At 44.0% G+C, this 144,179-nt stretch overlaps 2 protein-coding genes across 5 annotated transcripts; one reads left to right on the top strand and one right to left on the bottom strand.

The window, feature by feature from the left end:
* The first annotated feature begins 26,673 nt into the window (after nucleotides 1–26,673).
* On the top strand, nucleotides 26,674–48,062 carry LOC145348034 (uncharacterized). Its single transcript, XM_080196157.1, has 11 exons — nucleotides 26,674–26,788; nucleotides 31,390–31,463; nucleotides 32,315–32,350; nucleotides 34,668–35,486; nucleotides 37,465–38,287; nucleotides 39,456–39,577; nucleotides 41,655–41,775; nucleotides 43,914–44,050; nucleotides 46,124–46,272; nucleotides 46,701–46,849; nucleotides 47,488–48,062. Exons 2-11 carry the CDS (start codon nucleotides 31,410–31,412, stop codon nucleotides 47,514–47,516), a joined length of 2,439 nt encoding a protein of 812 aa, XP_080052283.1. The 5' UTR covers nucleotides 26,674–26,788; nucleotides 31,390–31,409; the 3' UTR covers nucleotides 47,517–48,062.
* Nucleotides 48,063–55,312: 7,250 nt separating this feature from the next.
* Nucleotides 55,313–135,078, bottom strand: uso1 (USO1 vesicle transport factor). Of its 4 annotated transcripts, XM_080196122.1 has the most exons (25): nucleotides 134,965–135,078; nucleotides 124,531–124,617; nucleotides 122,515–122,579; nucleotides 112,561–112,640; nucleotides 110,376–110,390; nucleotides 106,052–106,155; nucleotides 103,570–103,672; nucleotides 101,993–102,048; nucleotides 100,311–100,431; nucleotides 98,376–98,554; nucleotides 93,109–93,249; nucleotides 91,341–91,429; nucleotides 89,914–90,068; nucleotides 83,167–83,372; nucleotides 78,019–78,039; nucleotides 71,370–71,480; nucleotides 70,730–70,848; nucleotides 67,954–68,135; nucleotides 67,711–67,832; nucleotides 66,685–66,820; nucleotides 65,513–65,691; nucleotides 63,709–63,783; nucleotides 60,142–60,258; nucleotides 58,746–58,961; nucleotides 55,313–56,501 (listed from the first exon to the last, which is right to left on the bottom strand). In XM_080196122.1, the coding sequence occupies exons 1-25, from the start codon at nucleotides 135,028–135,030 to the stop codon at nucleotides 56,430–56,432; spliced, it is 2,817 nt and encodes a 938-aa protein (XP_080052248.1). In that variant the 5' UTR covers nucleotides 135,031–135,078; the 3' UTR covers nucleotides 55,313–56,429. The 4 variants fall into 4 exon arrangements, with proteins under 4 accessions (XP_080052248.1, XP_080052262.1, XP_080052257.1 ...); XM_080196136.1 differs by lacking the exon at nucleotides 78,019–78,039; XM_080196131.1 differs by lacking the exon at nucleotides 110,376–110,390.
* Between the last annotated feature and the right edge of the window lie 9,101 nt (nucleotides 135,079–144,179).

The raw sequence follows: 144,179 nt of genomic DNA, 5'->3' as shown, positions 1-144,179 counted from the left end.
GTTTTGGAAGTGTATTTCTGCCATAATGCTAACTGCTGAATCTTAGTCAAAGTGTAAACATCCCTCTCTTTATCCCAATCCATCCACATTACTTTAGTTTGTCCCTGGGCTGATTCTAATTGCCGCTATCTGCTGGCAATTTTGTCTTGAGCTACAGGTAACTGGTTAAACTTACTACAAGCTTAACACAAACATAAAACGCATGAACAACTCCTGGTAAACTTTGACAGTTTAATACATTTAAAGACTTTTTATACAGTTGAGGTACTTTGGCCCTACCAGTCGAATGTGTTTTTGTGATGGGCAAAGCAATTTTACAAGGTGTGTTTCAGTTTTCCCCACTCAGAAACTAGTTATACTGTCTCCAATCTGCGATCGATAGATGTCTGTGAATTGGGGATCTGCTGGTTATGGGGCTAAGGCCAGTACAAGGGGTTCGAGTGTAAGAGGGTCATTAAATCCTCATGGAATCATAGAAACCCTACAGTACAGAAAGAGGCCCTTCGGCCCATCGAGTCTGCACCGAACACAATCCCTCCATATTTTACCCGCTAATCCCTCTAACCTCAGCATCTCAGGACACTAAGGGGCAATTTTAGCTTGGCCAATCAACCTAACCCACACATCTTTGGACTGTGGGAGGAAACCGGAGCACCCGGAGGAAACCCACACAGACATGAGGAGAATGTGCAAACTCCACACAGGCAGTGGCCTGAGCCGGGAATTGAACCCAGGTCCCTGGAGCTGTGAAGCAACAGTGCTAACCACTGTGCTACTGAGCCGCCATCTTGTGCCACAATTATGGAAATCTGACACTAATGGAATGATTATCTGACATTAACTCTGTGATCTCTGCTGACTGACTGCCTCCCCCCGTCACTGTTCCTCATTATTAATTCCAGCCTGGTTCCATCCACATTTTAAACACGGCTGTTCAGGCTCCTCTTCACCGTCTCCCCTCTGAGGGGAACAACCCCAGTTTCTTCGATCTCTGGAGGGGGTTAGCCAGGAAGGAATTGCTAATGTCACTGAAATAATGTTCCATTGACGCAGGTTTAACTATAGGATCCCTACAGAACAGGAGGAGGACCTTCAGCCCATCAAGCCTGCACCAACTACAACCCAGGCCCTATCTCCATAACCCTACATCCTGCTGGTGCCCCTGACAATAAGGAGCAGTTTAAACAGTGTCAATCCACCCTAACCAGTGCGTCTTTTGGACTGCGGGAGGAAACTGGAGCACCCGGAGGAAACCCGGGTTCCTGGCAGACATGGGGAGAATGTACAGACTCTGCACAGACAGTGATCCAAGCCGGGAATGGAACCCAGATCCCCGGCACTGTGAGACAGCAGTGCTAACCACCGTGTCACTGTGCTGCCCCAGTACCTGGCGCTGTGAGACAGCAGTTCTAACCATCGTGCCTGCTCTGGGATTCTGGTTAGAATCCCACCATAGCAGATGGTGAAATTTAAATTTAAAAGAAGTCTTATACTGAAACTATTGCTGTAAAAGCCCAGCTGGTTCACTAATGTGTGTTAAAGATCACAAACTGGCACAGTGGTTAGCACTGCTGCCTCACAGCACCAGAGACCTGTGTTCAATTCCTGGCTCGAGTCACTGTCTGTGTGGAGTCTGCACATTCTCCTCGTGTCTGCGTGGGTTTCCTCCGGGTGCTCTGGTTTCCTCTCACAGTCCAAAGTTGCGCAGATTAGGTGGTTTGGCCATGCTTAACTGCCCCTTAGTATCCAAAGATGTGCCGATTAGGGTTTATGGGGGATTGGTGGGCTTGGGTGAGATGCTGTCTCGGAGAGTCGGTGCAGACTCAATGGGCCGAATGGCCCCCCTCTACAGGGATTCTACGATTTAGGGAAGGAAATCTGTCATCTTTACCCGGTCTGGCCTACATGTGATTCCAGAGCCACAGCAATGTGGATGATCCTAACTGCCCTCTGGAATGGCCTGGCAAGACACTCAGTTCAGGGGTAATTAGGGACAGGCGGCCAATGCTGACCCAGCCGGTGACACACACACACCCCATAATGAATTTAAAAACTGAATAACCTGTTATCAATAACTGAAACCTTTTATCTAAATCTCCTTTACAAAATCTTCAGATGCTTCATAAAGCACAATGACCAGATCTGAACATCAACCCCTCCTGAGGGTGAATTATTGCTCTAGATTGTTCTAGAAAGGTTAAACATTGGCTTTTAAATCAAAGTGACCGACTCTTCACCAGTAAAATACACAACTGTTGGTCACCCTGAATGATGGTTTCTCCGTGGGTTTGGTTTCTGTCATTAATAATCCTTTCCTCGAGGGGGCAGTGTGTAATAAGAAATCATTCACATTAAAGCCAATCATTTGACTGGAAACCAATCTTTTATTTCTTGTCGCTCTTTCATCTCCTTTTGCTTTGCATCTTCACCCTTTAGCTCTCTCCTTCCTTCCACCCAATCCCTTCCCTGTCCCTGTGCGAGTAAAGTTTGCGTTCCTGGGGTAACAGGGACACGGAGCCCACTGAGGTTTTTTTTGAGCGCAGTTTGTTGCTGTCCAGAGGCGCTCGGACAGAACGTGCTGGGCAACAGGGACTGAGTTGTGGTCAGTGGATATTTTTGGGGCTGGAGGAAGGTTAGGAGTGGAGTTCCCCGAGGCTCGGTGTTGCGAGTCTTGCTTTTCCTGGTTTATATTAATAATCTTGGTCTTGGTCTGCAGGAGACAGTTTCAAAGTTAGTGCACAATAGGGTGACACAGTGGGTTAGCACTGCTGCCTCACAGCGCCAGGGACCCGGGTTCCATTCCCGGGTTGGGTCACTGCCTGTGTGGAGTTCGCACATTCTCCCCGTGTCTGTGTGGGTTTCCTCCGGGTGCTCCAGTTTCCTCCCACAGCCTGAAAGACGTGCTGGTTAGGGTGCATTGGCCGTGCTAAATTCTCCCTCAGTGTAACCCAAACAGGAGCCGGAGTGTGGCAACTAGGGGATTTTCACAGTGACTTCATTGCAGTGTTAATGTAAGCCTACTTGTGACACTAATAAAATAAAAAACTTTATACAAAACTTGGAAGTATTATAAACTGTGAAGAGGACAGTGTAGAAGTTCAAAAGGACAAGAAATGGGCAGGTAGGTGGCAGATGATGTTCCGTTCGGAGAAGTCTGAGGTGATGCATTTTGTAAGAAAAACATGGAGAAACAATATAAAATAAAGGGTAAAATTCATGCAGGATGCAGGAGCAGGGGTATCTGTACAAAATCATTGAAGGTGGCAGGACAGGTGGAGAGAGCAGTTAATGAAGCAGATTAAGAAGTCTCACAACACCAGGTTCAAGTCCAAAAGGTGTATTTGGAATCTCGAGCTTTTGGAACACTGATCCTTCATCGGGTGAGTCCTGACGAAGTCCCTGAGGAAGGGTCAGTGCTCCAAAAGCTTGGTGCTACCAAATAAACCTGTTGGACTTTAACCTGGTGTTGTGAGACTTCTTACTGACCCCACCCCAGTCCAACACCGGCATCTCCACATCACGAATAAAGCTTATAGTATTCAGGGCTTTATTAATAGAGGCGTAGAGTCCAACAACACTGCTGAACTTGTATAAAACATCAGTCTGGTTTCAGCTGGATCCAGTTCTGGGAGCTGCACCTTAGGAAGGGTGTGGAGGCATTAGAGAGAGTGCAGAAAATAAATCCCATGAATGTTTCCAGGGATGAGGAACTTCAGAGATGGAGAGAGATCGGAGAAGATGCGACTTCTTCCCTTGAAGAAAAGCAGGTTGAGTGAAGATTTGACAGCGATGTCATGAGGGGACTGGTCTTAGTAAACAGGGAGAAACTGTTCCCGCCGGTTTAAGGTAAACGACAAAAGAAACAATAGCGACCTGAGGAAGGAAGTTTTCACACAGCGAGAGGGGAATGTCTGGAATGGTCGAATTTGAGTGCGGGAGGCAGGTTCAAGTGAGGGTTTCAAAATGGAATGAGACTGTTATTGGAAAAGGACGATTGTGCAGGGTGATGGGGAGATGGAGGGCAGGAACTCAGGGTGTTGCTCATTTGGGGAGATGGTGCAGACACTGTAAAAATTCTGAGATTCTTTCTGTGTTAGAGACGTGTTGCAGGGCTGTGTATTATTTCTCTCCTGTTAAATACTGGCAGACCTGCTGAGATTTTCCAGTGTTCTCTGCTCCTGATATGGAGAGAAATGTTTTATTAGTTGTTTTTAAGTTTAAAATATATACAAGACATGACCTCTTCACAATAAATCAATTCTTCACTGGTTTCTCCTGGATGATTCTATCACATTTGACGTCAGTAATTTTGATTTTGAACAGTAAGTTGTAACAGTTGAGAATGGCCAGCTGTCTGATTTATTATCTCGTCCACAGATGTGTAGGTGAGATGGATTAGCCATGGTCAATGTGTGGGGTTACGGGGTAGGGCGGGGGACAGGCCCTGGGTAAGATGCTCTGTCAGAGAGTCAGTGCAGACTCAATGGGGCCTAAATGGTGAAAAGCTGGAAACAGCAGAAGGTCCAAAGAGATTTGTGCACCCAGGTGCACACATCATTAAAATATCAAGAGATGGTTAAGAAAATGATCAGGGCTGGCCTTTCAGCCTAGAATCAGATCTAATTCAAGGGACAGAAATCATGTTTCTGCAAAGCAGATACAGCCCTGACTAAACCACACCTGGAGTCAAAGTTGGTTTGTAGGTGCAGCAGGTAATTAAGAAGGCAAATGGAATTTTGTCCTTCATTGCTAGAGGGATGGAGTTTAAAAACAGCGAGGTTATGTTGCAGCTGTATAAGGTTCTGGTGAGGCCACACCTGGAGTACTGTGTACAGTTTTGGTCTCCTTACTTGAGAAAGGATATACTGGCACTGGAGGGGGTGCAGAGGAGATTCACTAGGTTGATTGCAGAGTTGAGAGGGTTGGCTTATGAGGAGAGACTGAATAGACTGGGGCTATACTCATTGGAATTCAGAAGAATGGGGGAAGATCTTACAGAAATATATAAGATTATGAAGGGAATAGATAAGATAGAAGCAGAGAAGTTGTTTCCAATGGCAGTGAAACTAGAACTAGGGGGCATGGCCTCAAAATAAGGGAAGCAGATTTAGGACTAAGTTGTGGAGGAACTTCTTCACACACAGGGTCGTGAATCTGCGGAATTCCCTGCCCAGTGAAGCAGTTGAGGCTCCCTCATTGAATGTTTTTAAGGCAATGATAGATACATTTTTGAACAGTAAAGGAATTAAGGGTTATGGTGAGCGGGTGGGTAAGTGGAACTGAGTCCACGAAAAGATCAGCCATGATCTTATTGAATGGCGGAGCAGGCTCGAGGGGCCAGATGGCCGACTCCTGCTCCTAGTTCTAATGTTCTAACCAGACATCCCCAGACATCAAAGCACAGGAACGTTAGACTGACCTTGGCAGGAGCATAGTTAGATTTACCAGAAAAATACCCTGGACACCCAGAGTTAAGTTAGAAAGTACAGAAACTCATGTTGTGGTTTCAGTCATTTAAATTTGGTGATTTGATCAAAGTTTTCAAGATATTGTTGGGACAGAGAGGATAAACAAAGGGAATCTGTTCCTGCTGGTGAGACAGCTCTGAAACTGGGAATCCTGCAGTGAGTAGCTCACCTCCAGATTCCCCAAAGTCTGTCCACTGTCTATAAGGCACAAGTCAGGAGTGTGATGGAGCACTGCTCACTTGCCTGGATGGGTGAAGCTCCAACAAAACTCCAGAAGCTCAACACCATCCAGGACAAAGCGCCCACTTCATAAACCCCATCCATCACCTTAACCATTTACTACCACACCAACAAACAGTAGCAGCAGTGTGAACCATCTACAAGATGCACATCAGCAACACATGAAGGCTCCTTAGGCAGCACCTTCCAAACCCACAAACTCTACCATCTGGAAGAACGATTAGCAGAAACATGGGAATATCACCACCTACAAGTTCCTCACCATCCTGGAAATATATTGGCCATTCCCTCACTGACACTGGGATAAAATCCTGGCACTCCCTCCCTAACAGCACTGTGGGTGTATATGCAACACATGGTCCAAGGCTGCTGCTTATCATCACCTTCTCAAGGGGCAATTAGGGATGGGCAATAAATGAATGAAACAAAATACAGGGTTAAGTGAGATTCTAATTTCTCATTTATTTAGAAAGTTGTTATATTGCATGTGAAAATAAGATGCTTAATCAGAAGATAGAATTCTAAATGTATTTGTTACCCTATATTTACTTGCTTCCTGAATAAACACTCCATTCCGTTGTCACTTTTACTTTCCTAACCTCTATTTCCAAGTTGCTGGTTTAAAGTTGGCCTTGACAACATCCTTCAGTTAACTGCACAGATATCAGAGAACCTTGGGGAAGAGGAACAACTCGTGCAAGGTCTCTGTGCCCTTCTCTTGGGCATCTGCATCTACTACAATGAGAACTCACTGGAGAATTACACTAAGTAAGTCATTCCACAATCCTTGAGTACAGAACACGTTCAAGGCATATGACCACTTGCAAACAGCCTATAATATGGGACATGGTTGCAAAAAAAAAATTGGATCACTAACCACCTGCAAGTCAGTGGTTATTTTCCAGTCCTTTGGAGATGGGCAGGGAGGATAAGGAGACCACACTGGTGGTAAGCATCAGGAGGCAAATCTGACATCGTCCTGAGTCCAAATAAGAACATAAGAAATAGGAGCAGGAGTAGGCCATCTCGCCCTTCGAGCCTGCCCCGCCATTCAATAAGATCATGGCTGATCTGAAGTGAATCAGTTCCACTTTTCCGCCTGCTCCCCGTAGCCTCCATCACTTCAACGGGCAGAGAATTCCAAAGATTCACTACCCTCTGAGAGAAGAAGTTCCTCCTCAATTCTGTTCTAAACAGACCACCCCCCCTTTATTTTGAGGCTGTGCCCTCTAGTTCTTGTCGCCTTTCTAAGTGGAAATAATCTCTCTGCCTCTACCCTGTCTGGCCCCTTCATTATCTTATATGCCTCTCTCTATAAGATCCCCCCTCAGCCTTCTAAACTCCAACGAGTACAGACCCAGTCTATTTAATCTCTCTTCATAAGCTAACTCCCTCATCTCCAGTAACAGCCTAGTGAACCTTCTCTGTACTCCCTCCAAGGCCAATATATCCTTTTGCAAATAAGGGGACCAATGAGAATAAATGATAGTCTGAGAGGTGGGAATGGCACCGGCATTGCAATGGACTCAACTAATTTTTACAGATGCACCATAGAAAGCATCCTTTCTGGTTGTATCACAGCTTGGTATGGGATCCTGCTCTGCCCAAGACCATAAGAAACTACAAAGGGTTGTGAACAAAGCCCAGTCCATCACACAATCAACCACTGACTCTGTCTACACTTCCCGCTGCCCCGGGAAAGTGGCCAGCATAATCACGGACCCCACACACCCCAGACATTCTCTCGTCCACTGGGAGGAAGATACAAAAGTCTGAGGTCACGTACCAAACAATTCAAGAACAGTTTCTTCCCTGCTGCTGTCAGACTTTTGAATGGACCTGCCATGTTTTAGTTATATATTAAATATATATATTAAGTATTCTTCTTTACTCCCGAGCTGTGAGTGCAATGCTATATTCTGTACTTTCTCCTTCCTTCTTCCTGATGTACTCTATGAATGGTATGCTTTGTCTGTGTAGACGAAGGTATTTCTTTTCACTGTCTCCCAATAGTAACAACAAGAAATCTAATCAGATTACTGTCTACTTTCCAAACCTGCCACAGAGGGAAATTGCCAGGTTGGTTGAGGCATTCTCCCAGGTTTTGTGTGTGTGTGTGTGTTTGTGTGGGTGTGTGTGTGTGTGTGTGTGGGTGTGTGTGTGTGTGTGGGTGTGGGTGAGGGGGGAGGGAGGGGCAGATTCCTTTAGGGTCACCCCGCAGGACATGGAGAGGTGCCCACCGCCCCGGGTAATGGGTGCCCTCTCTGCTTACATGGCCCACCTGGCCAGGGCACAGTGTAAACAAATTGCTAGCTGCCAGTCACGGGCACCTCAACCTCGGCACATCTTCCTCTTGGAGTGGCCTTGGGAGGGGCTACCTCGGAGACACAACCCGGCTCCTTGATTGGACAGTGTTCCCAGAAGCGGCCTCTTCATTGGTGGCTGTTAGGGAACCAATCCCAGGATTCCTGCCCTTCATCCACTCAGGATCTGACCCACTTTTGGTCCCAGTGGTGGGACTTTGGAAAAATCCAGCCCGTCTTCATTAGTAAATGTTTAACTTGGGATAGGTTAGAAATATAGTTCACGTTCAAAAAGTCTGTAACTTATTTTCATTTATTGTGATATATTTAATCAGGTAAGTGGAGTGAGATGGTTACGTTACCAAGAGGCACTGTGATAACATCCTGGACTGGACAGTCTCATACTGCAAAGCCACATCCTCTTGTGCTTCAGAGCTTTCCATGACTCTAGCCAGGCTGTTCCAGAACAACACTGGCATCTACTGGAAAAGTTGCCCAGGTACGTCCTGCACCCAAAACACAGGACAAAGTAAACCTGGTCTATTAATCCCCCATCAGTCTACTCTCGATCATCAGTAAAGTGATGGAAGGGGTCATCGACAGCACTATCAAGCAGCACCTGCTCAGCAATAACCTGCTCAGTGATGCCCAGTTTGGGTTTCGTCAGGGTCACTCAGCTCCTGACCTCATTACAGCCTTGGTTCAAACACGGACAAAAGAACTGAATTCCACAGGGGACAGTGAGAGTGACAGTCCTTGATATTAGGGCCAAATTTTACCAAGTGTGGGTGGACCTACACCACAGGGACTGCAGAGCGGTTCAGGAAGGCAGCTCACCACCACCTTCTCAGGGGGCAATTAAAGATGGACAGTAAATGTTGACCTTTCCAATGACATCACATAAATGAATTAAATAAAAATCCATGTTCTCTCCAGCTTCACCTCTGACCCTGTAAAATCTTTAGTGAAATGGCTAACTTTGTGATTTCCATTTCACAAACCTTGCCTCTCCAATAAGCGTGAACAGAATTCTGTAATTCAGGATGTGAAATTGTTTTGTAATTGAAGAGCAAAGCTGTTGTTTGAATTTGAGCTTGTGTAATATGTAGCAAACATCATCTGGGATGTTGTTGAAATGTGCTTTACTTTCTAAAACAAGTGAATTGCAGGAGTGGAATTACAAAGAAAGGCTTCGCACAATTTGCATGTAGTCTAATAACTGGATTACATTTGCATGGGTGTTCCAGGATGGAATGTGCAGTGAAGACATTGACAAGTATTGTACGGGGACCAGAAACGAGAATATTTTTCCTAAGCAGCAGTTTTCGGTGGCAGAAAGCTCTGTTACCAAAGGACACAGACAGAAGAGAATTAACAAAAGAACCAGAAGCAACAGGAGGAAAAAAACCTTTTAATCAGGGAGTGGATAAGATTTCAAATTCACTGCTTTAAAGTGTGGGGGAAGCAGATTCATCAATAACTTTCAAATGAAATTGGATAAATTAACTGGATTGGCCATGCTAAATTGCCCCTGAGTGTGGGGTTACAGGGAGAGGACCTAAGAGGGATTGCTGTCGGTGCAGGCTCGATGGGCTGAATGGACTGTAGTGATTCTCTGATTCCAGGAGGCAGGAGTGTGCTTAAACAGAGAAAAGTGCACCTTCCAAGCAAATGAGGTGGCTTATCTCAATTACTGAGTTAATGTTCAAGGGTTACACCCAATGGAGGACAATGTGAAAGTGATTAAAGTGGTACCAGCCCCTTGGAACACCCCAGAACTCAGCACTGTTACTGTTAAAGCAAAGCCAGAGATGGCGTTGGAAAGCGTCACAATAAGAGGATTTTAGCCAGATAAAGCAGGCACTTCAGTCAATATGCTTATCAGTGCACTTCAACCCCTCTAAACAGATAGGACTTACATCTGATATCTCACCGTGTTACCCACACAGTGGATAACGGGTCTGAGACGGCCACGGGGGATGTATCCAGAACCCTGTCAGGTGTGGGAAGTGGATATTCCCAGATGGAAAAGGAAGGTCCAGCTGTTATCTTCAGCATCAAGAAAGTTTCATTTCTGGGAGACATTTTAGTGACATCAAGGAACACAAGCCACTTTTAGGGCTTTTAAAGGAAGACAAAATGAATCCTCCAATTGCTTCAGCTACAACACTGGGCACCGTTGCTGTCGGCCTACGAATATACCTTCGAACGTCACTCTACGTTTTGGAAACCATTTTTAAATTGTCATCCTCCCTATCAATATCATCTCCTCCTACAGTCATGAACTTCCCATTTCCCTGACTCCAGTCTCTTCCACCCCTCCCCCATTACTTCAGCTCCCCCAACTCCAAACTCTAGGGGGCGGTACTTTACAGTCTTGCTCATCCCTAAACCATAAAATCCCATCCAAGGTCATCAGACCTTCCCATTGTCTGTCCCTCGGCCACACCAATTCCCATAGCAGACTGGGCGGTGAAATTCCAGCCTAGAATTCCCTCCAAAATCTCACAGCCTCTCCGCCTCCTCCCTCAGTACTTTTTCTTTGAGCAGGGTTTTGGGTTACCAGTCCTACTCTTTTTGTTGGCTCCGTATCCAGTATGCGATAGAATGTCCCCTCCTGTCCTGGTGAAGAGTCTCCGTCCACCTCTTCCTCTACACTCACAGCCCTGCTTAAACACAACCTCCTGACATTACAGTTTTTCCGCAACACTAAGCAATCCCCTGAGTCACCAGCCAGGGATATTTACCAGCTTTCAGATCCGGCTCACTCAACACCAGCTACAAAACCAATTTAATTTCTGTTACAGAGAGTGGGTCAGTGATTTACCCGCTGCAGTGGGGAGCTTGTGGAGGAGGACTTGGTGACCAATGAGGATTGTTCTGTAACTGACGTTCTTGTACACTGATAAAACTTGAAATTATATCATCCTGCCTCGATGCCAATAAAAGCTTCAATGCTTTTAGCTTAAAGCAGGAACGTTCAGGCTTTCTCTCTTCCTGACAATAGGAAGCAGATAAATGAGACAAAGATTGAAAGGCAGATTTGTATTCCTATCACATTTTATACCACCACCAGATTTCTCCAAGTGATTCATAGACAGTGATGTAATTTGATTTATTGCCACATGTGTTGGGATATAGTGGAACACACTGTTTCTTGAGTGCTATACAGACAAAGTATACCATTCATAGAGTGCATAGGGGAGAAGGCAAGGAGAGGGTGCAGAATGTAGATTTACAGTTACAGGTTTACAAGCAAAAACTGAAACCAGGGAATCCATTGAAGAAAGTCAGGTGATATTGGCCTGAGGAATTGGATGATCTCCTATGGGGCTGCTTGGAGTCAGTGGACTGGTCAGTATTTAAACACTCTGTGGCCAGTGTGAACGAGTACACCACTACAGTAACTGACTTCATTAGTAAGTGTGTCAAAGGCTGTGTGCCAAAGAAGCAAATCCATGCATTTCCCAACCGGAAACCATGGATGAACAGGGATATCCATTACTTGTTGAAGTCCAGGTTTGAGGCATTCAAGGCAGGCGATCCTGATCTATACAAGAAAGCCAGACACAATCTAAGGAGATCCGCCAAAGATGGCAAAAGACAGTATTGGACCAAGCTAGAGTCCCAGGCTAGCCACATCAACTCCCGCCGACTACGACAAGGTCTGCAAGACATAACAGGCTATAAGATGAAGGCATGTAAAATCGCTGGCACCATTGAGGTGTCACAGTGGTTAGCACTGCTGCCTCACAGGTATGCAGTTAGGTTGATTGGTTATGCAAAATTGCCCCTTAGTGTCAGGGGTTTAATAGGGTAAATAAGTAGGATTATGGGGATTGTGATCAGTGCAGACTCGATGGGCCAAATGGCCTCCTTCTTCATTGTAGGGATTCTATGGATTCAATGCACCTCTCCCTGATGAGCACAATGCATTCTACACCCATTTTGAGCAAGGGATCAGTGAGAACATGCCCTCCACCCTGGAAGCCCGGGGTGAACCTGTATCTGGGGGTCACTAGTGCAGATGCCAGAGCAGCTTTCTTGAAGGTCAACCCACGGAAAGTGATTGGTCAGGATGGGGTACCCGGATGTGCCCTCAGATCCTGCGCGGATCAGCAGGCGGGGGTATTCACAGAAATCTTCAACCTCTCCTTACAACAACCCGAGGTCCCTATCTGCTTCAAGAAGACGACCATTATCCCGATACCTAAGAAAAACATAGCAGTGCGCTTTAATGACTATCGTCCAGTGGCTCTGATATCCATCATTATGAAGTGCTTCGAAAGGTTAGTCATGGCACGAATCAATCCCAGCCTCCCGGACTACCTGGATCAACCACAGTTCACCTATCGCTGCAACAGGTCCACAGCAGACACCATCTCCCTGGCCCTGAACTCAACCTTGGAACACCTAGATAACAAGGACACCATGTCAGACTCCTATTTATTGACTGCAGCCCAACCATCAACACCATTATTCTTACAAAACCCATCTCCAAACTCCATGGCCTGGGCCTCTGCATCTCCCTCTGTGACTGGATCCTGAACTTCCTAACTCACAGACCACAATCAGTAAGGACAGGAAACAACACCTCCTCCACGATCATCCTCAACACCAGTGCCCCACAAGGCTGTGTTCTCAGCCCCCTACTATACTCCTTATACACCTATCACCGTGTAGCCAAATTCCCCTCCAATTTGATTTTCAAGTTTGTTGATGACACCACCGTAGTGGGTCGGATCTCAAACAATGATGAGACCGAGTACAGGAATGAGATAGAGAATCTGGTGAACTGGTGCGGCAACAATAATCTCTCCCTCAATGTCAACAAAATGAAAGAGATTGTCATCGACTTCAGGAAGTGTAAAGGAGAACATGCCCCTGTCTACATCAATGGGGACAAAGTGGAAATGGTCAAGAGCTTCAAGTTTCTAGGTGTCCAGATCACCAACAACCTGTCCTGGTCCCCCCACATGCCGACACTATAGTTAAGAAAACCCACCAATGCTTCTACTTTCTCAGAAGATTAAGGAAATTTGGCATGTCACTGCGACTCTCACCAACTTTTACAGATGCACCATAGAAAGCATTCTTTCTGGTTGTATCACAGCTTGGTCTGGGCTCCTGCTCTGCCCAAGACCGCAAGGAACTGCAAAAGGTCGTAAATGTAGCCCAATCCATCACACAAACCAGCCTCCCATCCATTGACTCTGTCTACACTTCCCACTGCCTTGGAAAAGCAGCCAGCATAATTAAGGACCCCACGCACCCCGAACATTCTTTCTTCCCCCTTCTTCCTTCGGGAAAAAGATACAAAAGTCTGAGGTCCCGTACCGACCTACTCAAGAACAGCTTCTTCCCTGCTGCTGTCAGACTTTTGAATGGACCTACCTCGCATTAAGTTGATCTTTCTCTACACCCTGGCTATGACTGTAACATTACATTCTGCACTCTCTCTCCTTTCATTCTCTATGCTTTGTATAGTGTGCAAGAAACACTATTTTTCATTGTATACTAATATATGTGACAATAACAAATCAAATCAAATCAAATCAAAAAGCTAAGGTATAGAGAAAGATCAACTTTATAGTCACTTCAGTCTCTGAACAACACACTCCTACAAGAATCATGAACTGACAATGTTTGTGTTTTATTGACTGGGGAAGAAAGAGCATTCAGGATACAGGGAGAACTCACCACCAAGCTAAATAGTGACATTGGATGTTTACATCTGCCTGAGAAAGTGGGCAGAGCCTAGGTTAAACATCTCACCTGAAAGACTGCACCTCCAACAGTGAGGGGGAGACGTAGGGCTTTATATGTCTGGATGTGTGTGTGAAGCAGGTATGTGAGTGTGCCTGGGCATGTGTGTGTGTGGGGTGTGTGTGTGTGTCTGGGTATGTGTGTGTGTGTATGCCCAGATGTGTGCATGTGTCTGTCTGGGTGTGTGTGTGAAGTGGGTGTATGGATATGGGTGTGTGTGTGTATGCGTTTGTTTGTAGGGAGGGTGTAGGTCTTTGTGTGTCTGGTTGTGTGTGAGAGGTAGGTGTGTGTGTATCTGGGTGTGTCTGTCTGTGTATATGTGTTTGTGGGAAGGGGGGGTTGGTAGGGAGGTGTAGGGTGTTGTGTGTTGTTACTCCAACCATTTAATTTAAAATCATTTTGTGGCCAGGAGAGAGAAAATGTCTTTGCAGATGTTTGATCCCGAGTGTAAGAGACAATTGGGAACATTGAGTGTAAATACTTCGAGATAGTTTTACATTAATGTCTGTTTTTAAATCTTTGTAATATTTGATAAGGTAAAACCAGTAAGTAATGGTTGAGAAATAAAATTATCTTTCAAATTAAGATGTTTCATTTTTTAAGAGTGTTAAGAATTGGGGAAAATTAAGATTAAAAAAGTAAATGCAGGGAGGTGATTAGAGGCAGGTGGCGGGAGAAATAATGAGATGTAAGTTCACCCATCCGTGGAAAAACAGTGTTGATACGTGTGACTCGTGAGAACAATGGGGCTGTAGACAGGGTCAGTTCAAAATGGAGAGATAAGAAAATTATCACTGAGCTGCCAAAAGCCAAATTCACAGGGGGATAAAAGCAAAGGGATTGGGATCAATATCAAATAGGAGGAAGAGAAAGGAGAGACAGAGAGAAACAGCTAACATCAGAATTGCAGCAAGTCTCCTGACAGCAGCAGCCATTTTCCACTTTGACTGAACCGGAGGACATTCCCCAGATGTGGCTCTTAACCTGCATGGATTTAGATTATGGAGTTACTCAATACTGGATGCTGTTTGGGAAAAGGGATGCCTCAGAGTTCAAGCAAACTTAGGCATTTTGGGGACCAAGTGATAGTTTCATGTAAAATTATGAGTGTATAGCCAGCAGTGTCCTTAAACATAATTAGAATATTAAAGTCCTTCTTGGCATGTGTGTTTTTGTTTTTAAGTTAATAAAAATGTTGTTAATTGTTTACATCATAATGACTGGATTGTTTCCAAACTGGGATGTACATCATTTTCACATAATACCAGAAAAACACATACCCCGGTCCCTACCAGTCTTCTGAGTGGTTGGGTGTGTGTTTTCCGAGTGGTCGGGAGTGTGTTTTCCAGGTGGTTGGGAGTGTTTTCCGAGTGGTTGGGAGTGTGTTTTCCAGGTGGTTGGGAGTGTGTTCTGGTTGTGTGCTTGTACGATATGGGATTGAGGTGAGTTGTGTAGGGTCCGGTATATTTAGTTATCGATACGTGATATGTAAGAGACGTGTATTTGAAGAGGATGAATTTTCTGGTTATGGGGAGAAAGCTGGGGCAAGGGACTAAAATTGCCAGCCAGTTTGAAGAGTTGGCACAGATGTGATGGTCTAAGTTGCCTGTTACTGTGCTGCGGGATCCTTCAATGCAGTTTGGTGTGGTCCTGTGCTGTAGTAATGGTCAGGACCTCATTTTCAGGCATTCAGGCTCCTGGCAAGTTTTTCCAGTTTGCAATTGGAACAGGGTTGGTGACTCTCACACAAAGGCACCAATGTCAGCATCATATCTGGGACTTCCTGCTTCTCTTTTCTCAGCTCACGGATCCGGGTTTTGGGATTTCTGAATCCTTAACGCTAGGCTTGAAATCCTGATAAACTTCCAACATTCCAGAGGCTTCACACGGGAGGCAGATAAATCTCCAAAGGACACGTCTTAATTCCTTCCTCAGCCACAGACCACCATCCCTCACACACAGAGGAATAGCCACTGACTGTTAACAGCACTGGCCAATGAGGATCTGAATCTTTATGTGATCGGCAAGAAACAGAGAGTATTAAATAGGATGATAAAAATCACATTTCTGTATGATTAAATTCAAGTTTATTTTCCCTATAATATGATTCAAAATTGACCGCTTTATAAAAGGACAGGAATTATATTGGTAATACATTAGTATTGCAACCTGGATCTGCCTGTCTCCAGATTCCAGATTCCTGTATCAGACACCAACCCCCCCAGGCAGACATTCCCCCCCCAAACCCCCTGCACTCACCCCTCTACCCACCCCCCTTCCTCCCCAAGTATACAGTCCCCCCAGTCAGACATCCTCCCCACAGGCACAGCCCACTGACCTCCCCCCCCCAACTCCACTCCCACAGGCACAGCCCACTGAACACCCCCCCAACTCCGCTCCCACAGGCACAGCCCACTGAACCCCCCCCCCAACTCCGCTCCCACAGGCACAGCCCACTGAACCCCCCCTGACTCCACTCCCACAGGCACAGCCCACTGAACCCCCCCCACTCCACTCCCACAGGCACAGCCCACTGAACCCCCCCCCAACTCCAATCCCACAGGCACAGCCCACTGAACCCCCAACTCCGCTCCCACAGGCACAGCCCACTGAACCCCCCCCCAACTCTGCTCCCACAGGCACGGCCCACTGAACCCCCCCCCAACTCCACTCCCACAGGCACGGCCCACTGACCTCCCCCCCAACTCCACTCCCACAGGCACAGCCCACTGACCTCCCCCCCAACTCCGCTCCCACAGGCACAGCCCACTGAACTCCCCCCCAACTCCGCTCCCACAGGCACAGCCCACTAACCTCCCCCCGCAACTCCACTCCCACAGGCACAGCCCACTGAACCCCCCCCCCACTCCACTCCCACAGGCACAGCCCACTGACCTCCCCCCCAACTCCACTCCCACAGGCACAGCCCACTGAACTCCCCCCCAACTCCGCTCCCACAGGCACAGCCCACTGACCTCCCCCCCAACTCCGCTCCCACAGGCACAGCCCACTGAACCCCCCCCAACTCCACTCCCACAGGCACAGCCCACTAACCTCCCCCCGCAACTCCACTCCCACAGGCACAGCCCACTGAACCCCCCCCCCACTCCACTCCCACAGGCACAGCCCACTGACCTCCCCCCCAACTCCACTCCCACAGGCACAGCCCACTGAACTCCCCCCCAACTCCGCTCCCACAGGCACAGCCCACTGACCTCCCCCCCAACTCCGCTCCCACAGGCACAGCCCACTGAACTCCCCCCCAACTCCGCTCCCACAGGCACAGCCCACTAACCTCCCCCCGCAACTCCACTCCCACAGGCACAGCCCACTGAACCCCCCCCCACTCCACTCCCACAGGCACAGCCCACTGAACCCCCCCCCCACTCCACTCCCACAGGCACAGCCCACTGAACCCCCCCCCACTCCACTCCCACAGGCACAGCCCACTGACCTCCCCCCCAACTCCACTCCCACAGGCACAGCCCACTGAACCCTCAACTCCACTCCCACAGGCACAGCCCACTGAACCCTCAACTCCGCTCCCACAGGCACAGCCCACTGACCTCCCCCCCCACTCCACTCCCACAGGCACAGCCCACTGAACCCTCAACTCCGCTCCCACAGGCACAGCCCACTGACCTCCCCCCCCACTCCACTCCCACAGGCACAGCCCACTGAACCCCCCCCCCACTCCACTCCCACAGGCACAGCCCACTGACCTCCCCCCCCCAACTCCACTCCCACAGGCACAGCCCACTGAACCCCCCCCAACTCCACTCCCACAGGCACAGCCCACTGAACCCCCCCCAACTCCACTCCCACAGGCACAGTCCACTGACCTCCCCCCCAACTCCACTCCCACAGGCACAGCCCACTGAACACCCCCCAACTCCGCTCCCACAGGCACAGCCCACTGAACCCCCCCCAACTCCACTCCCACAGGCACAGCCCACTGAACCCCCCCCAACTCCACTCCCACAGGCACAGCCCACTGACCTCCCCCCCAACTCCACTCCCACAGGCACAGCCCACTGAACCCCCCCCAACTCCACTCCCACAGGCACAGCCCACTGACCTCCCCCCCAACTCCACTCCCACAGGCACAGCCCACTGAACACCCCCCAACTCCGCTCCCACAGGCACAGCCCACTGAACTCCCCCCCCAACTCCGCTCCCACAGGCACAGCCCACTGAACCGCCCCTCCACTCCCACAGGCACACAGCCTGCTGGCTCCTCCAGGCAGACATTGCCCCATCCCCACAGTAAGCTGTACATACTGCTGCCCAGACAAAGCCACCACACCTGCTGGAGATATTTGTTGGGGGTTTTGTGACTCTCTGCCTGGTACCCCCCTCTATGTTCATGGGGAGAGACTCATAATCAATTAGTAATCCAGACTCAAGGTTGGAAACATGGGTTCAAATCCCACTATGGCAGCTGGTGGAATTTCAATTTCTTTATTAGACTTAGAACTTAGACTTAGAATTCCTACAGCAAAGAAAGAGGCCATTTGGCCCATCGAGTCTGCACCAACTACAATCCCACCCAGGCCCTACTCCCATATCCCTACCTATTTGCCCACTAATCCCTCTAACCTATGTATCTCAGGACACTAAGGGCAATTTTAGCATGGCCAATCAACCTAACCCGCACATCTTTGGACTGAGAGAGGAAACCGGAGCACCCGGAGGAAACCCACGCAGACATGGGGAAAATGTGTAAACTCCACACAGACAATCACCCAAGCCGGGAATCGAACCCAGTTCCCTGGAGCTGTGAAGCAGCAGTGCTAACCACTGCGCTAGCTTGCCACCCAGTATTAAATATGGAATAAAAGCTAGTCTCAGTAAAGATGACCAAGAAACCATAGCCAGTAGTTGCAAAAGCTGGGTCACTAATGTCCCTTAGGGAAGGAAATCTGCCGTCTTTACCTGGTCTGGCCTACACGTGACTCCAAAGCCACAGCAATGTGGTTGACTCTCAACTGCCCCTCTGAAACAGCCGAGAGAGCACTCAGTTGCAGGGCACTTAGGGATGGGCAATAAATGCCGGTGGCACCCCCAGAGGGTGCGGAGAGAAAGCAGCGGAAGCAAGGTGATAATCAGCCTGCGAAATCCTTTAACATTTCCGCACTCCTCCCCGAGGGGATAAAAGTGCAGCAAGGTAAAACAAACAAACCAGTCGGAGATGTGTAACTGCTTGCCTTCAGCTCCAGGCTTGGCACGGATTCACAATGTGTCCCAGCACACTGCATACCCACACTGAGGCAGAGCTCATCCTGGGGGTGGGGGGGGGGAGGGGGGGGGGGGTGCCGCCTGTGGGGGTGTTGTTGCCCAGGGTGACGGGGTTGGCTGGCAGCTGAAACAGTGGCTCTGGAAGCAGGACGCAGGCAGTCCGTTAGAATGTCAATTAATTCCCAGATGTTCAATGATGCAGTGCTGCCCTTTCCACTGTCAGTATCAGTTGGTGCAGCGCAGGGGAAGGTAAATTATATTCTCATCATCAATCCCAGAGTTCTTCACGTCACACATTTCTTAAAAATGCCCACACTAGGATCCCAATCTGACACAGAGGCTCCTGCGTTCAATTCTTAGTCCAGAGAGATGTGGACATTCCCACTGTCAGTGCCGAGGGAGCGCCGCACTGTCAGAGGGTCAGTGCCGAGGGAGCGCCGCACTGTCAGAGGGTCAGTGCCGAGGGAGCGCCGCACTGTCAGAGGGTCAGTGCCGAGGGAGCGCCGCACTGTCAGAGGGTCAGTGCCGAGGGAGCGCCGCACTGTCAGAGGGTCAGTGCCGAGGGAGCGCCGCACTGTCAGAGGGTCAGTGCCGAGGGAGCGCCGCACTGTCAGAGGGTCAGTGCCGAGGGAGCGCCGCACTGTCAGAGGGTCAGTGCCGAGGGAGCGCCGCACTGTCAGAGGGTCAGTGCCGAGGGAGCGCCGCACTGTCAGAGGGTCAGTGCCGAGGGAGCGCCGCACTGTCAGAGGGTCAGTGCCGAGGGAGCGCCGCACTGTCAGAGGGTCAGTGCCGAGGGAGCGCCGCACTGTCAGAGGGTCAGTGCCGAGGGAGCGCCGCACTGTCAGAGGGTCAGTGCCGAGGGAGCGCCGCACTGTCAGAGGGTCAGTGCCGAGGGAGCGCCGCACTGTCAGAGGGTCAGTGCCGAGGGAGCGCCGCACTGTCAGAGGGTCAGTGCCGAGGGAGCGCCGCACTGTCAGAGGGTCAGTGCCGAGGGAGCGCCGCACTGTCAGAGGGTCAGTGCCGAGGGAGCGCCGCACTGTCAGAGGGTCAGTGCCGAGGGAGCGCCGCACTGTCAGAGGGTCAGTGCCGAGGGAGCGCCGCACTGTCAGAGGGTCAGTGCCGAGGGAGCGCCGCACTGTCAGAGGGTCAGTGCCGAGGGAGCGCCGCACTGTCAGAGGGTCAGTGCCGAGGGAGCGCCGCACTGTCAGAGGGTCAGTGCCGAGGGAGCGCCGCACTGTCAGAGGGTCAGTGCCGAGGGAGCGCCGCACTGTCAGAGGGTCAGTGCCGAGGGAGCGCCGCACTGTCAGAGGGTCAGTGCCGAGGGAGCGCCGCACTGTCAGAGGGTCAGTGCCGAGGGAGCGCCGCACTGTCAGAGGGTCAGTGCCGAGGGAGCGCCGCACTGTCAGAGGGTCAGTGCCGAGGGAGCGCCGCACTGTCAGAGGGTCAGTGCCGAGGGAGCGCCGCACTGTCAGAGGGTCAGTGCCGAGGGAGCGCCGCACTGTCAGAGGGTCAGTGCCGAGGGAGCGCCGCACTGTCAGAGGGTCAGTGCCGAGGGAGCGCCGCACTGTCAGAGGGTCAGTGCCGAGGGAGCGCCGCACTGTCAGAGGGTCAGTGCCGAGGGAGCGCCGCACTGTCAGAGGGTCAGTGCCGAGGGAGCGCCGCACTGTCAGAGGGTCAGTGCCGAGGGAGCGCCGCACTGTCAGAGGGTCAGTGCCGAGGGAGCGCCGCACTGTCAGAGGGTCAGTGCCGAGGGAGCGCCGCACTGTCAGAGGGTCAGTGCCGAGGGAGCGCCGCACTGTCAGAGGGTCAGTGCCGAGGGAGCGCCGCACTGTCAGAGGGTCAGTGCCGAGGGAGCGCCGCACTGTCAGAGGGTCAGTGCCGAGGGAGCGCCGCACTGTCAGAGGGTCAGTGCCGAGGGAGCGCCGCACTGTCAGAGGGTCAGTGCCGAGGGAGCGCCGCACTGTCAGAGGGTCAGTGCCGAGGGAGCGCCGCACTGTCAGAGGGTCAGTGCCGAGGGAGCGCCGCACTGTCAGAGGGTCAGTGCCGAGGGAGCGCCGCACTGTCAGAGGGTCAGTGCCGAGGGAGCGCCGCACTGTCAGAGGGTCAGTGCCGAGGGAGCGCCGCACTGTCAGAGGGTCAGTGCCGAGGGAGCGCCGCACTGTCAGAGGGTCAGTGCCGAGGGAGCGCCGCACTGTCAGAGGGTCAGTGCCGAGGGAGCGCCGCACTGTCAGAGGGTCAGTGCCGAGGGAGCGCCGCACTGTCAGAGGGTCAGTGCCGAGGGAGCGCCGCACTGTCAGAGGGTCAGTGCCGAGGGAGCGCCGCACTGTCAGAGGGTCAGTGCCGAGGGAGCGCCGCACTGTCAGAGGGTCAGTGCCGAGGGAGCGCCGCACTGTCAGAGGGTCAGTGCCGAGGGAGCGCCGCACTGTCAGAGGGTCAGTGCCGAGGGAGCGCCGCACTGTCAGAGGGTCAGTGCCGAGGGAGCGCCGCACTGTCAGAGGGTCAGTGCCGAGGGAGCGCCGCACTGTCAGAGGGTCAGTGCCGAGGGAGCGCCGCACTGTCAGAGGGTCAGTGCCGAGGGAGCGCCGCACTGTCAGAGGGTCAGTGCCGAGGGAGCGCCGCACTGTCAGAGGGTCAGTGCCGAGGGAGCGCCGCACTGTCAGAGGGTCAGTGCCGAGGGAGCGCCGCACTGTCAGAGGGTCAGTGCCGAGGGAGCGCCGCACTGTCAGAGGGTCAGTGCCGAGGGAGCGCCGCACTGTCAGAGGGTCAGTGCCGAGGGAGCGCCGCACTGTCAGAGGGTCAGTGCCGAGGGAGCGCCGCACTGTCAGAGGGTCAGTGCCGAGGGAGCGCCGCACTGTCAGAGGGTCAGTGCCGAGGGAGCGCCGCACTGTCAGAGGGTCAGTGCCGAGGGAGCGCCGCACTGTCAGAGGGTCAGTGCCGAGGGAGCGCCGCACTGTCAGAGGGTCAGTGCCGAGGGAGCGCCGCACTGTCAGAGGGTCAGTGCCGAGGGAGCGCCGCACTGTCAGAGGGTCAGTGCCGAGGGAGCGCCGCACTGTCAGAGGGTCAGTGCCGAGGGAGCGCCGCACTGTCAGAGGGTCAGTGCCGAGGGAGCGCCGCACTGTCAGAGGGTCAGTGCCGAGGGAGCGCCGCACTGTCAGAGGGTCAGTGCCGAGGGAGCGCCGCACTGTCAGAGGGTCAGTGCCGAGGGAGCGCCGCACTGTCAGAGGGTCAGTGCCGAGGGAGCGCCGCACTGTCAGAGGGTCAGTGCCGAGGGAGCGCCGCACTGTCAGAGGGTCAGTGCCGAGGGAGCGCCGCACTGTCAGAGGGTCAGTGCCGAGGGAGCGCCGCACTGTCAGAGGGTCAGTGCCGAGGGAGCGCCGCACTGTCAGAGGGTCAGTGCCGAGGGAGCGCCGCACTGTCAGAGGGTCAGTGCCGAGGGAGCGCCGCACTGTCAGAGGGTCAGTGCCGAGGGAGCGCCGCACTGTCAGAGGGTCAGTGCCGAGGGAGCGCCGCACTGTCAGAGGGTCAGTGCCGAGGGAGCGCCGCACTGTCAGAGGGTCAGTGCCGAGGGAGCGCCGCACTGTCAGAGGGTCAGTGCCGAGGGAGCGCCGCACTGTCAGAGGGTCAGTGCCGAGGGAGCGCCGCACTGTCAGAGGGTCAGTGCCGAGGGAGCGCCGCACTGTCAGAGGGTCAGTGCCGAGGGAGCGCCGCACTGTCAGAGGGTCAGTGCCGAGGGAGCGCCGCACTGTCAGAGGGTCAGTGCCGAGGGAGCGCCGCACTGTCAGAGGGTCAGTGCCGAGGGAGCGCCGCACTGTCAGAGGGTCAGTGCCGAGGGAGCGCCGCACTGTCAGAGGGTCAGTGCCGAGGGAGCGCCGCACTGTCAGAGGGTCAGTGCCGAGGGAGCGCCGCACTGTCAGAGGGTCAGTGCCGAGGGAGCGCCGCACTGTCAGAGGGTCAGTGCCGAGGGAGCGCCGCACTGTCAGAGGGTCAGTGCCGAGGGAGCGCCGCACTGTCAGAGGGTCAGTGCCGAGGGAGCGCCGCACTGTCAGAGGGTCAGTGCCGAGGGAGCGCCGCACTGTCAGAGGGTCAGTGCCGAGGGAGCGCCGCACTGTCAGAGGGTCAGTGCCGAGGGAGCGCCGCACTGTCAGAGGGTCAGTGCCGAGGGAGCGCCGCACTGTCAGAGGGTCAGTGCCGAGGGAGCGCCGCACTGTCAGAGGGTCAGTGCCGAGGGAGCGCCGCACTGTCAGAGGGTCAGTGCCGAGGGAGCGCCGCACTGTCAGAGGGTCAGTGCCGAGGGAGCGCCGCACTGTCAGAGGGTCAGTGCCGAGGGAGCGCCGCACTGTCAGAGGGTCAGTGCCGAGGGAGCGCCGCACTGTCAGAGGGTCAGTGCCGAGGGAGCGCCGCACTGTCAGAGGGTCAGTGCCGAGGGAGCGCCGCACTGTCAGAGGGTCAGTGCCGAGGGGGCGCCGCACTGTCAGAGGGTCAGTGCCGAGGGAGTGCCGCACTGTCAGAGGGCCAGTGCTGAGGGAGTGCTGCAGTTCTTTCTGGTGTCCTGGTCAATATTCATCTCAGCACCATTCTTACTAAAGCTATCGATCACTGGTGCTGATGTTCTGGACTCCTCCATCACTGAAGACAGGGATATTTGTGAAGTCTCCTCCTCCAGTGAGTTGTTTAATCGCTCACCACCATTCACAGCTGGACATGCAGGACTGCAGAGCTTAGATCTGATCCGTTGGTGGTGGGATCGCTCAGCTGTCTATTCCTTGCTGCTTCCGCTGTTTGGCACGCCGGTTGTCATGTGTTGTAGGATCACCAGCCCCAGTGTACGTTCATTCCTGTTTCTACATTTCAACAGTGATTGTAGTTTTAAAAATTCTGCAAAACCAGTTGTACTTCTCAATGCGCTGAACATCATGAAGGGTAATTTTTTTCTCCATGGGGTGTGGGCACCGCCCACACAGACAAACCCTTAACTGTCCTTGAACGGGACTTCTCAGAGCAGAGTGCAGAGTCAATCCCATTGCTGTGGTTCTGGAGTCACATGGAGGCCAGAGTGGGTAAGGATGGCAGATTGTAAATCAAACCAACAATCATAGAATCCCCACAGTGCAGAAAGAGGCCATTCAGCCTGTCTACTCAGTCCAACAGAGCAACTGAACCAAAGCCCTAACCACATAACCCCACATTGTTACCCTGCTAACCCCCCCTGACTGGGAGGAGTAGCACAAGGAGGACTCCACACAGACAGTGACCCAAGCCTGGTATCGAGCCCAGGTCCCTGGCACTGTGAGGCAGCAGTGCTAACCACCGTGCCTTGCTATTTCTGAGCCTGGCTTTCTATTCCAGCTTCATTAATTGAATTTCCGTTCCATCAGCTGCTGCCGTGGTGGGATTCGAATCCCCGTCCCCAGAACATTAGCCAAGTCTCTTGCATTACAAGTCCAGCGTCATCACTACTCTGCCATCATCTCCACCACTTCACCATTGATGATGAAGTGTGGGGCACACTGGGCCAAGAGATTACAGACTGAGGTGGAACACAGTCCTCTTGCTGATGTCCCACAGCACCTGAGGGATGCTCGGATTGGAGATTTTTGACATGTTCTGAATCTGTCCCGAATCTGTCCCGTTTCACACAAACCCAACTTTCTCATTTTCATTCTGTTCCTAAATATTCTTTTGAGCTGAACATGGAATTAATTAAACCAAATTGAACAACGGAGGGACAAATTTAATTAAAAGAGTGGGCCCCTTAAAGAGATATTAGCATAGAAACATAGAGAATAAAATCAGGAGGAGGCCACTCTGCCCTTTGAGCCTGTCCGCCATTCATTTTGATCATGGCTGATCATCAAATTCAATATCCTGATCCCCCCCTTTCCCCCCATATCCCTTCATCTTTAAATTGCATCAAAGGAAAAATAATTCACAAAGGAAACTGAAAATGTTAAATCAAAATGTGAAGGAAGTGTTGATAAAGCAACCCCCACATTATCCACTGAGGACAGTCTGAATCCTAGAATCCTACAGTGCAGAAAGAGGCCATTCATCCCATCGGGTCTGCACTCACCACAATTCCACCCTGGCCCTATTCCCGTAATCCCACATATTTACCCCTTCTAATCTACACATCTAAGGGGCAATTTAGCTTTGCCAATCCACCTAACCTTCACAACTCTGGACTGTGGGAGGAAACCGGAACACTCAGAGGAAATCCAGGCAGACACGGGTAGAGCGTGCAAACTCCACATAGATAGTGACCTAAGGTCAGAATCAAACCCGGGTCCCTGAAGCTGTGAGGCAGCAGTGTTAACCACTGTGCCACCATGCCACCCACAATACTCAATGGTTACCATCTGATCCCACAGTACACACCGGGCACAGTCTGATCCCACAGTACACACTGGGCACAGTCTGATCCCACAGTACACACCGGGCAAAGTCTGATATAAGCAACAAGATGAGCACACCAGCTGAACACTATTAAAGACACAATTAATTTATCATCACGATAATATTTATGAAGGATAGAGATTTATGATTTGTTCTGCCCAACACAGGAGAAAGTTTCCCCCATTTAGTTTCACCAATGTCTGAATATTTAAGTCAGATTGTAGAATTAATTTTGATTTTCATAGAATATCCTCGAGTTGGCCTGATTGTAAATGAGGGATAATCTCCCCTGAAATCACTCACACATTGAGAATGTTCAAAGGTTCCTTTATATCAATGTGTTTGTGACATTATTGATGGATAATGTGACAAATTCAATGACCCAGCCAATGGGAATGGACTGTACATTCAGTATCAGCTTCCCAGATTTGGGAAACCAGGATGAGAAAGGGAAACAGGTGAACAGAATTCCTTCAAAGACACAACACAAAGTCAAAGCGTGAAGACCAGGCTGATTTACTGCTTAGCAAAGTAGAGGAGAGTTTTCATTCGTAGCAAGGCTGAGTGGACTGACACTTCCAGCGATATTCCTGTGTAACATCGCACAAGACGCATTGTCCTGCTGGGATATGTTACACCTCACACATCAGAAAATGCAAAATGTACACTGGTGTTCTATCTTTAATAAAACACCGAGAGAATCACTAATCTTTTCTAACAGGTGAACAGAATTGATTACAAACATACACTCAGTAACATCTAGAGAGAAAATCAACATCCTAACCAACATTTATGGAGCTCTGAAGATTCACACAAACTCAAAACTTTCTCTCTCCACCGATGCTGCAAGATCTGCTGAGTATTTCCAGTATTTTTTGTTGTTATTTATGGACCTCGAATGGTTAATTAAATATGAAAATAATGCAGACAAATCAGCAATAATGTCATCTCTAATGAAGCTCGCAACAATAAACACTGACTGATCTATCTAAATATTTCAGTATTGTTTGGACCTTTTCTCAGTTGGAGATTTGAGTGGCTCTGATGAAACGAGGGTTTAAAATTTAATAAACTTGTGCAAAGTCAGCACAGATGAACGGAGGGTAAAATGTTGCTAATTCTCCCTCCTCCCCAGTGACTAACGTCTGGATGGTTAATAGTGATTGTATCAGCTCATTTCATCAGATTCCCAAAGCAGGGATTGGCTGGGATATGGCCACAACCTGAAGAACGGGGAGATAAGTTTCCAGAGGGAGCTGGGCTGGAACAGAGACTGATCCTCAAACTGCCACTGACTTCACTCCAGTCACAGCTCAGAAAGACTTTCTCTCACTTTTTAACTGGGCTCCCGTCATCTCCACATCTTCTGAAAGTGCTGAGGTAATGACAGAAATATTTCAATCACTTTCAATGTTCTGTTTGTTTGAGAACAAACAGTAATCTCTAAACTGTCTGTGCTTTATATGCTCTGTCTGAGGCCATAACTCTCCATTCACCTGACGAAGGGGGTAACCCCGAAAGCTAGTGAGTATATTATCAAATAAATAGGTTGGACTAAAACCTGGTGTTGTCAGACTTTTTACTGTGTTTGAGAACAAACTCAGAGTCAAACGACTGAAATGTCTGTGTAACAGTTTGCAAAATGTACATTGGTGTTCTATCTTTGATGAAACACCGAGAGAATCACTAATCTTTTCTAACAGGTGAACAGAATTGATTTTAAAAGGGGTGCCTGTATTGGAGCTGATCTGAAGTGATTTTTTAAAGTGTTTGCATTGGGAAGTGGCTGCCTGTGTCTAAGTGATTGCCTCAGGGAAGGGATTTCGTTGATTGTAATGGAATCTTATTCATGTTCAAACTCTTACATTCAATATATTCCAATTGATTTGCTGACATTCAGCTGATTTCTCAACCCTTAGGGTTTGTTTAAATTGTGCATCTTTTTGTTGGCTTTTAGAGGCTGAGGGGAATTGTTGGGAAGTTTGAATCAGCCTGAGAGGTTGCTGGAAAACATAGACAGTAATTGTCAGTGACTTCTTCACAGGTTTCTGAATGGATTGCATTGCCTCTCGCAGTGCTGACAGATAACAGCTCTACACCCCTTACCCACCCCATTAGAGACTCCTTTCACCATCTCATCTCCGCAGTGGCTGTGCTTCACCTGTACCCTGGTTTACCTGTTGGGTTCTGAACAATGAAAGTTCATTCAAAGAGGATGCTTTCAAGCAGATCTGTGGGAAGGGGAGAGAGAGAAACAGAGAGATTTAGAGCAGGAATTCAAGAGCTTAGGACTCAGGTATCTGACGATGTGATCGCTCATGGCACAGTGATTAGAATGAGGCTTGAATTAGGGGAATACAAAGATTGTGGACAGTGGGATGCTGGAAACATCTAAGAGACAGGGAGGGTAGAGACCTGAATGGATGAATAAAAAATCCAATGTTGCTTAACCAAAAGTCAATGTAGGTCATAGAATCCTACAGTGCAAAAACAGGCCACTTGGCCCATCGAGCCTACATCAACAACAATCCTACCCACACGTATTTACCCTACTAATCACAATAAGGGGCAATTTAGCATGGCTAAACCACCTAAACAACACATCTTGGAGTGTGGGAGAAAACCAGACCACCCAGAGGAAACCCATGCAGACATGGGGAAAATGTGCAGACTCCGTACAGACAGTGACCCAAAGCCAGAATTGAACCTGCGTCCCTGGCACTGAGGCAGCAGTGCCAACCGCTGTGCCACCTGTAGGTCCATGAGCATGAAGCTGAAGTGTGAATAAGACTGATTATGAGTAAGAACCAAAATGGCAGAGTCTTGGATATGTCCATGTTTATGGAGAGTAGAGTGTGTTGGAATGGTTAAATGTAGAGGTTAACACAAGTATGGATGAGGTTTGGAGTAGAAGCTGAGCTGCGGCAGGGAAGGAGTCCAGTGATGTTAGAGCTGGAATCAGATGATGCGGAGGTGTGTGCCAGGATTTTGTGACCTCACTCCGGTAGGCTGGTAAAATCCTGCCCGAGGCCAATGGAGAATTCCGTTCTGCCAGCCTCTCTCACCCTGAATCCGGGAGTAAAATTCCAACAGTGGCCAGAACGTCTTAGGGTTGAATCTGACACCAAGTTTGTGAAGAGTCTGGTTGAGCCTCAGAGAGTTGCCAGAGATTGTGGAAAGTGATTGCTTTTGGATGAGGGGTATTGATGAGTGAAACATGTTAAAATATGAGGAAAGGTTAAACAGGTTGGGACTCTACCCATTGGAGTTTAGAAGAATGAGAGGGGATCTCATTGAATCATAGAGGATTCAAAGGGGCTTGACAGGGTAAATGCTGAGAGAATATTTCCACTCATGGGAGAGTCTAGGACCAGGGGACAGAGCCTCAGAATAAACAGGCACCAATTTAAGACTGAGATGAGGGTGAATTTCTTCTCTCAGAAAATTGAGAATCTTTGGAATTCCTTGCCACAGAGAGCTGTGGGGGCAGAGTCCTTGTGTAGATTTACGGCTCGGATGGAATTTTGATTAGTAAGGGAATCAAGGATTACAGGGAAAGGGCAGGAAAGTGGACATGAGGAATGTTGGATCAGCCACTGATATGGGGGAACAGGCTCGAGGGGCCGAATGGCCTACTCCTGTTCCTATTTCTAATGGTCTTATTTAAGTTCCACAGATTAGGCCTGTATTTCCCGAGTACAGATTTGAGGTGGTCTAATCAAGGTTTTTAAGATGATTGAGGTATATGATAGGGCAGATAGAGAGAAACTATCTCCTCCAGTGGGGAGAGTCCAGAGCAAGGGGGCAGAACCTTAAAATTTGAACCAGAGCATTTTGGGATGATGTCAGAAAACACTCCCCCACACAAAGGGGAGAGAAAATCCATCAGTGAATCCTTATTGTCAAGAATCTAACTTCCTTTTGGGAAAGGGATTGCATAAATTCTAAAAGGAGATTTAGGATTGAGGAAAAAAAAATCAAGAATCTTTTTCAGTTTGAGACTGTGACCAATACCCTTGTGTTTGAAAATCAAGTGATGACGAGATTGGGATCATGGTAACCAGACTAACTCCATGACCCAGAGCACGGCTCACTTTCACCTGCACACTCTTTGTATCTTGGAAATTGGACAGTTGGGGAGGTAATGGCCGAGTGGCATTATCACTAGACTATTAACCCAGAAACTCAGCTCACATTCTGGGAACCCGGGTTCGAATCCCACCACGGCAGATGGTAGAACTTGAATTCAACAAAAATATCATAGAATCCTACAATGCAGAAGGAGGGCATTCGGCCCATCAGGTCTGCACCGACCACAATCCCATCCTGGCCCTATCCCCATAACCCCGTGCATTTACCCTGCTAGTCCTCCTGACACTAAGGGGGCAAGTTAGCATGGCCAATCCACCTAACCAGTATATCTTTGGAGTGTGGGAGGAAATCCTTGCAGACATAGGGAGAACAAGCAAACTCCACACAGACACATCTCCTGAAGTGGTTCAGTGTCAAATTTTGTTTACTGAATCTCCGTGAAGCATCTTGGGAAGAGGAAGGTGCTAGTTAAATGCATTTTTTTGTTGTTGAGCTGCCCTGCCCACGAGATGTGGAGTGGAGGGATGTGGCGTGATTGTCTGAAAAGAACTTGTTGCTCACAGGCTGATCCAAGAGTAGAACTCAAGGGTGTGGATGTACTCACCTAATGACAGTGCAGTACGAGACAGGAGTTATTGCAATCTCCCCCGTGACATGACCTGAAGGTGGAAAGGACTGTTAACCGTGTAGACAAACTGCAAAACAAACTGTTCCATTTTCCATCCGCTAGTTTCACATGACAACAGAAAATCTGAATTATAGAAGCACACAGAACTGAAGGAGGCCATTCAACCCATCATGTGTGAGTTTGCGGTTAGAAAGGGCCGTTGTGTTTAGTCCTAAGTGTCTGCTTTAGATCCCATTCAGTTCCTCAGCCTCAAATACATCTCCAACTTCCTTTTAGCTTTCATTCTGGATTCAGCCTCTCAGGCCCAGTGTTCCAGCAATTCCCTAGAGAGATTATTGTTGTGGGAAAATATTTGAAGGTATTTATATTTAATTTTAAGTTGAGTGTAAATATCTCAGAATGTTGCAATCCCACTTTTCGAGGGAAATGAACGATTCCTACAGCTGAACCCCTCATCACGCCTTTGTCACTTCCGGCCCTGATTATTTCAATGTCCAGTTTTTTGGTCTCCATCCTTACTGAACACATCCCAAACCCCTGTCGGTATGCTGCCCCAGTTATCCATAACCCCAGCTCCTGCATTGTCTCTCAATCTACAACAATGATTACAATTCTCATCCCCCAGTTTAAAAACCTGCAGAGCCTCACCCTGTAACCTCTTCCATCCTGACATTCATACATTCCCTTACTCAAAATCGCTCGAGGCCCCACCAGTCTCCATAAGACCATAAAATATAGGAGTAGAATTAGGCCACTCGACCCATCAAGTCTGCTCCGCCATTCCATTATGTCTGATATTTTTCTCATCCCCATTCTCCTGTCTTTTCCCCACAAGCCCTGATCCCCTTATTAATCAAGAACCTATCTATCTCTGTCTTAAAGACACTCAATGACTCTTCATCATCCTCTCTTCCTTTAAGGTCCTCACCATCCTCTCTCCGTTCTTCCCACCTCTGTCCATCCCCCCACACAATTCTCCCTTTCCCAACTTCTCCCCTCTCAACATCATCCCCCTCAGTTTCCCACATACCTACTCCTCTTAGGAAAGGTATCTTCAGATCATTTCTTCGTCAGATCATTTCTTCTTGTGATGATGTCTCTGTTGGACGCCTTGCGACAATTTTCCTCTCATCAAAGATGAAGAGAATGAGTAAGAGTTGAGCAGGGTGTTTACAAACTCACTGAGATGCTGACAAGAGGGAAAGTGACTGTTTGAAGCTTTCACACTCTGCTCTCTAATGCAGGAAGTCTTGTATTGCAGATCAGAAACCCCGCATAAAGATGAAAACTGTCATTGTCATCACGTGCCTGGTGGCCGTAGTGTTTACCAGCCCGGTAAGTAGGACTTTTTCCAAATAGGAAGCTACTTGCTAATTAAACTAAACCAGAAATAATTTGTTAACTTCTTCGAATGTCTAATTATCCCAATTAATCAGAATCCAGCTATTACCCTTAAAGGAGAGTTATGAAGCTGGTAGCCATGATGTGGAAATGCCGGCGTTGGACTGGGGTGGGCACAGTAAGAAATCTCACAACACCAGGTTAAAGTCCAACAGGTTTATTTGGAATCACGGGCATTCGGAGCACTGCTCCTTCATCAGGTGAGTGAGTAGTGCTCCGAAAGCTTGTAATTCCAAATAAACCTGTTGGACTTTAACCTGGTGTTGTGAGACTTCTTACTGTGAAGCTGATGACATTGTCTGACTAGACTCACTGCACATGAGGATGAAGAATGTGTTGAATTGTGAGGTTTATTGCTTTAAGCTCAGATCTGTACATCCCAGCACCAGCGGGGCGGGGGGCAGGGGAGACTGGTCACTGCCACCAGACTCAGAGTTATAGCTGATAAAAAGTAGGGCGGAGAGAGGCTGTAGGGACTCGTGGATGAAGATATGAAGAAAAAGGTGAGCAAAGATCAGTAAACCTCGATCACACTCACCCAACCTCAGGGCACAGAGGATATTTTCAGCCAATAATGGGAAGAGTTCTGGGTGATTTTCCCCAAAACACTGAGAAATTACCCCCAAAAACATTCATCATTTCTCTCCCTCGTGCCTGAGATTCTCCTCGAGACCCTAAAGACAACAGTGACTGGAAACTGAAAGTGAGAGTAAGTTACTATGTCCCAGTGACCATCCAGAAAACTCCTTTATATCATTCACAATGTTTTCCATCTAATGTTTCAGATCCGGAGAGTCAGAGATTTGTCCAACAGTGTGGAGGTAAGTTGCCTTTTCCATTACTTTTTTTAAATGGTTCCTTTAACCCGTTTAATTTTGAATAAAAGGCTTTTCAGTGAATGTAGAAAGGTGTATAAACAGGTACAGGTGTTTCACAGAGACGCTGTGAGGAGGCTGAGACAAACAACCGGTTCTTCCGAACGCTCGCCCTCCACTCAGTTAGAGGGCTAGCTAAAGAAGGGGGTGTAAGCTGAGAGAAGTGTTGGAGGGTAAGAGGTTTGGGGCGGGATTAGCAAGTCTAGAACTCAGGCCGCTGAAGGTACAGCTGCCAAACAGAGGGGAGGACTTACCAAAATACATTGTCAGAGAGAACGATGGAAGTGAGCGTGGTTTACAGACTAAAGGATTTAAAAAATAGGATGAGAATTTTAAAATGAGTGTTGGTGGTTGGGAGCAGAAGCCAACGTGAGTCAGTGAGAATGGTGGGGGGTTGAGGGGGATATAGGTTGCAGGGTAGTGGATGAACTGGAATTGAGTGAAGGATGACAGGTTGCTCTGCCAACTCCATTGGAATGGCTGAGTTGGAGGGGACAAGGCTGATGGAGTCTTCGAGGGGATCAGAGTTATTGCCTTACCTGAACCCCAAGATGTGAAAAGGTAGGAGGAAGCGTCCGCATAGACTGGGAAAGCATGAGACTTCACCCATTGTAACAGTGCACAGGAAAACCCTGTATGGAGTGGAGCCTGGAGTATCTCAGACTTGATATCGTCTTAGAGTTTAGAAGAATGAGAGATGACCTTTCTGAAACATGTAAGATCCTGAAGAGATTTGATAGAGTGGATACTCAGAGAATCTTTCCTCTTGTGTGGTAGGTTGGGACCAGGGGACACAGATTAAGAAGGAATCTCTCCTTTAAGATTGAAGAGATTTTCTTTTCCCCAGTGGAGGCAAACTCATTGAGTTTCTTCAAGGCAGAGTTAGAGAGATTGATGAGAGACAGAAGGATAAAGGGTTATGGGGAGGGTCAGACAGGAATGTAGAATTGAGACCACCACTAGAAGAGCTATTTCATGTCGTCATGGTGAAGGGCCGGTCCTAAACATATCAGCAAATAAAGGGTGCCCCGATCATTCTAGGGAATAACCCCCACCCCACCGTGGAGGGCTCACCCCTTCCCCCACCCCCCCATCTCACAATCAACACCAGCATCCTCCCCACCACCAACAGTCATCACTGGCATTTCCCCCCTCTCTCTTTCTCTCTCCCCCCAACAAGTCATCGCCAGCATCTTCCTTTCCCACCCCCCATCACCAACAATCGTTATCCACATCTCCCTCTCACTCCTCCCCAGGACACATACGTGCTCCCCCTCCCCCAAACCCATGAGGGCCCCAATGGGGTCCGTCCCTGGCACTGCAGTGCCAACCTGTGCCAGAGGCTTTGCCTGGCCACTGCCCGGGTATGTCCCTCTCCCCAGGGGGCTATATACTGACCTTTGTGCCCTCCGGGAATCCCCATGACATGTTTATGCCTGGGTGAACCTCTTGTAAACCATGCCGATGGTTTTAAAAGATGGCGAGGCGGGCGATATGGCACCAGAAAGGGGGGGTAATGATATTCAAACATACAATTAAATGAAGTTCTCGCCTTTGTCTGTGTGAATCTCACTACATCACTGACTAGAGACACGGAAAATGGTGGAACACGATCTCTCCAGACAGAATTGCCTTTCCTCATTCTCTCCGGATCTTCAGCCTGTGTTGCTGTTATCTCTTTGATGTTGAAGATGGGCTGAGAATCACCCCCTGTAGTAAAGTGTTGCTGGAGACGTAAACATTTAAAAAAAAATCTAACACTTCCTACTTTGTCTTTTTTTTCACTCAGCACAATATTTTCCTTCTGGACCTGATTTAATACTAATTCCTTCTTTGTGATTCCTGTTTCAGAATCCTTAAATATCACTGGTTTAGGAGGTGGACTGTTCATCACTGATACCCACCTCCCCCCCATCCCTATTATTTCCACCTTGCCAATATTCACTCTCATTCTCAGAAGCTTTGGTGCAAGAAACCTACAAATTGAAAGGTTCAGGAGAATATTGAACTAACAGGATGCACAGTGTTGGACGCATCACTCCAGTGTGATGAGACTGATAGTCAGTCCAATGCTGATTAGGCCGATGAAGGCTTTTGACCTTTTCCCAGTATGAAGCAATGATAGAAGTGGTGTTTGCTGCTCCCTGTGCATTGTATATGCAGTTCACCCCCGCCTCATTATAGAATAAACTTCGAGAACGTTTGATAATGTTATGTCTTTTTTGCTTTATAATGATGACAATTGCTTCATTTCAATCAACAGGTCGCAGCTGTGAATCCTTTCCTGTTCACAAACAACCGCTTATTCTACAGGGGTCAAAATCAACCTGGCCAACGATTAAACAGATTTATAAACCTACAGGATCCATTCTTCAATAGCTACGTTCCATTCCCCAATGGCTACAATCCTAAACAATTGCCTAACTACAATCCTAACCAGCAATATCCTAACTATAATGCCTACAATCCTTACTACAACCAGTATCCTATCCAGCCATATCCTTTTAATCCAGTCCTTTTCAATTCCTATCCCTCGTTAGCAAATAGACTTAATGTTTTGGCACTCAATAATGCTCAAGCAAACGCCCTCAGCACAAGTTCTGAGATATCAGCTGAGGACACAATCAATATGGTCAGAATTCCCTTTATCAGTGTACCATTTGGTGTACCAGGTGATGGGATCATACCCAATAACGGATTACCTATGGTACCAGATAACGAGGTACCCTTTTTACCAGCTAATGAAAGACCTTCCACACCAGAGATGGATGCCAATGCAGTGGATGCTGGATTCGATCAACAAAACATTGATGATCAGGCAACCGAAGTATTTGATCCGGAGGAACCTGCTAGCATGCTCCCATACACTGACTCTGTACAAGAAATGGATTCATTGGGATTAAACGGTGAAGATTATCCTGCGATCACAGACGTTAATGAGGGTCTTAGCCAACAAGACACAATTTATGAGCCGGTCGGATTGGATGAGGAATATGGTCAAACTCTGAACAATGAGGAATTTTCCAATCAGCAAATGCCAAATGAAAACTTGGATGAAGCTGATTTAACTCTGGAGGTTGAGGTATTTGTCTCTTTCTTCAATTTATTGCGAGACAGACTCGGAGCTTTATTCATTGATAAAATACCAAGGGCTGAACATCCTTTGATGTTTCAGCTTTGATAACACGGGATTTTGACCAAGTGAAGATTCATTCCTTTCTCAGCTTGGTGTTTTTAGGAACACTGCTCACAAAGGTGTCTCAGCATCTCTGATATTCATCACATTGAGTCAACAACACAGAAACAGGCCATTCAGCCCAAACGGTCAATGCTGGGGTTTCTATTCCTGACCAGCCTCTTCCCATCCTGTCCCTGTTTCCTCCTATTTGTCTCTCTCTCCTGTTGACATTGAGCCCCCACTTTTACACTTCAGGTTTCTGGCCTCACTGTTCTGTTAAACGCCAAACCAACATTTCAGAGCTGAAAGGCAGTTGTTCCTTGTTGGAGAGTCCAGGATTAGGGGATTGTACATACGAATTAGGATCAGGAATAGGTCATTCAGCCCCTCGAGCCTGTTCCACCATTCAATAAGACCATGGCAGACCTTGTTGAATCTTCATTTAGAGTGAAGGGTCATCCATTTCGGACTGAGGTGAGGTGAAATATTCATCACTCAGAAGGGTTGTGGATCTTTGGGATTCTCTATTGGAGAACTGTGGAAACTCAGTCATTGAATAGGTTGAAGACTGAGATTGATAAGAGCTTTTGGACATGAAGGGACTTGAGGGACGTGGGGAATCTGGTGGAATGGGTAGAAGATCAACCATGATTTTATTGACTAGGAGAACAGGTTCAGGTGGCTGAATGGTCTGCTACTGTTCTTATTTCTTATCTTATATCACCACCAAAAGCAGGAGTACATCAGTGTTGCTGCTCTCTGTGGTCCTTCATCTCCCAACATCTATGGTCCATTTGAAAGCTGCCACTTCTCTGTACACTGAATTTTAAAATATAAAGGCAAAAAAGACACAAAATGAAAGGCAGAGGTAAAATAACATTTCATATTGATCAAAGTTGCTAATCTACGGTTTTTCATAGGAAAATGAGATCAGTACTTTGACTATAATCACTGTATATTTGTAGCAAATGCTCCAAATTCTAAAAGAGCAAATCACCTAACTCCAATCACCTAATCATCATTGGTATATATAAAATAGTCGTGGGAAATCAGAGGGTTCTGGGTTCGAATCCCGCCACTGCAGATGATGGAATTTGAATTCAGTGTAAAAATATCTGGAATTAAGAATCTACTGATGACAATGAAACCATTGTCGATCGTCGGAAAAACCCATCTGGTTCACTAATGTCCTTCAGGGATGGGAATCTGCCATCTTTACCTGGTCTGGTCTGGTCTACACGTGACTCCAGAGCCACAGCAATGTGGTTGACTCTCAACTGCCCTCTGATATGGCCTAGTAAGCCACTCAGTTATACCAATTACTACAAAATCTAATTCAAGAAGGCAGCTCACCACCACCTTCTCAAGGGCAACTGGGGATGGGCAATAAATGCTGGCCAGCCAACGGTGCCCACGTCCCACAAATGAATAACAAAAAACTTCTTAAGTGTTCTCTACCTCCATCACCCTTTCGGGTAGCGAGTTCCAGACTCTCACCTCCCACTGGGTGGAAAAAGGTTTTCCTCACATGTATAAGCAGTTTGAAATCTCTCTAGCAAGAATAAATCTCCAAATGCTTCATGTTTACTTAACAATGTTCAGACCAGACGGCAAAAGATAGCAACTCCCTATTTTTGTAGCAGAGTCACAGATAGGACATTGTCTGGTACCACAATCTATTTCCATCTCTGCATGTCCTCAATGTTTCCACTTGGGGCACCACCCCTCACACCTTTCAGGTTTCAATGGTTTATATTGTTGCAAAAATTCTCAAGTACGTCAGCTATTATGTGTAAACTTTTAATATTAGCTACATAGAAGTTGTATCCACAGGTGCGATATAATCTTTCAGTATCTGATGGAAGTTTCCTATTGTTTGCAGACCCAAAACATTGGTACCAACACAGTGTCTATGAATTCAGTGGGCTTCTCCGAGAAGAAAGATGACAATAATGGTGGCACAGAATCTAATCTGAATGTAGCAGTATCCAATAACAACACACCAGATACTCAGGAGCAGAATAGTATGCAATCCATTGAAGATGACCTTAATCAGATCAATGCAGTGGGTTCCAATCAGGACAATACTCAATCCATTGAAGATGACCTTAATCAGATCAATGCAGTGGGTTCCAATCAGGACAATACTCAATCTATTGAAGATGACCTTAATCAGATCAATGCAGTGGGTTCCAATCAGGACAATACTCAATCTATTGAAGATGACCTTAATCAGATCAATGCAGTGGGTTCCAATCAGGACAATACTCAATCTATTGAAGATGGCCTTAATCAGATCAATGCAGTGGGTTCCGATCAGGACAATACTCAATCTATTGAAGATGACCTTAATCAGATCAATGCAGTGGGTTCCGATCAGGACAATACTCAATCCATTGAAGATGACCTTAATCAGATCAATGCAGTGGGTTCCGATCAGGACAATACTCAATCCATTGAAGATGATCTTATTCACATTAACGTAGTGGGTTCCAATCAGGATAATACTCAATCCAATGATAATGATCCCAATCCCACTGTAGCAGGTTCCAATAATGACGATGCAGCTGATTTTGAAGAGGATAGTGGCAACACTAATTCCAATCTCAACAATGGAGCTGGTTTCATTCAGAATGGAAATGGTGATGGGGCCAATGGTGATGACAGCAGTAAGATTGACAACGGCAACATACAAAACGAACTTGGTAAGTATCAGCTGAGGGTGGATTTATCGGTAATGATGTGAACAACTTGCTTATTTGAGTCGTTCCTTCTGTCCTTTATCTCGTATTTCAGAATCAGTATCTTTTAAGCTGGAACTAACTTGCTTACAGTTTCACTAACAGCAATGGGAGATTATGATTGTAGTTAGATGTGATTGTGTGTTTGGCCTCATTATTGATTGATTATTTCCATCCTATTATGGTTCCTTGATGGTGATGTGGACCTTTCAGTTACAAGATGACTGGGAGCTAATGAACTTGGGAACATTACTATTTACCTTTGTTCTAACGGATTATAATTCTGCAAATGTTGCAGCCTCAATTCCCCAACCTGTACTCTGAGAGCATTGGGATTGGGTCAGAGCCTGAATGCTAACATTCAGCATCTTTGATGTGGAGATGCTGGTATTGGACTGGGATAAGCACAGTGAGATTGTGCTGCCAAATAAACCTGTTGGACTTTAACCTGGTGTTGTGAGACTTCTTACTGTACTCATTCAGCATAATGCTCAGAGGTGACAGGCTGCCGCTCTCAGGGTCAGAAGCATTGGGAGAGGATGGATGTAAATGTCAGTGAGCAAAGATTATAAATATTCCTGTTGGTTACCACCAATCTGTGAGGCTTGAAATTGAATTGTGTTTGTACTCTGATCATTGATAAAAATATGGAGCATAACATAAGGTCTGGTCAGCATGGATTGGGGCGGGGGGGAGGGGGGTGGTCGACGTGGCACAGTGGTGCAGTGGTTAGCACAACTGCCTCACAGTGCCAGGGGTCAGAGTTAAAGTCCCAGCTTGGGTCACTGTCAGTGCAGACTGCACATTTTCCCCATGTCTCCTCCGGGTGCTCTGATTTCCTCCCACAGTCTGAAAGATGTGCTGGTTAGGAGATTTGGCTGTGCTAAATTCTCCCTCAGTGTACCCAAACAGGTGCCGGAGAAGATTTTCACAGTAAAACACCTCATTGCGGTGTTAGTGTAGGCCTACTTGTGACCTTAATAAATAAACTTTAAAAAAATCTTGAGTTTGGACTCCATTCTTTAAACTGACACTAATACCTGAAACTTTAAACTGTTGCAATTCTCCCATCGAAAATGAAACACTAATGAAGGGAACATTACAAATGATACACTTTTACTTTATTTTTTAGACTCTTGCAAGAAGATCCAGTGCAGGCATGGAAGGATCTGCAAACTCAGTGAAGATGGATTACCCACTTGTGTCTGTCAGGAGCTGACATCCTGCCCTGAAAGCTCGCTTGAGCTCCAACAGGTAGGATCAGTTAATCATTTTCAACTTTAGGGTGAGGATAAAAAGGAGCTGATAGCATCATAACCCTCCTGTTTGTTCCACGGCCCCAGCTTTTGACTAAACTCACAGCAAACGATGTTTGGAGGAGGGAAATCCCAGCTCGAGCAGATATAGTAATTAAAAAACAGAAATATGGTTGTTTCAGCTCCAGCCCTGTCCCAACTTCAAAACAAGACTTTGGCAAGTTATAATATGAATAAATGGATATAGAAAACTTTTCATATATTTGAGTGAAGATATAAAACAATCTGACATAGAATCGTACAGCACAGGAGGCCATTCAGCCCACTGTGTTTGTGCTAGCTCTATGAAAGGGCTATGTGATTAATTCCAGTGCTCCTGCATTTTTTTCCCTTAGATATCATTCATTCATTTTCTAATTCCCTTTATTGAATCTACTCCAACTGCTCTTTCACACAGCACATTCTCACAATGAAGAATCTCAACTCCTCTCCGGCTCTTTGTCAATTATTTGAGATTTGGTTCCTCTGGTTACCAACAGCCCTATCAGAGGAGGGGGTTTCTCCCCATCTATTAAAACCCTTCATGATGTTAAATGCTTCTATTAAATCTCTTGTAATAATCCCAGCTTCTCCAGTCTCACCATATTGACTGGATCCCCAGACCATTCCAGAAAATCTCCCGCCCTCTCTCCAAGACCGCGACATTTTTTCCTAAAGAGTTCTGGCCAGGATTGGATGCAACCCTCAAGTTGAGGCCTAACTAGTGAAGTGTAAAGGTTTACCATAACATGGTACTGCAGTAATTCACTAAAGATCCTTAGACAGCATCTTCCAAACCCACAACCACTTCCATCTAGAAGGACAAGGGCAGCAGATACCTGGGAACACCACTGCCTGCAGGTTCTCCTCCAAACTACTCACCATCCTGACTTGGAAATGTATCACGATTCCTTTGCAGTTGCTTGGTCAAAATCCTGGAACTCCCTCCATAAGGCAACTCACCACTATCTTCACAAGAGCAACTAGGCAATAAATGCTGGCCAGCCAGCAATGGCCATGTCTCATGAATGAATAAAGAAAAACCCCTACGTATCTTTATACTCTGTTTATTTTAGAAAAGGACTTTAATTTATAAAACATCTTCTGTCACCTTTGGAGATCTGTGTCTATAAGCCCCACTCTTCCTGCTCCGTTTAAAATGGCCCCATTCACTTCATAGTGCTGAGTTCTTCAATCTTCTTTTCAGAATGCTTACAGTTTATTTTCTGTCCGTATTTTATCCTCCACCCATCCTTTCTACAGTAAAGGTGCAATGATCTCAGCGAGATCATTGGAGTATGAGCTCCCTGATTGAGGTAATAAAGAAACAGAAACTAGAAGCAGGAGTAGGCCATTCAGCCCTTCAAGCCTACTTGGCATTCATTATGATCAAGGCAGACAAGGGGAGAACATGTAAACTCCACACAAACAGTCACCCAAGGGTGGAATTGAACCCAGGCCCCTGGCGTTGTGAGGCAGCTAACCACTGTACCACCCTCATATTAGTGCAGAAGTGATCTCTGCTGATTTCTCTCTGGTATTTACAGTGGGAATCACATTAATGTGTGATAGGATCATTCAAAAGTCTGATAGCAGCAGGGAAGAAGCTGTTCTTGAGTCCGTTAGTAGGTGTTTTCAGGCTGTATCTTTGTCCTGACGGAAGAAGGTGGAAGAGAAAATGTCCGGGATGTGTGGGGTCCTTAAATATGCTGGCTGCTTTTCCGAGGCAGCGGGAAGTGTAGACAGTGTCAACGGATGGGAGGCTGGTTTACATGATGGACTGGGCTTCATTCATGTGCCTTTGTAGTTTCTTGTGGTCTTCGCCAGAGCAGAAGCCATGCCAAGCTGTGATACAACTGAAAAGGATGCTTTCTATGGTGCATCCGTAGAAATTGGTGGGAGTTGTAGCTGACATTTTAGTCTTGATTAGTTTTCTTTAACTGTATTGGCTTCAAGTTCAAGAGCAGGAAATTATACATGATTGCGTGCTTGCTTTAATACTTTGCCTCCAATTATTGTCTGGTTTGATTTGACAGATATGTGGCACAAACAATGTGACATATGGAAACGCTTGCCAGTTTTTCGCCTCTCAGTGTCTTCTTGATGGAACCAAGAGCGGACACAACATTCACCTGGACTACATGGGACCCTGCAAATGTAGGTTTTAATCATTGCAAAAAGTATGCAAGGTCTATGATTAATGGTCATAGGCTCTGCAGCTAACTGGTGACCCATGGCCGCTCCATTTTAATATTGTCACTTAAATCTTGGAAAATAAGTTAGTTATATTTTGGAGTACTTGGTGTTACATTGTACAAATTCTTGTGGTGCATTCTTGCCTTGGAGTCGGAAGCTGGGCTCGAGTTCTCCAGAGTTCCCCCACCTTGGACTTGTTGACCAAGGAAGTTGTGTTCACAGTGCAAACAGGCAGATTGGAATTCTTCCAACACGCATCAGAGGCAGGCAGTAAGAGTGTGAGATTCCTGGTCAGCCGTGTGAAGAAAAGAAATTGGAGTCTCAACCATCATTATCCATGGCTCCAGACTACGACGTGCATGGAAAGGTTCACTTGGACCTTGCGTGAACTGTGAAACAACAGCACCAGAGTTACATCATCAGCACAGCACAGCAATAGGGCATTCAGCCCATTGGTGTAAGCTGGTGTTGATATTCCACACAAGCCATCTTCATCTTGACCCATCCTGCTTCCTTATCCCTCATCTACCTACCTAGCTTCCTTTTAAATGCATCAACACTGTTCACAACTGCTCCCCATGATATTGTGTTCTGGGTTCCCTGGGTAAAGAAGTTTCTCCTGATTCTCCTGACTGCGTTAGCAGTGCCTCACCTCTGAATCACAAGATTCAAGTCCCATTCTAGGGCAGTATGCTCAAACATCAAAGTGACACCACTGCAGTACTGAGGACATGCTGCACTGTTGGAGAGCAGTCTTTTGGATAAGGTGTTGAACAAGGCCCTATCTGCCCACTCTGAGGAATGTAAACGATCCCATGGTACTATATTGAAGAAAATCAGGATTGTTATCACTGGTGTTGTAGCCAACATCTAACCTTGACATCATGGAAAAGCTGATAATCTGGTCATTATCACATTGTTGTTTGTGGGAATTTGCAGAGTGCTGATTGAACATAAGAACATAAGAAATAGGAGCAGGAGTAGGCCATCTAGCCCTTCGAGCCTGCCCCGCCATTCAATAAGATCATGGCTGATCTGAAGTGGATCAATTCCACTTTCCTGCTTTCTCCCCATAACCCTTAATAATTGGCTGCTGCATTTCCTGCAACAGTGACTATATGATTATATAAATTTCATCTGTATCAATGTTTGGTACAGGTTCCTAATAACCCTATCACTGCATTAAATACCAGGAATTCCCTGCATTATTCACAAAAAATACCAGAGAATTATAGAATCCCTACAGGGCAGAAGGTGGTCATTCGGCCCAGTGAGTCTGCACCAACTCTCTGACAGAGCATCTTACCCAGACACTCCCCTCCACCCTAACACCATAACCCCATGTATTTACCACAATAATCCCCCTAACCTCGGGCTTTCCCCTGGGTTCTCTGGTTTCCTCCCATAATCTGAAAGACATGCCGGTTAGTTGTATTGGCTATGCTAAATTCTCCTTCAGTGTACCCAAACAGGCACAGGAGTTTGGCAACTAAGGGATTTTCACAGTAACTTCATTGTAGTGTTAATGCAAGTCTATTTATGATACTAATAAATAAACTTAAACTATCCCACCACAGCTTGGAACACTGAGGGGTGATTTCGCATGGCAATTTAGCATGACCTAATCCACATATCTTTGGACTATGGTGGGAAACCGGAGAACTCGAAGGAAACCCACGCAGACACAGGGAGAACGTGCAGACTCCAACAGTCACCTGAGGCTGGAATAACTGGCACCATGAGACAGAGATGCTAATCACTGTGCCACCGTGCCACCTTAGGGAATCTGTTAATTTATAAAATCAAATCAGGTACTAAACAAGAAAAAGGCCATTCAGCTGATAGAGGCCTTTGTTACTAGCTGAAACATGAACCCACTAGATGTACAGGTGCTCTCTTTTATAATAATCATGTGAGCAGATATATTGATGTCTGTATCATTGAAGAGCAAGCTCATAATCCGTTTGCCCATCTCAGATTGAATCAATTTTATTTGTAAGGATATAAATAAACTCAGGATTAGCCAGTTTTTCCTGGAAGATTATTCTGCATTGGGAGAGAGAAAAACCTTTAACTTAATCTATTTTTGTCTTGTTCAGACATTTCTCCGTGTTTGGAAAATGAGCTGGAAGAGTTTCCGATACGTTTACGTGGTTGGCTGAAAAACGTTCTGATACAGATGTACGAGCAAGATTTACGATCTCCTGGCTTACTGTCTCCGAAAGAGAGAACAACGGTAAGCTGTGTTTCTATATGCTTTTGAAAAGAATGGAGTGTTTCTCTGTACATTCGCTCAGAGCGTGATAAATGGAAAATTGTTGTCCTTTACTATTACAATCTGAAATGCACTGCCTTAAGTAAGTGTATTGGTAACTCTCAAAAAGGAACTGGATATATACCTGAAGGGGAAATGGTTATGCTTTAGTGTACCTTCACAACCATAATGTTTTTTACTCTTTAGGGCAGAGTGGGGAAAATGGTGGAAGGATTTCCAAGCTGATTGTCAGTCTGTTGAATGTTCCTTCTGTGGTCAACAGTCCTGATGTTAGACTCAGACCCAAAGCTTCTGGTCCAGTGGCGGGGCGCTACCCACTGTGCCACAAAGCCTCCTGTGGTGAAGACTAGGGGAGTGGGACCTATTGATAATTTTTTCAAAGAGGCACAATGAGCCAAATGGCCTCCTCCTGTGCTGTATCATTCTATACACCAGGAGCGATCAAGCAAAGATTGTTAAATATTTTCTTCTTAGTATTGATTGTGCCTTCAAATCCAGCCACAAGTTACCAGAACTTCAATTTTTAATTGCAAGGGGATGGATCTTGGAGTAGATTGGAGCTGCAATCTGCTCCTGTGCCAGTGAGGCTCTGGCTACTGTTAATTCCCAGGAATCATCTAAACTTGTTTTATGAGAATGAGCATTGTTTGGTTTAAGGGGACAGTGAGCTCCCCACATGTGCAGACAATGTGCGACCATAAGACATAGGAGCAGAATTAGGCCACTCAGCCCATCAAGTCTGATCCACCATTCAATCATGAATGGTGATATTTTTCTCATCCCCATTCTCCTACCTTTTCCCCATCACCCCTGATCCCCTTATTAATCAAGAACCTATCTTAAAGACGTTCAGTGACCTGGCCTCCACAGCCTTTTGCGGCAAAGAGTTTCACAGATTCACCATTCTCTGGTTGAAGAAATTCCTCCTCATCTCTGTTTCAAAGGATTGTCCCTTTAGCCTAAGGTTGTGCCCTCTCTGGTTCTGATTTTTCCTACTAGTGGAAACATCCTTTCCATGTCCACTCTATCCAGGCCTCTCAGTATCCTGTAAGTTTCAGTAAGATTCCCCCTCATCCTTCTGAACTCCAACAGACCCAGAGTCCTCAACTGTGTGAATCCAAGTCAATTCCTGTGGACTGGTGAGGAGCCCCCCTCCTGGCCCATTTTCACTCTGGTATCCTTCCCTTCCACATCCCATCCCCAACTCAGACTGAACACCCTTCTCCCAAATTGGGGCTAGGAATCCTGTTGAGACTGTCGGGTAGAGTGACATATGACCACACTGACTGGTTATTCAAATCCCCTCAAAACAAAAATCCACCTCGGTCTGTTATATCAAAGTACAGTTAACAGCATCAGATCAGATTGCTGTTACTACAACAGAAGACACGTTGATTCCTAGTTCAGGTTTATACTTCATGTTAAAGTCATGTCTTGTAAAACAGGTCTGCTTAGTAATTTCAACTTAGTAAGAAGCATCACAACACCAGGTTAAAGTCCAACAGGTTTATTTGGTATTATGAGCTTTTCGAGTGCTGCCCCCTCATCAGGTGAGTGGAGAGGTAGATTCACAAACATGGCATATATAGACCAAGGCACAATTCACCATAATGGACCTGTGCTTAACCCTCTTTCCACTCGTACTGTCTGTACCTGTAAGGACTTGATTACCTGTAAAGACTCTCATTCCAACCATTATCTTGCAATTGTGTCATAGCCTCTATATGCCATGTTTGTGAAACCTACCTCTCCACTCACCTGATGAAAGGGCAGCGCTCCAAAAGCTCGTGATTCCAAATAAACCTGTTGGACTTTAACCTGGTGTTGTGAAATTTCTTATTGTGCCCGCCCCAGTCCGATGCCGGCATCTCCACACCAACGATTTCAACTTGAAATCAGGTCTGGTGTTGTGATACTCCATCATTTATCAGACAAATCATTAGTACACATTACAATCCACAAATATCTTCTCAGGGCCTGTTGAGTTGTGACGGACAACAAGAAGCTTTACAATGTCAATACTTGCTTTCCTAGATTGAGAAAATCTATGAGCACGAGCACCATCCTCAGCCCAGCGACCACTCCCTCGACTGGCTCTTCGAGGACTTCAATCAGAATTACCAAATGTACATCTATCCAGTTCACTGGCAGTTCACTCAGTTGGATCGTCATCCAGTGGATGGGTAGGGATTAATTTTCCATTTTTGTTTTCAAATGAACAAATCTAATCCAATGATTCTCTCAGTTTACCGAATGGAAAGGGGGGCAAGAGCTCAGTACCAGGAGCTGGAAATACAACCACTGTGCCAATACTTACTGATGGAGAGCTGTTAGTCTTTTACAATTGCATTTTCATTTACCAGGTACTGTTTGATGTTAGCCTTTCTTCACCACTAGCGTTAAAGCCTAGTTCGTCCAGCATGCAAATTCAGCTCATTCAAATATTTATCTTTCTTAAAAACTCCAAACATTACATGATTGGAGAAGTGATGGACTGCATACTGAAGTACAGTACAGTTCATCATTCACACAGGAATCACTCTACTGAAGTTGGTCCAGACTATTTAAATTGTAGGTTGCAAAGCTTTTGATGCTTTTCTTGTCTTTTCAGCTATCTCAGCCACTCTGAGCTGGCACCATTCCGCACCCCGTTAATTCCCTTGGAGCACTGCACATCCCGGTTCTTCAGTGGGTGTGACCTCGATGGTGACAAAGATATCTCCCTGAGAGAATGGAGCAGCTGTTTTGGCCTCAAAGAAGGTGAGGAATTGGTTCTGGGTAAACAGAGGTGTCCTATGGGAAGCAGGAGGGAAGAGGAGACGCAGAAGGCTTTAGGGAAACAGCTTGCAGAGTGTTTGGAGTCTTAGCAGGCATAGGCACAGATGGCAATTCTCCCTGTGTCTATAGAATCAGGAAGCCATTCAGCCCATCGAGTCTGCACTGACCACAATCCCACCCAGGCCCAATCCCCATAACCCCATGTATTTAAGGGAGGCACAGTGGTTAGCACTGCTGCCTCATAACGTCAGGGAACCCAGTTCAATTTCCGGCTTGGATCACTGTCCGTATGGAGTTTGCACGTTCTCCCCAAGTCTACGTGGGTTTCCTCCAGGTGCTCCAGTTCCTCCCACAGTCCAAAGATGTGTGTGTTAGATTGATTGACCATGCTAACTTGCCCCTTAGTGTCAGGGGGACTAGCTAGGGTAACTACATGGGGTTATGGGGATGGGGCCTGGGTGGGATTCTGGTTAGTGCAGACTCAATGGGCCAAATGGCCACCTTCTGCACTGCGGGGGTTCTATGATTCTAAGGCAAAGGAGAAGATTAACTCAAGGCTCAAATAATAAAGACAAAATATATCAATTCTTACTGAAAATTGACTCTTCTTTCTGTTGCAGAGGACATTAATCCCAAACTTGTGTTCTAATGTACTGACTGTCTTGAAGATGGTGTTGGACCTAAAGTTTGATTGCTATATATCTGACAGTCTTTGATCTATCAAAATCCTACTGCTGAACAGTTAATATCATCTTCACTGGAAATATTCAAGTATACATGTCCTTCTCCTGAGGTTTTTTTTTTATTTGGGGCATAAGGTTTTCGGAGATTATACAGAATAAGAATACAAAATGCTGGGCAATTTCTCATGAATATTCATGATTTTCCCAAGCTAGTTATACATCTGGAAGATTCTAAACAATCATTCATTATTAACGATTAAATATCAGGACACTGGTTTTGTTTTGGATCAATACAAGTAATCAAAGACATTGGCATTTCTACTGGAGATATTAATGCACTGGTAATCTCTACATGTTTATATTTTATACATAGGTATGTTTGTGTGAAAGATAAAGGGCTTTTAAAAAAGTTATTTCTGTAATGAATAGAACTTGACTTTGATTGTGTGTTTTGCTCTTGTTAAATCTATTTGATAAATTCTACTCACCTAATAAAATGTTTTGGAAAAATCTCTTTCTCATCAGTGATTTAATTCTATGGATGTAAATTTAATTTTTTGAGAAGGTTGTAAAGATCCCATGCTGTAGGGATACACAAATTCTTCAGTATCCCAATCGCCAAATGGTATGTGCTTCAAGCTCCCACCACGGTTCAGAGGATTATGAGCACTGGTACATATTCTCGTTCTATTATCCAGAATCACTCCAGTTCATTTCTGGGTTTCCAGCTGCACAATTGACATGCAACAGTGAAAAACTACAACAGTCAACACACATTTCAAAATGGAATGTCTTCCATGACCAACCTGAGGGAGAGAGTACGTAAGGGTAATGTGGTAGATGTAATATATCTAGATTCCCAAAAAGTTTCAGCGAGATAGCACACCACAGAACCACGAATACAGTTGGAGCATACAAAGTCACAGACGGGACAGCGAGATGGGCACAAAACTGAAAGCAAAGAGTAGAAGGTAAACTTCCTCAGCAATCGCTCAATAACCGCTCCAAATGGGAAAACAAGAGATAGGTGTAGCTTGGGGTGTGAGGGGAGGCAGAAAATGGCAGGAATAGGTGGTGAAGTGGTAGTAATGTCATCCAACCAATAATCTAAAAGCTGAGACTAAAGATTTGGGTTCAAATCCCACTAAAGATATTGGTGGAATTTTAATCTATTAATAAAATTAATCTCAGTAGACTATGAAGCTACAATTGATTATTATAAAAAAAATCCAATTTCCATTCATAAAAGGACATTAGGAACATCCTCTTCTTTTAGGGAAGGAAATCTGTCATCATTACCTGGGCTGGCCAACATGTGACTCCACTTTTAACTGCCCTCTGAAATAGTCTAGAAAGCCACTCGGTCCAAGAGCAAATAAGTTTATTTATTAGAGTCACAAGTAGGCTTACACTAACACTGCAATGAAATTACAGTGAAAATCCCCTTGTCGCCACACTCCGACACCTGTTTGGGTACATTGAGGGAGAATTTAGCATGACCAATGCACCCTAACCAGCAAGTCTTTCAGACTGTGGGAGGAAACCAGAGCACCCAGAGGAAACACATGCAGATATGGAGAGAACATGCAGACTCCACACAGACAGTGGCCCAAGCCAGGAATTAAACCTGGGTCCCTGCGCTGTGCAGCAGCAGTGCTAACCACTGTCACCGTACTGCCAATTAGGGATGGGTGGCATGGTGGCACAGATGTTGTGATGAATGAACTAAGTAACTTCTACAATGAACATATAATTGAAAAATAAAATTCAACAGCAGTGAATGCATAATAGTAAGAAATGTAAACAGATAATAGATAACTTGGAAAGTAAGGATCTAAAGGGCAGATTGACAGAGGGATCGCAGAGCAAAATTGCATTAGATCCAGCAGCACAGATCAAAATGGGCCATAACAATAGAAAACAAACCACAGGAATTTCTTTCCACTTGCCTGGTGCAACTCCAGCATTCAAAAAGTTCAACACCATCTCGGAGAATGCAATCCAATGTCAATGCTTTACAACATTCTTCAAACCTGTGACTTTTACCATCTCGAAGCGTCAAACACATGGGAAGTTCTCCTTCAAGCTACTCACCATCCTAACTTGGAAAATGCGTTACTGTTCCACCATTATCGCTGGATCAAAATCCTGGAATTCACTTCCTAACAGCATTGTGGGTGTACCTACACCACATGGGCTGCAGTGGTTCAAGGCAGCAGCTCACCACCACCATCCCAAGGATAACTATGGATGAGAAACAAATGTTGGTCTTGCCAGAGATAACAACATTCTATGAAAGGTTAAATAAAAATTAAATAGACCATCAAAAGCTGGGAGAGGAGCAGGTTATCACTAGGAGAGGTTAAGTGGAGTATGAAGTAAAAATAAATAACTCGGAGGTGCAGAGGGATTTGGGTGTCCTGCAGCATGAATCATAAAAGGTTATTATGCAGGTACAGCAAAGTAATTAGAAAAAAAATCATTTATTGTGAGGGGAATTGAATACAGAAGTAGGGAGGATATGCTTCCTGTGTACAGGACACTACTGAGACCACATTTGGAATACTGTATACAGTATTGGTCACCTTACTTAAAGAAAAATGCAAATACATAGGGAGCCGTTCAGAGAAGGTTTACCAAACCAATACCCAAAACACATGTATTGTCTTATGAGGGGCAGGCTAGGCTTGTATCCGCTGGAGTTTAGAAGAGCAAGAGGCGACTTGATTGAAACAGATCCTGAAGGGCACTGACAGAGTGGATGTGGAGAGGATGTTTCTCCTTGTGGAAGAATCTTAACTAAGGAATTAAAAGTAAAGAGGTTGTCCATTTAAAATGCAGATGAGGCAAAATGTTCTCACTCAGAGGGTTGTGAATCTTTGGAACTTACCTCCTGAAAGAGCGGTGGAAGTAGAATCATGGAATATTTTAAAGGCAAAGGTGGATATATTCTTGGGAGTAATAAATTAGTGGGGGTAGGGGAAGCAGATTTGAGGTTGGCCATGAAACGGACAGCAATTTCTTTTGTCCAGATACACTTCAATGTGTAAATCCAGAAATGATGTCTGTCATTTTCTGCTGCAGGGCTTCTAAAGATGTACGGGTTAGGTGGATTGGCCATGCTAAATTGCCCCTGGGTCAGGGAGATTAGCAGGTTAAATATGTGGGGTTGCAGGAATAGAGCCTGGGTGGGATTGTGGTTAGTGCAGACTCAATAGGCCAAATGGCCTTCTTCTGCACTGTAGGATTCTATGATTCTTTGAACTGCAACCTGAAAATAGCAGTAAATCACAGAACAACCTTTGGATTTGCCCATTTAGCTGCATACTTGCACAGGACAACCAGGTTGCCCCCATGGTTGTTGCGATAGCTGCGGTTGCCATTGGTCTTGTCCAGGTCACAATCTTTGCACCAGGCATAACCTGGGGCACTGCCCTCCAGTAAAGAGAGAGAAGTTTGTACAAATACTGCATAAATACTGGCTCCCTGCGCTTGATACAGCACCTAGAGTTTTGCCACTTGTGCGTGGGTCTATAGCTTTGCTAAACTGCTCTGCTGTAGGTTTAATACTCAGCACTGTCTCAGCAGGCAGGCTTTCTATGGTGTCTAGAGATTCCTTTGTGAATGTATCTGCTCTCAAGGTAGCGTTCCACTAATCTCTCAGTTGGTATTGGAGCCATCTTCTTTGTGGTAACTTGTTGCCATTTTGATCTCTTCCTACATGTCCCTGTCACTTCTTGTGTCAAAGGATCCTGTGCTAGCTGCACGTGTTGAGAATGCTGTTCAGACAGTTATATTCTGTGATGATTAGATCGAATTGGTGCCAATGTCCTGACCTTGGATGTTTCCTAGGAAGGTGGTTTGAAGATGTCACCTCCACAAAGCACGTCGTAGCAGGAAATCTGAAGTGGTCTCTGTCCACAATGAATTATTTCACTGGATGTGGGAGTCGCTGGCTAAGCCAGCATTTATTGCCCATTCCTAACTGACCTAAGAAGGTGCTGGTGAGCTGCCTTCTTGAACCCACTGCAGCCCCTGAGGTGCAAGTACACCCGCAGTGCTGTTAGGGAGTTCCAGGATTTTGACCTAGCAACAATGAAGGAACAGTGACATATTTCCAAGTTGGATGGTGTGAATCTTGGAAGTGAACTTAAGTGGTGCTCCCATGTCTGCTACCTTTGTCCTTCTACGTTGTAAAGGTCAGAGATTTGGACAGTGCTGTCAAAGGATTCTTGGTGAGTTGCTGCTGCCACTGTGCAGTGAAGGGAATGAGTGTTTAAGGTGGTGGATGGGATATCAATCAAGCTGGTTACATTATCCTGAATGGTATTAAACTGAGTATTGTTGGAGCTGCACTCTTCCAGGCAAGTGGACAGTTTTTCATTTCACACTTCAGGTTTGTATATGGTGGACAGGCTTTGGGGAAATCAGATAAGTCAGTTGTCACAGAATTCTGACCTGTTCTTTGTAGCCAGTGTTTATATGGTGTGCCCTGTTCTGTTTCTGGTCAACGGTAACTCCTGTGATGTTGATATTGGGGGATTCAGTAATGGTAATAACATGTGAAGGCATCGGAGATCGCAGAAAACATTCACAAGAATAGTTCCAAGGATGATGAACTTCACTTATGAAGATAGATTGGAGAAGATTGTTTTCCACAGAGAAAACGCTGAGAGGAGATTTGATTGAGATATTCAAAATCAATGAAGAGTCTGGAGAGAGTAGATAGGGAGAAACTGTTCCCACTCGTGATTGATCGAGATCAAGAAGATACCTATTTAAAGTAATTGGGAAAAGAAAAAGCAACACATGGAAAAATATCTTCATAGGGCAGGTGGCTAGGCTCTGGATTGTGCTGCCTGAGTGTGTGGTGGAGACAGGAAAAAGAGCACCGAGTGCGTACAACTTCTACAGATCTATGATGAAGTCACATGGACTTGAAACAATACCATTTCTCTCTGATGCTTCCAGACCTGCCACACTCTGCCAGGGTTATTTCGCCCTGCATTCTTCACTATTGGAAAGATGCCCTTGACTTGGTATTTAAGATGAGGCAAGGGGAAATTCACACCCTAAAGATCACTAGACCTTTGTGGGCAGTTTGCGTCAAGGTCAGTTTGCTGTTGGTGCAAAAACTGGTCCATTATGCATTATTCTGATTTCTTCAAACTTTTTGTATGTTAGTCTCGTCTGCCATTCATCCCTTCTCCCTTTTTTTTTATATTATTCAGAAGGTACGGTGCATGGTATTATTCATGCACTATGTCTACCTTCAATCTTTCACCATGTTTCCGCACTACCATCTTCAAATAGATGGCATGGTGGCACAGTGGTTAGCACTGCTGCCTCATGGCACCAGGGACCCAAATTCCATTCCAACCTTGGGTGACTGTGAGCAGAATCTGCATGTTCTCTTTGTTTCTGCATGGGTTTCCGCCTACAGTTCAAAGATGTACAGGTTAGGTGGATTGGCCATGCTAAATTGAACCTTAGTGTCAGGGGGATTAGCAGGGTAAATACATGAGGTTACAGGGATATATACAAAGCCTGGGTGGAATTGTTGTCAGTGCAGCTTGATGGGTCATATGACCCCCTCTTGAACTGTGGGCATTCTACTCTCACTTTTCACAAGCTATGCATTCATTTGCTTTTCTGAACGATAAGCACGGGAATCTTTGGAATCTGGACAGTAATAGTTCAAGAGACTCAATACATAAAGAACCCAAGGAGTCACTGAACACCATTACCTACAAAGAGTCACTGTCCTGTTCGAAACCTATGCAGGCCCAGATATCTTGGATATGAACCTTGTCACATGCACAATGGCACAGTTATTAGCACTGCTGCCTCACAGTGCCCAGGTCACTGTCTGCGTGGAGGTTTAATATTCAGCACTGCCTCGAGTGTGGAAGCTAACTCATCTATCCACATCACCGTCAATAGGATCTGAAGGTCCACATGGGCCTCTCCAATAAGGCAACCCTCAACAACTTAGATTAATCCATAAAGTGGGAGACTTCAAGACAGTGCTTTTTTGTCATTTTTGGAATCCATCACTATAATTGTTTCATTCCTATTTATACAGAAGAGATAGTGTAAAATACTATGCATTTACATAGCACCTTCAACAGAGAAACAGCAGGACTGCATCCTTGAGATTTCCACATCCATCTTAATTAATCTAAATTTCCCATCAGAGTTTACTCTCATTCTTTAGCAGTTCTGTCACTTTTGCCCCCTCGACCTTGCACCTTGTGGTCTTTCTGCCCATATGGTCTCAGTTGCTGGCAACCATCCCTGATCACTTCCTTGTGTCCCTTGCAAATCACATTCTCTTTAGATTCCACTTACTTCGGAGTTTGCGGAAGGAAAAAAAACATACTTCTACAAAAGATATATCTTCTAAATATATATTTAGGTGTTGTAACACTTTGTGCTCAATGCTCAGGAGTAAATTATAAGAATGGAAACACCTACCCTCCAACAGCTGGTCACAAGATGCACTCCCTCTTGTCTAGACGAAAGACATGTTTACTGAGGTCATGCTCAATGCATGAAGTATTACAAACTCATTCCTGTGGCTATGTCAGCAGACAGCAGTTTGCTTAGCTCAGGTGGAAACTCAAGTTGTCCAAATGCTTTATCTACTGCAAAACACAATGTCTGGGACTGCACAAGTGGGCAGCGTGGTGGCACAATGGTTAACACTGCTGCCTCAAAGCACCAAGAACCCAGGTTTGAATTCCCAGCTTGGGTCTCTGTCTGTATGCAAACTCCACATTCTCCCCGTGTCTGCATGGGTTTCCTCCAGGTGCTCCAGTTTCCTCCCACAGTCCGAAAGAGGTGCATTGACCATGCTAAATTTTCCCTCAGTGTTCCCAAACAGGTGCCAGGGTGTTGCTGTTCACAGTAACTTCATTGCACTGTTAATGTAAGCCTACTTGTGACATTAAAATAAACTTCAACCCTTTGCTTGCCACACAATGTGTACTGAACATTTGAACCACTTACATTTTGCCCAGGATGACTTTTTTCTTTCTCTACCAAGACATCAGCAATCAAAAATGATAGGAAAATAATTAGTTTGATTCCAAGATTAGGCTGGGATTTTTCTTTAGGAAAAAAATTAAGCAATAGCGACAAAGAGAAAGATACTTTCATGCAGTGAATGGTTCAGAGCTGTATCAGGATAGCGGAAGCTGGTGGAGACAGAATTGGATCATTGTCTGAAAGGATAAATGTGCAAGGCCATGGGAAGAAGGCAAGAGAATGACACAAGATGGATTACTCCTTCAGAGAGTCAGCACAGACATGGACCAAACGGCTGCCTCCTGTGCTGTAATCATTAAATAGGTGTGTAGACATTAAATAGGTTTAAAGAAAAGTTTTGAAGGAGGAGTGAGGTTTGAGGGACTCCAGAGTTTAGGGCCCAGGCAGCTGGAAGCATGGCTACCAATGTCAGAACAATGGAAATCAGAGCCACGCTAGAGGCCAGAACTCATTACTATATTTAAAGACATGGGCAAGATGTACAGTCAGCAGTTCAGTCCCACACAATTACTCAGATCGTGTTCAGATTGGAATCCAACCAGATTTTAAACTTCTCTTGTAATCTTGGTTAGATCCAAAAGTAAACAGCATTCCGATAAATCACAGATATTCAATGTACAACAATTATTTGATCAATATTTAGTTAAAACATATTAGGACAGAATGGTATAAAATTCCACTGTGTGAAAATAGTGAAAATATTTATCTGAAATTTCCTAGATATGTACTTTATTTCCAAAACACAATTACAATCTTTTTCTATAAAGTCTACTATCTCATTTTATTCCAATTTGGCGTAATAGCCAATAAATTATATAAATCATACAGGATCTTGTATTAGCAATATAGCTAATGTAGTAATCAACTTTTGTCTGTGGCATTGTCTGCAAATAATAATCCACCTTAATGCAATACCTGTAATTCCAAACTGTTCAAATGTTGTTCAGTTATTAACTTCACAGCACATATTTCAATTTGTTGCTGAACTTGAGGGACAGAACACAGCTTTTGAACAACGGAAAGGCACACTAGATCCTCTGTGAATGACAGACTGATACCAGTCAGGGTGATGACCAGCCCAGCTGTTTACCAGCGCATGGCCTCAGTGCAGAAAGGCTACCCAATGCTGGTGAGCCTATAGATCCAAACTGAAGACACAATGCCTCACACCGATGCAAAGCTCAGCAAGATAGATGCCCCACATTTCACTCCTACAACACTCTGCTCTCATACTTGATGGACACATAGATTTATGTAAATCAATGAAATAACTGGCTATTAAGGTTCAATCCATTCTGGTCACAGGAGAGTTGTGTAGGACACCTAGTTGCTTGGATTCTTGATGTGACACTTTGCCATTTTCTCAAGGGCTGCTTTTAAACTCCAGATTGGTCTGCAACCTCCCACAATAATGCATTCTCTAAAAAAAAAATTCAACATATTGCAACATTGCGCGAGTTTAGATTTCCATAATGCTGTATGTTATACAGGCAAAACTGTAGACTAAAATTGGCGAGCTATTCTTCACTTGGATAGTGAGTTGTTGCTTAGTGTACCATGAGGGAATGCTTGCAATTTACTTTTTCCCTTAAATGGAGAAAAACAACTTTGTTTTGTTAAAACTTTAATACTTAAAAATTAAAAGTTTCTCTCCTACCTGGTAAGCAAACTCCCATTAACTGGTAGAAGATACATTTAAACTTATTTCAAAAACCCTTTCCAAAAGAAAAACAAAACATTGTTAACTCTGCTTCTACATTATGCATTTTGTGGTAACAGAAGCCTTGACCATCTTGATGTTTTATCTCTTGGTTCTGCCTGTAACACATTTAGCTCAGTTCATCATCATCATCATCATCATCTTCTTGGTCAGCAGACTCAAGGTCATCCTCATCTTCCACCTGTATAAAACAATAGATGTGGTTTGTCATCAGACTACATTACCCCAGTAGTTACAAAGTAAAGATCTGATATTACAGTAAAAACATTCCACATGATACCAAAACACATCTGCAAATTAGCTCAAAATCATTCTCCAAAATTTTTACCTGAATCAATATATAGGAATTTCTTAATATGCCAACTAAATTTCAAATTCCTAGACTTAAGTGCTTTTTTTCAAACTTAATACTCTTACAATTATGCCTGACGTACTAGAATCCCCACAGTGCAGGAGGCAGCCATTTGGTCCATTGAATCTGCACCAACTCTCAAAGAGCATGTTATCCAGGCTCCCCCCGCCCTGCCCCATCCCTGTAATGCTGCACATTTACCACAGCCAATCCACCACACCTGTGGGTTGGCCGTGGTAAATATGGGAGAAAACCAGAGAACCCGGAAGGACAGCACGGTAGCACAGTGGTTAGCACTACTGCCTCATGGCGCCAGGGACCCGGGTTCGATTCCCAGCTAGGGTCATTGTCTGTGGGAGTTTGCACATTTTCCCCATGTCTGTGTGGGTTTCCTCTGGGTGCTTTGGTTTCCTCCCACAGTACAAAGATGTGCAGTTTAGATGCATTGACCATGCTAAATTGCCTCAGTGTCCTGGGGTGCTTAGGTTAGAGGGTAAATATGTGGGTTAAGGGGATAGGGCCTGGGTAGGATTGTCATCGGTGTAGACTCAATGGGTTGAATGGCCTCTTTCTGCACTGTAGGGATTCTATGTTTCTGTGACACCCGCGCAGAAACAGGAAGAATGTGCAAACTTCACATGGACTGTCACCCAAGGCTGGAATCGAACTTGGTCCCTGGCTCCTGTGAAGTAGCAGTACAAACCACCATTGTAACCCTGGTGCCTGGTTGCTGTGAGGCAGCAGCGCTAACCACTCTGCCTTTTTATTTGTATGTCAATTATGCAAAATTTAAAATTTAAGCCATTTAGATCAGCAAGTCCAGGCTCCACACAAGCCAGCTCCCATCCCACTTCATCTCACCATATCCTTCCATTCTTTTGCGTGTGTGCATCCAGTTTCCCCTTTGACACACACTATTCTCCTCAATCACTCCCTATGGTAGCAAGTTCCACATTCTCCCTACACTTTGGGAAAATAAGTTTCTCTTGAATTCCTGCTTGGATTTATTGTGGACCATCATACATTTGTGACTCATTAGTTATAGACTCCCTAAGTGGAAACATCTTCATTGAGTCATTGAGATTGCCATTTTGAAGAGTATTCCCCACTCTCACCCCAGATCCCTGACATTCTCTCTCCTTCAAACAACTGCCCAGATCCTGTTCAAAAGTTACCATTGACTAATAGGCGGTATACATCAAACTGTAGCTACATACTGATTCATATTCTTTTACCAATTGACTCAAGCCCCGTGTCAACTAGTTTTCAGACTTGCAGCCACAAGCAAGAGTTTTTCTCCATTTGTTCCAACACAACCTTCATGATTTTAAACACTATCATCAAATTTACTATTAGCTTTCTTTGCCCTACAGAGAATAACTCCAACTTTTCCAGCCTCTCCAAGTAATTTTAACTCTCACCCCTGTACCATACTGGGAAGTAGCTTCTGTACTCTGACCAAACCTTCATGTCCTTCCTAAAGAGTGATGTCCAGAATTGGACACAGTGCTCCAGTTGGTGCTGCACTTGTGCCTGAGAAGGTATGGCATAACTTGCTGGATTTTATACACCATTTATTTATTTATTTACAGTGAAAGATCTCATTTGCTTTATTAACTTAGATAACTTGCCCTACCGACTTCAAAGATTTATGCACAAATACCTAGGCTTCCCTCTCTCCTTGCAGAAAATGACCATTTCAAACCCCTTCCAAACTGCTGCAACCATCTAAAATTCTACTCAACTCTAATGATTATAATCACACCACAAAGGGCACTTAACTTTAATTTCTGAATCAAAGTAACAAATTTACTTGCAATTGGCTTAGTGCAACTAATAAAAATACACCTTAAATAAATTTAAATAGTTAAAGTGATTAAAGTTTTGATGTTTGTAACGTGCATCAGCCTGAATACACTCCTTGTCTAGCTTTAATTAGAGCAATTTCAGATTTTCTGCCCTAAGTGAAGGGCCAGATGAAACATGAACAAAGTTTGTGCTACACCCATATTAACTAGTATAGCAAAACCCCACGTAGTCATTAAAATGTTCATGCTGCTATGTCATACATACTGGTTCTCCAAGCTCCTTAAGCTTGTTCTTAAATCCAAAGATTTTCTGGTCCTGGTCTGCGAGAAGCACCAACAGATCATCCTGTTCCTTCTTTGATTCCGTCACCTCTTGCTGGAGTTTCCTCTTGTCAGTTTCAAGAATGGCAATTGTGCTGTTTGTTGAGGCTAGTTGCTGATTGAGGGTCTTTTGCTCATCGGTCAGGAGTTGTACCTGATCCTGCACACATGAATTCAACAGAATAATTCCACATGAAGCTTATAAGTTTAAACCTGGCTTAGCCCTCAGGCTTGTGGCACATTCCCTACACTGATCATCATTAGGTTTTTGGGGTCAGACAGAGAGAGGACATGTCCTTTTTTCCTTCGTGCTCTGCTACTTTTCTTTCGGCTCACGCCCAACCCTTGTTGGCCCCCATGATGCTATGCCCTTATATTTTGGCTTGTTATTTTCTTGTCTCCTGGGACTTTTTCAATTTTAAAAATATATTCTTACTCCTGTTAATTTTTCTTGTGAGGGGTGGCGGGGGCAGGAAGAAGAGAAAAAGAGGGCGATGGTCTGGTTCTGCCGTATTTCAGGTGGTTGTTGACATGGCGTGTGTTAGGGGGAGGACTTTTTAGGTTGGGGTTGTGTGCGCTTCTGGGGTTGGCCTGTACCGATGATCATTAGAGCAGCAGGAAGGCTCTTCTCATCAGAGCCAAGTTGATTAAACAGGCACTTTGATAGAGGTGCCCAAGACTTTTCATATTCTTCCTTATTATGCGAGCCAGCCAGGCCACTGTTTATAGCCAATTTCAAACTGCCCTTGAGAAAGTGGGTGATCAGATGTATGAAACTCACTCAGTCATCTCTCTGATGGTTTGGCAGATGCCAATCTGGTCATTTTTATCCATAATAATAAGACACAAAGTGCTTGTGTGAGTATTACATCCACGGCAGAAAATGATAAGAATAGAATAACTGGAACTAAAAACTGAATTTTGCCAGCTCCATGTTGTTCTTCTGATGTGATTTGTGTGCATCTTTGATGTACTATGAGTCAGTGGTAATATATACACAATGCACAGATCAGTTAGAATTATTATAAAAGTTGAGTGAGCCACTGTATAGCGTTCACATACTGGAATGATGAAGTGCAATACAGTAATCAAACATACAGGAATGTGCAGTATACTATCTCAGTGCAAATCCAATTTTGCTTTGTGAAAACTGGATGCTTGTGCACTTGGATGTTTAAAATGAGATATATTAGAATAAGAAAGCAGCCCAACACAAATGATATTTATAAATTAAACCACAACCATTACGCACAACTCAAATAACTTAGAATAAAGATATTTTAATTTGTAAGCTGTACAATTCAGCAGCTGGTTAGAAATAGGCAGAATGGATAACGTACCTTTAACTTTTGATTTTCATCATCCAGTGCTGCTAGTCTGCTTTCGAGCTGAGAGATTTTCATTAATGCAGAAGCACTGTCATTATCCCCTGATGCTGCTTCTCCTACAGCGACAGGCTTTAAATCGGGTATCAAAGTGAAAGTGAACAAGTTTAAATTGTTGCAAGTTAATTCACAGAAAATGCTTTACCATCTCTCTTATTTACCAGCATGTAGCAATGAAAATGAACTTCACAGTGAAAGTTAAAAAGTTTAGACTTTCAATTATACTTTATTTTCAAATTTTGCTGCATTAGGCGTACATCCAAGGACAGTTTCCTGTGCTGAGGTAGCTCCATTCTCTACCCTGAATGGACCTACCTCGCATTAAGCTGATCTTTCTCTAACACCCTAGCTTTGACTGTAACACTACATTCTGCACTCTCTCCTTTCCTTCACCCCAAGTACTCTATGAATGGTATGCTTTGTCTGTACAGCACGCAAGAAAATACTTTTCACTGTATCCCAGTACATGTGACAACAATAAATCAAATCATAACAGTTTTTGATGGAAGGTGTTCTAAAATTCTAACATTCCTACTACCAACAGTTGTAATTTCTGGGCTTCTAGCTTTGCCATTGTGTTAAGGATGGGCAACAAATGCTGGCAAACTGTTCAGTGGTGTTTGCGAGATATTAAACCTATTCATTCCCAATCAGAGAAACAAAAATACTTTGAACGGACGTTGATTTAAATTACAGATTAATTTGGAACTGCTAAATCCTTTATAATGGTTCTATACACGACAATATGCCTGGAGTATCTATACTCAGGGTAGACTATCAGTTAAGAAAACGCTAGATTACCAACAGTATATCGGCTTCCTTACTTTTTGAATGCAACTCCTTACATCAATTAACAACATTAGTGAAAGAGAGTTAGCACTCAAACAGGATCTACATTTTAATAAGTGACTCCACAACCAATGCTGGTGCATTCCCATTTTCAGCAGGAGAAACTTGGGAAGGATTCTCCCACTGTGGCAGTGGGAGTACAGAATCAACCAGCAACCAAAAAGTCAGAAACCCACCAACACAAAATCACATTGCAATGCTCATAATGGCAGGTCTGTCTTCTCTCTGGCTGGTGGCATGAATGCCAATTACATCACATGAATACTTAGAGCTACCAAAGACAAGGAACGTGATGTGGAAGGAGAGGACGAGAGCGGGGCGAGGAGGTGGGTGAAGACAACAAACAATGGAAAACACAGAGGAGAGGGAAGCTGGATGCCCCCTCCAACCCCACCCCAAGTCAGCACAAAAAGCTCATAAACAAGGGGGTTAAAGGGATACCGCTTCATTTGCTGGCAAAGGGATGCATTGGGTTGAGGTCCAAATAGGGCACGAACACTTCGCAGGTAATGGGCTTAGGGTGGTGGATGGTCGAATCAAGGAACTGACTTCTTCTTGACACTGCTAACCTTTTCCCTCTGGGTTGCCGACATCCTGCACAGTCTGAACAAAGACAGGCGGACTGGACAAGGTGATGAGTGAATGCTGGACTAGTGTTTAAATATGGTGCTGGGACTTCCTAATCCATGACGTGGAGATGCCAGCATTGGACTGGGGTAAGCACAGTAAGAAGTCACACAACACAAGTTAAACTCCTGTTTGTGAACACAACTTCTCATTCACCTGAAGGCGGCGTCTGAGACTCCGAAAGCTTGTGCTGCCAAATAAACCTGTTGGACTTTAACTAGGTGTTGTGAGACTTCTTACCGTACTTTCAAATCCACCAGAAGATTTGATAGGGACTTACCTGTGCATAATTAATGAGCGTATCATTTTAGAAGCACAGCTAGACCTAAAACTCAAAAGGGCAATACCTAAGAGCAAAAATCTTTTCATGGAAAAACTGACTGTGCAAGTTTCTCTTACTGGATTCTCTGGGTCTCAGCTTGAAGGTTTGCTAAATTCTGTAACATATGTATGCACTTAAGTTTAAGCTGTCTAAATCTTTGGAACACACGTAAATGTAATCATGTTGATGCCAATAGCGCTTTTAAAAATTGCAGTGGTGGCTGTTATTTCTAGAAATTGCTGAATTAATTGCTATTGCAATATACGGAATTAGTTTTTTTTAAAAATCGTGTATGTAATTCAGTGTTTTGATTGGTTCTTTCTGCCAATACTCAGTAAAGGTGCTGAAGGGAAGAAAGAATCTCACTCAAATCAACATCCTGCATAATGTTGAGGCAATGGTACAGAATTCATGATTCCCACCTTTCCTGGTACATAAAAGCTTTTGAGATGCTCTTAATTCACTTGCTCCAACCAATCGCAAATGCAGTGCTCCTAAAAGGCCGATCCAGCTGTTCAAAAATATCTTTGAGACAGTCCAAGTTAGGGGTTTGCACACAATGTTGCCTTGTATTTTTCTCTCTCTTTCCAGGGGCAATGGGCCTGCTGTACAAGCCTTTTTTTGTTTTTATTTCACAATTCAGGTTTGGGCAGATAAAATCGAGGTGCACAGTTGGGCTTTGTGATCATTTTCACAGTTAAAGTAGACAAGCATTTACTTGACCATGTCGCTTTATCATAATCACACTATGTCCCAAGTATAGAAGGTTGACCCAATGATATAAAAAGCTCACACTTCCAAAACCGGCACTGACATGGCACTTTCCAAGTCTTGACTGTACATTTCCCAAATGATGAGGCTAAAAAATGGGCCCTCACTTCTTTCAGATGGATCAAAGAGAATTTCATGGGTTTTTTTTATTTGTGGGACATGGGCATCGCTGGCTGGCTAAAATTTATTGCCCAATTGTTAAATATCTTCAGAATATCAAAATGTAATTAACATGCTTGATTCCTAATTTTTACAAAATCCACATACTACCCTGTGCAAATACTTCATGTACTTGTATTGCAGAATGTGGCTTTTTTCCAACTGACATACTACCACATCAGGTGCACTGTTGCACCCCCTACCATGGAGCATTAAGGAGTGGATTTAGAGATTTGACTCAGCACCAGACACCATCTGAAAGTATCAAGGCCAAGACCAATTCCAGAGACTGAATGAAAGCCACCAACAGACTGTTCACATACAGCTCACAAGATGGACTGAGAGTGGATCAACTGGCTGCTCAGTTGATGTTATTGAGCAGCCCGAGTAAAAGGGTAAACGAATATTGAAAAATCTTGAATCAAGGAAGGGGAAAAGCTTGAGATTGTGCGAAAGAAATCTCGTTTGTGCAGTTCCTGCAATCAACTCACACTGAGAAAATGAATAGGTAAAAAAAATGAATATAACAGCTGCAGTTTACTGCAATTAAATCACAACCCTGCTATTTTTAGAGAAGATAATAAATGGTTCCTAACTGACAATATACGTAATATTCAACATTCCCTAAAGAGCTTTAATGACCTTTGTGTAAGAAATAACTACTAATGAATTTTATTGGTCAAACATACTCAATTAGAAAGATCACTAACCTAATTTTAGTGGCATGGCCTCAGGAGTTTAAAAATCCATATACAACATGCGCATTTATAAATAAAATAGGGAAGAAACCCTACCTTGCACAATTCTGTTTGTTCACCAGCAGCACCTGTGCAGACTTCAGCTGTATTTCCTGTTGTCTGATTAGTCCTCTATAATTAGGTAAATCAGAGCTCAGTTAATCCACTTTGCACCTTCCACCATACACAGCTATAAATGCAGTGTTAAAAAGTGCAGACTGATCAAACTCAAACACAATCAGAAAGTACTTAAAAATATACTTTCTGCAATCAAATTCAAATCTACAAAGTGTAGGAACAAATCACTACAGCCAAAATGTCAGCTCAGCAGAAACGATAGCCCAGAGAAACACCATGGCTCAGATAGATCTCTTTTGTCTCTGGGGGAATCAAGGGATGAGGAATGGGCAGGAAAATGAAGTTAAGGCAGAAGATCAGTCAGGATCATATTGAAGGGTGGAACAGGTTTGAATATGGTTAACTTCTTTTTTTTGAAAGTGAAGACCTCATTGCTATCAGTACAGGTTCTTAATCAGGAAAAATAGGCAAAAGTATGGCATTCGATCAAGTGGAACAGTGGCTAGTGTTAGGGCTAATTCTCCAAGACTCTGACACCCTTCCTTAACTGTTGTGTCAGAATTGGATGCAAATATTCTAGGTGAAATCTCACCAGTGATTTGTAACGGTTTACCAATAACTTCCTTGTCTTCATATTCAATTCCCTACTTACAAAGCCAAGTATCCCATATGTTTATCAATTTGCCCTGCCAAAGATTTCTTGTTACACGAACATATTTAGACATGAGGCAAGAACAGAAATGGTCAGCTGATTTTCTACATCCTCCCATTAGCATCGACTTTCCCTGCTGTCTCCAGACTTGCACATGAAGAAACTGTCTTCCAGTCAAGATAACAAAGGGTAAGCTGCATGATGGTACAGGGCTCCCAACAACAGCAACTGTGAAAAGCTTTAAGACCATCAGGAGTGGTCCTCTGTTCAAAAGAAATGCGGAGGTGATTTCTCCTTCCTGACAGAGGTTGTTTAAAATTATGAAATGGATTGATAGGGTAAATGACTCTTCCACTTGTGGAGAGTCCAAAAAGTAAAACAAAGTAAAATTTAATTATTAGCGTTACAAGTAAGGCTTACAGTAATACTGCAATGAAGTTGCTGTGAAAATCCCTGAGTCACCACAATCCGGCACCTGTTTGGATACACTGAGGGAAAATTTAGCATGGTCAATGCACCTAACTGGCACGTCTTTTGGACTGTAGGGGAAACCGGAGCACCTGGAGGAAACCCATGCAGACATGGGGAGAATGTGCAGATTCCACACAGACAGTGATCCAAGTCAGGAACCAAACCTGGGTCCCTGGCGCTGAGAGGCAGCACTGCTAACCACTGTGCCATCATGCCACCCTATAGTATTGGAATTATTAGTGACTAAGGAATTCAAGAGAAACTTTTTTTTAAAGCCAGAAAGTGGGGAGAAGGTGGAATGCACTATCACAGAGTGAAACTGAGATAAATAACATCCAAACCTTAAAGAAAAAGCCAAATTGACATGAGGTATGAAGGAATATACCGAAGTGGTAAGATGAATTAAGGTGGAAGGAGGCTTATAACATAAACACTGAGGTAGACCTGTTGGATCACATGGCCTGTTTCGATGCTGCAAAACTCTAAAAATACCATTGAACAAATGCCTGATTCTCAGTTTATCATCTAAAAGTAATCACTGTTCCTTGGAGGATGTTCTGGGTAACAGATCTATTCTCACAAGCTATCTGATCCAGAGCCTGAATGAGAAGCCACCGAGAAGTGATGTATCTAAAGGATAAAATGTCAAATATTTTGTACCAGTTTATCGATTATGGATTCCTTTTCAGCCAGCTGTCCTTCTAATAGATCATGCTGCTTTTTCAGTTTTTCGATCTCTTCTCGCAACCTTCCAATTTCTTCCGCATCAGCCTTGGGCTGGATGCCATTGATCTGTGCTGCCTCATTGTGGATGTGATGTTGGCTCTCTAGGGGTTTACCTAAGCAACAGAATTAGCACACACAGACTTCCTGAACATGTAATAATCAAAGCAAGGTCTGCAATTCCATCCTGTAACATAAACGTATGGATATCAAGTTGCCAGTAAAACATTGAAGAAAAAAATGTAATTTTGTAATTGAAATCAGGAGTTGGATTTTGCAATGCATTGACAACAGAAACTGAAACATTCCAACCGCCCTTTAAAGTTTACAGATGGCCCGATTTTTATTTACCACTTTTCCTTTCTCCTGCACTAATTAAGCTTCAAACTACCAACATCACCTTGCTTGGATGTTGTTTGGATGTGGAGAAGCAGCTCAGTTTCTGCCTCTGTGGCAGTGGCTTTGTTTTCTTTTCATCAAGGCTCAACTTGTAAATGGATATTAGGATTAAAAAAAAGAAAAAAATACTATGGCTCAAAAATGCAGAGAAAATAAAGCCACTCCTGTCAGATAAAAATATTCCTACTGAATGGTCAGACAATCCTAAAAGCAGTGTTTCTTTTTTGGAGGAAAGGGGTGGCAATCTAACCAGCTTGCTGTTCCCAAATGATGAAAGACTGTAAACAGTGGATCCTCTTCTAGTTTCCAGGGCAATTACTTACATAATGCTAAAAATGATTTTCAAAATGGATCCATAACTCTATTGCCAAATGCAAAAGCAGAAGAATTCACTGTGAAATCTCAATAATATCATTAATAATCTTTCCAAAAAGTATCATACTTTAAGTCTGTTGATAAACATGTATTCCATCTGCTGAGGATTCAACTAAATCCAAAAATTGTAAATATGGTTATGATGGATAAGCAGCTTTCCTTTGAAGTGCTTTACAACAATGGCTTAAAAATCTGTAGAGACTGAAGGGAGGGGGAGCAAAACCAAGTTACATTCTAATTGTCTTCATGCATTCCTGAAAATTTGCACTTTTGACAACTGTGTATGCCTTGGATATTAAAGAGAGAAAAGTTAATGGGATTGTTTCACACTGCACCTTGAACTTTGAGAAGGTTGTACTGGTCCCGTAACTGCTGAATCTGGGATGTCTGTTGCGTTATAGTTGTTTGACTCTGCTCATTCTGATTGGTTAAGGTAGTTACTTGTTTCTTCAATTCATTCAGCTGCATATCCTGCATTGCAATGAAGGATGGTCAAGATTTATAGCACAGAATCATACAACACAGAAGGCTGTTCAGCTCACTGAACCTTTTGGCAGACCTATCTACAAGACCCACTTGTCCTGCTCTTTCTCCATAATCAAGGAAATGTTTTCCCTTCAGGAACTTAAATCAACTTCATTGGAAAGTTATTGATTAATCTGTTTCCCTCACACTTTCAAGCATTGCATTTGAAATCTTAACCACTCTTGGCATAAAAGGCTTTTCCTCCTGTTGCTTCTGGTTCTTTTGTTAATTCTCTTCTGTCCTCATCGTTAGGTAATTGAGCTTTCTGCCACTGAAAACTGCTGCATAGGAAAAATATCCTGCTTTCAGGTCCCCATGTCCTCCCTGAGGATTCCATCCTGGAATACCAGCACGCAACTGAATTTATGAAGAGCTACCAAAAGGCACAGTATTTCTGTACAGTTTCCCAGCAGGAAGTGGGGGTGTTGGCACAGTGGTATCGTCAATGGATCAGAAATGCCCCAGGGACCTGGGTTTGAACCCCAATTGGTGGAATTTGACTTCGATTTCAATCAATAAAAATCTGGGATTGATGACTTTTTTTTTAAAAAAGCCATCTGGTTCACAAATATCTTTAGGCAAGGTAATCTGCTATGTGGAAATTACTATTTTTCCACTGTCACTGGTTCAAAATCCTGGAAATTCCTCCCTAACAGCACTGTGCGAGTACCTACGCTACACGGACTATGGCAGTTCAAGGGAGCAACTCACCATCACCTTCTCAAGGGCAATTAGGGATGGACAATAGCCAGCAATACCCACATCCCACAAATGAATATAAGCAAAACGTCAGGCAGTCTTCAACCCTGTTGTTTAAATCTGGATAAAGTTGTTACCTGTTCACGGATAAGTTCCTTGTACTGATTGACTATACTGTCATGTTGCTCCAAAGACTTCTTCACTTCCTCTTCCTTTTTCTCATCCTCACTGGATTTTTGGACAGCTTTTGTTATAAGAACTGATTGGAAACAGAATTGCAATATTTGTTGAGGGGCAATGGGATGGTGGACAGAGGGAGAGATTACACATAAATTGAAGTTTCATACTGTTAACACCATAATGAAGTTAGCCAAGCTTACCTTCTAATTCTTTAACTAATTTGGTGAACTCATGGTCAAACAGCATTTGCTCTGGGCTACTGTAGCTGGGCTGAGGTTTCTGACCAGCTCGCGAGTACAGCTCATGCTTGCTGATGTAGGCCAACTTCTCAATGAAAATTTCTTTCCCAATTCTCTTCTCAATGAGTTGTTTTAACTTTTCCCTGTATGAAGAGAGGAATAAATTGAACTCATCACGTAGTTAATACCACGAAGACCACTTAAAATAACCAGATTATCATTCCGAGAAGGAATTTCAGAAGCCTAATAGGTTCTATAAATACATTTGGGTGTTTAATGAGTCCCCTTCTGGACTATTTCCCAACCCTTTCTGCACTCCAAAAATAAATCAATAATCTAGACTTTGGGGTGGAGGAGGAGGAAGAGGAAGAGGAGTTACACGATGGGAGTGTGGGAAAAGTTATTTCTGTGAGCACTTGCACTAGTCATTTTAAATCCTTTTATCCTGATGCACAGCTCATACATAATCTGCCAAAGGCGATTCTACATTCGGTAGCCTCCTGTACTATAGGCAATATTGTGATCACACTCCAGGCTTTTTAGAATCTTCTTCCAAAGCTGTCCACCCTCAAGTAATGAGTCTCTGCTCAAGGACCATAATTTCATTTTCTACTTTAGGGCCAAATTTGATACCTTTTACTCGGTTAACACTCTTTCTGATGCAAGTCCCTCAATCATTTGGGAGACTTGCAAGGCCTTTGCTAGAGGTTTGGTCATTTCATATAAAACTAACAAGAAGCACAAATTGCTAGAGCTACAGCACCAGTTGGAAATCTGGCTGGCCTTATTAGAGGTGGAGTATAATAAGAATCCTAAGCATGCAATGTTGAAGGAAATTGGAGTCATTAGGGTAGCATAGACTCCTTGTTAATTCAACGTGCTGAGAAGAGCGTGTTTGCTAAACAAAAGATGTATGAATTTGGGAATAAGCCAAGTAGATATTTGGCTTGTCTTATTAGGAAGAAATCAGACTCGAGGGTGATTGTTTCAGTGTTGAACTCCAGGGGAGATAGGAAGGCTGGGCCTGGGGATGTTAATGGGGCTTTCAAGGATTTTTAATCTGATGTAAATCAAATCAAGCTGATGATATTCTGGCACGTATGGAGCATTTTGTTTCTTCCCTTGAGTCCCCCTCTATCTCAGAGGGCCTGAGTTCAGCTTTGAACACCCCTATCTCTGGGGACGAGATGGCTTCTACCATAAAAGAGCTTCGATTAGGCAAGGTGACCAGGCCCCATGGTTTTGGGTGTGAATTTTACAACAAATTTAAGGACTTACTAATAGATTCTTTAATTGGTATGTACAATATCCATTTGAAACAGGTTTGCTACCATAGTCACTTTGTGAATATTTCCTTAATCCTAAAGCCAGGCAAGAATCCCAGCAGTGTACTTCTTATAGGCTGATTGCTGACTGTTGTAGATTCTAGCGATGCTCCTAGAGAAAGTCCTTCTTGTGATCATCCAGGGTGATCAGACCGGGTTTAATCAAGAATCAAAACTCATTTAATGTCAGCAGTCACTAAACATTATTCAGGTCTTTCAGAAGCGTGTTATAGATGGGTTGGCAATTTATTGGAATGCCAAAGGTTTTACTCTGTCTCTTCCTACATATAAAATGATTATGCTGCACTCCCAGCTTAGATTCACATGAGAATGGTCACACTATACTGTACCATTCTGAGGGCTTGTTCCATTATTTGTAAAAAATGAAAAATCTTCAATAAAGTTTTTTTTAAAAATCTAGACAAAAATAGGACAAAGACAGAAAACACAATTTGGGGACATGGAGGTAGTGGCTTCCTCCCTGGGCAGGATGATCTAGTGTCTCCCCAGTCTGCCAGTCCACTCTCAGGCTAGTTTGAAATAATAGAAACTAAACATGGTTGCTTTTACTTTGATACTGGAATTGATTGGATTCTATGGGATGGAGAAGATACCAGAAGCATCAAAGACCATTAAGACTATATACCTGGATTTTGTTGATATTGTCCCAGAAGAAAATATTGGAGGCCTGGAAGAGTTTTCAGGAAGTTCTTCTGAAGGGAGCAATAACTCAACGCTATCAATACTAAGATGACGGAAACAATTAAGATCAGAAACATGGAAACGCCAGTCTCTCAGGGAATCTCTGAGATGCATCAGCTTTCTCAGCTAATTCCAATCGCCAATCCTCCAGGGTTCAACATGCAGCAATCAGCAAGACTGCTGAGGTTTTATGGTTTCATTCCAATATCTGGATCTTGGGGATTATTAACTGAATACTAAACTCAACCTACAAAATGGGCAATGCAGGTGGAGGATGTTAAAAGGCTGGATAATTTCTGCACTCGAATGTTCAAGAAAAAATGAGAGAGAGATAGTGCTGCATTAGGCAGCAGTCAACAAATCACAGATCTAGATAAAGAAAATTTGGAATGCAGTGTGGGATGGGGACGGGACAGGTGGGAATGAGGGACATGGCAACTTGGGGTTAGCCGACCAGAGTATTTATCACAACACATTTCTTGCTTCCTAAAGTGCCCAACCAACCCCAATCTTCTCATTCAATAATTCACAGTAAGGAAAAAGAAATCAAAGTAGTTTTCAACATTAGCTACATTTGTAAACTTTCCCAAATCAAATCAACCCCTTCAGGTGGCAACATTTTGCTCCAACTTTTTGCAGCAACCATGCTGTTTGCAAGTGGTCATATGCCTTGAACATGTTCTGTACTCAAGGATTGTGGAATGACTTACTTAGTGTAATTCTCCAGTGAGTTCTCATTGTAGTAGATGCAGATGCCCAAGAGAAGGGCACAGAGACCTTGCACGAGTTGTTCCTCTTCCCCAAGGTTCTCTGATATCTGTGCAGTTAACTGAAGGATGTTGTCAAGGCCAACTTTAAACCAGCGACTTGGAAATAGAGGTTAGGAAAGTAAAAGTGACAACGGAATGGAGTGTTTATTCAGGAAGCATTTCTTTCCAGTAAATATAGTATAACAAATACATTTAGAATTTTATTTTCTGATTAAACATCTTCATTGCTACCATCTATTTTTAATGCACATTGCAACATCTTTCTACTGAATGAGAACTGAAAAACACAAACAAAGCAATGAGAAATATGTGGTCAAAGAAATAGGAATATGTTTAAGATAACAGGGTACAAGCTCAAAATAAAACTGAAATACACAAAGAAAATATCATCCTCTTGGAACTCATTTGTTTCCTATACACAAGTACAACCTTAAAAAATCTAATGAAAAACACTCAAAGTGGCATGAAACTACACGCAGTGCACAGCCGAAGGGAACTGGAGCATTACTGCTCCACCATCTATATTTTTCCTAAAGAGACTGTTGGTTCCAACTTTCGAAAACAATGCACAAAAGGATACGAAAGGGACATTGGTCTGGTTGTGCAGGAAGTGAGTGACAGCGATAGGGCAGTTAGTCATCCACGTAGACAGCAACATCAGCAGGCCAACCCGTGTCTGTACCTTGCTTCCCTGAATTTGAACAACAAAACGTTAGCAATGAGACGGTTATATTTAGTTTCCAAATTTCAGGTGAAAGTTTGGGCTGTTAATTGGGTCTGTCAGGCAGTCTGTAATACAACCGATTACAATTTTATAATATTTAGTACCGCAGAATAAAGCAGAGCTATGAAAACAATTATGCTGGTCTGGTTAAAACCCACAAAATCTAAACAGCTCACAAGTTAAAGAGAGGATATCTGTTGTAGGTTTGGCTCTAGCTTTAGATATCCTCCGAATGTGCAGCTGCAGCATTCCTCTCGCGGTCTTGCATACGGGGACGTACCCATTTGCCCAGTATCTAACTGGACAATAGTGTAACCCAGGGCTGTAATCACAACTTTCTGACAGAATCAGAAAATTGCATTTTTCTGCTCATAAAAATGGGCTGAGAAAAAGAGTAAAGAGACACCACATACAAATAACATGTGATCATACAAAACACCAATTATAAGCAAGTTACCTTTACACAATAATAGTCTAATAACCCAATCTAATTGGAATATCAGTGGAACATCTTGCTTGGTAAACAATATCTAATTCTGCTTTGGTCTATTCCAATCTTCTGGTGCATTTAATGAGTTTTTCTCTCCTTTCTCTGCCACGTTCATATAAAAGGGGAAGGGCTTTGGACACAAACACCTGTGTTACACCCAGCTAGAGGGTTGAGAGTGTTTACAATTGCTGAGGGCAAGTGTTCTCATACAGGTCTTGTTCCACCAAGCCACCTTATTTACATCATTGAAAGGGTTACTTAAATGGAAACTATTGTTACTCAAGCACCTTGGACATCTTACTTACATATCTATGTCATTGTTGAGATGAAAGATAGGTGGTGTTGTGCAGCACAAAATTGTTACAAAAGGATGATCCAAGTAGCAATAAGTGCTGGAGTTGGTGAGAATCCCACTGCATGATGATATCATCAATAAAGATGATTGAACACAAGCAGGGCCAACTAGTCCAAGCTTGTGATGCTACACGAGTTTCTTCCCGTCATATTTTATCAATCCCCACTAACATATCCTTCTAATTCTCTGTCCAACTCGCCCTGAAATGGATCTATATTAATCACCTCAACCCAATCTGTGGTAGTGAGTTCCACATTTTCACCACTCCGTGGGTAAAAAAAATTCTCCTGAATTCCCTTTTGACTATCTTATATTTAAAACCTCTGGTTTTTGACACCCTCACAAGCACGAATATTTATTTTTGATTGGCCCTACCAAACATTTTCAAGATCTTAAAGACATCTATCAGGCTACCTCTCAGCCTGCTCTATCTTAAAGAAAAGAGCCATGATGTAGAGATACCAGCGTTGGACTAGGGTAAGCACAGTAAGAAGTCACATAACACCAGGTTAAAGCCCAACAGGTTTATCTGGTAGCACAAGCCACTAGTTTTCCGAGCGCTGCTCCTTCATCAGGTAAGTGGGAGTTCTGATCACAAACAGGGCATATAAAGGCACAAGCTCAATTTACAAAATAATGGTTGAAATCCAAGTCTTTACAGGTAATCAGGTGGAGAGACTCTTCCCGCTCAGAAAGGACAGTAGGACTAGGGGGCACAGCCTCAAGATAAAGGGGAGGCGGTTTAGAACGGAGTTGAGGAGGAACTTCTTCACTCAAAGGGTGGTGAATCTCTGGAATTCTCTGCCCGTTGAAGTGGTGGAGGCTGCCTCGCTAAATATTTTTAAGATGCGGGTTGATGGGTTTTTGATAAGAGAAGGGATTAAGGGTTATGGGGAGAGGGCGGGAATGTGGAACTGAGCCACGACAGATCAGCCATGATCTTATTGAGTGGCGGGGCAGGCTCAAAGGGCTGGATGGCCGACTCCTGCTCCTATTTCTTATATTCTTAAAGGTACAAACAATGTGAGTGTTCTGGCTGGAGACAATACACATCTCTTTAACCTGTGCTTAACCCTCTCCCCACTCACATTGTCTTTTTTTTGAGGATAAAAGAAAATCGGGGGAAGGGGTAGCAAAAAAGGAGAAAAATAAGAAAAGGGGGGATAAAATAGGGGAAGAGTGGCAGGAAGAAAAAGAAAAATAACAAAGAAATAAAAGATAGAGAACAGTTAAAAATTAAATAAAATGAAAACAAAAGGGGTGGAGGTGGGGTAGCGCTAATCATCTGAAGTTGTTGAATTTGACGTCGAGACCGGAAGGCTGTGATGTGCCTAGCCGGATGATCTGATCAAATCCGTTGTTTGATCAGATCATGGCCAATCCGGTTGTGGTCTCAACCCCACTTTGCATCTGACCCCATAACCCTCAGTTGAGTTGTCCATCAACAATGTCATTTATATGGACTTTAATAAGGCATTTGACTAGGTCCTACATGGCAGACTGGTACAAAAATTAAAATCACACGGGTTTGGTTGGCTAGATGGATGCAAACTATCTAGGTTATAGAACACTGTTTAGCGATGGAAGGATGTTTTTCAGAATGGAGATCTGTAGCTACTGGTGCTCCGCTGGGATCAGTACAGGGATCTGTAGTTTGTAGTATATATAAATGATCTGGAGGAAAATGTGGGTTGTATGATTAGTAAGTTTGCGTATAACACAAAGATTGGTGGAGTTGCTGATAGTGCTGGAGATCGTCAGAGGATGCAACAGGATATAGACAGATTGGATTTTTGTGCACAGAAATGGCAGATGGAATATAATCTGGACAAATGCAAGGTGATGCATTTTGGTGGATCAAATTTAGGTGTAAATTACACTGTAAGGCAGAACCCTTAGGGACGTTAACACACAGAGGGATCTGGGCGTGCAGGTCCACAATTCCCTAAAAGTGATAGCACAAAGTGATTAAGAAAGCATATGTCACACTAGCCTACATCAGCCGGGGCATTGTGTACAAGAGTTGGCAAATCACGTTGCAGCTATATAAAACCTTGGTTAGGCCACATTTGGAGTATTGCATGCAGTTTGGGTCGTGACACTACCAAGAGCACATGGAAGCTTTGGAGAGAATGCAAAGAAAGTTCACCAGGATGTTGCCTGGTCTTGAGGGTGTTGGCTACGAGGAAAGGTTGAATAAACTCGGATTGTTTTCACTAGAAAGACAGAAGCTGAGGGGGAGACCTGATTGAGGTCTACAAAATTGAGAGGGTGTATGGCCAGAAGCTTTTTTCCCCAGGGTGGAAGTGTCAGTTACCAAAGGGGGTACAGGTTCAAGGTGAGAGGGGGAAAGTTTAAGGGAGATGTGAGGGGAAGTTTTTCAAGCAGAGAGTGATGGGTGTCTGGAATGTGCTGCCAGAGGATGTGGTGGAAACAGTCATGTTAGCAACATTTAAGAGGCATCTGGATGGGTACATGAATAGGGAGGGAATAAAAGGGGTTACATAAGAACATAAGAAATAGGAGGAGTAGGCCAACTAGCCCTTCGAGCCTGCCCCGCCATTCAATAAGATCATGGCTGATCTGTCGTGGCTCAGTTCCACATTCCCGCCCTCTCCCCATAACCCTTAATCCCCTCTCTCATCAAAAACCCATCAACCCGCGTCTTAAAAATATTTAGCGAGGCAGCCTCCACCACTTCAACGGGCAGAGAATTCCAGAGATTCGCCACCCTTTGAGTGAAGAAGTTCCTCCTCAACTCTGTTCTAAACCGCCCCCCCTTTATCTTGAGGCTATGCCCCCTAGTCCTACTATCCTTTCTGAGCGGGAAGAGTCTCTCCACCTCTATCCTATCCATCCCATTCATCATCTTATACGTCTCAATGAGATCTCCCCTCATTCTTCTAAACTCTAACGAGTACAAGCCTAATCTATTACGGTCCAAGTAAGGGCAGGAGGTTTTTTTTTTAAATTTCGTTACGGCATCATGATTGGCATGGGCTTGGAGAGCCGATGGGCCTGTCCCTGTGCTGTACTTTCCTTTGTAATAATCTGACTAACTCAGACTTGAATATATTCAATGACCCAGCCTCTACTGCTTTCTGGGAAAGAGAATTTCACAGACTAACAAACCCTCAGGGGAAAAAACCCTCATCTCTATCTTAAAAGGATGACTCTTTATTTTACGTAATTGTCAACTCGAACATTAAATTGCAAAATGCTTACAGTGGTTATTTTGTATTAAACCACAATGTTCAACGGTGGACACTTTACATGTCACCACAAAGCTGACCATCAGCTCCAGGGACAGAGAATACCTTCTTAAGAAATCTCAGATTCAGGTGGTGACAGACTATCACATATATTGAGTTTCTTATAAATATCATTTAAATATGACACAACTGATGCCTCCCCGAATTTGGCACAAGTTAAACTGAAATATTCTAAATGGTGAAACATGAGGCAATCTGAAAACAAACATTTTCTTAAGCAATGTTTTTTCTCTCATTAAGCCTTGCCCATTTTCTCTACATGCACTCACAATGAATGTGTTTACCCCACGTCTGTTGATACAAGAGAAATGATAGCATGGTTACATAACAGCATTGATAAACGTGTCTAGACATGGTGTGAATTTAATTCTTGCAGGAAAAAATTCCATGTTGCCAGCAAACAGCAGCATCTTGGTCCTGAGTTAAACCATTTGTTTCCCTTCACTCAAACAACAGAATTAATATCAGACCAAAATATTTTAAGTATCAAGACTCTGAAATAGGGAAATTGATTCTCTCATTAACTCAGGCTTGTGCAGTCTAATCCCAAGGGCTGAAAGTTATTTTCTGTACAAAAGCAATTTGGAGTTATTCAATAATTTAAATTCAGCCATGTGAACAATACAGGAAATTAGGAATTCTTAGAGAAACAGACTAGATCAGGCCATTTGAATTAGGCTACTTTGAATGATATGCAGACTGTATACCAAAGTATATTGAGCATACAAGTTAATGATCTGCCATTGAATATTCAAGTACTTGGAAATGTCTGAACTAGTTACAAAGACAGGTGTGTAGAATTATACTTTGTGTAGTAGAACAGATTTCTCTTTTTGACAATCGTTAAACCCAAATTTTATGGCCCAGATTTTCCCACAGTGTTACTGACATGCCAACTTTAGTTGTCTAACACACCAATCTCAAAATCAATAACTTTTCATATTTTCCTGCAGTTTTTAAAAGTGGGAATACACCACAGGAGAGGACTGAAGCAGCATAACCATTCATTCCCAGAGGCGTGAATATCCAAGCAGGGCAGTAGCTGAATATCTTAAAACTGGCGTTCACCAGTTTGAAGCAGCAATGTTTTGCAAGTCATGTAACCATCAATGCCAACTACAAGCAGCAACAAATCTGCCAACCACCCACTCCCCAGGAGAGAAGATTGTAGCACAAGCACACACCCAACTGACATTCAGCCACCAAAGATTTATTCACAGCAAAACACAGACTCCTCAAAATGCTGCACTGAAATTAGCTATAATTTTACCATTACAATTGCATGCCCAGCCACAGGGAACAGGGAAATAAATTAGCCTTAAAAATCTGCAAAAATGACCCTGAGTAGGATGTTAGTGCTGCAGGAATGCAATACTTTCCAAGTTTTTTTTGTGTTACATATTTGTATCAAGCACCTGCATATCAATTATATGATGGGCTGCAGAGAACTGTTCCTGCCAACTACTTTAACATGCATTAACCTCAAGGACAGTGCAACCCACTTTCATTCCTCACACCAGCCACTGAGTGAATCTGCCCAGTGTGCACCTGCTGGTGGCCAGTCTGTGCTGGGAATTGGGAAAAAAAAGCAAAAGATTGGAGTTTAGTAATAAGTGATGTAGTTACATTTAGATTGCAAACATGCACCTTGAGTGAACAAGCAGCACAAACAGGAGGAAAGACTAACACCAAACATCTACATAATGTTAGTATTAAGTTACCATTATTAAATCACCGTATGGTTTAGTCTGAATGCAAGTGAATGATACACAGGGCTGTTGCACGTTTAGATACAGTATGGGAGCAATGGTGTTGATTTTGTCTAGCTGTACAGGAGAATAAGGATAAATGAGGCCTATATTGTACAGACATGGGCAGTCCAAGACCCAGCATCAAGCATATGTACTAGACATGTATCTGAGGCAGAGGGATGGGGGTTGGTGGGAGAAAAGTAACATTCATGGCCCACAGGATCAGGCCTTACAGCAGAAGAGGGTCATTTGGCATGTCATGCCTTTGGAAGATCTGTCCAATTTAGCCCTTACTGCACACTTTCCTGCACAGCCCTGTGATCCATCATCCGACAACCCTTTTGACATTGGGGAAAAACGCTAATTTCTTATTGCACACTGCCCCCTTGAGGGGAGGGAGAACAGCGAGAACGTCAAGTCCTCTTTCTTACAATCTAGTTAGCTCGTAAGTACACAAAAAGAAACTCAGTGTAAACTCCCAGGTTACATAGAGCCCAAACAACCTAAACATAAAACATAGAGACACCCAGGACAGTGCTTCAATCACTCAATGCAGTTAGAGAATGTAGCTCAATTCAAGGCAAGAGAAAGGAACCCTGCTGCAACAAGCAAATGGTCTCTGTGCCAAATAACTTACCCGTCTGTTGATCTTATCTCCCTGTAAATCATACAGCAAAAATGAATATAAAGAGAGACTTAAAATAACCATTTTAATCAAAGACTTTTTCTCGTGTTGCACCTAATACTTCCAAGATGATGGAGGCCAAAATCTTTTTTATTGCTGAATGTTGTAGAACGGGGCTTGAAGGGCCAAATGGCCTACTGCTCCAATTTCCCATCAAACACTGAGCAGTTGCTTTCTGCTTTTCCAAACATGTCACTTGACCCCAGAGTATTTCCCGAATGCTTCAACTTTCAGAACCCTTCTGATGGAATTGACTCTTTCTCTACAGAAGCTGCCTGACCCGCAGAGCGTCTTCAGCATTTTGTTTTTATTCTACTTTTATTTTACTGGCCAGTTTCTACAGGAAGTGCACATTGCCTTTCAGCTTACATCAGCTAACACCTGCGGACTTGGCAGCAACTGTAAAACTTGAGGGCTAATTGTTGCCTCCAATACCAACACCTTTGGACTGCTATTGGAGACAAGTTTACTATGTTAGCATGATAAAACTACGTAGAGAAGCTAATAGCCCTACAAATGAACAAAAGCACTGGACAGTTGCCTGCATTACACCAAAACAAACAGTTGCGCACAGTACAGATGGGGTGAGTCTGATGGGAGGGTAAAGTCATGGTCCCAGGTGACCAGAGGCTGCTCTTTGAGGGAGAGCTGAGTGGTGCTAATTTAATACGAGGATCACCACAGCTCAGACAAGGGATAAAGTTGAGAAGGAAAGCCTTCATGAATAACCTCAGTTGGTACAGGAATTGGCACTTTTGCATGTGTGTGAGCTGAATTGATGCATTTTCAAGGACACACAATCTCAAATGCCATTAAAATTGACAATCTCGTTATTGTTGCACTGCTGTTTGTGGGAGCTTGCTATGCACAAATCGGCGGCTGCATTTTCGACATTACAACAATTGCTACAATTCAAGTGACGATAATTCCTGAGATTGTTAGTTTTACTTTTACAATCACATTGGTGGGTGCCAGGAAAAGTGATCTCTGCTATAACTGGCAGAGTCTACATGCAAAATTGTAGGATCTGCTGGATAGTGGAGATTAGCACAGACTGATCACAGAGTTAAAATGATGATAGGGAGAGTCCAATCTGGCAGAACTAAGGAGGCAGGGAAACCTGGCTGGCTGTGGTTAGAAATAGAACCAGTGAACAGATTAATTGAAACATTCCAGTTACTGACTTGTCTGCATTAGTTGTCTGTCCTCCTTCCCCCATTAAAATCATTAAAGGCAGATTGGATTCAAATTTAGCATTATTAACCACCCCCCGCAATCCAAACCCACTGGCTCTGAGGGGTAGGGGGTTAAAATTACATAACTGAATGCTGCTGTAAGGTTCATTGCTCTCAAAATAGAATGGAGTGAATTACAGGGAGAGACTGCAAATCAGAACTTGGGGCTAGTTACAGACAGGTGAATTAACAGATTGGAGACAGTATAACTAGTTTCTGAGTGGGGAAAGCTGAAACACACCTTGTAAAATTGCTTTGCCCATCACAAAAACACATTCGACTGGTAGGGCCAAAGTACCTCAACTGTATAAAAAAAAGTCTTTAAATGTATTAAACTGTCAAAGTTTACCAGGAGTTGTTCATGCGTTTTATGTTTGTGTTAAGCTTGTAGTAAGTTTAACCAGTCACCTGTAGCTCAAGACAAAATTGCCAGCAGATAGCGGCAATTAGAATCAGCCCAGGGACAAACTAAACTAATGTGGATGGATTGGGATAAAGAGAGGGATGTTTACACTTTGACTAAGATTCAGCAGTTAGCATTATGGCAGAAATACACTTCCAAAACCCCTGCTGTCTTGTCCCTTTTTTATTCATATTTCGGCATTAATCTTTGACATGGCCTTCATAGCGAAGGGGATTGAATATAAAAGTAGGGAGGGTTTGCTGCGGCTGTATAGGGCATTGGTGAGGCCGCAGCTGGAGTACTGTGTGCAGTTTTGGTCGCCGTACTTACGCAAGGATATTTTGGCCTTGGAGGGAGTGCAGAGGAGGTTTACTAGGCTGATACCGGAGTTGAGGGGGTTGAGCTATGAGGAGAGGCTGAATAAACTAGGCTTGTACTCGTTAGAGTTTAGAAGAATGAGGGGAGATCTCATTGAGACATATAAGATGATGAATGGGATGGATAGGATAGAGGTGGAGAGACTCTTCCCGCTCAGAAAGGACAGTAGGACTAGGGGGCACAGCCTCAAGATAAAGGGGGGGCGGTTTAGAACGGAGTTGAGGAGGAACTTCTTCACTCAAAGGGTGGTGAATCTCTGGAATTCTCTGCCCGTTGAAGTGGTGGAGGCTGCCTCGCTAAATACTTTTAAGACGCGGGTTGATGGGTTTTTGATAAGCGAGGGGATTAAGGGTTATGGGGAGAGGGCGGGAATGTGGAACTGAGCCACGACAGATCAGCCATGATCTTATTGAATGGCGGGGCAGGCTCGAAGGGCTAGACGGCCTACTCCTGCTCCTATTTCTTATGTTCTTATGATGGACTGATGTTCATCGATCCCAATCCATTTGCTGATCTTCCTGCTACAATTCAGAATGTGGACAGTGGGTGGCAGGTTGGAGCTGATTTTCCTCTCGTCTCCCAGTTCCACCCTCACCTTCAACTCATTGATGGGAGGTTCTTCTTGCCTTTTTCACTCAGCCGATATATTTTAATTCCCTGAAGCTTCTTCTCATTTACTAATATCTCCGGACTCCCTGATCCATCTCTCACTCATGGACTTCCAGGAACTTTTCACCTTGATACTAGTCACTTGAATATTGACAGACAAACTAAACCTTATCCAGTTAAATAAACCAGGCGCCTATACGGTTAGCTTTACAGGTAACAAGCAATAATATAAAGAGTACTTAGGAAATAATTTTACTGGATGGGCCTGTGATATTGTTTATAAATTGTTTTTAACTGCAGAATAAATGATTATTTAAAAGGAGGAAATGGTGATTTGTGTTTGTTTCTTCATTACCCTGCAACTTAAACTGGCAATAAAATTGTCTTGTCCAAGTCTTGAACAATGCCATCCCCTTTCTTATTTATTTTATGCCTCAAATATAATTGTTACCGACACAAATAGCACAAACAATAACTCCAAATCTTACTTACCTCAAATATACATTACAGGCATCCAGAAATTGCCATTTCACAAACCAAACACTGTTTTCCATCATGAATACACAATAGGATGGTTTCTCAGGAAAGAGGGAAACCTCAATGTCAGAAGTCTTTGGATACAAGTTGTGTCATAAACACCAAGATTACTCAAAGTTTCCAGTTACTTTTACTGTTGTGGAAATGGATCGAGTACCTGGAAGCGTAATATAAACTCTGGTATTCCCACTGAGATTTATTGGTAAAGTGCATTTTGTGCAGCTTACATAATGTGACAGCGCAGTGAAGGCCATTCAGCCCAACTGCTTCATGCTGATGTTATATGCTTTATGAGCTTTCTCCCAACCTGTGTCATGTAACCTTAGCAGCATAACCTTATAGTCCTTTCTCCCACCGGTACTTCAGGACTCCCAATAACATGCATCACAGATTTTTATCCTCAACACTCATCATTAATGACTTTAACAAAAATCCGAGACGATTTAACAGGTTAGTCATAGATGTCAACTACAATTAATTGCAGCCCTTAAAATAAGGTCAACTATCTTAAAAGGGAAGAAAAACTACAGAAACTTAAACTTCATTCCAGGAACATAGCATTTAAAGAAACCATATAAAATATATTAAGGGGAGCCCTCCTTTAGCATTACTCATGGATAGGTTAGAGTGGGTGTTCTGGGTAGGTCAAGTATATGGAGAGAACAGTATTACTTATTACTCAGGTCTTGTGCTGAATTCTGACCCCACTAGTGAAAGGGCAATGTGCCAACACACTCACTCTTGAGGGACATTAGACATTTTCAGTATAAAAATTTGAACCTTTGAAAAGTTGGAGTCTCTGCTCCAACTGAAACAATTTCTGTAGCCTCCATCGTTGTGCAAGTTGTCAGTTTACACTCAAAGGTGCCAAACAGCACCACTGTAGAGTAATACTACTGTGACAGACGCCACCATTTGTATCCTCACAAACCCACATACCAGACACGTGAAACACTCTCATATTTTCAACAGCTGGGGAGTTTTATAGCATTACGAACACAGTAGTTTTAACTCTTAAAAATGCCGGAGAGGCGCTGATCTCCAGCCCTGCCCTCTGAACAATGATGGTTCAAGTGAGTTAGCAATGAAACAAATGGAACTCTAAAGTGCAGAAAAGATTTACCAGGACGTTGCCTGGTATGGAAGGCATTAGGTTGGAAAAACTTGGTTTGTTTTCATTGGAACGACGGAGGTTGAGGGGCGACCTGATAGAAGTCTACAAGACTATGAGGGGCATGGACAGAGTGGATAGTTAAAAGCTTTGTCCCAGGGTGGAAGAGTCAATTACTAGGGGGCACAGGTTTAAGGTGCGAGGGGCAAGGTTTTGTTTTAAAACAGAGTGTGGTGGGTGGGTGCCTAGAACTCGCTGCTGGAGTAGTGGAAGTAGATACGATAGTGAGTTTTAAGGGGCGCCTGGACAAATACATGAATAGGATGGGAATATGGTCCCCGGAAGGATAGGGGTTTTAGTTCAGTCGGACAGCATGGTCAGTGCAGGCTTGGAGGGCCGAAGGGCCTATTCTTGTGCTGTAATTTTGTTGTTTATAACCAGTGGAGTCTGGAATGAAGGTGACTTATGAACAACATCTTCCACAAGCCAGTGACTTCACTCCTCTCTCAAGCATTACCCATTTAGAAATGTCATCGCTTTATAGTTTCTTCAGCTTAATCCAATGGGCACGTGCCTCCCCCTTTCCTGGTCGATTTTGGAAAAATGGAGAAATGATTCGACTCTGGAAAAACTTGAGAGAGCAGAAATCTGCACCAAAACTGAAATTAATCCACAGGGTGGAAGAAAAGACAGTGCAGCGCCATTACACTGCTTTACGATTTTCTAAAATGGTAAACATTGATATCGGAAACTCAGAACATTAACCTGGACTATCGCTCAGGAGCCCAGAATTCAGTTTATAGTTAGTAATGTCCACAACCTCGTACCTGAGACAGGATGTTGGTACATTGCTGCAGCAGTGAGACTGGAGGATTACCAAGGCTGGTTGCCAGCTGTACCCTGAGCAGCTGTTCCTTCTGGAGGGAATTATCCTGCAAGGCATGTGCCAAGGCTACAGCAGCACACCAGTTAGAGAGTGAATCTGTGGAGAAGAGGCCCCCACACAACAGCTGGCCAGCTGAGATAGAATTGGCTGAACAAAGAAAGCAAAAAGACTCGTTAGATTTGAACAAGGTATAAATCATCATGAACTGGGATGAAACACATAAAATGAAATACTATTATTCTTGAAGGGCAACAATTTCGACAATCAATTCTTATTCATGATAAAACATCCAAAAAAGTACAATCCCACAGAGACCAAAGATTTATAGGTGTGAATTCTGTTATATATCCAGGATGCATTTATTAAGCTAATGACTGTAACGTTCATAAAGACTGGTTATGTATTTGAAATAAATTTGAATGGATACAAGGCAAACGTAGAATCATGGGATTAGAGTAGGAGGCTCAAACTGATCAGGTAGTATCAGTACAATGGGTTGAATTAACTTTGCTATGCTGTTATTCTAAGAATGATTTTGTTACAGCACAGGTGAGTGTTATTTGGCCCACTCCACTCAGCCCATTACTCTGGTCTTTTCGCTTCAGGGTTTATCTTTTTAAAAACATTCACCTGGTTCCTCCAAATCTGTTTCTGTAACCGTTGCTGGCAATGTATCTCGATTATTGCTACATAATAAAATTTCTGTTGAACTTTTCTCTTTGTGTTCACTTCAAATTCTAGCTCTCAAATGGTGGAAATAATTTTTTGCCCGTTTGCCAAAGCAAGGTCCCATATAATTCTGGACACTTCTAAAGAGTGTCCTGTGAACTTTGGTGTTTTTATAAGCTTATTTTTAATCAGTGTCACAACTAGGCTTACATTAGCACTGCAATGAACGGAAGAGGCCCAGTTCTTCTGGTCTTCTAAGAACATAAGAACATAAGAAATAGGAGCAGGAGTAGGCCAACTAGCCCTTCGAGCCTGCCCCGCCATTCAATAAGATCATGGCTGATCTGTCGTGGCTCAGTTCCACATTCCTGCCCTCTCCCCATAACCCTTAATCCCCTCTCTTATCAAAAACCCATCAACCCATGTCTTAAAAATATTTAGCGAGGTAGCCTCCACCACTTCAACGGGCAGAGAATTCCAGAGATTCACCACCCTTTGAGTGAAGAAGTTCCTCCTCAACTCCGTTCTAAACCGCTCACCCTTTATCTTGAGGCTGTGCCCCCTAGTCCTACTATCCTTTCTGAGCGGGAAGAGTCTCTCCACCTCTATCCTATCCATCCCATTCATCATCTTATACGTCTCAATGAGATCTCCCCTCATTCTTCTAAACTCTAACGAGTACAAGCCTAATTTATTCAGCCTCTCCTCATAGCTCAACCCCCTCAACTCCGGCATCAGCCTAGTAAACCTCCTCTGCACTCCCTCCAAGGCCAAAATATCCTTGCGTAAGTACGGCGCCCAAAACTGCACACAGTACTCCAGCTGCGGCCTCACCAATGCCCTATACAGCAGCAGCGAGACCTCCCTACTTTTATATTCAATCCCCCTCGCTATGAAGGCCAGCATCCCATTCACCTTCCTGACCACCTGCTGCACCTGCAAGCTGGGTTTTTGCGACTCATGCACAAGGACCCCGAGGTCCCTCTGCACCGTCGCCTGCTGCAGTTTTTCTCCACGTAAGTAATAATCCTTCCTACCATTATTCCTACCAAAGTGGACCACCTTGCACTTGCCAACATTAAATTCCATTTGAAATTTCTTGGCCCATTCGCCCAGCCTATCTAGATCCTTCTGTAGACTCTCCCCACCCTCCGCACAATTTGCCTTTCCACCAATTTTGGTGTCATCAGCAAATTTCGACACCCTACACTCGGTTCCCTCCTCCAGATCATCTATATAAATGGTAAATAGCTGAGGCCCCAGCACCGACCCGTGCGGCACTCCACTAGTCACCATCCGCCAATCCGAATAGCACCCATTGACCCCCACTCTCTGCCTCCTATTTGACAACCAGTCCTCTATCCACGCTAACACCCTACCCCCAACTCCATGCCCCCTGACCTTCTGCAATAACCTCTGAAAATCAAGAAAGACCACATCCACCGGCTCTCCCCTATCCACCGCCCTAGACACATCCTCATAGAACTCCAGTAAATTTGTCAGACACGACTTCCCTTTAACGAAACCGTGCTGCGTCTGCTCTATCAAGCAGTTCCCCTCAAGATGCCTCGCTATTTCCTCCTTGATGACGGATTCTAACATTTTACCTACAACAGACGTTAAACTAACAGGCCTATAATTCCCCGCCTTTTGCCTGGCACCCTTCTTAAACAACGGCGTAACATTAGCCGTTTTCCAATCTTCCGGCACTTCCCCGGAATCCAGCGACGTCTGGAAAATAACCAACAAGGCATCCACTATCACCTCTGCCATTTCTTTCAGGACCCTCGGATGCATTCCATCCGGTCCTGGGGACTTGTCCACAATCAGCCCCCTCCAGTCTGTCGAGCACCACCTCTCTAGTAACAGTAATGTCATCGAGACCCTCCAGTCCTACCACCTTTCCATCTCTAACATCCGGCAAATTATTCACGTCCTCCTCCGTGAAGACCGAAACAAAAAAGTTATTCAAGACCTCAGCCATATCCCCATCCCCTACCACTAAGTCCCCCTTCTCATCCTCTAAGGGACCAACGTTCACCCTAGCCAGCCTCTTCCTTTTTATATATTTATAAAAACTCTTGCTATCCTTTTTTATATTAAGCGCTAGCCCAGCTTCATAGTTTCTCCTACCCTCCTTTATCAACTTCTTTTCAATCTTTGTTGACATTTAAACCTCTCCCAACCTCTTCTCGCCCACTACTCTTAGCTACTCTAAACACCTCCACTTTTAATTTAACACTTTCCTTCACCTCCTTCGTTATCCACGGCTTATTACCTCTCCTCCTACGGTCCTTTTTGACCATCGGAATAAATTTCCGCTGAGCACCAAGAAAGATCTCCTTAAAGATCCTCCACTGCTCCTCAACAGACCTACCTTCCAACGCGCTCCTCCAGTCAACATTCGCCAATTCTTCTCTCATCCTACCGTATTCCCCTCTGTTCAAACAAAGGACGCGTGTCCGGGAACCCACTTTCTCCTCCTCCATCTGCACCAGAAACTCCACCATACAATGATCACTCTCCCCAAGAGGATCCTTCACCGCAAGTTCCCTAATTCTACCCGCCTCATTACATAGCACCAGATCCAAGATAGCTCGCTCCCTCATTGGCTCCAACACACACTGTTCCAGGAAACTATCCCGGCAGCATTCCAAGAACTCCTCCTCGAGCCCACCGCGTCCAACATGGGTCGACCAATCAATATGCAGATTGAAATCCCCCATAACTACGGCCGTCCCATTCCTGCACGCCGCACTTATTTGCGCATTAACAGCCCGCCCCACCTCCAGATCATTATTCGGGGGCCTACAGACGACACCCACCAGCGTCTTCCTCCCTTTGCTGTTCCTAATCTCTACCCATAACGATTCCACGTTCTGCTCCTTGGCTCCAATATCATCCCTTGCTACCACCCTGATGCTATCCTTAATCAGCAGAGCTACGCCCCCCCCTTTTCCTTCCCGCCTATCCTTCCTAAACACTTGCAAGTGTGAGGTGGTCCACTTTGGTAGGAAGAATGGTAGGAAGGACTATTACTTATGGGGCGAAAAACTACAGCAGGCGACGGTGCAGAGGGACCTCGGGGTCCTTGTGCATGAGTCGCAAAAACCCAGCTTGCAAGTGCAGCAGGTGGTCAGGAAGGCGAATGGGATGCTGGCCTTCATAGTGAGGGGGATTGAATATAAAAGTAGGGAGGTCTTGCTGCAGCTGTATAGGGCATTGGTGAGGCCGCAGCTGGAGTACTGTGTGCATTTTTGGGCGCCGCACCTGCGCAAAGATATTTTGGCCTTGGAGGGAGTGCAGAGGAGGTTTACTAGGCTGATGCCGGAGTTGAGGGGGTTGAGCTATGAGGAGAGGCTGAATAAACTGGGCTTGTACTCGTTAGAGTTTAGAAGAATGAGGGGAGATCTCATTGAGACGTATAAGATGATGAATGGGATGGATAGGATAGAGGTGGAGAGACTCTTCCCGCTCAAAAAAGACAGTAGGACTAGGGGGCACAGCCTCAAGATAAAAGGGGGGCGGTTTAGAACGGAGTTGAGGAGGAACTTCTTCACTCAAAGGGTGGTGAATCTCTGGAATTCTCTGCCCGTTGAAGTGGTGGAGGCTGCCTCGCTAAATATTTTTAAGATGCGGGTTGATGGGTTTTTGAAAAGAGAGGGGATTAAGGGTTATGGGGAGAAAGCGGGAAAGTGGAACTGAGCAGCGACAGATCAGCCATGATCTTATTGAATGGCGGGGCAGGCTCGAAGGGCTAGATGGCCTACTCCTGCTCCTATTTCTTATGTTCTTGATACCCCTGGACATTCAGCTCCCAGTCCCTGTCACCTTGCAGCCACGTCTCTGTAATGGCCACCAGATCATATCCATTTGTGTCGATCTGCGCCACCAACTCATCCACTTTATTCCTAATGCTTCGCGCATTCAGATAAAGCGCTTTCATCCCAGCCTTCACCTGGACCTTATTTGCCGGAACGCCACCAACCATACTCAAGCCCCTTACTCCCTCTATTATTGGGACATCCTCGGCCTCTGTCCCTACCTGTACCGTCTCCTTAACTTTAGACCCCGTAATGTCACCTACCCTCACACCCTCCCCCCCACTAATTAGTTTAAAGCCCTGTCTACAGTCCTCTTTACACGATTCGCCAGCACTCTGGTCCCAGCACGGTTCAGACCCACCCCATCCCGCCCGAACAGGTCCCACCTACCCCAATACTGGTGCCAGTGCCCCATAAATTCAAACCCATTCCTCCCACACCAATCCCTGAGCCACCCATTCACTTCCTTAATCCTATCAACCCTACGCCCGTCTGCACTCGGTTCAGGCAGTAGCCCAGAGATGACCACCTTGTCGGTTCTACTTTTTAATTCCATTCCCAGCTTTTCATACTCCCTCCCCAGATCCTCAGTTTGCATTTTGCCTACGTCGTCGGCACCCGCATGAACCACAACGACCGGATTCTCACCCTCCCACTCCAGGTTCCTCTGCAGCCCAGATGTGACATCCCGGACCCGAGCACCAGGCAGACAACACACCCTTCTGTGCACTTTGTCATTGTGACAAAGGACAGTGTCAATACCCTTAACCCCACTAACCCCAATTACAACTACGTTCCTTTTCCCCTTCTCTTTGCCTATGTTCTGCTGCATCACTGTACCGTGTGCAGTCTGCTCACCGACCTCACCTCCCTCGTCCTTGTCCAGACTGTAAGCAAGAACCTCAAACCTGTTATGCAGCTTGAGAGTCTGAGGCCTCCTCTCCCCACCCTCCTTCCTCTTCTCAGCAGCCCCCTCTTGTTCCTGACCCTTAGAGTTAGCCAGTCTAGCGGGGGTGGATGTCACTTGCACCCCATTGACAATGGCACCCTTTCTCCCCCTGATGAGCCTCAGTGTCTGTAGCTCAGAGGCCAGCTCATCTACCTTGAGCTGGAGCTCCTCCAGCAACCTGCACTTACTGCAGACATGGTCACTGGGGAGGACCCTGGGGTCCACCAGTTCCCACATCATACAGAAACCACACATCACATGCCCCTCCATTATTCACTGTAGTAATGTTGAAAATTTCCACACGAACTCACCTGGCCCTTTTTCTCCCCAGCCCTTTTGATATTAAGCCCTAATTGCTCACTCTACTTCCCTCTCACTCCACTGCCCGCTGTCTACACCAGGCCTCCTTTTAAACCTGGCGCTGATTTAAAGCTGGCTGGCCCACAACTCCTTCTAACCATTCCCTCAGAATTCTTAAAGCAGTAAATACAATAAAATAAATGCTTTAAACAGTTCTACAAAGAACAAAGTGCTTTAAACTTATTTAGACAGGTTTTTAACAGGTAAAATCTTATCTCTCTCTCTGCTCCTTCACTCGTCTGCTCCTCTCTTCCCAGTCACCATCAAGCTGAATCTCTTCTAAAACCTTCCTATGGCCCTGATATCCTCCCTAAAGGGATACTCAAAATTGGGCACAATGTTCCAACATAGCTGCTTAGCACCCTCTCTGATTCTTATCTGATGCAGCTTCAAGACTCGTTATCCTTTTTCTCCCAAAGGAAGGTTTTGGCAACTTGTTTTTTTTAAATGACATGGGCATCGCTGGCTGGCCAGCATTTATTGCCCATCCCTAGATGCCCTTGGAGGGCAGTTGAGAGTCAACCACATTGCTATAGCTTTGGAGTCACAAGTAGGCCAGACCAGATAAGGATGGCAGATTTCCTTCCCTAAAGGACATTAGCGAACCAGATGGGTTTTTCTGTCAATCGACAATGGTTTCATAGTCATCAGTAGATTTCTAATTCCTGATTTTTTTATCGAATTCAAATTCCACTACTGCCATGGTGGGATTCAAACCCAGGGCTCCAGAACACGAGCTGAGATTCTGGATTATTAGTCTAGCGATAATACCACTAGGCCATCCTCTCGCTAACGTCCCGGCACTTCACAAATGTGTATCACAACCTATGCAGAAGTTTCTCAGCTATCGACGTATCCTTGAAACTGTCCGAGCAGGAAAACTTACCATCAATAGTTGCTGGCAGAAGTGTGGTAACAATCTCCGCTTGTCCTTTCTGATTTTTGTACAAGAAGCACTGGAAACAGTACAACACAGCGCAGCGCAGAACAAATGGCTGCCTTTCATTCACCATGGACATCAGAAGCACTACGATTGCAGGTCTGTGTTGGAAAAGGAATTATTGTAGAAAATTCAGAAAAGGAGATTTTAAGAATGCAACTTTTAAAACATCAAATATAGGTTGACATTTGTCAGACAGTGTGGTTGGGATGTAACAAACTGCATCTAGTGCAGAAAGCTGCTCTAGTCGTACACTGCTTCTCCGAGATCTCATTGCTGCTTTCCTTCCCTTCGTGAGGTACAAACAGTCAGGACATTTCTCGCAGAAGTTGAAGAGACATCCAGAACTTATACGTTCAATTTCAAATATGCACAATACAGCAATGAACGTAAAGCATTATTTTGCTGAAAAGAAACACATGTTGCCAAAGTTTTTCATCTTGCACTCATCAAGACAATATCAAATTCTGTCATCCAACACAGTTAAGATTGTTATGGATTTCATTACACTGCCACTGTAGAACAAAATGTATTCTGCAATAAGTCATTACTCATGTTACTCATTAACATGCCCTTCAAACTTCAAAGCATCTTCTGCTTTATGTAACAGAAGACCATGAGTCTATTAACTTACAAAACCAATCCAATCTGAATTAATTTAATTAATATACTATACATCTAGAATGAGAGTATGACATAAAATCAATAAAATGCACATAAGACCTGAGTTGACTAACCTTTCAGTCACAATGCAGACAAATAAATTGTACTGCATTCATTAATAATGAAAAACTTATAGGAAGGAAGGTTCAATGTGCAAATAGACAAAATCATAGAATCCCTACAGTGCAGGAGGTGCCATTTGGCACATCGACTCAGCACCAACTGTCTGTCAAGTACCTTACCCAGGCCCACCATCTCATCCTACCCCATGTCTAATCTAGCTAACCTACACAACTTTGCACATTTGGACTCTAAAGGTCAATTTATTATGGCTAAACAATCTAACTTGCACATCTTCCGACTGTGGGAGAAAACCGGAGCACCCTGAGGAAACCTGCACAGACGGGGAGAACAGTCATCCAAGGCTGGAATTGAACCTGGGCTCCTGGTGCTGTGAGGCACGGTATTTACCACTGTGCTGTCCATAAAATGATGCAACATGAACTCTAAACTGCAATCATTTCACAGGCTCAGGATATTTACAATGTCTTTGTATAATTCAACTGACAGTTACTGTTACTTCAAACACTTCAGCAGATGACCTCAGTAAAACTAAGCTTGTGAGGCAAAAAAAAGATGGAAAATCTCAGTAGGTCTGACAGCATTTATGGAGAGAGAACAGAAATAATGTGGCGAATATGGGTGCTTACCTTGGTGGATTGGAAGGTGCATTCACAGAAGCAAAATAATCTTGGTTTATCTGGGAGCCTCTGATGACTTCTGATACTGTGTTAATGGTCTATAAAAACACAAAAGTCAAATATCACAAGTACGCTAAGACACTCTACACTACAATCAGGCTGTTAAACATTCTTTGCAAATGTATTTTGTGATCCAAGTTATGTATATCAGTGATGATTAAAGAATACTTTTTATTCCAAACATAGCCCCAATACAAGATACAAGTACAACATAAGATGCCAAGAAGCTCCATCTACTCTAACCCTATAAAGCAATTCAGCATTACACGATACTCCATTCCCAACCAACCCCCACAAATTGTGGTTGAGAAGGAAGCTAACCACGATACTAAATCGTGGCAACATCCTGTGGGGGCTGATGCCACCAGCAAATGGGACTTCCCACAAATCATTTCTTGCAGCCAGAGGATATCCCTTATGGAGGAGCCGGTTCAGTGTGCAGGATGATATTCTTCTGCCCCTCTTTTGTACGGTTCCCATTCGCCTGGTCTGAATTCAGACAGTCTGCTCCCACTTTAAAATTGGGCACCTTCTTTTCCCATGAAAATCCAACATTTTTCTCCCGAAAGCAAGTTGAAAATGATCAGCTGCTTCCATCTCTCTCACGCCTTCAGGGGAAAAGAAATAGAACACTGATTTTGTGTGCGATAAAGCTGTCTGGGACTGGTAGTCAACAAGTCCTGATTATAGAATCCTGGTCTCTTCCTGTATTTCCCTTGGGAATTTTCAAGGAACACAGTAGGACTTTTAAGTTGCACCTTCCAGCAATAGCAGTTAGCTCAAAAATATTAACAGCATCATCTTCAATTTAGCAGTTCTATCACTAACAAAAAAGTACTTCCCCTTCACAACACAAAAAAAACTTTAATCACATTGGGAAACGTTTCAGTATTACATTCATGCAACAAATAAACATCATCGCTAGTAACCCTTTGTTAAACTGCTCCTACCCTGGCAATTTTCAGGAATGTTGCTGGACTGAAAAGTTAATTTAACTCGTACAGCATTACGCACCCTGACAGAGGTCCTGGGTCCATAAAACTATGAAGGTGGTTGGCCAGGTCAACATTAAAGCGTTACAACTTGATGGACAGAGCAGAACTAAGATTTCACAAATATCTGAGAGTCACCAACAAATGCAATGAAGAATTTAGGAGAAAGTACTTCACCCAGAATGGTGACAATGTAGAACGTAGTTTCACACTGAACTCGGTTGAGATGAATCTGAGATGCTTGTGGGGCTGGGGGACGCAAAACAATAACTGTTAATTGTAATTAATTGAAGTTTAATTTTATTTACGTTGTAGGCTTTACTGGGGATTCATATGTGGTCATGTAGGTGCAGACCACTAGCTTTGACAAAGGGTCATCTGGACTCAAAACATCAGCTCTTTTCTCTCCTCACAGATGCTGCCAGACCTGCTGAGATTTTCCAGCATTTTCTGTTTTAGTTTCTCTTTTGGTTACAGACCGATACTGCCTCTGATGGTTTGAAGGTGCACAGTATATAAAATGCTGCTTTGTAAATAAAGATTTGCAAGTACATAAAGACTAGGCTCCAGTTCAATCCTTCATCATCTGATTAGCTGAATCACAATTGTAAGAAGGGAGAAAGAAACACAATGATATGTTGACCCGCTGACCTTAGTAAATTGGGAAGAGACTCAGTGTGCAGCTGAGGAGCTGAATGTGTGCTGTGAAATGATATGTAACTCACCTCAGTGAGAATGTCAGCAGGAACTCCAGTTGCCATCAGGATGGTGCACAACTGCTGTAACAAGCCACACTGGAACGCTGACTTCTGGCAACTACTTGTGGCACCTGGAGGATTCACAGGAGACACCAGCACTCTCACCAGCTAGGGTTAAATATCACAAGAAATTTCAATTACCTCTGTGGATAGAATCCAGGAATTGAACAGTAGAGCAGTTCAGGAACTCTTGTGAACAGAATTTGCTTTTTAGGCCAACCTCATTTGCCACTCTCAGGGAATATACTTGGAAATTTTAGTTGCAAGCAGTGTCCCAAAATAATTAAACAATTTTCCCACGCAAACAAGTTTTCAAAGTCTGAATGACATCTCTTTACAGAAGCATAAAGTTCAAAATCATCTGTTCCTGAACTGCATTGCCCAATACATCAGTTGAACTGCCGTGGTGGGATTTGAACCCATGATCTAAGGATGTTAACCTCGAACACTAGTCCAGTGACATTACCATTACCGCCCCATTGGTCATGACAAAAGCCTTGGGAGTGCTAAGCAAAAGAACTCTTTCTATTCTAAGCACTGGTACTCCCAGGTCAAGTATATGATTAGATGCCAAGAAGCTCCACCTACTCAAACACTTTAATGTAATACAACTCCGACCACTAGAGGAGCAACCTCACATAGCAGCATCATAATCCATTCTCACCATCCCCTCCACTAGATCTCGAGAAGCTTATCACAATATTGAAACAGTGCAGTTTTCTGTGAGGGCTCATGCTACCAGAAAGTAGGTGACAGAATGAGTTAGGGTCCGTTGGGTGTATGGGAAAGGTCTTGAATAACTTTTTTGTTTCGGTCTTCACGGAGGAGGACGTGAATAATTTGCCGGGTGTTAGAGATGGAAAAGTGGTAGGACTGGAGGGTCTCAATGACATTACTGTTACTAGAGAGGTGGTGCTCGACAGACTGGAGGGGCTGATTGTGGACAAGTCCCCAGGACTGGATGGAATGCATCCGAGAGTTCTGAAAGAAATGGCGGAGGTGATAGTGGATGCCTTGGTGGTTATTTTCCAAACGTCGCTGGATTCCGTGGAAGTGCCGGAAGATTGGAAAACGGCTAATGTTACGCCGTTGTTTAAGAAGGGTGCCAGGCAAAAGGCAGGGAATTATAGGCCGGTTAGTTTAACGTCTGTTGTAGGTAAAATGTTAGAATCCGTCATCAAGGAGGAAACGGCGAGGCATCTTGAGGGGAATTGCTTGATAGAGCAGACGCAGCACGGTTTCGTTAAGGGGAAGTCGTGTCTGACAAATTTACTGGAGTTCTATGAGGATGTGTCTAGGGCGGTGGATAGAGGAGAGCCGGTGGATGTGGTCTTTCTTGATTTTCAGAAGGCGTTTGACAAGGTACCTCACAAGAGGTTATTGCAGAAGGTCAGGGGACGGAGTTGGGGGTAGAGTGTTAGCGTGGATAGAGGATTGGTTGTCAAATAGGAGGCAGAGAGTGGGGGTCAATGGGTGCTATTCGGATTGGCGGTTGGTGACTAGTGGAGTGCCTCAAGGGTCGGTGCTGAGGCCTCAGCTATTTACCATTTATATAGATGATCTGGAGGAGGGAACCGAGTGTAGGGTGTCGAAATTTGCTGATGACACCAAGGTTGGTGGAACGGCAAATTGCGCAGAGGGTGTGGAGAGTCTGCAGAAGGATCTAGATAGGCTGGGCGAATGGGCCAGGAACTGGCAAATGGAATTTAATGTTGGCAAGTGCGAGGTGGTCCACTTTGGTAGGAATAATGGTAGGAAGGATTATTACTTACGTGGAGAAAAACTGCAGCAGGCGACGGTGCAGAGGGACCTCGGGGTCCTTGTGCATGAGTCGCAAAAACCCAGCTTGCAGGTGCAGCAGGTGGTCAGGAAGGCAAATGGGATGCTGGCCTTCATAGCGAGGGGGATTGAATATAAAAGTAGCGAGGTCTTGCTGCAGCTGTATAGGGCATTGGTGAGGCCGCAGCTAGAGTACTGTGTGCAGTTTTGGGCGCCGTACTTACGCAAGGATATTTTGGCCTTGGAGGGAGTGCAGAGGAGGTTTACTAGGCTGATGCCGGAGTTGAGGGGGTTGAGCTATGAGGAGAGGCTGAATAAACTAGGCTTGTACTCGTTGGAGTTTAGAAGAATGAGGGGAGATCTCATTGAGACGTATAAGATGATGAATGGGATGGATAGGATAGAGGTGGAGAGACTCTTCCTACTCAGAAAGGACAGTAGGACTAGGGGGCACAGCCTCAAGATAAAGGGGGGGGGGGTGCGGTTTAGAACGGAGTTGAGGAAGAACTTCTTCACTCAAAGGGTGGTGAATCTCTGGAATTCTCTGCCCGTTGAAGTGGTGGAGGCTACCTCGCTAAATATTTTTAAGACATGGGTTGATGGGTTTTTGATAAGAGAGGGGATTAAGGGTTATGGGGAGAGGGCGGGAATGTGGAACTGAGCCACGACAGATCAGCCATGATCTTATTGAATGGCGGGGCAGGCTCGAAGGGCCAGATGGCCTACTCCTGCTCCTATTTCTTATGTTCTTATGTGACCTTATTTTGGTAGGTGATTTTAGTTAGGGGATAGCATAGGTGAGGGGCATGGCTCATTGGTAGCACTCATCATCTGAGTTGTAAGGTTGTGGGTTTAATCCTCACTTCATGATTTGAGCATAAAAACCTAAGTGGACACTAGAGGGAAGAAGTGAGGGAGTGCTGCACTTCCGGAAGCACCATTTTTCAGATGAGATGTTAAATTAACACCCACCTCTTAGGTCAATGTAAAAGATTCTATAACACCACCTGAAGTCAACATCACAAAAAATTATCTGGTCATTATGTTAGAATCATTTCTCTCAGGACAATATATTTTCTTTTTAAAATTTAGAAAGGCATTGCATTCTCTGAACACTTGGAAGCTGACCTTCCTATTGAATTCCTATTGAATGGCGGGGCAGGCTCGAAGGGCTAGATGGCCTACTCCTGCTCCTATTTCTTATGTTCTTATGACCTGGATTTATTTTTAAAAGGTTATAAGTTCACCTTGGACTGTCAACAATTATGCCTTTTCTAAGAAACCACCTGACTTCAGTTAACTGACTAGCATGGCACTTGATAGGAGAGTTTGTATAGCAATTATTATAATTAATGAAAAAATCTGGTTCAAAGGCTAGTGATTTACTGGAAATCAAATAAGAGATGAGCTGTAAGTTTTGCACTTGTTTTGTTTTTAATTCAGTTGGGACTGAATTGAGAAAGCAAAAAGCTACCCAGCTTGCATTTCCCCTGCCTAAAACAGAGTGGTTAACAGTATGCAACTGGGAATCCTCAACTTGGCAGAGACGAAGAGGATTGATCCAGCTCAAATTTCCTCCACTCCAAAGCATCGTTGATGAGAACCTCCCATTAAATATAATGAATCAATCATTGAGCTTATTGAAAGAAACCAGATAAAAACCTCTTTTTATTGTAGTTTTAACAGTAGCAAAAGGGAAATAAATTGGCCATTTTGATGAGTGAATTAAAATTTTTAAACCTAATGGTGTGACCTGTGAAGTAGTGGGGCTAGATTATCTTCACGCTCCTCCCATCTCTGTCGTAACAATCGTAACATTACGTTTGTTCAAGCTTGCTGTGTGCAATCTGGCTGCAACACTCACATCATAAAAGTAACTACACAAAGTATTTCAGTGGTTGCAAAATGCTTTGCAACTTCCTGAGGTGATGATAGGCACTATATAAATTCAAGTATTTCATATTATTGAATAAACAAAAGAGTGGGCGAAGGACAAGATGCTGCAGTTGGCTGTAAAGTCATAGGAAGAAATAGTGTGAGGTGGTGCGATTGCAGGAGATTGCCAGGAATGCGTTTGTAAACACTACCCCATGAAAAAAGTCCTCTAAAGCAAGACAGTGGAGGAGAATGGAGTGAACAAATACCATAGTTTGTGCTTCCCTCCAATAAATATAGTATAAAAGCATATCCACTGTAGTTTCAATAATTATCTGTTATAATTACCAACACTAAGATCAACATGATTAAGATTCAACGTTCAGGCTGTTCAATTCTAATAATCCTGCGTGATGAGGTGATAATTCACTTTCTAATTATAACAGAGCATGTTCCAGAGGCAAAGTACTTGGAAATTTTCACTGCCATAATGTGGAACAAGTGGCTGATGCAGAGATGATAATAAAACAAATTAAACAAACATGCTGTAGGGAAGGTTCTCAGCAATGCATCTATCCAGAAGATGCACAAAGCTTTTCTGAGTAAAATGGATCAGCACAAGACTAAAGCTTGGTTCTCACTTTCTGAAGGCTGATCAGTGACAGGAAGATTTGTGCAACAACCAGATTTTAAAAGTCAAATATTAAGGAAAGATTTTCTAAAGCAGCATACACCTCTTTAAAAAGTTCTACATTATAGTTATTTCCACAAGGATTTACCAAAGTTCTCAATTTTATGAAACGTGGGAACATTGCACCAATTTACAAGGTTTTATGGCAAACATACTTTGAACTATCCAAGGATAACTTCAGTTAATAGCTTAAACATCAATGGTTAAAAGTAAAATCAATATAGAATTGCAATGACCTGAATTCATCTTTTATGGATGTTTTCTTGAAAAAAAAATCACTGCAACAATTAGGCCAATACCTGGTATTTCTGGTAGATTTTGGAACATGAAAACTCATTGATGGAAAGGGTCACACAGTTTATATGGACTGAGCTATCACTGTGCAATTACATTAAATAATGGCACTAGAAACTGATTTCATCGTTACCGTGGAAAAGATAGTAAAAGTGGTGGGTTATCAGTCAAAACAATTCAGTCTCTAGCAACATAACAGAAACAAGAATTAAGTGGTCAAAGAGCCAGATTACGAGAAAGTGGTAGAGCTAAATGGGACAATCCAATAGCCAGGGAAGGAGGGGTATGACTGCATTGTTGGACATACTGCCTTCCAATACAGTGGTTACACCAAGCCCCACTGGTGGCTTTAAAGGATCAAATGGCATTTTCCAAACAGCCAGGAGCTTTCACCAATATCTTGGTCAACATTCATCTTTCGATAGATTAACTACATGTTTGTATCACCAATGTTTGAGATCTTGCCAAAGGTAAATTAGCTGCTGTACTTACCAATGATAAAATATAATTACACTTGAAAAATAATCAATTGACTTGGCAGTATTTTAATGCGTCATGCTTGTATACAGTATTCAATGAAGTTTTATTTATTTACCTGCAGCATCAGGTGAAGATTTGTCACTTTCTGTGCAGACCAGCCAGAATTATCTTCAGCAACCTCAAACCAAGGTTTCATCCTCTGAATGTATGAACCCTCCTTGAAAAAGTTCTGGTTGGAACTATTGTTCTTCATCAAGTTAAGGAGCAGTAAAAGACAATCTTCAACCACAATGCCTGGAACACACAAAACAGTTCAAGACATTTATTCAGAAATGGCAATTTATCAAGTCATAAATTTTACTCAACTCTAACTATAGGACTTACATTTCTTTTGTCAGAAAACCTCAGTGGGTACTTTGGTAAATTAAGAGGCTGAAATTTCTCAAATTATTATTCAGCATTGACTAAAATTAATTGCACTATTGAGCAGATATGCATTTGCGCCAAAGGAGAGGAATCCAGATGGTCAAAAGTGCCTGGAAGGTCATAATAATGTATCTGTAGATTATTGGAATTAGCAGCGTAGAGGATTTACCCATTTCAAAATGGAATAATTTCAAAGTTCACATTTTAGGGAGTGGAAATCAAGAATCTGAAACAAAGAGTTTCCATTATGATTACTAAGCAATTGTATTTTTTTAATATAAGACATCACTAACGAGATAAAGAACGTTCATGCTTCACAGATTGCCGGCCAGATAATCACTTTAGACGACTATATTGTGGCAAAGATTGAACAAGTCATTAACAAAGTGCTTGCATTGTTGACCAAAATTATGCTTTTATCTTAAATTCTGTCTTTAATTTTAAATATGTTCCCTCTTGTCACCATCATAATCTATAATGAAGCCATAACCGTTTCACCATCTTCAAGGTTTGTATCAGATCATCTGTCAACCTAGTCAAAAAATTCCTAACTCCTGAAATATCTCTGCTGCAATTTCTTACCTCTGGTAAAATCCTAGTCAATCTACACTGCACTTTGACTATTTTTCCTATAATGGGATATACGCAATTTACTAATGACAATTTACAGATCTTGTAAAATCTTAGGCACCTCATCTCGTGATGAGTGAGTTGAAGTGATTTTTGAAAATTAAAACCATGAGTTTCACTTATTTTACATATTTTTATTCCATAGCACACAAAATGGTCTTTCAAAATAAATACTGCCTGGAGAGTCGTACTGGACTTGAAACGTTAACTGTTTCTCTCTCTACAGATGCTGTCAGACCTGCTGAGTTTTTCCAGCACTTTGATTTTATTTCAATGCTGACTAATCACAATTAACTTCACTCCAAATACTTGGTAATTCTATCCCAAGAATTTCCTGACATATCCTTGTCCTGTATTGAACAGGCATGTCAGTTTCTCTTCAAGAGAATTTTGGAAAATTATAGTCAGGTCCTCCTCTTTCTCCTCCCTCCAATTTGTCTGGATGTAAAAAGCAAAGTTCCTACAAATGTGAATTGCTTCATCAGCACCCTTCATCATTAAGTAATAGCCTCCACCAACAATTCTACACCAATTTCAGATGTTCTTGCAATTTCAAGCCTATCAACGCCTGGACAAAATTTCCATTTAGTGCCTGCCATCCCTTCACTCTGTTCTGAGAGCTTGTTTCTTCTCTCTCATTTTCTGAGAGCTGGTAAATTACAATTAATCATCACATGATATCAAACTCTGATAGTAGAATGACAGGGTTAAGTCACATATACAGCAATGCCAAGATTCTCAATCAGAAGTGTTTCAATGAAACATGAACGGAAGTATACATCACAGTGGAAAGTCTTGCAGTTTTTAATTATTTTGTTAAATTAAATTTTTGAAATGAAAAGTAGATTCACCAGCAAACTATATTGCAACCTCAGCAAGTTAACAGTCAAGATTTTTATAACTACGCAAATGGAAAATAAATGTCTGTAGCAGGTTTTGTTTTGCAGGAAAATTGTTAATTGACTAAAATGTTTGTGTTTAGGTTTAGGAATACCTCCATCACTCATCCCTTCTTCAGTGATAATATCCAGCAGGCGTTCAAAGGCATTTTCAAAAGCTACAATCTTCTGAATGGCTGCATTAGCTTTTGTTAATTGTTGCAGCAAAAGCAGACCCTAGGGAGGGGGAAAGAAAGATGTTTTTACTATGTTCCCTTTTTAAAATCTTTCATTCTCTCCCACCTCTGGCTATTTTAGCAGCACCATCAACCTAGAGATAAAATAACAATATCTACTTTATAGATTTGCCAAAGCCCTAAGCCAGATAAGTGCAAACTAGATTCGGCAAGATTATAAATAAATATGGGGCCATGTTGTGATAGAGGGTTCAGTGCACTATCCTTTAAAGCTTCAAAGGCCCAAACCTCCATCTCTCAATCAGGAAGCAGTCTTTTCCCTGGAGATATCACAGGAAAAATATTTTGGTTTAAAAAGCTGAGATAAAACCATTCTTAAAAAGGCGATTTTTTAAAAAAAGAAAGTGTAAATAACACCGAACACTTCTGATTGCATGCTGTTGATAGTTCAAAAGCACTGAAAACACAGGAGAGTTGCTCAGAACAAACCTACTGAACAACATATCACACGACTATGACTTGTGTGTGATCAGAAACCTTAGTTAGTTGAACGTGAGACGTGTTACAACTTTGGTCATAAGCTATCCATGATTGAACACAAGCAAGTACCCGAATGTAAGAAAAAAGAGAACTAGGATCTGAATCCACCAGTGTTCTGAAAGGTGTCCTTCAGAATTTAAAGGAGCACAATCAATATCCTTTACAAACAGTCTATATTAGAATTTGGAGTAAATGCACCTTGTCATGATGAATGAATTTCAGAACCCCAGATAAAACTCTGATAATCCAACATAATAAAAAACAAACGCAAATAGCCGGAGAATGCGTCACTGTAATGGGTGATGCAACAATTACCAACTCTCCTGAAACAAAATGCTGAAATATGCTGACAGGGATTCACTCGAACTAGATACAAATAGTTCTCACCTAATAAAGGAAAGCGTGGATTGTCATTGCTTTGAGGAAAAGTGTGAGAAATTCATAATTGGTCCTCATCACAAATTTCACAGGCTCCTGTGTTTTCAGAGCTTTTGAAATATTAACAGCGTGCAATCACAAGTGTTCAGTGTTATTTATACTTTGTCTTTTTTTAAAAGATCACCTTTTTAGGAATGGTTTTATCTCACTTTTTAAACCAAAATATTTTTCCTGTGATTTCTCCAGGGAAGAGATTGCTTCCTGAATGAGAAACGGAGGTTTGGGCCTTTGAAGCCTTAAAGGATAGTGCACTGAATCCTCTATCACAACACAGCCCCATATTTATTTATTATCTTGTCGAATCTAGTTTGCACTTATCTGGCTTAGGGCTTTGTGCAAACCAAAAGTCGTGGTCAAAACTCGTGTGTTACCGGTAGACTCCTCAGAAACAAAAGACGTAAGGCGTCGGGCTAACCAAGTTAACCTTCCACTTGAAAGCATCGAATAGAATTGTTCTCTAACTTCAATCCATTGTCACTACTTCAAATATAAACTTCTTACATCAGTCTTCCCCATTTCTTAGGAAAGGAAGTTACTCTGAACCCACATTAGTGGCTGCATTCTTTAATGTTTTTTCAGTTTTGCCTGGTATGCTGAAGGTGGCTTAAGGAAAGGATACTCACATCATTGCGAATCACTTCCCTAGAATCTGCAAGCAAATCCATCATCCTGGACACACCTGTACATTAATGTTCACAGTTAACAATACTCTCTGAACAGTAATCAGTTACTCCATACCTCATGCAAAATTGTTCAGCATCTTCAAAGGCAGCAAATTGCTACAGACAATTCCCCAACTACCCACCCCGAGCAGGCCCACCACCCACCCCTCTGCATATTCAATTTTTGTTTGTGAATCTTAAAATATGAACCAAGTTTGTAATTTTTTTTCACCATGTTTCAAATTACTTCACCAATATATGGTCTGTGATCCAGTTTTATTTTATAGCTGTCATTAAGCTTTTTACAGGATTCCTTTGATGGCTTTAGAAGGGTGTACTTGTGCATAGCTATGTGTCTTTCTATTTAACAACCTATCCATATAATTTTGAGTCGTAGCTATGTATTTAACCTGCAACAGCATAATTTGCGATCAAGCTCCCTCTATTCTGCCCCACCTTAAGATGATCACTCAATTACACCACTGGGGAATATTTAACCCCACTTCCTCCCCACCACTCATCCGACACCTACACTCTTGAGGGATCTCTGACTGGAATTGGAAATAAGTGGCAATTCTCTGCTTGAGGTCAAGGACAATTCTCACCAGGGTGGATTGCCACTGTCCAACTTTTCAGAGTCTTTGGCTACAATCACCAAGTAAGCGATTTGGGGCTTTGGACCCATTAGCATTGGGAATAGATTCAGGCGGTCCAACAATCTTCCATATAGAATCCTTGTTGTCACATTCAGTAGGTCCTGGGTTCTCGGCATGAAAGCTCCGTGCTGAATTTATTTTTTCTCTCAAGCTATTTTCCCCATTCTTCATAATTTTTTTGTACCAGGTCCATGCTGTCTGCCAGGGAATATAAACCTTTGGTCCACTCTAAGTAAAGACATGTCACTGTGAAACTGTCCTGGTCTCAATAACAGAATTCTGATTAGGCTCTATAAGGCAGATTTGTTGACAAATTGGAAGTGTAACAGTTCCTGTTTACCCACAAATTGCACCTATGTCTAACATCAGAGCTTTGGAACATTTTCTCTTCATGGGTATTGAGTTGATGATAACAGAATCCGTGAACAGACAAGAATTTAAGCTTTTTACAATCACAAGTTGCAAGATCTAGGTTTTATCTTCATATTACAAAACAAACTATATATCACTTAGCAAAAAAAACTATAACTTTATATTAAAATAGATAGGCAGATAGTAATTTAAAATATACAACATTTTAATTAAGAGTCATGGGGCTGTTTTATATTTGCTAAATATTTGATGACCCTATTTGATTCATTTTGTCCTTAAACAATATACAAGACAATTCTGACGCCAGTAATCCATGTTACAAGAGGATTAAATTGGCACGGAGTGGATTTTAACCTTCTCCAGATTTGGGCTATCAATATGGATGATATTAACTATTGCGCTTATTAAGTTTAATTTTGTCCTGGGTTTCGGAGACTTCTTTCATACAGTACTTTCAGCTTATTCAACTGTTCCCTCTTATGCAGTGTTCAGAATAAGCTGTGTTCTTACCCCTTGGGCTGACAAGAATAATCTGTTGAACTTGTGGACCTTGGTTTTTTAAAAGCGCAGTTAGAAGTTTCAGCGCAGGCCAACGCACATGAAAATCAAACTCCTGAAAAGAAGAAAAGTTAAGTTTGACACTTAAAAATCATAAGCAACGTATGACAAAGTGCAGCTGCCATTGGAAAGCCTTTAAGGAGATAAATTGAAACCTAAACAGTGAGTAGTCTGATAATATTAATCTGAGTCTGCAACCAGCTATAACGCCATAGATTATTTAATTAGATCCAATTGAGGGGATGCTGAGTGGGATCTGGAGTGGGGCAAGAGAAAAAGCAGCAATGAAATAGCAGGTGATGGCAGGAAAGGAAATATGGTGCATTTCACAGCAGCACATTCAACATATCAGTTTACACAGACAGCAACACAGTAAACCTGGAGAAATTCTCATGGGAAAAATTAACCTAATTATCCCCACAAGGGACAAACTTTTAACATACATACTCTACACTACCCTGTCAGATAACCAAGTTCTCGCTCCTGAAAAAGAATCATAATTCCTTATGTATATTAAAGTATGCAACTGCTTCTCTCTACCCATCTTTAACAGTAAACAGGTAGACTAATCCAATCAATAAATTCCAAGGGTGAAGAGAAACTGCAGTAAACAGAATTGCACAAAATTGGGGAGAAGCAATTTACAAGTTTAGTGTTTTAAAATTAGACACTTGAATGATAATACACTATATTTCCTTAATCCCAGGACATCACTTTAGATAATTATCTTCAGCTGCTTCATCAATGATCTTTGTCCCATTGTAAGGACAGGACTGAGAATGCTTTATAAGTCCAAGGTGATTCATTTTGATAGGACAAATTTGAATGCGGATTACAGGGTCAACGACAGGGTCCTGAGGAAAGTGGGGTTCATATCCACAGATCTCTGAAGGTTGCACTCAAGTGGATACAGCCATGAAGAAAGCTTATAGTGTGTTAGCGTTTATTAATAGGGGGTTTGAGGTTAAGAGCATAGGGTTATGCTGCAACTATACTGGACGTTGGTGAGACCACATTTGGAATAGTGTGTTCAGTTCTGGTCACCTCACTATAAGAAGGATGTGGAAGCATTGGAGAGAGTGCAGAGGAGATTTACCAGGATGCTGCCTGGTTTGGAGGGTAGGTCTTATGAGGAAAGGTTGAAGGAGCTGGGGCTTTTCTCTTTAGAGCAGAGGAGGATGAGAGGCGACTTAATAGAGGTTTATAAGATGATGAGGGGGATTGTTCAGGTGGATGTAGCTGTTACTAGGAGGCATAACTAGAACATAGAACACTACAGCATAAACAGGCCATTTGGCCCAGAAGTTGCACCGATCATATCCATATCTATCAGGCCTATCTATAACGCTCAATTCCAATAAATCCCATGTACTCATCCAGAAGTCTCTTAAAAGACACCAGCGAGTTCGCCTCTACCACCACCGACGGCAGCCGATTCCACTCACTCACCACCCTCTGAGTGAAAAACTTACGCCTGACATCTCCATAAGATTCATGGTGGGAGATATAGGAGGGATGTCCAAGGTAGATTCTTCACTCAGACAGTGGTTGGAGTGTAGAATGCACTGCCTGCTGTGATAGTGGAGTCGGACACTTTAGGAACTTTCAAGCGGTTATTGGATAGGCACATGGAGCATACCAGAACGATAGGGAGAGGATACTTGATCTTGGGATTGGACATAGCTCAGCACAACATTGAGGGCCGAAGGACCTGTACTGTGCTGTAATGTTCTATGTTCCATTTTGTACTCTGACCCCTTCAAATAAAACACCAGGAACTATTGATTGGCACCTACAACCTCCCTGTCAATTTCCTCAACCCTTCCCCACAGGAATCGCTCCTTGCTGGAGATGTTCAATTGCTGGTTACAGGACTAGGAATTCAGATCCTGTTCTCAAAGAACTCCATGCATGTACCCATCCCAATAGGGACCACCAGAAAGGGATCAGGAGCAGGAAGCCTGGGTTCTAGTCCTTATATTAATCTGAGGCACTGAAGACAACTGTAGTTCGGATATGACCTAACCTATAATTACCTGTTAATTCAGCATAGAATCATAGGTAAGACTGGAACTAAATCAATTCTGATTCCACTGAGCAATTTCTACATTTGACAGAAACTCAAAATTATAGCACGTTTGAAATCTTACTGATGGTCAGTGACAGAGTTTCAGAGGGGCAGTGAGGTTGGAGTTGGAGTTTTTCTATGTGGCTTGGAGGGCAGTTAAGCCAGCATTTCACAGTCTCCAGTCCTTTACTATCCATCGGTCAAAAACCCACTCTCCATTCACTTAGTCCACCATTTTCTCCCACTGTTAAACATCCCGATGAAATAAAAAGCAATAGTGAATCCATGGATCAATCTCCTCAGTATTTTCACAATCATCTGATTTTCTTAATCCACAACAGTGTTGAAATGGAATCAGAAACTGACCTCCAACAAGGATAAGAGTAGGGTTAGATTTTCTTGTTGTTTGATGAAAATCTCTGTGAACTGCCCAGCCAGATCATCCGAATTAGTCTTATGGGCATTCTCCTCTGAAAAAAATACAGAAGGGAAAAGAAATCACAGCTGATGTAAAGTCAGAAGACTCTGGTTGGGTGTCACCAGAATCCAGCGATGGAAGAAGTACAGTTAGAAGGAAGAAGCTGTTATAATAGAAAATTATTAAACAAAGCCAGCACAACAATGTGAAATAGACTAAAAGGTTAACAATCAAAAAGTTTTGTGAATACACAATAGCATTTACCAAGATCTTTGAATTTTCAGGTTGGGAAGAATTCAAATTTGTTAAAACATTCCTGCAGTATTTGAAAAAAACTGGTTGAAAGGCAGTGGAAACACTGTCTTCATTTCCTTGTGCGCACAGCATGCAGAAGCTTTGTGTTACATTCAAATTGGGCTATTCCCAGAGCATGATGTTACGACATTTGTTCTTTAAACTGATTAATGGTTGGGAGATCAATCATTAAGGCTCCTGAGATAGCACTTTCCAAAGCCATGAAAACTACCATCTAGAAAGACAAGGGCAGCAGACACATGGAAACACTATCATCTGAAGTTCCTCTTCAAGCTACTCACCATCCTGACTTGGACATCACCATTCTTTCATTGTTACTGTGTCAAAATCCTGAAACGCCCTTACCCAACAGCACAGTAGGTGTACCTACACCACATGAACTGCAACGGTTCAAGAAGGCAGCTCACCACCACCTTCTCATTGGCAAATCAGGTATTGGCAATGCCTGCGGCTCCTACATCTCATGAATAAATAAACATAAAAGGGCCTTGCTCACAGCTGGGATTCTCCAGTCCCGCTTCAGTAAATGGAGATTTGGCTGAATGCCAAACTCTGTTCGCGCTGGCAGCGGTGCTGGGACTTACAATATCGAAGAATTCCAGCCAAAGACAGTAACTACTTGCACAGAGGTTGAGGAGAATCAGAACCTCAGCATAGAAAGAGGCCAATCAGTCCATCAGACCTGTGCCAGCTCTTTTGCAAGAATCCTCATTAGTCCTATTCCCACCACCCCTAACCTTGGCTCTTTCCCCATAGCCATGCAATTTTCCCCTTTTTAAGTAAATCACCAACTTCCCTTTGAAAGTTATTATTAAATCAGTTCCACAGCCTTTTGAGGAGCACATTCCAGATCATAACTTGCTATCTAAACAAAATTCTCATTCACACCTGATCTTGTTTTTGCCAGAATCTTGTCTGTGCCCATTGGTTGTCAATGCTTGTGTCACTGGAAACAGGTTCTTCTCATTTTACTCTTACACCATCCTTCAATTCCAAAACACCATTATTAATCTATTGTTAATCTTCTCTACCGTAAAGGAAAACAATTTCAGCTTCTCCACTCTCTCCAGATAATTGAATTCCTTCATCCCTGCTATCAGGCAATAGAATTCCTCTGTACCAGATCCTATAGCTGGACATCCTAAGGTGTGAAGCCTAGAACTGAGTGAGAATGATCCAGCAGCCTAACCAGTGATTGCAGCAAAACAGTTACATTCACCCCCAATTTAGAATTCTGACTGCAATTCCATTATCATCTAAATTATGTTAATTACAGGCTAAATTAAACAGCAGGAGAAGCAATGAGATGTCACTGTACAGACTTCTATGATCCTAATTACCAATGCATGCAAAATTGGGTTTTGATAATAGGTCCAAAAAATTTGTGGACCTTCGCCTCGTCACAGATACTGAATAGCCAAGGACGGCACGGTGGCACAGTGATTAGCACTGCTGTCTCACAGCACCAGGGACCCAGGTTCAATATCAGCCTCAGGTCACTGTCTGTGTGGAGTCTGCATGTTCTCCCCATGTCCGCGTGGGTATCCTCCGGGTGCTCCGGTTTCCTCCCACAATCCAAAAGACGTACTGGTTAGGTGGATTGATCACGCTAAATTCTCCCTCAGTGTACCCGAACAGGCAACGGAATGCATCGACTAGGGGATTTTCACAGTGTCATCATTGCAGTGTTAACGTAAGCCTACTTGTGACACTAATAAATAATCTTTAAAAATCTTTTGAGTGCTTCTAACACTCAGTTTTTATCCAAACTGGCAGAAGGCCAAAAACATCTGCAGTCAATGTAATACCTTTATTGCAACAGTATTTCTTTAAATACAGAATTTCTCGTTGTTGGAAAAGGTTACATAAAGCAGTCCATGTGTAGAAACAGATCAAGGAATGTAAAAACAGACTTAGGAATACAAATGTTATCAAGAGTTGGGCCTTGTGACTAGTTTGTAGTTATATAATATGAAAATTTAATTGGGATTTTTTTCCCCCCCAGTTGAAAGGACAAGATTACATCTGATGGGCTCAATGTTATTCAAAGGATAAATGCTATTGCTTTGAAATTTACTTGGTATAATTTTAGCATCTACAAGAAAACAGCTTCCTACCAGTCTTGTTCCTGAGCCAAGAGTTTGTTTAGGATCAAAGTTCCTTCATAACATTATAACTGTTTGCCCTTAAATCTAAGTCTGTACAGTGACATTCCCATCGGAGATTGACTGCAGAGAAGCTCTGGAAGTTATAGACTATTACCATCTCTTTGTTTACAGAATCAATGTCACCTTTTAACTCACCTTTTCTGCAAGTTTTACGTTCAAATTTAGTGAATCTTCACTTTTACCACAAAGAATAAGTCCAAAGATACGCAGGTTAGGTGCATTGGCCGTGCTGAAGTGCCACTTAATGCCCCGGGATGTGTAGGTTAGAGAGATTAGTGAAGTAAATATGTGGGATTATGGGGATAGGGCCTGTGTGCAATTGATTCAATGGCCTCCTTCTGCACTGTAGGGTTTCTATGAATAGCCTTTGAATAACTTGTATCAAATAATTTGTACCTGTCATTTGCCACACTTTAGCAATTCCATTATCTGATTCACCTCCCCTATGTTACTCCATACTACTTTTCCTATGGCAGTCTCAGCCCATTTCTTATATCCCTCCCTTGGCACAGTGGTTAGCACTGCTGCCTCACAGTGCCAGGGACATGGGTTCAATTCCTGGCTTGGGTCATCGTCTGTGCAGAATCTGCACATTTTCCCCGTGTCTGCGTGGGTTTCCTCCGGGTGCTCCGGTTTCCTCCCACCTGCACATGCTCCAGTCCTGTGGGCACACTTGGTAACAGCCACCAACAAACCCACCCTTTAAACTCACCAATTAAAAGTGTGATCAGGCAATAAAACCTAATTTTATTCATAAATTTAGTACTTGCCTCTCATTGCATAAAATTGTACATAGGATTGCACTGATCATTAGTGTAATCTCCTCAGGTTTACACAGGTCTATCGACTTTCCTGCATTTAAAAAATGAGACTCAAACTCAAAATTACATGATCCCAACTTCCTGCCTTGGGATCATGATGTTAAATTTCAGCATTTCTATTGCTTTTTCACAGATCAAAGTAAAAAAATGCAGAATATTACAGAGGTTAGACCAGCCCAGTATTTGTAGCAATAGTAAAGGCCTTCAGTATGGAAAGATTAAGAAATAAAGTGAAGGAGAAAATTAAAGAATCAGGTGAGACAAACAAAGTTGCAAATGAAAAGCTCTTGCCCAACTGAAGCAGATTTTTATGCTAGTACCTACACTCAGCTAGATTGAGCAGATTTCTGTATAAAATCAACTTATTTCACAGGCTTTAGACCTGAAACTCCCTAAAGCTCTTTCAGTATTGGATTGCCAGGACATTTTCAGATTGTAATTACTCAGATCCAAAACAAAATTGCTCACTCAATTTGTGCACAAAATGTCTGCCATCCTGTGCATGTACATCAATATACACCATCTAAAAGTGGTTAGTCAGTCACCACACACAATGTACTGACAGTCATGTCAAAGCCACATTCTCAAAACATACCTGCTTTATGTTGAAAGCTTCGTTCTACCTTAAGATTAGTGATCAAGCTGCTTCTGAAGATAACATCTCTGAATTATTTGTTACGTGATGGGGCCTTTCAAGCCAGGAGTATTAGTTTGTGAGAAAAAACATGCATTTTCAGAGTGGGGTGTGTAGCAGGCAAACCAATTTAGAATTATCTTTGAATGTGGTTATTAACTGCTTCTTCTATTAGGAAGAGATGCACAAAGAATTAGATGCACTCTGACTTTCGAAAAACAAAAGCAATTAGTCCAGTTACTAAGTCTGCATTCAGGGCAGGCTGTTAAATTTGAAATGCTATTTCCATTTGCAAATTTATTTGAAGCGGTGCCGTACAAAATTAAATTTTTACCTTCAGATTCATCTGCTGAATTATACATGAAAGAGAAGAAACATCAACTGAGACAAAACAGATCATTACAAATGCAAAGCACTGTATTCAGCAGGCATGCCGAGGCGCTAATGCTCAAAACAAGTATGGTAATGAAACATGCCATAATACAAATTTAGAAATCGGGAACATGGGGAGAAAATCATGCTACTTTTAAAGATACATTATTCCCAAATTTTCCTATTTGTGCTTATGGTGTTTCAAGTTACTAAGATTAGCATTGGGAAAAAAAACTTCAGGTCTTTTATGCAGACTCAAATTTTTAAGACCAGACCAAAAGAAAAGCTCAAATCATACCAAGTACAGGCAAATAGTAGATGATTTGAGTACTGCTGAAAAAAAACATGCTACTGAAGCTTTGTCCTGCACTCTTCAGGACGCATGCAATTTCAAAGGAAAATTAGGTCAATACACTTGTTGGGATTTCAACAGCTTCATTTGCTAGAAGATTGGCTTTAACGGCATTCTACTTTGAAACACAGCTATGCGCGAGATGGCCTACAGATATTTTCTATGCCACAATTATTTTGAGTCATTGTTATATGTCAATGTTTGTAAATGCAAAAATTCTGCCTAAACTTTGATGATTTCATTTAAAACAGGAAATATTTCATTTCAACAGCTACCTGCTTTGCTTTTAATCTCAGCATTCCCCCACCCCTCACTATGTGCTGGCAGCCACCTCATCCTAGGCCTTTTGTTGCACCCTATCCAGTGCTTACCAGCCTGTGTGACCTGCTTGAAACTTAGTGCTTGGTTCTACCCACCAACCTAACTGTTACTGAATCAGCCTTGTGGCTGTCTCCCACTCGCCAAGTACAAAGCTTCACACTCCCATTAGTGATCCACCATCTCACATTTTATGGGCCCATGTAAAGTCTGTGACCCTCTCTCATCCTCCACACTGTATCCTCACCTCTTCAAAACATCTTGCCCCACAGTCTCAAACATTTTGTGCCAGTTAAACAATGACCAAAGTCTTTAACAAATTCCATAACTCAAAGCACAATACCACATCGAGATGATAATTGCTAGATCATTAAGTGCCTTAGCCAATGAGGGGATTTATTCATTACTTTAAAAACTGATTAAAATCAAAACTAAAAATGTTTAAAACTGATCTTTAATATCATTGCAGACAGTATGATAAATTCTGCCTTGATGCTTGGTGGACAGATAAACAGTATTATGTTACAGTTGTATAAAACGTTGGTTAGGCCACATTTGGAATACTGTGTCCAATTCTGATCACCACACTATCAGTAGGACATGGAGGCTTTGGAGAGAGTGTAGAAAAGGTTTACCAGGGTGTTGCGTGGTATGGAGGGTATTAGCTATAAGAAGGGATTGAATGAACTGCAATTGTTCTCCCTGGAAAGCCAGAGGCTGAAGGGACAACCTGATAGAAGTTCATCAAGTTATGAGAAGCATAAATAGGGTGAACAGTTGGTAGCGGCAGAAACCATAATAACATTAAAAAAAATACTTGGAGACACACGTAAAAGTACCATTATCTACAGGGCTTCAAGACCTAAAGTTGGGAAGTGAGAATGAGCTGGATCGCATTTATTTGCCATGCAGACACAAATGGCTAAATAGCCTGTATCGGAATGCCAACTCACCAGGGGAAATGCTACATCATGTCTACTCAATGTATTAAGTTATATGTATCATGCACTCATCCAAGTGTCATGCTTCCTATGAAGTTTTCTCTGATACATTATGTCCGTCACCCCGATTACAGAGCACAGCTTCATTCAGCATTTTTCCCTCAAAGTATTTTTAAGTGAAATTGAGACAGAAATGAGGAAACAGCTGTGATAAGTTTTATATGAGATAAAAATAACCTAATTTATTTTCAGATCAATCTCATTTCGATTTCAATCATCCACGGTACAGATCCAAGGTTTGCTATTCAATGATCTCATTGCGCCAGGCATTAATCCCCTTTCACGTGGCAGACCTAGCTCAAATCAAGACTCTCAAAATGGTCAATTTTCTGAGGTTTAGAAAGAAGCAATTTCAAAAGCAAAGCACACATTGAATTCAAAGAATGTGATCAGTGAAGATTAAGAGCTAATCACGATGTTAGAGTATACAGAAACTTTAGCTGGAAAGGATTGAGTTTTGAAATGCACCACTGTACCTGGTTCCTCCTCTTCAACATCATTGGAGATCAGATTGCAAAGAGTATCCAATGCAAAGCCAATAATTTCAGAGTCTGAGCTGAAGAGATAAGAAATGATATAAATATCCTTTCAAATCCAGACATGCAAATCCAAACTGGTATCAGTTGACTATAGGTCATCAACCTGAAATGTTAACTGCTTCTCACCGTAGATTTTGCCTGACCTACTGATTGTTTCCAACACTTCCTATTTTTATTATTGATAACATTGCTGTTTGTTTTTTTTAATCTTGCTCTTTAATTAATATACAAAACATTTTCCAAAAACATCCACAAACAAATGTCCAGTTATGATTATAGTATCTACGGGACAAAGAAAAATGCCCCATTCATCCTTGGTCTTCTCTTTGAAGTGCTGAAGAAATTAGCAATATTATCATAAAGAAATACCCACATAACAAAACCTTCAATGAGTTTACCAAAAACACTCTGGTCAAAACTTCATCAAATATTGACCTCAACAGCAGCAAGATGCCAAGAGGCAAGTGTTAGAGCCTTGGACCACCAGAATCTCAAACTACATTAGGATGCCAGACTAGACCTCAGTAATTTTTCAAGTTCTGCCTAAATGTGAAGATAGGATGCTTCACTCTGGCAGTAATTCCGCTGATAAATTCAGGATCTTTTATAGTAAAATAAAATTTCATAACAGTTTAACTACAGCTCTAAAAAGTGAAGCAGCTCAACTATTATCTGTTGAATAATTAAAGGTGAAAAGTAACAACTCTAATTTCTAATTTATGGCTGCTTCAGTTCCTAATAAGCGACATTTCTCTGACAAAAATTTACAATGCAACTTTAAATAGAGTTAGCAATCATAAATATACTTGCTACCATGGTTGTAAACAGCCTTGAAGCTTTCAGAGATTTTGTGGAAACAGCAGCTTGCCGACCTTGTCTTTAAAGAAACCCAAGCCAGAACTCAAAAGCTGTTCTCTCTGTGCTACATAGAACACTACAGCACAAACAGGCCCTTCGGCCCACGAGTTGCGCCGATCACATCAACACCTACCAACCTACAGACCTATCTATAACCCTCAATCTCATTAAACCCCATATACTCATCCAGAAGTCTTTTAAAAGACCCCAGCGAGTTCGCCTCCACCACCACTGACGGCAGCCGATTCCATTCACTCACCACCCTCTGAGTGAAAAACTTACCCCTAACATCACTTCTGAACTTCCCTCCTTGCACCTTAAATCTGTGTCCTCTCGTAGCAACCATTTCAACCCGGGGAAATAGCCTCTGAGAGTCCACCCTATCTATTCCTCTCAACATTTTGTAAACCTCTATCAGGTCGCCTCTCAACCTTCGTCTCTCCAGGGAAAAGAGTCCCAGCTCCCTCAACCTAACTTCATAAGGCATGCCTCCCAGTCCAGGCAACATCCTTGTAAATCTCCTCTGTACCCTCTCAATAGCTTCTACATCTTTCCTATAGTGAGGCGACCAGAACTGCGCACAATACTCTAAATGAGGCCTGACAAGGGTCTTATAAAGTTGCAGCATTACCTCCCGACTCCTAAACTCAATCCCTCGATTAATGAAGGTCAGTACACCATACGCCTTCTTGATCACCTCCTCCACCTGCGAGGCCGATTTAAGAGTCCTGTGGACCCGGACCCCTAGATCCTTCTGCTCTTCAACACTACTCAGACTTCTGCCCTTGATAGTGTACTCGTTCATCCCGTTGGTTCTGCCAAAATGGACGACTACACATTTATCCGCGTTGAAGTCCATCTGCCACTTCTCCGCCCAGTCCTGCATCCTATCTATGTCCTGCTGCAACTTTTGCCATCCTTCCAGACCATCCACAACACCACCGACCTTAGTGTCATCAGCGAACTTACTTACCCATCCCTCCACTTCCTCATCCAGGTCATTTATGAAAATGACAATCAACAAGGGTCCCAGAACAGATCCTTGAGGCACACCGCTGGTGACTGACCTCCATTCAGAAAAAGCCCCATCCACAACCACTCTCTGCCTTCTGCAGGCAAGCCAATTTTGGATCCACAAGGCCAAAGGCCCTTGGATCCCATGCCCTCTCACCTTCTCAAGAAGTCTTGCATGGGGGACCTTATCAAACGCCTTGCTGAAGTCCATGTACACTATGTCCACGGCACTTCCTTCGTCAATGTGTTCAGTCACATTATCGAAGAACTCAACTAGGCTTGTAAGGCACGACCTGCCCTTGACAAATCCATGCTGACTATTCCTGATCATGTCAAACCTCTCCAAATGTTCGTAAATCTTGTCCCTCAGAAGCCTCTCCATCAGCTTACCAACTACTGAGGTCAGACTCACCGGACGGTAATTTCCCGGGCTATCTCTGTTCCCTTTCTTGAAAATAGGAACTACATCCGCAATCCTCCAATCCTCCGGAACCTCTCCCGTCTCCATTGACGACGCAAAGATCATCGCCAGGGGCTCTGCAATCTCTTCCCTCGCCTCCCACAGTATCCTGGGGTACATCCCATCTGGTCCAGGCGACTTATCTACCTTGATAGAATTCAAAAGTTCCAACACATCCTCCTCCTTAATATTCACGTACTCAATCTTTTCCATCTGCTGCAAATCCATAACAAAATCTCCCAGATCAGCTTCCACTGTGAAAACTGAGGCGAAGTACTCATTAAGCACTTCTGCCATTTCTTCTGGTTCCACACAAACCTTTCCCCCCTCACCTTTTATAGGTCCTATCCCTTCTCTTCTTATCCTTTTACCTTTCACATATTTATAGAAGGCCTTGGGATTCTCCTTAATCTTACCCGCCAAGGTCTTCTCATGACCCCTCCTGGCTCTCCTAATTTCCCTTTTAAGTTCCTTCCTACAGTCCTTATACTCCTCAAGATCTTTAACCTCTCCTAATTCCCTGAACCTCTTATACACCTTCCCTTTCCTCCTGACTAGGTTCAACACAGCCTTTGTGCACCACGGTTCCCGCGACCTACCAAAACCCCCTTGTCTCATCAGAACGTTGTCATTCAGAGCTCCAGACACACATTCCTTGAATATCTGCCACCTTCCTTCGGTACTTTTCCCTAAGAACGCCTCCTTCCAGTTTATTTGTCCAAGTATCTTCCTGGCTTCTTCGTATCTCCCCTTACCCCAGACAAACACCTTCCCAGTCTGCCTGATCCTATCTCGTTCCAATGCAATTGTGAAGGAGATAGAATTATGGTCACCATTTCCAAGATGCTCTCCTACCGAAAGATCCATCACCTGCCCTGGTTCATTCGCCAGTACCAGGTCAAGTACAGCCTCTCCCCTCGTAGGCTTATCCACATACTGTGTCAGGAAACCTTCCTGAACACACCTAACAAACTCCTCCCCATCCAAACCCCTTACCCTAGGGATATTCCAGTCGATGTTTGGGAAATTGAAGTCTCCCATCACGACAACTCTGTTATTAAAACACCTCTCCAGAATCTGTTTCCCTATTTGCACTTCAACTTCCCTGTCACTATTGGGTGGCCTATAGAATACACCCAGCAAAGTTTTCGACCCTTTGCTGTTTGTAACTTCCACCCACAGAGATTCTGTAGACAGTCCCTCCACAACATCCTCTTTCACTGCAGCCATGACACTGTCCCTGATCAACAGTGCCACTCCACCACCCCTTCTGCCACCCTCCCTGTCCTTCCTGAAGCCTGGCACCTGAAGTACCCAGTCCTGTCCCCGAGACATCCAAGTCTCCGTAATGGCCACTACATCACAATCCCAAACAGCAATCCACGCCCTAAGCTCATCTACCTTATTCACTACACTCCTTGCATTAAAATATATACACTTCAGCCCCTCAGTCTGGGCATTTCCCATCTCCACCGCCTGTCTAACCTCCCTCCCATACTGCCTGCGGTCCTCCCCTACCTGGGAGCTAACCTCTTCCGTCCCAGTCTCCCCATCACAGTTCCCTCCCCCCATCCTTTCTAGTTTAAAGTCCCCCCGGTAGCCTTAGCCAGTCTTCCCGCCAAGATATTAGTCCATACCTGGTTCCTTCCATTAACCACATTATCACATGACCCTGCATACCTAAATCCACTTTCCTTATTTATTTATTGATTAGCGTCACAAGTAGGCTTACATTAACACTTCAACAAAGTTACTATGAAAATCCCCTAATACCACATTCTGGCACCTCTTCAAATACACTGAGGGAGAATTTAGCATGGCCAAAAACCCCAGGGGATTTTTTTTTAAACAAAAATCTATTAGTTCTCTCCTAAGTCAACACCATGGATGGGAATTTACAGCCTCACTTGAGGCGAGACTGGAAAATCCTGCCTGAGGTCAATGGGCATTTCCATTATGAGTCCCTCACCTGCTCTGATTCCGTGGCAGGCAGGGTAGCAGAATTCCGGTGCATGTGACTAAAATGAGTAATTATCCTGCTTACCCAATATCTGAAGTGCATTCTTCCCACCCTAACCCACCCCCCAGACGCACAGGCTGCAATTAGGAAAAAAAAACCTTTAAAACAGTTTACTATAAAAGAAGAAATAAAACATATCAATTGCCCACTTTCATCGCACAAGCACAGCCGCCCATGATATCAAGGCAATAATGAGTCATTTAGCAAATGCATATAATGCAGGAACCATTTCTCTGGAATAATTAAACACAAGACCTGCTTTCCTTGTGGCTTCAGGTACAAGCCTGAGCTGGCCCAAATAACACATGCTACAATTATACAACAGATTCTCTCTCATTCTTTTCGGGTACTGTAGCAAAAGTAGTCATCTATTCGTAAAAGGATCACAACTCCACACAGCCACATGCACAAGGGCTGTTAGCACCAACAGCTCCACATATTTATTTTGAAACAGAAGTACTAACCTCACAAACATATGTAAAGAAAACTACAAAACCAAAAACAGCCAAGCACAAATGCAAGATGTTTTTAAATTTGGTTTCAAACCACTAAAGTTTATAGCATAGAAGCAGATTATTCCTCCACAAGACACATGCTTTCTTATGACAATAGATACAGTAGCTGAAACATGTTTCACAACTTTTCCATTAGTTGTTTTTCACTGATTTCAGCAAGATTCAATAGAAACGGTTTAAAAGTTATTTTCTGATGGATGGCGGTAAATCTCTATGTCCTTTGTTGTGCTGTATCACAGCATCTTCTCTGTCCGGTTGGACAATTGTCTCCCTCGAGTGCTACCTCAACTTTGGGCTTCCAGTAGTAACAAGATCTGGACATTTCACAGAGCTTGACAAGCTTACATCCGCAATAACACAAACATCAACACACTCACATCCATTGACAATCTGAAATTGACAAGACATTTTAAACCCCTCCTGATTGAGTGTATTAATTAAAATAATTTTGTTAAAAGGAAAACTATGGAGCTGCCTTGTATTGGTAACCATTGGGGACCCGTGAAATTCCAGCTTGAATTTCCAGCAGCAATCAGTGGTCACTAACTTGCTAATATTTGAATTTTCATACAAGTAACTCCTCTATGTGAAAGAGCTTAGAACTGCTGTTCCGGGCAATTGGAGTAGACAGGAGGCAGCATGGTGCTCACTGGCAGCAGGGTATTATGGTCCTGCCATGGTCAACAGGGTTTCCTGAATGCACTCCTTGCTTCCGGGAAACTCGCAGAGGGGATGTGCCATCGGCAGGATTATAAGATCCCTCCGGCATAAATGATAGCAAGTTTTTGGCGATAGTGTTGAGGAGGAGAAGTTTATGAATTGTAATCTTCTTATAGAAGCTATAGCAAAGTTATATTGGAAAACTTCCAAACTAGAACTAGCTGAAGCAAAGTTCTGTGGAATTATATCTCCAATCTATCTCCCAGATCAGGGATGGTTTCTTAACTATGTTGGCTCAGATATTCCAGTCTCTGGATCACTGGAGAGCGGATATATGACCCAAGGTGCACATCAGGACCCTGTGGAGGTTTCAAAATGCTGACCTCTGTGGGAACTGCCCAGGGAGTTTCTACATCCAATGGGCATTTCTTCCTGGGGTTCACCACAAGAATCTCCAATGCTGAGCCAGACTCAGAGACTTTGGACACTTCCGACATGCTTGCCTGAATAGTTACCCAGGAAATGTGAGAAAAGAAAACCCCAAGTCTAACTCCTGGTAATGACACAATTGACCACCCTAATCACACTCACTGACCTCCTGACCCAGCAACAATCCTCGCCCCAATCTATCAACCTAACATGACTAGCCCCTAAAACCAAATCACTCTCCCAACCTGACCGAACTATCTTGACCCATCTACCAACTTACCTTGCCATCCCGCTACCCACCTAGCTATTGACTCATTCACTAACATTCACACTGGACATTTAAACTTACCTTATAGCAGTTAGTACAAAAACTATAGAACAAAGAAAATTACAGCACAGGAACAGACCCTTCGGTTCTCCAAGCCTGCACTGACCATGCTGCCTGACTGAAATAAAACCCCCTCTATTCCCAAACTATTCATGTACTTGTCAAGACGCCACCTAAGTCATTACCGTATTCACTTCCACTACCTCCCGGCAACAAGTTCCAGGCACCCACTACTCTGTGTAAAAAAACTTGCCTCGTACATCTTCTTTAAACTTTGCTCCATGCACTTTAAACCTATACCCCTAATAATTGACTTTTCCACCCTGGGAAAAAGCTTCTGACTATCCAATCTGTCCATGCCCCTCATAATCTTGTAGACTTCTATAAGGTTTCCCCTCAACCTCTGTTGCTCCAGTAAGAACAAACCAAGTTTCTCCAACCTCTCCTCATAACCAATGCCCTCCATACCAGGCAACATCCTGGTAAATCTTTTCTGAACCCTCTCCAAAGCCTCCATATCCTTCTGATAGTGTGGCGACCAGAATTGAACACAATATTCCAAGTGAGGCCTAACTAAGGTTCTATAAAGCTGCAACATGACTTGCCAATTTTTAAACTCGGTACCCCAGCCGATGAAGGCTAGCATGCCATATGCCTTCTTGACTACCTTCTCCACCTGCGTTGCCACTTTCAGTGACCTGTGTACCTGTACACCCAGATCCCTTTGCCTATCAATACTCTTAAGGATTCTGCCATTTGCTGTATATTTCCTATCTATATTAGACCTTCCAAGGCGCATTACCTCACATTTGTCTGGATTAAACTCCATCTGCCATCTCTCCGCCCAAGTCTCCAACTGATCTATATTCCGCTGCATCCTCTGATGTTCCTCATCGCTATCTGCAAATCCAACAACTTTTGTGTCGTCCGCAAACTTACTAATCAATTCAGTTACACTTTCCTCCAAATCATTTATATATATTACAAACAGCAAAGGTCCCAGCACTGATCCCTGAGGAACACCACTTGTCACAGCCCTCCATTCAGAAACACACCCTTCCGCTGCTACCCTCTGTCGTCTTTGAGCGATCCAGTTCTGTATTCACCCTGCCAGCTGACCTCTGATCCCATGCGACTTCACCTTCTGCACCAGTCTGCCATGAGGGACCTTGTCAAAGGCCTTATTGAAGTCCATGTAGACAACATCCACTGTCCCACCCTCATCAATCATCTTCGTCACTTCCTCAAAAAACTCGATTAAGTTAGTGAGACACGACCTCCCGTTCACAAAACCATGTTGCCTCTCACTTATTTCCAAGTGAGAATAAAGCCTGTCTTGAAGAATCCTCTCCAATAATTTCCCTACCACTGATGTAAGGCTCACCGGCTTGTAATTACCTGGATTATTCTTGCTACCCTTTTTAAACAAAGGAGCAACATTGGCTATTCTGTAATCCTCTGGGACCTCCCCTATAGCCAGTGAGGTTACAAATATTTTTCTCAAGGCCCCAGCAATTTCTTTCCTTTCCTCCTCAATATTCTGGGATATATCCCATCAAGCCCTGGGGACTTGTCTACCTTAATGTTTCTCAAGAACCCCAATACCACCACCTTTTTAATCTCAACATGACTCAAACTATCTACACATTCTTTCCCAGACTCATCATCCACCAAGTCTTTCTCTTTGGTGAATACTGACGCAAAGTACTCATTTAATACCTCACCCATTTTCTCTGGCTCCACGCATAGATTCCCTCCATTGTCCTTGAGTGGGCCAATCCTCTCCTTGGCTACCTCTCGCTCTTGATATGTATAAAAAGCCTTGGGATTTTCCTTAATCCTGCTAGCCAATCCTAATGACCCCTTTTAGCCCTTCTTACTCCTTGCTTAAGTTTCTTTCTACTTTCTTTGTATCCCACACTTGCTTCGTGTGTTCCCAGCCTCCTACCTTTGACAAATGCTTCCTTTTTCTCTTTGACTAGGCTCACAATATCTCTTTGTTATTCAAGGTCCCAAAACTTGCCATACTTATCCTTCATCCTTCCAGGAATCTGCCCGTCCTGAATCCCTATCAACTTACACTTGAAAGCCTCCCTCATGCCAGATGTTGATTTGCCCTCAAACATCTGCCCCCAGTCTACATTCTTCAGTTCCTGCCTCATATTGTAGTAACTAGCTTTCCCCCAATTTAGCACCTTAACTTGAGAATTACACTTATCTTTATCCATCAGTACCTTAAAGCTTACTGAATTGTGGTCACTGTTTCTGAACTGCTCTCCTACTGAAACACCTGCCCAGGCTCATTCCTCAATACCAGGTCCAGTATGGCCCCTTCCCTAGTTGGACTACCTACATCTGTTTCAGGAAACCCTCCTGGATGCTCCTTACAAACTCTGTCCCATCCATGCCCCTAGCACTAAGTGAGTCCCAATCAATATTGCAAAAATTAAAATCTCCCACCACAACAACCCTGTTACTTTTACACTTTGCTAAAATCTGCCTACATATCTGTTCCTCAGTATCTTGTTAGCAGTTGGGTGGCCTATAGTAAACCCTCAACATTGTGACTACACCTTTCCTATGCCTGAGCTCTACCCTGTATGAGCCCTCCGATGTGTCCTCACGGAGTACAGCTGTGATATAGTGTAAAGTTTCTTTAATTCTGCTCTTAAAAAGGAGGAAAAATCCATAATCCAGTTTCCATTTATTGAAATAATTATGTTTTTGTCAAGCAGTACGACATGGACAACTTTACTGCACAATAAGATAACTATCAAGTACTTTAGACTTTCAGGCTGATAACTAATCAGAATAAAGCCAGTGGCTGTGCTTCCAATTTGCTTTGCCATATACTCCAAAGATTTTCAGGTTTCTACTGTTGCCATGGTGGAGCTTGAAACAAATGCATTAGGATTAATTTGACAGCCATATTATACATCAGGGCCTTAACATTCCCAGCTGCTTCCAACAGGTCTTAGATTTCATACACTGATTGTAGCTACTATCCATGATGTACTGCTAGTCTGCTCTTGCATCTTGCTGCCTCAGCCATAGAACAGTAATAGTGCCAGATAAGATTCCAGAATGCTATACCAAACTCAAAACTGACAGGGTCAAAGTATAAAAGTAGGCAGTAATGGTTTCCGGACAGATCACAATGGTACTGATAGGAAAACCGACGCCATGGAAAATGTCATGCTTTAGAATTCCAAAAAGTATGGAGACAAATCAATGCATAATAGTCAAAACTAAAAACACAAAATGTTGGAAATAGTCAGTAAGCATCTTTCATGAAAAAACCAATCACAATTCAGCTGTAAAAATTTGGCAGGTTAGTGACTCACATCCTCACCTTATAATCCTGAATAGAACTCAATCTACATTTAAAACAAGCTGTTAATATAGCAATATCATCTCTCAACTCTCAAACAATCGCTGAGAGAGAATAGCTCTCCAGTTTCAATTTATAAATTAGATAGTTTTACTTTATTAACTTCCAAATATAAAAAGGCACAATTTCTAGACACATCCTTGCTAATACTTGTTGCTTGAAACAAGTTTCATAATATTTAAGTGTTTTTTTCCATATACAGGAATAGATACATACCGGTCTGTCTGCAGCACATTGATAAGGTGTTCCATGGCCTGACTGCCCACTTCAAGGCGATATTTCTAAACAACAGAAAAAAATTAAACAAGCATTTTTGAGGACTAAAAATGCTCATCACATCCTCCTGCAGCTGTTTTTTAATGATTAGGAGTAATAAGGAAAAAAGCAAGTGTTTAAACAGGATGGAAGAACAAAGAGATTGAGGGTACACAGTGAAATATTACAAGCTGCTGCATGTTAGCAAAGCTATAAAAATGCAAAAAAAGCACCCGAGGTCATTTACAATTTTAATGCATAATAAAATAACTATCAAGTACTTTAGACTTTTAGACTGATTATTAATCAGAATAAAGTCAGTGGCTGCACTTCCAATTTGCTTTGCCATGTACTTCAAAGATTTTCAGGTTTCTACTGTTGCCAGGGTGGAACTGGGAACCAATGCAGTAGGATTAATTTGACAGCCATATTATACATCAGGGCCGTAATGTTTCCAGCTGCTTCCAACAGAATTCCAACAATGCTAAATTTCTGTAGGACCTTGGAAGCACTGTGCACATTTCTGGTTCCTATATGACAATAAGGATGTAGGAATCATTGGAGAAGGTGCAGAAAAGATTCACAGAAATTATTAGAACTATCTGTATAAGGTGCTGGTGAAATCACATCTGGAGTACTGTGTACAGTTTTGCTCTCCTTACTTGAGAAAGGATATACTGGCGCTGGAGGAGGGGCAGAGGAGATTCACTAGGTCGATCCCAGAGTTGAGAAAATTGGCTTATGAGGCGAGATTGAGTAGACTGGGGCTACATTTATTGAAATTCAGAAGAATGAGAGGAGATTTTAAAGAAACATATAAGATTATGAAGGGAATAGATAAGATAGAAACAGGGAAGTTGTTTCCATTGGCAGGTGAAACTAGAACTAGGTGGCATAGCCTCAAAATAAGGCGAAGCAGATTTAGGACTGAGCTGCGGAGAAACTTCTTCACACAAAGAGATGTCAATCTGCAGAAGTCCCTGCCCAGTGAAGCAGTTGAGGCTACCTCATTGAATGATTTCAAGACAAGGACAGATAAATTTTCGAGCAGTAAAGGAATTAAGGGTTATGGTGAACGGGCGGATAAGTGGAGCTGAGTCCAGAAAAAGATCAGCCATGATCTTATTGAATGGCGGAGCAGGCTCGAGGGGCCAGTTGGCCTACTCCTGCTCCTGGTTCTTAAGTTCTTATCAATATTGAACAGGTTGCAATTCTTTTGTCAAAAAGAGAGAAGCTGGAGGAGTGACCTAATAGAGATCTTTACAATTATGAAGTATGATAGGGAAGACGCAGAGAATGCCTCCACTTGCGGGACAGTCCAAAATTAGAGGTCACGTATAAAATAGACATTAATAATCTCTCCAGCTACTCAGGAGAAACTTCTTCCCCCAGAGAGTGGAGAGTGTGTGGAACGCACTACCACATGGATTAGTTTGGCCAAACAGCATAGGTGTTATTTAAAGGTAATGTAGACAAACATGTGAGAATAAAGAATGGAAGAATATGTTGATAGGTTGAGAGAAACCCCAAGAATGGGTGAAAGGAAGGTGGGATAAGGATATCTGGATCATAAGAAAAGGCAAAGACCTTTACTGCTCCACAATATCCATTTCTATGCAGTAGAATTTTAAATAGATGTCAGTCCATGATCGATGCTAATTCATCCACCTTCACCGACATTACTTCAAACACATTTCTATATAACGCATGTTTTATTTAATTTGGATCAAAATCAATATGCCTCGATAGGATGAGGTGCATTAGCTCAAATTGCGGGCTGCAGAATCATCGCCTCTGGAAGCGAACAACTAAACCACATGGCCACTAAAATCACACATCTCAAATTAGGGATTTTAGGATAATGCAAGAAAATGACATTGAGATCGATCAACCATTATCTAACTGAATGGTGCAGCAGGTTCAAGGGACCAAATGGCCTGATCCAGGGACTCAATAGCCGAAAAATTAATTATATACCTTAGATAGTGCTTTGAGTGCACGGACGGCATCCCTGCGGTCATCCAATAGTGTTGAAGAGGCAACTCGGTCACACAGTTTCTGAACCTGTTACAGATAACGAAAGAACAACATTGTGATCAAACATTGCCAAGATGACAAAAATGTTAATCTAACCAAAAGTGTCATTCAAGGATTGGAAGCCACTGCTAAAATCCAGTTAAGAGTAGCTTCTATGACTTGACTGTCATAGGATCAAAGAATGGCCACAGCATAGGAGATGGCCATTCAACCCATTATGTCTGTGCTGGCCTTCTGAATGAGCAAATCACAGTGTCATGTCCCCACTTTTGGCCCCTTGTTCTGCAATTCTTTCCTTTTCAGATAATGATCTCTGCTCTCAGACAACAAAATAGACAAAGAGAACCATCAATAAGAACATAACAGCTCTGGCGGCACGGCAGCACAGTGCTTAGCACTGCTGCTTCAAGCTCCAGGGACCTGGGTTCGATTCCCGGCTTGGGTCACTGCCTGTGCGGAGTTTGCACATTCTCTTTGTGTCTGCGTGGGTTTCCTCCGGGTGCTCTGGTTTCCTCCCACAGTCCAAAGATGTGTGGGTTAGGTTGATTGGCCATGCTAAAATTGCTCCTTAGTGTACTAGGATACTTCGGTTAGAGGGATTAGCGTGTAAAATATATATGGATATGGGGGTAGGGCCTGGGTGGGATTGTGGTCAGTGAAGACTCAATGGGTCGAAGGGCCTCTTTCTGCACTGTAGGATTCTATGATTCTATGAGCTCAATACTGAAGGCCTATCTTGGGCAAAATGTCAGCTACTTGTAAAGGAACTCTCTGACAGGAACGTCACCCTACAAGAAACCCAACTCATGAACTGCTCCAGCCATCTAACCCACATTTCTGGCTGCTGATTTATCGCAAACAAGGATATGACCAGCCGCCGACATCAAGGAAAGTCTTACCAAAGACAAGCAGACCCAAAATCAGATGACCTCCCACTCCATCTCCAATGTAGATAACCCGACCATCACAAATGTCTTATAAGCCACTAACTGATTTGGACTCAACATTATAATACAGCCTACAATAGATTCAACCACTTATACTAATAGCTTCAACACCAACATTACACATTGGAATACCTCAATAACAGCACAGAATTGTCAGACTGGCTTGTATCGATGACCTAGAATTTCTACATAATGCAAACCAGCCATTCCATCAGATAGAAGGTCATGATCCTTGTTTCATGACCTACAACAACAACAGCTGACTCCTGATGAGCTTCCAACAAGTACTGTCCATCTTATCCCATTCCCAACATCACTCTCTGACATCAGTTTTGATCCATAAACTCCAACACAAAAGTATGACAGAATCTGCGAAACGGAAACTGGGATACCTACAGCAGATACACAAATCCCATCCCTACCCAAAAACTGCACGGCTTTACTCAACTTCTCAAACTAGCAGCCACCTAATTTCTTTCCTGGGGCTTCAGAAAAACTTCAGCCTCTGCTGGACCCCAGAAAGTGAACGGCTCCTTGAACAATACTGGAAAGGTGGAGGCCCTGTGACAATAGCATTGAGTCCTTTGAGGAAGGATGCTTCATAAGATGGTGGGAAAGAATTGAGACCACTGAATCCACTGACAAGCAAAAGGATGGAAACCACTCCTTCTTCGGAACAGTTGAGCAACAACCACATCAGCAGTCAAGAGCCAAAGCTAGATGCTGTCATTTCACAACTCCTAATAAGCTCAAAGATACAGGCCCACAGGGAAGGTGAGCAATGACAATAAAAACAACCCTGATGCAATCTCTCAAAACTGCCCACAGCAGACAGATTATCAAACCCTTACACACAAGAGGAAGTGGACAATGCCCTGGTGGCTACTAATTCAGGTAAAGCAGGAGTTGATGGGATTCACTGAGAAATTGCTGAAGAACATCAGATTACAGAGAAAGAAGTGATTAGCAAAGCTGTTTATCAAACTCCTCAGCACACGCACCATTCCAAACATCTGACAGCAACGCAAAGTAAATGGCAGAATCTTTAGAATCGTTTACGTACACAGGGATCTAGGCATATAGGTCCACAGTTTCCTGAACGTGGCAACATAAGTGGATTAGGTGCTTAAGAAGGCATACGGCATGCTTGCCTTCATCAGTGGGGGCAGAGTGTAAAAACTGGCGAGTCAGGTTGCAGCTGTACAGAACGTTAGTTGGGCCACATTTGGAGTACTGCATATAGTTCTGGTTGCCACGCTACCAGAAGTGTGAAGATTTTGAACAGTACAGGAAAGGTTTATCAACATGTTGCCTGATTTGGAGGGGATTCGTTATGAGGAGAGATTGGACAAATGTGCTTTCACTTAAACATCATAGACTGAGGGGAAACCTGACAAAAGTTTACAAAATTATGAGAAGCATAGATAGAATGGCTAGCCGGAGTCTTTTCCGTTAGAGAGATAACGGGAGCTTGTCAGAAAGTTGCATATGGACCAGAAAAATCATTTGGGCAAAATTAGCACTGTCCAGGACTTCATATTAGGTTTTCCAGATTAGTTTCTAAGAACAGCCATGTACTGGAGCCAAACAGTGAACCAGCTATACTAGACCTGATATTGTGCAATGAGATAAGATTAATTAATAACCTCATAGTGAAGGCATCCTAGGTAGCAGTGATCAAAACACGGTCGAATTTTACCTTCAGTCTGACAGAGAGAAGAGTGGGTCCAAAACAAAAATTTTGAACTTAAATAAGGGTAAATAATAAGAGCTGGCTAAAGTGAACTGGCAAACGATGTTAAGGGATATGTCATTAGGGATGCAGTAGCAAACATTTAAAAGAATATTTCAGAAAAATCGCAGAATAGGTATATTCTAACGAAAAACAAAATATCCAAAGGGAAAACCTGCCATCCTTGGGTTAACTAATAAAGTATTAAAAAGAAACATAGAAACCCTACAGTACAGAAAGAGGCCATTCGGCCCATAGAATCTGCACCAACCACAATCCCATCCACGCCCTACCCCCATATCCTTACATACTTACTAATTCCTCTAACCTATGCATTTCAGGACACTAAGGGCAATTTTTAGCATGGCCAATCAACCTAACTGGCACGTTTTTGGACTGTGGGAGGAAACCCACGCAAACAAGAAGAACGTGCAAACTCCACACAGACACTGACCCAAGCCAGTAATCGAACCCAGGTCCCTGGAGCTGTGAAGCAGCAGTGCTAACCACTGTGTTCCACCATGCGTCCTATGTTTTTTTTTGTTATTAAACTTTAAGAAAAATCATAATTGCACAAAGTTGGATGGTAGTTCAGAAGATTGAACAGATTTAAAAAACAGCAAAAAATGACTAAAAGATTAATAAGGAAGAAAAATTGGAGTACATGAGAAAGCCAGTTAGAATAGCGTTTCTCTGGACATAAAAAAAAAAGTTAGCAGAGCATAGATCTATACAAAGTGATTCTGGAGAATTGATAATGGAAAATAAGGAGATGGCAGATAAATTGAACAGGTATGTTGCATTTGCATTGATTTTGGAGGATACAAGTAAAATCCCAGAAACAGCTGTAAATCAGGAAATAGAAGGGATGGAGGAACTCAGGAAAATTACAAATTGTTGGAGTCGCAGGCATACAAAATGCCTGGGTCCTGATGGTCTTCATCCTAGGGTTTAAAAGAAGTTTCTAATGAGATAGCTGATGCATTGGTATTAAGTTTCCAAAACTCCCTCAATCTGGGGAAGGTCCGATTAGATTGGAAGATATAAATGTTTCTTCAAAAAGAGGAGACAAAAAATGCGTAACTGTAGACCAGTTAGCTTAGCATCTATCAGTGAAAAGGTGAGAAGCCATTGTTAACGAAATTATAGCACAGCACTTGGTATGCTCAAAATAATGAAACAGATTCAATATGGTTTTGTGGAAGGGAAATCATGTTTAACCAACTTATTGGAATTCTTTGAGGAAGTGACGCGTGTCGATAAAACGGAACTGGTGGATCTGCAGTAAATAGATTGTCAGAAGACATTTGATGAAGTGCCATTTCAGACGCTATTATGGAAAATAAAAGCTCATGTCATCGGGGGTAACATATTTGCATGGATAGAAGATTGGCTGGCTAACAGCAAATATAGAACAGGTATAAATGGACTTTTTTTAGATTGGAGGTTGGCAAGGTGTAATATGTGGTGTGCCACAGGGATCAGAGCTGGGACCTCAAATGTTTTCAATTTATATGAATGACTTGGATGAAGGAATTGAAGAGTCAGTTGCCAAATTCACTGATGACATGAAGATAGATAAGGTAAGTTGTGAAGAGGGCATGAGGGGGCTATGAAAAATATAGGTAGGTTGCGTTGATCTTACATCGAGTCGATCTTTCTCTACACCCCTGCTATGACTGTAACACTATATCCTGCACCCTCTCCTTTCCTTTCCTCCTTCATGCACTCTATAAATGGTATGCTCTGTCTGTGTAGCGTGCAAGAAACAATATTTTTCACTGCATCCCAATACGTGACAATAATAAATCAAATTAAGTGCATAGATGAAGAGCTGGCAAACGCAGCATAACGTGGGAAATTGTGAAATTGTCCATTTTGGTAGGAAGAATAAAAAAGCATATTATCTAAACAGTGAGAGATTGCAGAGCTCTGAACGTCCTAACGCATGAATCACAAAGGTTAGCATGCAGATACAGCAAATAATTTGCAAAGCTAATAGAAGGTTACCATTTATTGCAAGGGGAATTGAATTCAAAAGTAGGAAAGTTATGCCCAAGTTATACAGGGCATTGGTGAGACCACATTTGAAGTACGGTGTACAGTATTGGTCACCTTTAAAGATGCAAGTGCACTGACAGCAGTTCAGAGAAGGTTCACCAGTAGATGGGTTGTCTTATAAGGGAACGTTGGACAGGCTATCTGATGGGAGTTTAGAAGAATAAGAGTGACTCAATTGAAACACAGATTCTGAGAGGTATTGATAGCGTGGATGTGGAGAGGATGCTTCCACTTGTGGGAGAATCTAGAACTAGTGGGAGAATGATTAAGATTAAGGGGTCCCCCACTTAAAACAGAATTGAGGAGAAATCTTTTCATTCAGTGTGTTGAATGCCTTTGGAACAATCTTTCTGAACAAACAGCAAAAGCAGAACGTTTGTATATTTTTAAGGCAGATGTGAGTAGACTGTTGGTAAGCAAGGGAGTGATCTCTTATCATGAGTAGGCAGAATTCAGATCTGAGGTTACCATCAGATCAACCACGATCTTATTAAATGCTGGAGCAGATGCGAGGAGCTAAATGACCTACGCCTGCTCCTTGTGCATATAAATATCTAATAAAATAATATTTGCTGGAGTGCAACAGTGGCAGGTTCCATTTATATCTGAATATTAATTGGAGATCATTTAGGAATTAAGAAACAAACATCAGGTTAGAGATCCTGTCAATGATTTTTGTAGACAGTCATAAAATTCAAGCAAATAACCACATCTCCAAGTCACCTCCACGCACTTCTTGTTTCAACTACATGACTGCTTTTGTTTTCCTGATATTCATACAAGGACAGTACAGCATGTCAGATCTTGCCACGTGTTGATTTTGTAAGCTCTACCACCCTAATAGGTAAATTAGCAAGCATTTTTCCAAAGACATTAAAGCAAATCTCCTTGGATTGTCTGTGAACTTTGCAGTTGCTAACTTGGTGCTAATGGGAAAGCAGATCATTTGTCTGAGCCCTCAGTCAGAAAGTGGCGTATGGTCTACGATACTGAAAAATAAGGACATTTAAAAAAACAGATGGAAGGAATGTCTATTTTTCAAATTCTCTGACAATTTATTTAAATCATTTGGCCAATTTTCATTGACAGAACAAAACTGTGCTCTTCACTGAGTGAGCGCTGGGAGAAGTGGTACAAAACCATGACATATTAAACAGCCTCCATCTCATTAAGAAAATTTAGATTATGTGAAAACAGTGCACTGCATTTTTTGATCAGCTAAACTGGAGAACGATCAATCACATCTAAACTGCGAATGCTGGAAATCTGAAATAAAGACAGAAAATGCTTGAAAAACTCAGCAGGTCTGGAAGCTTATGGAGGGAAAACGAATTTGAGTCCCTGTGACTCTTCAGTGTTAAAGAGGAGCAATGTGATGGATTTTACATTGTTAAAGAGAAGGTGGTACAAAGTAGGTCAGGGATAGGTAGGAGCTAGGAGAGAAAGGACAATGATCCCATGGATACAAGGCAAATGGAATGTTAACAGTTGTGTTAAAGGCTGAAGACCTCTTCAAATGGTTCAATTTATGGCCATCTGTGATCAGTTATTTTTAGTTTCTCTACAGAACAAGGTTTATACCATCTGACACCTCAATAACAACTCAACACCAGGGTAGTTAGAAAGAGCTTCTATTGTGGCTGCTTGTGGGAATTCAGTAAAAGTTGGGTGGCATTGCTAATAGTGATTTGGATGCTGCTGTACTTTGTGCACATAAGTGAAGAACCAATTTATGGTGACAGTTAAAGTGGACATTTCTTTTAATTTCAGAACATTGAAACAGTATTCCTGGACTCAAATTTTGCAAATAATGCGTGGACAACAAGTAATCCAGTTTGCTTATTAAATACCCGCTTCACCAAAAAACATTTAACTTTGTCTTTAAAAAGTGGCAAGATGGCAACCAAGATTTTGAAGGTATACGGCAGCAGCTGGGCTAAGCTTGTGGGCACAGCAATAGTGCAGATCCTGTACCAGCGAGTGCTGAAGTCTGCTAGTACTGTAGCCAGATTATTAAGATTGCAAACGGTGGCATGGAATTGGGGAACAGCTTCTAGAAGGAAGTTACTGGGGTCAGAAGGACACGCAGGAGGGTTTCAACTTGCGCAAGAGTTCAGGGCGATAGTATTCAGAAGGTTCAATATGGGAATGAGATTTGTCCCAGTCGGAGATCCTACATGAGAAAAAAGGCAGCAGAATGTCAGGTTGAAGAGATCAGATAAAACAAGGCACCCAAGAAGGGAGAGCGGAAGGGAAGTAATTTACCAGTTAGAAGCCAAGAAGCTGATGAGCTTGGGCAAAGGGCAGTCAGCACTCAAACATCTGAAGACTGAAGAGGGCAAACATTTGCCAGATTGAGAAAGTGACAAAGTTTTTAAAAAATTGTAACAAAGTTGGACAGAAGAGCTAGGGCCGAATGATATTATTGTTACTAGAGAGGTGGTGCTCGGCAGACTGGAGGGACTGATTGTGGACAAGTCCCCAGGACCGGATGGAATGCATCCGAGGGTTCTGAAAGAAATGGCGGAGGTGATAGTGGATGCCTTGGTGGTTATTTTCCAAACGTCGCTGGATTCCGGGGAAGTACCGGAAGATTGGAAAACGGCTAATGTTACGCCGTTGTTTAAGAAGGGTGCCAGGCAAAAGGCGGGGAATTATACGCCGGTTAGTTTAACGTCTGTTGTAGGTAAAATGTTAGAATCCGTCATCAAGGAGGAAATAGCGAGGCATCTTGAGGGGAATTGCTTGATAGAGCAGACGCAGCACGGTTTCGTTAAGGGGAAGTCATGTCTGACAAACTTATTGGAGTTCTATGAGGATGTGTCTAGGGCGGTAGACAGAGGAGAGCCGGTGGATGTGGTCTTTCTTGATTTTCAGAAGGCGTTTGACAAGGTACCTCACAAGAGGTTATTGCAGAAGGTAAGGGGGCATGGAGTTGGGGGTACGGTGTTAGCGTGGATAGAGGATTGGTTGTCAAATAGGAGGCAGAGAGTGGGGGTTAATGGGTGCTATTTGGATTGGCGGTTGGTGACTAGTGGAGTGCCCCAGGGGTCGGTGCTGGGGCCTCAGCTATTTACCATTTATATAGATGATCTGGAGGAGGGAACCGAGTGTCTGGTGTCGAAATTTGCTGATGACACCAAGATTGGTGGAACGGCAAATTGTGCGGAGGGTGTGGAGAGTCTGCAGAAGGATCTAGATAGGCTGGGCGAATGGGCCAGGAAATGGCAAATGGAATTTAATGTTGGCAAGTGCGAGGTGGTCCACTTTGGTAGGAATAATGGTAGGAAGGACTATTCTTATGTGGCGAAAAACTGCAGCAGGCGACGGTGCAGAGGGACCTCAGGGTCCTTGTGCATGAGTCGCAAAAACCCAGCCTGCAAGTGCAGCAGGTGGTCAGGAAGGCGAATGGGATGCTGGTCTTCATAGCGAGGGGGATTGAATATAAAAGTAGGGAGGTCTTGCTGCAGCTGCATAGGGCATTGGTGAGGCTGCAGCTAGAGTACTGTGTGCAGTTTTGGTCGCCGTACTTACGCAAGGATATTTTGGCCTTGGAGGGAGTGCAGAGGAGGTTTACTAGGCTGATACCGGAGTTGAGGGGATTGAGCTATGAGGAGAGGCTGAATAAACTAGGCTTGTACTCGTTAGAGTTTAGAAGAATGAGGGGAGATCTCATTGAGACGTATAAGATGATGAATGGGATGGATAGGATAGAGGTGGAGAGACTCTTCCCGCTCAGAAAGGACAGTAGGACTAGGGGGCACAGCCTCAAGATAAAGGGGGGGGTTTTAGAATGGAGTTGAGGAAGAACTTCTTCACTCAAAGGGTGGTGAATCTCTGGAATTCTCTGCCCGTTGAAGTGGTGGAGGCTGCCTCGCTAAATATTTTTAAGACGCGGGTTGATGGGTTTTTGATAAGCGAGGGGATTAAGGGTTATGGGAGAGGGCGGGAAAGTGGAACTGAGCCACGACAGATCAGCCATGATCTTATTGAATGGCGGGGCAGGCTCGAAGGGCTAGATGGCCGACTCCTGCTCCTATTTCTTATGTTCTTATGTAGGGGAATTTAATCCTATCCGATCCAGAACTGAGCTTCCAACTCAGCAAGCACAACAGAAAACTAATACCTCCATCACCTTGTCCATCCCTGCAACTGTCTCAACACAACGACCTGGGAGATTATCTCATTCAAAACATAGCAGACACTGCGGCGCCCCATGCTACCGACGGCGCGGCGCGCCCTCGGCGCCGACCCTCCGACAGTGCAGCGCTCCCTCGGCGCTGACCCCCTGACAGTGCGGCGCTGCCTCGGCGCCGACCCCCTGACAGTGCGGCGCTGCCTCGGCGCCGACCCCCTGACAGTGCGGCGCTGCCTCGGCGCCGACCCCCTGACAGTGCGGCGCTCCCTCGGCGCCGACCCTCTGACAGTGCGGCGCTCCCTCGGCGCCGACCCTCTGACAGTGCGGCGCTCCCTCGGCGCCGACCCTCTGACAGTGCGGCGCTCCCTCGGCGCCGACCCTCTGACAGTGCGGCGCTCCCTCGGCGCCGACCCTCTGACAGTGCGGCGCTCCCTCGGCGCCGACCCTCTGACAGTGCGGCGCTCCCTCGGCGCCGACCCTCTGACAGTGCGGCGCTCCCTCGGCGCCGACCCTCTGACAGTGCGGCGCTCCCTCGGCGCCGACCCTCTGACAGTGCGGCGCTCCCTCGGCGCCGACCCTCTGACAGTGCGGCGCTCCCTCGGCGCCGACCCTCTGACAGTGCGGCGCTCCCTCGGCGCCGACCCTCTGACAGTGCGGCGCTCCCTCGGCGCCGACCCTCTGACAGTGCGGCGCTCCCTCGGCGCCGACCCTCTGACAGTGCGGCGCTCCCTCGGCGCCGACCCTCTGACAGTGCGGCGCTCCCTCGGCGCCGACCCTCTGACAGTGCGGCGCTCCCTCGGCGCCGACCCTCTGACAGTGCGGCGCTCCCTCGGCGCCGACCCTCTGACAGTGCGGCGCTCCCTCGGCGCCGACCCTCTGACAGTGCGGCGCTCCCTCGGCGCCGACCCTCTGACAGTGCGGCGCTCCCTCGGCGCCGACCCTCTGACAGTGCGGCGCTCCCTCGGCGCCGACCCTCTGACAGTGCGGCGCTCCCTCGGCGCCGACCCTCTGACAGTGCGGCGCTCCCTCGGCGCCGACCCTCTGACAGTGCGGCGCTCCCTCGGCGCCGACCCTCTGACAGTGCGGCGCTCCCTCGGCGCCGACCCTCTGACAGTGCGGCGCTCCCTCGGCGCCGACCCTCTGACAGTGCGGCGCTCCCTCAGCGCTGACCCTCTGACAGTGCGGCGCTCCCTCAGCACTGACCCTCTGACAGTGCGGCACTCCCTCAGCACTGACCCTCTGACAGTGCGGCACTCCCTCAGTCCTGTAGGATAAATTTTGTGTAGGAGTTGAACCCACATATCTCCCATTCGGGGAGGGTCGGTGCCGCTCGGTCAGAGCCCAGCTCCTGCCAAGCCGTTCCTTCAGCCGCCTCGCCAACTAATCCAGGCCGAGGCCTGGGGCCTAATCCCCGGGTTAAGCGGCCTGGGCGGGATAGCGGCGGCCCGGGAAGAGGTCAGTGAGCGGTAGAGTGAGTGTTTGCCGCCGTTACTCACGGTCTCGGCGCCGCTGGTCGGGGGCCCGGCGCTCTGGCCGCCCATCACCCCGCGGAGGAAGTTCATGTTCGCCCAACGGTCACTACCCAAGCAGCGCCGGCCGCCGGCACCCGCGCCTGCTCACTCACAGTGCCGGGGAGTGGGCTGCCGGCATCTGCGCTTGCGCACGCAGCGACGGAGTGCGGACTGCCGGCATCTGCGCCTGCGCACAGCTGGAACTGGCGAGCCGGCACCGCATACTCCGCTCACTGCACCTGCGCGGCGACGTGGCAGCACACGTAGCCACTGAGTCCCGCGTCACCTGCTTAAAGGGACAGCACAGCTCCAGTTAAAGAGACAGCGTCCATTCTGCAACGCAGAATTTAAATGGACAGCATTAATGCAGCATTGATCAATTTAAATGAACAGGTATTAATGCAACACTGTTAAATATAAAGGGGCAATACTAACGTTGCACTGCTCCATTTGAAGGGACATTGTTCATGAAGCAATGCTCAATTTAAGGGGATATGTTTATTAGTGTCCCAAGTAGGCTTACATTAACACTGCAATGAAGTTACTGTGAAAATTCCTGAGTCTGCAAACTCTGGCACCTGTTTGCCTACACTGAGAGAGCTTTGACAAAGGGTCATCTGGACTCGAAACATCAACTCTTTTCTCTGTTGACAGATGCTACCAGATTTGCTGAGATTTTCCAGCATTTTGTCTTTTGGTTTCAGAATTTAGATTTGATTGGATTTATTATTGTCACGTGTATAGTATACAGTGTAAAGTATTGTTTCTTGTACACCATATAGATGAAGAATACCATACATAGAGAAGGAAAGGAGGGAATGCAGAATATAGTTCATAAAATATAGGAGCAGAATTAGACAATTTGGCCCATTGAGTCCGCTCTGCATGGCTGATAAGCTCCCCATCCCCATTTTCCTGCCTTCCCCCCATAACTCTTCAACCCATTACCAATTAAAAATCTAAGTCCTCCTTAAATTTACTCAATGTCCAAGCATCCGCTGCACTTTGGGATAGCAAATTCCACAGATCCACAACCATTTGGGACTAATTTCTCCTCAACTCCGTTTTAAATTTGCTACCCCTTATGCTAAGACTATGAACCTCTTTCTAGAATGCCCTGCCAGCAGAAGCATCCACTCGGTGTCTACTTTATCTACATCTTTTATCATCTGGTATACCTCAATTTGATCTCCCCTCATTCTTCTAAATTCCAAAGAGTATAGGTCTGAACTGTTTAATCTCTCTTTATATGACTTTCCTGTCATTGCTGGAATCAATCTAGTGAATCTCTTCTGAGCTGCCTCCAATACCACTACATCTGTCCTCAAATAAGGGGACCAAAGCTGTGCACAATACTCCAGGTGCGGCCTCACCAATGACTTGTAAAGTTGCAACAACACTTCCTTCCCTTTGTAATCTATTCCTTTAGCTGTAAATGTCCATTTGCTTTCTTTAATATCTGCTTTTTGATTTGATTTATTATTGTCACATGAATTAACATACAATGAAAAGTATTATTTCTTGCGCACTATACAGACAAAGCATACTGTTCATAGAGAAGGAAATGAGAGAGTACAGAATGTAATCTTACAGTCATAGCTAGGGTGTAGAGAAAGATCAACTTAATGCAAAGTAAGTCCATTCAAAAGTCTGACAACAGCAGGGAAGAAACTGTTCTTGAGTCGGTTGGTACGTGACCTCAGACTTTTGTACCTCTTTCCCTAAAAAGAAGGTGGAAGAGAGAATGTCTGGGGTGCATGGCGTCCTTAATTATGCTGGCTGCTTTTCCCCGAGGCAGTGGGAAGTGTAGACAGAGTCAATGGATGGGAGGCTGGTTTGTGTGATGGATTGGGTTACATTCTTGATCCTTTTGTAGTTCCTTGTGGCCTTGGGCAGAGCAGGAGCCCAGACTAAGCTATGATACAACCAAAAAGAATGCTTTCTATGGTGCATCTGTAAAAGTTGTTGAGAATTGAAGCTGTCAAGCAAAATTTCCTTAGTCTTCTGAGAAAGTAGAGGCGTTGGTGGACTTTCATAATTATAGTGTCGGCATGGGGGGACCAGGACAGGTTGTTGTGACCTGAAGCTCTCAACCATTTCTACTTTATTCCCTTTGATGTAGACAGGGGCGTTCTCCTTTATGCTTTCTGAAGTCGATGACAATTTCCTTCATTTTGTTGATATTGAGGGAGAGATTATTGTTGCCGCACCAGTTCACCAGATTCTCTGTCTCATTCCTGTACTCTGTCTCATCATTGTTTGAGATCCGACCCACTACGGTGGTGTTGTCAGCAAACTTGAAAATCGAATTGGAGGGGAATACAGGCACACAGTTATAGGTGTATAAGGAGTATAGCAGGGAGCTGAGAACACAGCCTTGTGGGGCACCGGTGTTGGGGATGATCGTGGAGGAGGTGTTGTTGCCGATCCTTACTGATTGTGGTCTGTGAGTTAGAAAGTTCAGGATCCAGTTGCAGAGGGAGGTGCCGAGGGCCAGGCCATGGAGTTTGGAGCTGAGTTTTGTGGGAATAATGGTGTTAAAGGCTGAGCTGCAATCAATAAATAGGAGTCTGACATAGTTATCCTTATTATCTAGGTGTTCCAGGGTTAAGTGCAGGGCCAGGGAAATGGCGTCTGTTGTGGACCTGTTGCAGCAGTAGGCAACTGTAGTGGATCCAGGTAGTCTGGGAGGCTGGAATTTATCCATGCCATGGATAGCCTTTCGAAGTACTTCATAATGATGGATGACGGAGCCAGCCAATAGTCAGGAAGGCACAGTGCTTGGTTTTTCTTAGGTACTGGGATGATGGTCATCTTCTTGAAGCAGATAGGGACCTCAGATTATTGTAAGGAGAGGTTGAAGATGTTTGTACTGCATACTAGTTTTCTGTGACTCATGAACAAGGACACCCAGATCCCTCTGTACTGGGGCACCCCAAAGTCTCTTCCCATTTAGGTAATAAGTCGCCTTCCCATTTTCTGACCAAAATGCATGACCTCACTTATCCACGTTAAACTCCATCTGCCACATTTTGGTCCACCCTCGTACCCTATCTGCACCCATTTGTAAGGTTCTTATTTCCTCATTGTAACTTACTGTCCCACCTATTTTTGTGTCATCTGCAAATGTGGCTGTAGAGCCTTCTATCCCTGTATCCAAGTCATTAATATAGATTGTAAATAACTGGGCCTCAAGGACTGAACCCGGTGGCACCCCATTCATTACTTCCTGCCATCCAGAAAAAAATACATTCACCCCAACTCTCTATCTTGTATCTATCAGCCAATCACCTATATACACTAATAAATTACCCCAAATCCCATGTGATCTAACCTTGTGAATTAATGTTTGTGCGGCATCTTATCAAACTCCTTCTGGAAGTCCAGGTATACGACATCTACAGGATCCCCATTATCCACTTTGCTTGTTACATCCTCAAAGAACTCGAAGAAATTAGTCAAACATGATTTGCCTTTCATAAAACCACGCTGACTCTGTTGGGTAGCGTTTTGAGTTTCCAAGTGTCCTGATAATTGCTGCCTTGATAATTGATTCTAACACTTTCCCAATAACAGATGTTAAACTAACTGGTTTGTAATTTCCCACATTTTGCCTCCTCCTCGTTTTGAATCAGGGTGTTACATTAGCATTTTTTCCAATCCGTTGGAACCTTTTCTGTGTCCAGGGAATTTTGAAATATTATAACCAATGGATCCGCTGTCTCTGCTGCTACTTCCTTTAATAGTGTTAGAGTCATTGTTCAGGCCAATGTGGGAGAATTTAGCACGTCCAATGCACCTAACAAACATGTCTTTAAGACTGTGGGAGGAAACCGGAGTACCCAGAGGAAACCCACGCAGACACAGGAAAAAGTGCAGACTCCGCACAGAAGCCGGAAATCAAACCAGGGTCCCTGGCGTCGTGAGGCAGCAGAATAACCACTATGTTATCGTGAGAAAGTGTTAATGCAGCTTTGCTCCATTTAAAGGGACAGAGTTAATATAGCATAGATCAATTTAAAGGGACAGTGTTAAAGAAACACTCCTCCATTTTAAAGGAGTGTGTTCAGGCATCGTTGTTTACTGGTACATTGATAATACAACGCTGCTACACTTAAAGCATTTCTGTACTTAAATAGACACTCTTAATGAAGCAATGCCCCATTTAAAGGGGCAGCACATACACAGTATTGCTATGAAAAGGGACAGCACTATTGCAACATTGCTTCACTTAAAGGGGCAGTGTTAATGCAATACTGGAAAGGGTAATGCTTGAATAGTACAGTAAATAGATACAGCACAGGAAAAGGCCAGCCAGACAAACTAGGCTGCTCCAGTCTTTGCAGTTTGCATGAGTCTCCTGCCATTCAGAATGACTCATCTCAGCCATTTAGCCCATCTTCCTAATCCCTGTTCTCTCATGTACTCATCTACTTTCCAATACAAAACATCTATTTTCCTCAGCCACCATCTGTGGTAGTTCTACACATGATTCTCAAAGAGGAACATGCATACATTTCCATAGAAAGGAAATGCCCAGAGGCCTGAGTGGAACAATTAAACCTCAGACAGGCTAAATTTCCAGCAGGGTTCATGTATCTTACCAATTCTCGTACATTTCTCAGTGGCAAAAATGATTTATTGAATTGATTTGATTTGAATTGAATGATTTATGTAAAGAGTCATAAAATTAAAGGAAATAACCAAATCTATATTATGCACCCTACCCTTTCCTTCTCCCCATGTCATCTGTGAACAGTACATTTTGTCTGTAAAGCTCACAAGAAACAATACTTTTCATTGTATCCCAATATGTGACAATAATAAATCAATTCAAATGTTGGGCATCTAAAAGTCTGAACAAATTAAATCTTGTTCTTTTCGAGATTTGTAAATGCCGCCATGAAGAAACATTATATCCTCACCAACATATCGGATCTAGACAATTTGTTCTGGCCATACAGCTATTGAAAAAGCTGGTGGAATGTTGCAATATTATATTTTAATCCAACTATAGTCCTAAATGAGTCATCGTGACTATTTATAAATGTGGTCACTATAATCTTGTCACAGGGTTTTACTCTATACTGCTGACCAGTAGCTTTAGTTGACAGGAAACATGTACAGCAAGCTTGTTATTGACACATTGCATTTCATACAGTTAGGGCACAGCTGATGATAAATACAGAGCTGTCACATATCTGTGGAATTCCCTGCCCAGTGAAGCAGTTGAGGCTCCCTCATTGAATGTTTTTAGGGCAAGGATAGATACATTTTTGAGCAGTAAAGGAATTAAGGGTTAGGGTGAGTGGGTGGGTAAGTGGAACTGAGTACGAAAAGATCAGCCATGATCTTATTGAATGGTGGGGCAGGCTCGAGGGGCTAAATGGCCCACTCCTGCTCCCAGTTCTTATGTTCTTATCCCAGAAGAGAAAATGGAAAGAGATGATAAAAGTTATTTTTGCATTTTGTTTAGTACAAAGAGTGGTTCTATAATCCAGTAAATAACGTCCCCGACATTGTGATTGTTTTGATGATTTTATAATAAATGCTTAGAAATTAAAAAATGAATTATACTTAAACACAAGAATGTCTGTAACTCTATTAACTTTCCTGAGCTTCAACACTTCAGCTCCACTCTGCTCAAGTCTCTCTTCCTGAACAATCTTATCAAAGACAGTGTCAGCTCATCGCACTTCTGTCTCTTTGTCCAGTCCACTAAATTTCTTCTTCTCCTGTCTCAACTAATGAGTCTGTGATCTTGTTACTACAGTAAGAAGTGTCACAACACCAGGTTAAAGTTTAACAGGTTTATTTGGTAGCACGAGCCACTACCTTTCGGAGCGCTGCCCCTTCCATCAGGTGAGCATCTGCACATCTTGTTACCACACAGTCTGGAAACAAACCAGAACGTTCCTCTTGCAATACTTCTGTGGGTTACCTTTCCACAGGCTGTCCAACAATAGTGAGGATCACCAATATCTGTGACCAAGCTAAGTCAATTCTGAAGTAGGCAATTTCTCCATTAAAGTAAAATTTATTTATTAGTCACAAGTAAGGCTTGTGAGGTGTTAATGCTGCAATGAAGTTGCTGTGAAATTCCCCTAGTCGCCACATTCCGATACCTGTTCGGGTCAATGCACCCAACTAGCACATCTTTCAGACTGTGGGAGGAAACCGGAGCACCTGGAGGAAACCCACACAGACACGGGGAGAACATGCAAACTCCACACAGACACTAACCCACACTGAGAATCAAATCTGGGTCCCTGGTGCTATGAGGCAGTGCTAACAGCTGTGCCACTGTACTGCCCATCATACCTATAATCTGTCTTCAAGCTTCATTTCAAATTTGCCCTACATGGTGGATTTTCTTTGTTTCCCCATGAATTTCACTTACTAACACTTTTTCTTGTGACATTCCCTCTGAACAGCAAACCTTGCTATCCAATAACATTAAGGATCGATGAGCTCCTACATCCCTTAAGGCTGGAATATCTTTGCCACTTCCGTCTCATTCACATGAAAGTATTTTTTCCTCACAGATAAAATCTTTAAACATGTCTGCGGTTGCCTTCCGAACTCCCATGAACTGGCTGTGAATACACTTTCACCCTTTTAGCTAATACCTATGCTTGCAATCCCACCAATTTGTCTTGTCCTAATTCCTCTGATTTTCCTGCACGTTTCTCAGTCTTGACTAAGCCAACAGGTTTACCGTATGATCCCAGTGCACTGACTTTGTTTGGCCAATCTTATTACAACGAAAATATTTAAGTTTGCTTACATAATGAAAGTAAATTACTGCAGATGCTGGAATCTGAAACCAAAAGAGAAAGTGCTGGAAATCTCAGCAGGTCTGGCAGTAGCGAAACGAGCTGATGTTTCGAGTCCAGATGACCCTTTGTCAAAGCTGGGAGAACATGCAAACCCCACACAGTGTCCCCAGCTGGGAATCAAACCCAGGTCCCTGGCATTGTGTGGCAGCAGCGCTAACCACTGTGCCACCGTGCGTGGTGAGAAAAGACCTCTTTAGAACCTCCAGCTTCTTCTCTTCCTTGTCAATCTCACATTCCCAGTTTCTATCCTTCTCAGATTTAAAAGGGTGTTGAAGGTATTGATCTATGGACCAGCTCATAATCTTCTAACTCTGGTGCCTGATAGCCATTTCAACCCTTCATGCCTCCAGAATTGTTATTATTGAAGGAAATGAGTCTTTATGTTCTTCCAAAAGAATAGGTTCCCTCTATTTTAATACCTTTATCCATCTGTCAACTTTACTTTTTTGACTCTTTCTAATTCAAAAATTAAATGTTTCCTCTTTTTTGAAATTTCTGGCCTTAAGCCTCTAGAATTAACTCATAGATGCTAAGGATAGTGTTCTTCACTGCATCATATTCCCCAGACATTTCTTCTGACAGGGATACATGTACCTTATCAGTTCAACCTGCTAATCGACTCAGTAACAGTAATGTCCGGGTTTCTTTTCGTCCCTTTATCTGTTTAGCTCCCTTTTCAACTGAGCTAAAGAATGCTTCAATGTCTCTTTCTTCAAACTTTGAAACAAATTTAAACATTAAACATTGGATCCCACTGGATTCTGATCTGGAAACAAGTTCTTCCTCTCCCTCTTTTGGTGTCTTTTATTGTCAACTTTTTAAAAATTCCTTTTCTGGGATGTAGCCCCAGTATTCACTGCCTATCCTTAGTTACCTCTTGAGAAGGTGGTGGTGAGCTGCCTTGTTGAACCCGCTGCAGTCCCTGAGGTGTGGGTACACCCATAGTGCTGTAGGGGAGGGAATTCCAGGACAGTGACCCAGTGACAGTGAAAATACGGCTGATATATTTCCCAAGTGAGGATGGTGTGTGACCTAGAGAGGAATCTCCAGGTGATGTTTTTCCTGTGTATCTGTCCTTCTAGATGGCTGAGGTGGTAGGTTTGGATCTGTTGTTGGTTTAGATTCTCTTAGTCTCATGCTCCAATTTCCATACTCACTAATCCACAAGAGCTAACTCACCAGTTCATAGGAAATATAACAATGGTATTACCAATGGTAAAAGATTAGAATTCATTTGTTTTCTTGATGATACGCAATATAATTTTGTAGCACATGACGTACATATTATAATACACACAACGCTTGAAATGAGAGTAATATCTTGCCTCACATTGTAAATTTATGAGTCTTTTTCTATGTAGTTGAAGATCAGTCCATATACTATCCATTCAAAACAAACTTTGTTAGATATCTCCTGAACAGAATGTTTAAACTTTGCATTGGAGAAGTGAGACCAGACATAAATTATTTGAGATACAATCCAATAGGATCAGAATGGGAGATGGACACTCACTCTTCATGGAACTTTTGATAGGCTGTGCTTACAAACTAATGACTTCACTTTCGACATGCCAATGCAATGACTTCACTTTCGAGATGCCAACACAAACAAGTGTGATGAATTGTGTTCCTTGCCAATACTTTTCATTACACTTAACATGAAAACCAACTTCCACAAACAAGCTCAAAGCTGACCTTGAGCAAGAGAGAGCTGACCTCTGGGTGAACAATGAAACCTTTTGCCACTGGGGAACACATGAACATTATGTGCAATGTCACTGCACACTCCTATTTAACGATAACATTTTCCCAGTGGCATCAGTTGCTCCATTGAACAGTGTGAAGGCATAAGAACATACCAATTAGGGGCAGGAAGAGGCCACTCAGCCCCTTGAACCTGCTCCGCCATTTAATAAGACCAAAGCTGATCTGATTGTAACTTCAAGCCCAAATCCCTGCCTACCCCCAATAACCTTTCATCCCCTTATTAGGAATCTATCTCACTCTGTCTTAAAAATATTCAAAGATTCTGTTTCCACTGCCTTTTCAAGAGAATTCCAAGACTCAGGGCCCTCTGAGAAAAAAAGAAATTCTCCTCATCTCTGCTTTAAATGGGTGACTCCTCATTTTCAAACAGTGACCCTGAGTTCTAGCTCCTCCCACAAGAAGAAACCTCCTCTCTACATCCACCCTGTCAAGACCCCTCAAGGTCTCGTATGTTTCAATCAAGTAGTCTCTTACACTATGAGGAACTATGAGGCAGCAGTGCTAACCACTGTGCCACCCCAGATCTGTGCACAGAAGTTCAGGCTGCTTATCCCTGTTAAAGGGGTGCTACACTGTTACAGGAGCGGTTCTGAG

This window comes from Carcharhinus amblyrhynchos, chromosome 1, assembly GCF_965287045.1.
Source record: "Carcharhinus amblyrhynchos chromosome 1, sCarAmb.v2.hapA, whole genome shotgun sequence".
In the NCBI taxonomy this organism is placed as follows: domain Eukaryota; kingdom Metazoa; phylum Chordata; class Chondrichthyes; order Carcharhiniformes; family Carcharhinidae; genus Carcharhinus; species Carcharhinus amblyrhynchos.
Note: the sequence above shows the minus strand (reverse complement) of the source record. Positions and strands in the feature narration are given on the sequence as shown.

Coding starts and splice junctions, on each gene's coding strand:
- LOC145348034 (XM_080196157.1), top strand. CDS start 31,410: ATGAAAACTGTCATTGTCATCACGTGCCTGGTGGCCGTAGTGTTTACC. Junction 39,578..41,654: donor GCTCGCTTGAGCTCCAACAG/GTAGGATCAGTT, acceptor TTGATTTGACAG/ATATGTGGCACAAACAATGT. Junction 46,850..47,487: donor CTGTTTTGGCCTCAAAGAAG/GTGAGGAATTGG, acceptor TTTCTGTTGCAG/AGGACATTAATCCCAAACTT.
- uso1 (XM_080196122.1), bottom strand. CDS start 135,030: ATGAACTTCCTCCGCGGGGTGATGGGCGGCCAGAGCGCCGGGCCCCCG. Junction 103,673..106,051: donor TACTCTTATCCTTGTTGGAG/GTCAGTTTCTGA, acceptor TCTTCTTTTCAG/GAGTTTGATTTTCATGTGCG. Junction 100,432..101,992: donor GGGAAGTGATTCGCAATGAT/GTGAGTATCCTT, acceptor CCCCCTCCCTAG/GGTCTGCTTTTGCTGCAACA.